Here is a 109308-nt window from a genome sequence, read left to right as displayed (position 1 = left end):
ATTGCCAAACATTTTGAAAACACAGCTAACAGGGAAGATTACTCCCTGAAAATAAAACTGTTATGCAAAGCAGTTTCTGGGATTCTGGCGCAGCCAGAAACGCTCTACCAACAGTCCTTCAGCAAAAGCAGATGGGTTTTGAAAACACGATGTACAACGTGAGCTGTTCTATCACCTGGCTCCAGCCTTCCCACGCGGACCCGGGTTCCCGCAAGTTTCTTTAAGGGCAGTAACAACTTTTTTTTTTTTTAAAAAAAAAAACACCAACCAACCAAAACCAGACGGAGAATAACCGCAAGTAAAGAGCCATTTTTAGCACAGGTGGACTTTGTCTCGCAGCTTACCGGGCGGGACCTTCTCTACGCGTGTGCGTACCTTGTACCCCGCGTTAAGGAGGACGGTCCGCGCCGGTTCCGCGGGCGCGCAGCGCGTCTCCCCGCGGCGGGCAGCGCTCCGCTGGTGCCCCTCGGGCTTGGCAGTCGCTGCGTGCGTGTAGAGGCAGTGACACGATTGCCTGGAAAGGGGAGGGGGCGAAAAAAGAGAAAAAAAAAATCCCCCCAAAAAGAAACCAACGGCAAAACCCGAGGCTGGCGGTCTCCAGCCAAGCGGCGCGGCAGTGCCCCCTCACGCCGCCACACGCGGCCCCTCCAGCCGCTGCGTGACGGGAGAGCTGCGGGCCGGAGCCCGCGGCTGCCCTCCGCCAGCCCGCCGCCCTCCACCGTGCCGCAGACGGGGCCGCGGGTCTCGGTGCCGGTGCCCGTCCCGTCCGCAGCGCCCCTCCGCCTTCCCCCGCTGGCCGCCGGGCCGGGAGGAGGGCGGGGGAGGGCTTTCCCACAATGCTTTGTGGGGACGTTGACAAGTGGATCCAAGATGGCGTAGAAAGTAATGACAGGTAAGTCAGGACTTCCCCATTCGCCCCCCGCGGGGGCCGGGGGCGGCCAGCCCCGGCTGGCGAGGGCTCCGGGGAGGCCTCGGGGGACCCTCGGTGCCTCGCAGCGGGCCGAGCGGCCGAGCGAGGGCTGCCGGCCGGGCCGGAGGCTGAGCGGTGCCGGCTGGAGAGGGCCCTGTGTCTGCGGAGGGGCCTGCAGCGGCAGCCGCTCGGGGGCTGTTTACGGGAAGGCTCGGCCGGAGCCCCGGGGGCTACCGCGCTCTCCCGGGGGCCCACAGCCGCCGGCGGGCGGGTCGGCGCGGCCCTCCGCCCGGCGCGGCGGGGGCAGGCGTAGGGGCCAGCCTGGAGAGCCGGAGATGCCTTGCACAACCCCGGCTTCCCCCGGCTCCGGGGGTGCTCCGTCAGGGAGGAGGGTGGGGGGATGTAGAGAGGGGGGAGTCAGCTTTGTTTTTGTACCGGGTGGGGCGGGAGGGAACGGCTAGCGACAGCCAGGAAATAACAATAATAAAATAGAAGTAAAAAAAACGGTTTAGGTAGGGTTTGTTGAAGGATGGAAAAATAAATTGAAAGAATGTAACAGCCGCTGTAAAATTAACCCTCAGAGCAATTGAAGTTTTGGCAGATAAGCTTATATTTTTGTTTTCTGCAGGAAGGCTTTGTCAGGGCCGAGTGGCTAGAAGTTGGGAGGTCCAACACAGACCCTGAGATCACCTTTTCTACAATGCAGCTGTTGTGAAACTGAAAATAGGAGAGTTTATACTGCAGGTTGCGATACAGTCCTCCCAACAGAGACTATTTATATCTGTATTTTTAGGGAAAATCCCCAAGTAGGGGAACGATATATGTTACCTCTCCTGGGGTGGTTCGGGTCCTTTTATTAATTTCCAAAGGAGTGAAGTTGTTTGGCTTCAATTCATTCTTAGTTAAATTGTTGCTGTTTGATTATAGTAACACCATTAAACATATTGATGGAAATTAAGAAATAACTGCAGGGAAACATTTGTGAGGTTGCTTTCCAATTAATGACAAAATGAGTAAGAGGTAAAAAGGTAATAGAATTTTTGCATTATCAGAGGCACAGTGAGCTTGACATGAACTTTTAAAATAACCTAATATATTTTGCTTTTCATTGAAGAAATAATGTCCTAAGAAAAAATGTCCTAAAAATTAATATCCCCATTGACAGATTGAGTGCATCATGGCTAGTTTTATTGTGATGGTTTGAATTGTTGGGGTCTTCTAATGTTGTTGTTCTTAATAAATATTATGATTGAAGCAAGGTAAAGCGTAAAATATTTCCCCCTCCTTTATTTTTATTGAGAAAAATTCCTTTGTAAAAATAAAAAACCAACAACCAACAAATTAAATGAAGTGATACTTGGCAAGTTTGCATTATTTTCTAAGACTGATTGGTAGAACAGGGAGGTTTTAAAATAACATGTTTCAAATTCAGTTGTTTCAATACTTTTGAGTCATAGCAGGTTGTGAATGAAAACTCTGTGTTTTTTAAATGGCAAAGCTTGTTTGATTGGGACGGTCTGGGGGTGCTGGGCAGCCTGCTGGTCCTCTGCAGTGAGGAGCTGATTTTGAACGTGCAATCGAAACTTAGATGAGGGGAATGTGTACAAGCGACCACCACGTTCCCTCCCCTGAGAGATGTGAGCCGAGGGATTCACTCTTAGATGAATCAGACTTTGGTAGGCTTAGCTTTTACAGTGCGGAAATTGTGAGTGGCGAAAGCTGAGTTAAGCTTTTTTATTGAACTTTAATTAGCAGAACAGTTTTTCCTTACTGGTAAGTGAAGGAACATTTTATGTGTTATTACTGATAAAATTGAGTTCTCTTTGTAATTTGTTATGAAAGCAGAAATTACTTTTTTTTTTTCCCTCTAGCTGAAATCACATTTCTATTATCACTCCTCACCTCTGAATTTTTTGGGCTTATGAAACATACTGAGTGTGTATTTCCCCTCCTTTAATTCATACAGACCCCATGTCTTTTTAAGTGAGCCAGATGAACTTTTCTATGAAAGCAGCCTCTTAAAGTAACGGCTATAGGACTTGAAAGGTTCTAATAGCTGGTTTTGAGGTTTGGGGTAGGTTTTTTCATTTGTTTTTGCTCTCTGTTTTTTTGAGGGTTGTTTTTGTCTCTTCCTAGCAGACTAAAAATTAAAGGGAGATGTGGAAGCAGCACCTTAATCTGTAATTTGTCCCAGTTCTGCTTCTTGATCTGTCATGGAGGATCCTTTCACTTTGTGAAATCTCATTGATTTGAGAGAATTTGCTCCTGGGCTTTGGGATCTGTATTAGTAGATCTGGTCTGGAGAAGGGCTCTAGTTTGGAGAGAACTTATGCTCGAAGGTTTGATTCATGGAGAAATTCCCATCTCAAAAAATCTAAGTAACTGTGTCTAGAAGGTTTGAAGACGTAATAATTCCAAGTGGATAGGGTACAGGCCTAGTGCTTGAGAGATCTGGACAGCCTGATGCTTATCACTTCACCTGTTTATGCTTCCTTTTGAAGGAATTTAATATAGGAATAGTGAATCTTAGCAACTTGTAAAGAGTCTTGATGCCTGTGGATGAAAGAAGCTATGTAAGTGCTAGGCAATATTATTACTAATGTTTTCTAACTCTGTTAATTTAGTAGTCTGATGAAATGTTTTCTCTAACTTTGGCAATTATTTTTGTTAGTAAAATCCCCTTTGCGATTTTAGCTGGATATTCTTTCTGACTTTCAGTGTGGTGTTTTTTTTCTTGTTATTCGTTGTTTACTACCATCTCACATTTGCTACTGCACTTTATTCTAGGTGTCTTCAGTTTAGTAATGGCAGAAGCAATTGCTGGAGCAATTCAGATTATTAGTTGAAGGCCCTTGAATCTTTCACCTCCCTGGCATTCCCTCCTGAGGTCAGTGGTACCTAGATAGGTCTGGTAGCAGAAGTGAAATCTAAATTAGAAAAATCTTTTGTAATATTTTAAATCCTGTCCCGTGTACAACCTGAATAGCTAGGGAAAGCCATGGGAGCTGGCTTGGAGAATGAGAAGGAAGGTTGGTGTCATCCTGCTCTACCTTAGGGATAGAGTAGTTGGACAGCTGGCTTTCCCCCTGCCTTGGGGATCAGTAGGCCAAGAATCGTAGTAAACGTCAGTCCTGTCCTTTTTCTTTCCTAGTGTTGTTTAGGGCTTTTTCCTGGAAGCAGATCCTCAGCGTTCCTCTTTGTGCGAGGCTGCTAGTGGCTCATTACGGGGGGAGAAAATGGCAAGTTTTCTATTCCAGATCTTCTCTCCTGCTCACGTATTGTAGCTGTTTAATAATTTCTCACTTCTTTTGTTGAGGTTCTAAGGCAAGATCCCATTGTCACTACATGGTATATGTATTTTTCCCCTGTAAATGGAGGTATTATGGGTTAGATGATCAGAACAAACAAAACCTTCCTTTCTTTGTTCTTGTTTGTCTTGCTGTTTCTTCTGTGGCCTTTGGCAGTAGTCAGCACTTGTGTTTATGTATATCGATGACATACGTTTAAAGACATCGTACTTTATATGTTTGATTTCTTACTGCCTTTGGTAGACTTCTGTGATTGTCATTCTTTTTCAGCAAGGAAGAAAAGAGAGAGAATATTAAAAAAGAGACTGCTTTTGAAAAAGTTTGCACACAGCATTGGTATGGAATAAAAAAAATGAAGGAATGTTTGGTCTTCTGGAGATTTTGACTGGGAAAGTAAACACTTGTTTTCTCCTAGTATTTATTTTGGGAGGGAGGAGGAAAATAACTAAACTTTATACATAGTGAAATTAGGAATCTGCAAGGTCAGACTGCTCTACAGAAACAGGCCAGCTTCTGGTGATTTTATTATGGTGGTATTGATATGTAACTCAGGTTCCTTATTCAAAAACAGTCTTGCTTACTGAGCTTTCATCTTCTCTTCACACAAATGTTTACAACATGAGGCTTCAACCAGAAGCAATCACTCATGTCTGAGAAACACAGAAAAGTGAATATTACTATAGGAAAAGAAGTGCTTAGGAATTTAAGCAGGGAGATTGTAATTACCCATGGGTGAGATTTTGTTTTTCTGTTGCATTTCTATTGCACTGCTAGTTGAAGTTAAAGGATACTTAATGTGGCTATAACATAATATCCAAATGTTTCTCTGCAATTTTATATGCAAATTCATTGACATAAATTTAATGGACACGCACTGGTTATTTACCCAGTCTTTTCACAGAGCCCTCCAAAATACCAAATTGCAGACTTCTGACAGGAAAGCAAGATAAGAAATCATGGATTTCAGTCTTTTTCCTTCTTAAATGTAGTTTTAGTACACGGAGAGGTTCCATTTCATGGCTAAAAAGTTTGAGTGGTTACTATGGCCCCATCCTAGTTCTGAATAAGTACAACCTATCAAATTTTCGAAGTGTCATGGAATCTTTGTCAGATGTTAGAAGACTCGTATTTTCACAAGAAGGTAATGTAGAATTAACAACACTGAACTATATAGCTCTTCCAAGAAGCAGTAGGTACACAGTGCTGCAGAATTGGTAGCAAGAGTTTTTGGAAGTGATTTTATGTAAAGAGATGTTTTGGAGATGTTACTGTAAACTGTTGTGTGATTTGTTTCTGTTAGTCTCAGGAAGTACTGCTTGTATGAAGAATGATGTGACCGAGGTGGATGTTTTTAATCTTTCCTTGTATGTGGTCTGGGGAAGTACATTTCATGATCTCTCCTGTTTGTAAGCAGTAGGAAGGCTAATGATTCTGAGAGCTGTAATGACTAAACATCGGAAGAAAAGAGTAGTAGAATTATGTTAGGTACGAAATTTTGATTCTTAGAGTGGCAAAAAGTAAAGAGTAGAAATGTGAGCAGTGTGTGGATTAGTCTGAGCTGGTTTTATGATAGTTAGGGTAAGCGTTATTTAGAAATGATCTTTCAGCCTGCGAATTTCAGAGGGGTTTTTTCATGGTTATATACAGCAAAAAATACTGTATTCATCAAAACACTAAAAATTACATTACTTAAATATGCTTAGAAGATCTTTCAGAGCCCTTCAGACCCCGTGGCAAAAGGGAAATACGTAATACAACAAGAGCTGTTTTTGAGAATCTTGGTTGTTAGTAATGCGGCACGAGTGTTTAATTTGCTGGAAAATATTTAGTGGTTCAGCAAACCAAGAAAGTAGCAAATCTTTGTGGACATAATAAATGGAGAATGCCACAAATGAAAAGCATGGTGGTTTGGGCAGCATACAAAATAATGCTTTTTCCTTATATACCTTCTCACTTAATGTAAGACAGTATTTTTGTAAGTGAAAATTTCATTTTATCCTGGGATAATTCTAGGGGGGTGGGGACAGGCAGCGTGTGTCTGTTCCCAAGTAATGTTCTTTCACTGCTCTCAACTAAATTCCCCATCAGCTCGCTGGGATTCCTAACTGCTGTTGAGCAGCCACGATAGCTGCCTTGCATCTGCTCCTCTGCCATCTCGGGAGCCAGAATTTGTTGGGCTTTTCTCATTGTCTACGCAGGCAGGTCATTAAGGGGAATGTTTTTTTAGCATACTTCTGAATCTGTGCTAATGCAGTGCTGTAGCTGAGTGCTGTGGGTATTTTATTGAAGTGATGTTTTTGATTATAGCTGTTTATGTTAATGGTTTTGAGGTAACTGTACTCTGGCCATATCTTAAGACACTCACACGTTTGGAATGGTCCAGGACATTTGTTTTGTCGTTTGAACTGACTGATATTACTTGGCTGCAGTTTTGTTTATATTTGTTTGGCTAGGCTACACACTGCTTCTCTTCCGAAGTTCTGTGAGAATTATGCCATTAACCACAGTAGGATTGTTACTCATTCCTGCTGATGTCTGTTCTTTGAGTGGGGTTTAAAATACGTGACTGAATCTCTAATGTTAATTGCAAAAAGAATGAGTAGGGTGAACGCCATTGGGAAACTTGTGTTTGAGATACAAGTTATGGTGTTGCCCATAGGGTTTGCTGTGCGAGGAGAACTTGGGAATCCATATCCTTTTCTCGGGAGAGGTCTAAAAATTGAACCTGTTGGTAGTATCGCCTTCATGCCTTTGAGGAGCGGAAACAGGTGTTAGGAAAGCATTATCCGGATGCGGAAGGGTTAACATCATTAAAATACAGAGTTAGAAGACAATTCCCAGGCTTAGCTATATTATGCCAAACTATTTGAAGCACAGTCATGTAAAAATGAATTTCAGAGGTTATTTACAATAAAGATAGCAAATTTTAGTGGTGGAGGTTACTTACTGCTTTGAACTTTCAAAACAGCACACAAAAATATCATACACAGTTACATAATAAGTATGGTTTTGGGAAAGATGTGTTTGGAGTATCTGTGGGTGGCATGATTGTGTTAGTAAATCTGTTATGGTAGGACACTTTTGTGCTAAGCACTGTATAAATGTGCAACAAAAACCTCAGTCACAGTATTATTCACTACTATAATAAATTTAAGTTCATAATAATGCTGCAGTGAGGACTGAGGTATATTGAAAGAAAATTTTCCTGTTTTGTGTCACAACTTTCTGGCTTATTTCTATGTTCAGTTTGTGAACTGTTCACTATAACTGTGCAATAGAACTGATGTTTTTACATTCTTTTGCCTCTTGAATGGATCGAAAGAGTGATTCATATTTTGCATCTCAAACAGAAAATTAACTTAGGGCTTTTTTTTTTTTTTTAATCCAGCTGTAAAAACTGTGATATATACCTGTAGCATCTGCATTTGCACTGGTGATCAAAGCTGTGTTCTTCAGATAGATCTCCTAGTCATAGGGGTGTGCTGCTTTGGGACATGTCAAGAGTGGAGAAAGTTCTTGTATGAAAATGAACGTTTGACACTTGAGGAAAGGCTGTTTCAGCATCGCTACAATATACCTGTTAAGAAGAGAAAACTTGGTGTGAACCACTGAGCTTTGGAGTTTGCCTCAGGTTTTCCAAAAGGGATATGCTGTGAGAAAGAATTTTCTAATTTTAAAAATACTTTTATTGCTGAAATCCAAATACAGCTGTGTTAGAGGAAGCTTCCAATTGAACACATGACTGAAAGTTAGGAACTCCTAATTTTGATTCTGTCTTCAAGACTAATTAAATTGGTGAACTTTGGCAAATGAACTGTGGTCAAGTGCTCTCCGAAGACAATGCTGCACGAGTGGCAAACTCAATAGGCGTCATGAAAAACATGATGTGTTGCATTTAAACTTCTCAAATACATTTGTAAATATCCTGATACGTGTTTTGTGTTGAAATGATGCTTGGGGATCTTCTCTGACTCCCCTTTGCATTCCTTGGGAGCACAGTTTTGTACTTGCTTGGCATTTGGAAAATTAGGTGACAGATGTTTAGTCACATATACATGGATGTACCTATATATCATACAGCAGACATTTCTCAAAAAGGACTTCTGGCACTACCTTATGACTCAGCGGAGAAGAATATTGGTAATTGCCTGACTGTGTAAGTCCTTAAGATTAATGGTGTTCACTTTTTTGGGGTCAGAATTATTATTAAACATTATATTGTGAAATGTGCAGGGTCACTCAGGAACAAGGCCATGTTCTGTTATTCAAATCTGTAAAAGAGAAGTTCTGCCACAAGTAGTTTAAGGTTTTAAAAGTTATTGATTATGATGTTTAAAACAGCTTTTTGAATATGAATACTGTGCTCTTCTGCAAAGTGTGTTTGACTTGAGACTTCCAGGTTGGTGCTGCTCCACGGAGAGCTGGCTGGTCGTGCAGTGCTGATTTTTCCCTTTGTTTTTCTCTGGCAAATTTCATTAAGAGAAGCAAAGATTAAATTACTTTTCTAATGCATTTTTTTTAAAGTAAGTAATTGGTGATGTTGTTATGGGGATAAAATGGTAACCATGGGACAATATTTCAATTAAAATGCCCTCATCTTGGATAAGTGTGAGAAACTCTACTCTCAAAAAGCAGTAAGAACGTATAGGTATATGGAATACAAACTGCTGCTGGTAACCGGTTATTATGAAAGATTGTTTACGTGAAGATTTTCTATGAAGGAGCCAAAAGAACTTTAGGTGGGGCAGAAGCACCACCTATTATTATGTTACCTGATGCTACTATGACATGCTCCTTGTTTCAGTTGGTTATTACTTGCCAAATTTTAATTATTTGGGTCGAAATTTCCCATGGTGAGTGTCTATCACAGGCTGACTTTTTGGGTGCTTTGGAGGGAGCGAAGGGTTCTGCCAACACGATTCAGTCTTTTCCAAAAATTGGGCAAAAATATATTCTTATGTCCACAATAAAATAAAAAAATCTAATGTCCTATTGTGCTGCTTTTTAAAAAGTTGAGATGTGGTATAATATGATTTTTCTGCCAAGGATATACTGTTATCAACCCTGGGAATAATCTGCTCAGCATTGGTGAAATTAGCATTTAGTACAAATCTAACAGAATGTCTCTGAAGTGAATATGCTTCAGCCTGAGCTAAATGGGATTTCTGTACAGTTTGAAGGCTAGGGCTTCTGCATTCCTCCCTGGCATGATTTTGGACAAAAATGAGAGCATAGAGAATTCCCCTTCTGTACTCCCAATAGCCAGTTCCTCTTCCCTAGCAGCTCTAGCTTCATGCAGCACAGAGGAAGCAGCGACTGGATTTAAACAGAAGGTGCAAAATGCAGACTTTTGCAGAATATGTAGAATAAATGTGGAGATGGTGGATGGCTGAACGAGGAGGTTGAGATTGAAAAAAAATTAGTATTAGAAAGAAATAGAAGGGAGCCTATACTGTGTGGGTACATATAATTTATTTTATAATGCTAATACAGTTGTTTGTTGGAATACAGTTTCACTATTTGTATAAATTAGCAAGTGTTTCAGAAATGGAGTAGGGAATAGCAAAAAAAAAATAAAAAGGCAAATCATACTTAAGCCCTATCTTTGCTACACTTCATTTTCTGTATTTCTAATGAACTCTCCCATGTTGTGATGTAGAGAAATGCTGAATACTCATAAGTCACTCTGCAGACACTGGGTGTTCTGCTTTTATCATATAAAGGGCTATATAGTACAGGGCAGAGCATAATGGGGAAAAATCACTTAGTTATCTTAATATAAGAAGTTTATAGAAGCTTTTGGTTTTAATGTGTTCTAATGTCTTCTTTTTGAAATGGGAATAGTGTCAGAACGATAAAGATATTTTCTTAATACTTGTGAAGTGCTCCGTTACAGTATTTGTAAGCGTTACTGAAAAGTTCATGAAAACATAAAAATGCAGTCTTGAGACCCAGATTTGAGTAGCATGCAGTAAATAAGGCCTTAGACCCTACACTGAAGTATTTAACTAGATGTCTGTTAAGCAGGCAGCCTCTGTTCTGCCTGCTCGTTCTGCCAGGTAGCCCTTGGAAAATGTAGTATTTGACTAATACACTTAAAGGCTGTATCATAATGCAAACACACAGGAGGGCCAGCATAAGCTTGTACAGATACTTTTGTCATTAAACAACCTTTGAATATAGGACTTTATGGATGGCTTTCAGACAAAGCGAGTAAACGCCGGGTAGACATTGTGCTTTGACTTGCCATGTATTTTGCTTAGTTTGATCAAGATAGGTAATGTTTTCAGACAGCTGTGTGAAAAAGGGTCACTTTAAAGGTGGGAGATGAAGATACTAGGGATACTTATATGGTGGATGAGGTGGTTACAAGTGCTGAGGCCATGAGTTATTTTCACATTTTGAGCCAGAGATAGCCAGTTTGTCCATGTGTAAATGTCACTGCAGCTGGCTGTATAGATTGTCCTTTCTGTTTGAAAACAAAAGAGATTAGTAAAAGTAATAAAGTGTTAATCATCACTTAAAGTGTCTGTACTGAAATCATAACTGGCACTGGCACTCATTAAAATCTAACTTGTTACTATCTGTGATGTATGTAAAGTGATTTAAAGAACACAGAGGATCCAGATGCGGAAGGCATTTGCTCTTAATCTCAATTGCTGCTATATTTTTGTTTCTATTGTTATGTGAATGGTAAATCACCCACAGGCACTCATTCCTTTTTTGGTAAATCTGAATGTGTTTATCCTATACGCTAAGTTTACAGGATCAGACTCGAGGCTCCGTTTATATGGCCAGAGATCATTTGTCCTCCTAATTTATGATGCTCTCTTTGGTTTTTAATATGGAAGGATAATCTAAGTATTTAATGGTAGGGGGCATCATGAACCTCTTAATTCCTTTTTTTCCCCCTTCTTGAAATCAAGCATATCATATTCCTTAGAGGCCATGTAGCAGAAGTTCTTGGTGCTCTTATGCTGTATAATAAAACCTTGAAATAAGCTTTCTTCATTTTGTATGCTCCATTTCAGATTTAACATCATTTTTTGGAATTTAAAGTAGGGTCATTTTGCCTGGAGTTGTACAGCATTAACCAGAGTAATTCAGTTATTTCAGAAAACTGATTAGATTGTCCTCTCTCAAGGGTGGAGATTTTTGTATTTGTTCTGTAAGGTGTGCAGTACATTTCTGAGCACTGTCTATGACTAATATTACTGACTTCAGCCGTAACTGCAATAAATGAGTGCGTAAGATCTCTGCTATTCTATTTTTCTTAAAAAAAAAAAAAAAAAAAAAAAGCAAAAGCACCTTTCATATTATTCTTTTCTGCCCCCTGCACATGAAAGATGCACCATCCTTTTTCTCTCTGTTCTGTTAAGTCTTTCACATTGGTATAGTGCACTGTCATTATCTACTCTCATTTTATTAAATGATTTCTGTGTGTGGGATTATTTCTGATGTATATGTCATGACACTAGGAAAGTGTGTTTTTTCTGTGTGTGTCTGTAAATGGCTTCTGTATTTTGTACAGCTGTACTTTATTCCTTCCTGGAGGCTTAAATAAAATGCTTTTTTGTCTTAAGGCAAAGATAAGTTTATTTTGTCACTGTAGGTAAGGAAAATAAATATGTATTTCATTTTATTTTACTAATCTAAAGGTCCTTGAGTGGTATTTTGGAGTGCTACAAAAGCAGTTACATAACATTACCTAGAGGTGCAAGCATGCCTTAAGATGGGAACACTAGAGATGCCAGAGCAACTATAAGATGATTTAACAGTAGATGGATGTATTATTCCCTGTTTTAGTATGTGGTCTGACAAACATGGTTTGTTTGAATTTCAGTGACCCATCTTTTTAACTATAACATTGGCATGTTCACAGTAGCTAACATTTTTATTATGTAGTATACTTGATGTATTGTAACTAATCCAGATTATTAAATGAATAATCTGGATTAATATGGAAATAGATCTTTCCATACCTGTGTAAATTTAAGTATCTTGTCAGTCTTTTCGTGATAAGTTTGAGAGGGAACTAGAAGACTTTTCAGTCACAGGGACTGTGTCCATACCAACTTTCTCACTTCCCAAATGTTACTTTTCTGTATTATGTAAACAACAAATTTTTGAGGCCTTCACATGTGAATTGTTTACATCTCAATTTTACCAGTAACAACTTTCAAAAAGCTGTGGGATGTGTACCGGTAGTGTCTGTCATCTAACAAGTTTGGAAACTCCACTTCAGTGAAACCTGGGAACTGTTGGGTGGATCCTTCAGCAGTTAAGCTAATGAATGCAGTTTATGGATTTTATCATTATGGGAAAAAAAAAAATAGATTTTTCTTTTACTGATGAGTGATATTTTGGTACAGTGGTAGGTGTCCTGCTGAATAAATGGCAGCACATGGCAGTAATTGATGGGGTAACTGACCTCTTGGTATCAGTAAGAGGCAGAATTGTAACTTCTCCTTTCCCTGCATGGGCTTAAAAATCTGGGTCTCTGTTATCTGTCTTGTTACACATTTTTCATAAAACTTGTGGCGTCTTCAACACTTCTGTGAAATTCAGTTCAAATTGACTTGAAGTTCAAAGGTTACTGGGAAAGGACAGAGCAACCGTCCTAAAAAATAAATCTAGTAGATCTCTTCTTCTATATTAAATGAAATTGCTAGGAAGTTAGGATAAACCAGCTGTCTTTTCTTGACATATTACCTGAATTTATTACATGTTTAAAACTTCTATCTACTTTGGTGGCTGGCCTTTCCAATACGTAAGAAGAGCTGAAAAATCACAGAGGTTAGGAAGGGTTAGGAAACATGGCGTGGTCTCTGCACGCATCTCCTTGGAGAGGGGCAGGATGAGTTGAATTCCTGCCCTGCTTTCTCTGAACCTGTGCCAGCTTGACCGCAATAGGCAATGTAAGGGCAAACCCTTCTCTGCTTTCCTGCAGTACAGTGGGCTCTTAACTGGAGGATGCAGCTGAATAGCTTTGGCAAGGAATATTTGGGTGCTTATTTCTCACAGCAGAACTGTTTGAAGGGTTATGGATTGTAATGGGAGGCAGCTGGAGAGGCTCTCCCCCTGCATGTTCCCCATGGCAATGGGTCTCATTCATTTGCATCAGTTTGCGAATCCCAGGATGTGGCTCTTGAAGTATATTTAATTGACAGTAAATTCCTACCAGTCTCACTGTAGGACTGCAAGTTGAACATCATTGCTTTAGCATAAATCTTTACAAGAGATGTTAATGTCTGGTTAAAATATGCAAATATTTACTGACTTGTCTACTGTTTGTCAGCTTGGCATGCGAGACCTTGGATCTGATCCTTCTGTCTTGGCAGACATTGGGAATTTTGCCAATGACATTAATAGGAACAGCATTGTGCCCTCTAATCTGTTTGTTTATGAAGTACAGCGAGAGTTATCTGGCTAGATGCTTTGCAGTGAATTGAAAAAGCATCTGTTTGAAATTTTTTAGGAACTGTCACATGCCTTAATTTATCATTATCTCAATGTACGGACCCTTTGATTTCATAAAATATATTGGTAAGCTGTGAAGCATGAAAGTGCACAGTCATGAGTTGAACTGCTGTGAAACACTAAAATTTTAGTTCACAATGTTCTCTCTTCCTACATTGATTTCTAGTTTGAAGTTGGACTCGTCAGGCTGTGGAGCAATTCTTCAAAAGCCTCCTATGCACCAAGCAGGCGTAGTGTTTACTTGAAAATAAATTACTGTGTAGATCACGTTGTTTATCGCTCTTCTTCCTCAAGCTGTCCCTTCTGCCTTTCCTGGCCCCCTCTGCAGTTCTGAAGGGGAAATGTACAGTTTTATTTGGAGATTAGATTTTAGTTACTCTTTTAATGTTGTTTATAAAATCCCTTTGGAAGGAGGATGAAATACTCATTAGGAATATTGAGCCTGAAAATTATTAGTTGTAGAGGGGAAAAAAAATAATCCCTCACAGTTCACTGAAAAAACCCACCAAGGTTTAAGTTACACCAGTTGGAACTAACTGGATCTTTTAAAAGATATTTTGTAGAAGCTAAGCTGAGCACAACTTGGCCTTCAATGAAATGTAAGATTAGTAAGCTTTCTTCAATGTAAAAACAGGATTTTTTTTTTTTTTAATTACAAAGTATAGATCCAGGGTTAGATTTCTGGATTAGATGGTGAGGAAGAGTTGTGTAAACTTCTGTCCGTGCTCTAGTCAATGTGATGCTTACTGTCCTATCAGGTGGAATTCACAGGCACTGTATTGAAATATTTTACTTGAGTGCATAAATCGGGAGCCTTTCTGTAGGCAGTGGTGCTCCTGTGAGACGATTCAAACCTAAGAAATGCTTTGAATTGACCACTGATAATAAGGGCTCTGTTGATAAGACATTGTGCCTGTATTTCTAACTTAGGTCCACCTATTTTAGATGTGAAAATATGCCTGTTGACTGTTTCTTCAAAATTTTGAAGTTGTAATAAACTTTGCTATTAGAACAAATTGTTACTCAAATTTGAATGTAGAACTCTTCTGGCATGCGGTTCTCCAGGCCATTTTGAGCAAATGAATAATCCTGACATTTGTTCTGTTACATGCTTAGTATTTTAATCTCAGTTTTACAGACAGAACAAGTGGAGTGCATAAGTAATTTGCTTAGTTTTGCAAAGAGAGTTGGGAATATAGCGCAGACCTTGTGACACTTTGGTGTTCAATTCTAATCTGTAATAATTCATAGAATCATAGAATGGTTTGGGTTGGAAGGGACCTTAAAGATCATCTAGTTCCAACCCCCCTGCTGCGGGCAGGGACACCCTCCACTAGACCACGTTGCCCAAAGCCTCATCCCACGTGGTCTTAAACACTTCCAGGGATGGGGCCTCCACAACCTCTCTGGGCAACCTGTTCCAGTACCTCACCACTCTAACAGTAAAGAACTTCTCTCTAACATCTAATCTACATCGACCCTCCTTCAGCTTAAACCCGTTACCCCTTGTCCTGTCACTACACTCCCTGATTCCTACTACTGGAGTGAATGTAGAAATTCCAGTTTTACAGTTGAAATTTTTGAAAATAAACATTTATAGAACTCAAAATATATTTATTTTGGCAAGTGTTTCCATTCCTTGGCTATTAAAATATTAACTGTTCTGAAATAATTTTAAACCTGGATAGGTCAGGTACTACAGTAGATTAGATTTTAAGAAAGCATGGCTGTAATTCACATTCGCATAATGTAGTCTCAGTTGCTAATTTAGGCACAGCTCAGGGGACCAAAACGAGGAGCATGGGTTTTTAGCGTCAGCAGGAAGAGGTGAATGCCTCCAAGAAACCACCTGGGTTGGAGTCTGAAGTAGGTGGTGCAAATACCCAATAAATGTGCATGTTTGTGTCTACCTGTATGGATATAAATGGCATTCAAATGAAATCTGAGAGCCTGAATGTATCACTTTCCGTATGTTGTCCACATACTGGTTTTCTTTGTTATGATTAGATTGTTTTAAAAAACAAACTACACTGCAGCAGCTCCTTAGCTATCACTGTGCCCCATGTACTGTGACTTCAGGGTTTTTTTTAATTACACCCTGAAATCATGCTTGTGTGACTCAGTTTAGCCCAGTTTATCCCAACAGCCTGGTCCTGACTTCTCTTAGCTCCACTGAACTTAACCCACAGGTTATTGCTTAGGGTCAGGTATGTCCTCGGAACTGTTCCCTTCAGTCTTCAGGTTGACCAGAGAAAATTGTGTGGCCTTTGCAGTACATTAGGGCACTGCTGGGCATGTAAAACCTGACTTCTCCTTAGACTAGTTCAATATTTATCGAAACAGCCAGCATAAGACATCTGATAAATAAAAATGTTTTTCTTTTACGTGGTGCCATGTTGGAGAAGAAGGGCTGGGTAACCTGTCAGTTATGCTGGCCAGGTCAGTTAGGATAGGATCTGTGTATAAATGTGGTTCTTTGGGAATAAACACACAGAAGCTCTGCTGAGAATTTTGGTCAAAGGAATTTTGGTTATATGTCAGCCAGGAAGTAAGGAAATCAAAAGTACAGCAGAGTTCATGAAATCCTCTCTTTTCAGTCCCTTAGGAGGAAAACAGAATGTACATGAGAAAAACATCAATTAACTATTGTATTACTATTGAAGCAAATCCTAGATTTGTAAAATTCACTGTGGCCTAAAAGGTTAGTGAAAAGGAAATCAATGTCATTTTTAGTTGTGTCTAGAAAGGATCCTTGCATAAACAGCTGAAGAATACCTAACATTTATATAATTGAAAATATGTGCTTAAGTGATCCCGCTGAGTGTCTTTAAAGTTAATAGAATTACTCCATGAATGAATTTACTCATATCTATGGAAGTGCAAAACCTACTTGCCTGTTCCTATTCTCATTGAAAATGGGGACTTATTTTTAGCAGAAAAAGACATATCTGGATGAATGAGGTAATGTTTTGCAAGGTCATTATTTAGAAAGCAGCATATGTCACAGGTTTGTATCAGGATGACTGTAAAATATTCGTGCTTGTGTTCCTTCTTTTTTGGGAAGATACATCGTTGTACAAGAAATTTTTATGTAGATGTAAAAAGGGGAGGTAGTTTAAGTCAAAATTGACTTGAAAAATCAATATTCCTTTATGTTTCTGTATTGATACTGAAAATCAAATTTTAAGAATGGAAAGGAACATAGAACACTGTCGTATAATATATGTGAATTTTTAAAGTGGGCTAAAGGCAGTTATTTGAGACAATCATAATAGTTGAGATATAATCACAAATCTTGATAGTATGCTGCTTGCTGAAAATGAAAATGAGAACTCTTACATTTTTTTTTCCTCTTTCAGTTATCAGAATGCATTTTTGTGAAGTCAGCTTTAAAGTACAGTGTCTCTAGGGATATGTATCATATATTTAAATTTTATGTCAACAAAGGGAGAACGTAGGCAGGGATTATAGAAGTGCTTTGCTTTTCTGCTGGTATTTTAGGTTGTGGAGAACCATTTGTATCAGTTTATGGACAGATAACTTTGTCTGTCTTGTATACAGATTTTTATCACAACTGTTTCAATTTTTTTCCCCTAAAAATATTTCCGTTAAAATGATTTAAGAAGTTCTGCATGAAGGTGTTGGTGTGGCAGGGGTATCTAGGCTTTCTCAGACATAACTGGAAATAAACCAACTGAAGGAAGAGAGAAGCATTTTCCTGCTGACCTCCAGTTCTTTCTTATTCTTCCTTGTCCATCCCCATTGTGCTTCACCCAGCTGGAGAGAGTAGGTGAGAGTAGGTGAGAAGTGCTTGAAGAGGAAGGTGTCTTGGAGTAAACAGCTGCAGGCTGGGAGAAAGAGCAGTCGGTGGATGAGTTGTATTACTTCCAAAGCAAAGATCACGCTGCCAGTGAAGACCCAAAAGCCTCTATGTGGCAAAGTGCTTAAATCCATGCTGACTTTAAAATTTGAAACCACTACTTATATTCTTACAATAAGTCACGGGCTTAAATACCTTCTTGAATTACAGTCACAACTGAGGGCTGGGAGTGATGGAGGAAAGACTGGGAAAAGGTTAGTTAGTGAGAAAGCTTGGGATAGGACATGCAAATGGCATGGAGGAAAGGGGATGTGATACAGCACCTTGAGATGGGAATGGACGTTGGTTGGCAAGTTGTCACTGCCATTATACAGCTAACCAACATTTTATCATCCCCTCTGCCCCCACTCTAGGATTTCTGTCCCTGAGTCATGGCAGACAGAAGACCAGAGAAGTCATGTGAACAAGCATGTGAATCTCTTAAGCAGCAGGATTATGAAGTGGCAGTGAAGCATTGCACAGAGGCTCTCCTTTCCCTCAGCCAGTACCCCCCAGCTCACCTCCCGGAGGCATGCCAGGCAGAAATCGACCGCATCAAAATCGAGACTCTTCTGTATAGAATTGCTTCCTTTTTACAACTTGTGAGTGTGACTCTTCAATAGTATCTAGTGAACTGGAAAGAGCAATCAAATATCTTGTACTGTCAAGATTTAAATAAAATTCAAGTTTTCCTGGGATTGGCATGTTGGTTTGCCACAGAATCCCACTTGCTAAAGCATATATGAGGCTTCTGTCTTGTAGTTTTCCTTGATCTGTTTATTTTTCAGGATTGGGACCTCTAAGTAGTCTGGGTCTGAATCACAGTTCTCTAAAAGAATGAAGAAAAATATTTCAATTTTTTTTTTTAAAATATATTCCAGGAAGGCAAAATACTTGGTTTTAGGGTATTACGTTTGTACAGTTATGCTGAATTACATACCAAATTACTTTATCTTTAAAGAGCATGAAATTAAGGTTACAAATCTAAACACTCAAAAAACAAAGTTAAGAAATGCCAGAATTCAGGTAGCTGGTTCATACCTAATTTAGCTCCATTTGCATAGGCCTAACATTAGTCTTTTCATACTTGATCATATACTGGTTTTCCATTGCCAGGCTAGAGCAATGGTGAAAGATGTAATTGTTAGGCCTTGGCAGATTTTTAATAGAAATGTGGAAACCAGGGTCTTTGTATAGGTTTATAAATGCAAGGCAAGAGGCATAACCCTGAATTATAGGTTATCCCATTGCCAAATTTGTATCATTCCTTTAAAGCATCAGACAACACCACTTTCTTAAAGGAAAGGACATTGCAGTGCTTAAGAATAAACCTACAACCTGCGTAATGAACCTACATTTTTCCTTACCTTTCTGTTTTGGAAATATTATTACAGATTTATAGGGTCTTTCTCCACCCCAAATTTTCATGTATTGGGTATGAACAGTTTCAGCCCAAATGGAAAAAGTTGGCCAAGTTGTAAGACCTTGCTGGGCAAATTTAAGACAAATCTTGCCCATCTGATTAAGGAGCATTTTGAAGCATTCTTTAAATAGATAGCTGAATCGGACTATTCAGTGTGCAAAACAAGATTTGGGAAACTTCTTAAATTTTAAGATGCGACCTATCTTACAGGTCCACAGGGGAAGAGATTCAGAAATAACTAAGTTTTTTTTTTTTAAAAAAATGGAAGTTGTGTTAGTACAGACTTGGCTTCTTAAAATTATTTACATAGGCCAATATGCAGATAGATGCTTAGCAGTACTTAACACATTTCTGACCTGGATGCCTTTGAAAATCCTGTAAGGCACCTATCTGGATGTTCATCATAGTGAAAATTATTGCAGTAAGTCTTCAGGGGCTTTGGAAAAATACTTGTAATCAAAACGTTCCTATTAAAGGCTTGAATTATATAGATACTTGAAGGCTTATAAGTTTAAAAAAAAAAAATCCATATTTTCCTTCTTGTTTTACTAAATGAAGTAATTTTTAAAATTACCACTGGTAAGACAGAGTGAAATAAACCATATACGTTACAAATTTAAAGTGCACCATATTAGTGCAAGTTTTTAAAAAAATTACAGTGGCTAGAGAAGAAAGTTAAGTTTTCATATTTTTTCCTAGGTGTTGTGAGCCACCTACAAAGACATACAGAAACATATACCTTTGCCCATTCATGTTCCTCTCTTAAAATGTCCATTTGCTCAGAATTTGAGAAAAAGCATTCTAAGAATGAATTATATTATATTTGACACATGACTGATGTTCTTTACATGTTCCACCCAGAAAAAGATGAGGTAATGGATTCTTAAAAGCTTTAAGAAACTTGTAATTCAAGCATGTAGTTGTTTATGCTAACTGGAATAATGCTCTTTTTAAACATTTCATGTTTTACCTTTCAGAAGAAGTATGGGCAAGCAGACGAAGACTGTAGGCATGGTATGCTTATTTCTTTTTTTATTACATAGTGTTATAAATTGCAGTCAGTTGTCTTAATTTTTAAAACTGATGCCCAGATTTGTTAGTTTGCTAACAGTGATTTTTTTTTTTCCTAGTTGAAATTATGTATTGGCTTTATAATACTTTTTCTACCTTTTTTTTTTTTTTTTGAGATGTCACTATTTTGTAACTCGTGTTCAAATACCAGAATTGAAATGCATGTCTTTGGCACTACAGTGCTATTTGACTAATAGATATTTTATTATACAAATGTAGGATGAATTGATAGTGTTAGGATTCCTGTGAAGATAAAGACAGCTGATTATTCATCTTTCTTCCTAGGGACATGGTGGATATTTTGGTTTGCATTTTGGGACTTGATTCAGAGAAAATCAGGATGATGTACTTACATTTATTCCTATTTGTTAAAGCTTCCAAATGTGCATATGTCACATTGAAGTTCAGCCTTTCATGTTTCACCGCCTTCTTCAGTTGGGGTATTTTTAAAGGAATTAACCAACCTTGCTAATGTTCTGTTATTCATGTATAATGCAAGAGATTCAAAACTCACTGAGAACTCTTTGCTGAGTTTGGTAAGCATTGGATCAGAGTTTATCAGTTAGATTTAGAAAGAAAAGGTGGGTAGATCTCACCTTTCAGTTTTTAGTTCCTTAACTATTCTTGAGTTTTAAAGAAAATTTTCTCAAACCACAGTTTTGTTACACAGACTGTGTGCTATACTATTCTGGCATTGCTGTGCTAGCAATGCTAGCCTTTAAATCAGTTCTTTCTGGTTTTGTGTGTTGGTTTTTTTTGGGAGGGGTTTGGTGGGGGTTTTATGTTTTGTTTTGGGTTGGGTTTTTTTTTTTTTTTTTCAAATGCATTTGGCTTCACTGAATTTGTGGGGCTCTGCAGCCTGCTTGTGAAGGTCCACAAAGCATAATTAAGAAAAGTAAATATGCTTTCTGTAGGTATAAGTTTAAAATTTAACAAATTTTAAAAGGCTGAACATAGCTTAATCAGTACCATTCTTAAAATAGTCTGGATTATTTTTTTAAAGCTGCTTCTTTTAACTGTGATATATGCCAAGGGTGTAATATTCTGACTAACCTCACAGTTGTCTTTCATGATGGCAAATAAAAGCAAAAGACACACATATGGAAAGATGAATGATGGTTAAAGGAGGTAGGAGGGAGAATGCTGTTTAATGAATAGTATTCTCGTTGATGGGATCTGATGGGTTTGTCATAGGGGTAGATGGGTGACGTTCATCTGTGAAACCTTTTCTTGGCATATGTGTCAGATATCAGTATCTCAAAGGAACTGTCATGTCAACTATTTTTCTTCTCTCACTGGATGGGCATAGAAATGGGTGGAATAGGAGCGCAGATCTCTTTTGAAAATTTTTTTATATTTTTTTTTTTATTAAGCAGAGAAAACAGCTTTCAAATGTATATTGGTAACAAAGAAATAGCATCCAGTTTAATGTTAATTTCCTTAATTTGTGCCAGTGTGTTCTGCAAATATTCTTTCGAAATGTAAAACTGAGGACATTTTTCAACTTAGTAATGCCATGTTTATATATGTATATAAAAGTGTGTGTGTGTGTGTATATATATATATAGGTATACACACACCCTGTATTTTTATGAATATATGAATGAACTATTTGGTTGTGGTTCCTTGTGATGTGCTGTTATCAATTATAGTCCAGCATCTAACAGTTTAGAGTATCTGCATTTGTGATCCTGAAAGGTTTTAGTTTTATCTTTAAAATACCCTGGAGAAGAAACAACCTTAGGATGGCCTACCTGATACTCATGTTTCCTTGATACTCACAATTTTTTTTAATAGACAGAATTTTATTCAAGCTGCTGTTCTGTCTTTTTACAAGACTTGACATGTTGCATACCTGTGATGGTGTTTTATTTTAACCTGAATGTTAAGTACATTTTAGACTAGCTAGAGAAATATATGTTCTTCCTAGTATGCTGCTTGCACTGTTACAAGGACTGATGAGAACTTACAATCTGTTAAATTATTCCACAAATCTTTAACAAAAGATGCTGGTTAATGTGTTGTAACATTTTATGTGCAACTGTATGTTTCAGCTTGGTAATACTATGCAGTTAATGATATTAAATATTGTAATTGGACATCTAATCTTTGAGGTTAAAATAGTAAGCTGTCAGACATGTTAAAGCTATTTCTGGCACTGCTGCTTCTGATTTGGGAAGTAAGCTCTATTTTTGGAAATGTGGTCAGTATCATCAGTGGTGAATTCAGACTAATCGTTGAGGCACTTTATAAACAGGATTTAGTTACCATTTCATTTTGAAGAGATGTCTAGTTGTTTTTCTGTACATGTGTTTTGTGGCACTTTTTTTTTTTTAGTCTTTCATGCAATTTCTGTTAACGATGTGAACGTCTGTTGAGTGAGGAATTTTGGTTTGTTATTCTAAAATGTGATCCTGAAGTTGTGGTGAATGTAAAATTCCTGTTAGCACTAACAGGAGCTGTTTGCATCTGCATGAGTAGCAGCATAAACACAGATGTTGATGTTGCCTGCAATAACAGTAATATATATTACAATTCTGTAATTTTAAACAACTGTCCAGCCTTCTTCAACTCACATGCTTAGCTTACTAACTTTTTAGTCACTGGCATTTTGTTTTCTGGACAGGTAATACATACCATTAAGTGTTATTCCTGCTTGTCTGAAGCACATCTATATCGTGAAATAAATCCTTTCACTATTGGAAGTGTCAGTGAAAGTGTCTCTTTGGCTAGTTAGCTGATCCAGTGCTAGAAAGCATTAGGAAAGTTTTCTGTTACGTGGAGCCTGTACATTTCTGGATTTAAACAATCCTTCCTATATCCTGCACTTCACAGTGTAAGTGAATAAAAGCCCTTTTAAAGTAGCAGGAATTGACCACGAGGAGGTTAGCTATATTTGGAATCGACAGGGCATGCTTTTTGTGAGTATGAATGGATCTTCCTGAGCATGTTTGTGTTACTGAGAGATTGTTGATTGCTATTTTTTTTTTTTTTTTTACCCTTTCTGTGAAGAGGAGGTCCTTTGTGTCTGTGTCAGATATTTGAATTTACCCTTCCCATGTTTAATTTTTGTCTATTTTAGCATGTAAACATTACAGCCTTTTTTGAGCTCGTGTACAGCATTTCTTAGATGGTGGGAAACAAGTTTCAAGTTAATATTAGACAACAGCAAGTAAGACTTTCTTTACATCTGAGACTTGTCTTTCCAAGAAGCCACGGATTCAATGCAAGTTTCAGACCTTATTTTCATGTTAAAGGTGAAGGAAAACTGTATATAGTTTATTTAAATGTATACTGTGATGAAGCTAATAGCTGCTGATTTGTGTTGCAGTGCTGGGAGAGGGGCTGGCCAAGGGAGATGGATCTTTCCGTGCAGTGCTCTGCTGCATGCATCTTAAAGGGAAGCTGCAAATTGTCTCTAATGTTCTTTCCAAATCACTGATGGGTGAATCACTGGTAAGTGGGTTTGCTCCAATCTATATAATTTCAAAGGCAGTTTTGCATTTCCTTTTTTTTAAAATGTGTTTTACAACAAACTTCTGAACATATGTTTGACTGGCAGGTTGCAACAAAAATGATTTATATGAAAAAGACATAAGTACATGGGCACGTGTATATAATCAGGATATTTAAGTTGTTGCATTACCAGTGTTTCAGAGTTGTTACAGTTTTGAAAAGTTTTTTCATTGTTGGCTGAATCTTCAGGAAATGCAAAATAATTTGCGTATTTGTGCGATCGAATAGTATAATGTAAATCTCAAACTTTTGCTTACTTTTTTTTAAATTGCACCTGACACCATTTTGTATGCACTTCAGGAAGTTTAGCCATTAAAGCAGAAAAATTATTGACAGGACTTTTAAGTAACTGGCCCATGATAAGTTTTAAGACAGCATGAAAAGCTTTGTGGGGCGGGGGGACAGAAAAAAGCACCTTGAATTTCAAGACAAAGATAAAGGTTTGAGTTCAGAGCTTCTATTTTACCCTTGAACTGTCAAAACTTGTAAAGATGCTTTTAACCCCATACATGTAAGTAACTGTTCTGACTCTTACGTGACTACTCATATGGGGAAAATTAGGGATCTATATGTCTCCACGGGATAGTGCCCTTTTTATTTCTGTAATCTAGATTAAATACCATGCAGTTCACCAGCATGAACTGGTGGTGATGCTAAATCCAGAATCACGGTCATAGCACAGACAAGAGCAGCTCTGGGCAGACCATGAGGAATGTGTAAGTGACATCAGAAACTGTTGTAGGAGAGCCTATTACCTTGAAATTGGATCATGTCTCCTATATCTTGGTGCTTATCTTAATCAGTAGATTGCTTTTGAGAGGGAATTCTTTTTGTCTGTCTGGTATACATCCTTAATTTCTCCTCCTGCCCCCTCCCCAGTTGGCTATTTTTACATAAAGAAAAGGTTTTTTCTTTGTTTAGCTGATGTTTTCTAATGAAAAAAAAAAGTTTCATGGAAAAATTCCTGGTGAGGTTGAAGGAAACTTGCCTTCAGAAGAAATTAGTAAAATAGCAAAAAGCTCCTTACTGCAGAAAATGTGCCCTTGTTTGGAGCAATTGTTGTGCAAGTAAAGGTAGCTTCATATATAATTCCAGAGTGTTGTCCCAAAGCAGAATTTGAGAGGTTTTTACAAGCTTTAGGTTGTTAGATACAGTTATTTTTAGTAGGAATATTAAACCCAGCAACTGATTTACTGACTTCTGCCATTGTCTGAGAGGAGAAATGAAAACACGTGTTGGAATTAATTTACTGAAGAGTTGGAATCCATCCAGTTTCCTCCCCGGTGACTAAAGAGAATGATTCTTGGTAACTTTTTTATGCTGTAATACATTTAAGTTCAACAGGTTCAATTAGCGGCTTTTCTGCTGAAGAAGCGAAAAATCATTTTGAAAAAAGTCTAAGTGTGAGAATTGTTGAGTGTGTAAGTTTTCAGCAGATAGAATAATTTCTGCTGCTCAGTAGCATAGTCAAAATGTGGAGGTCTAACAGATGTAGTAGCACTTAATTAAATTTCTGCAAGACATTGCTGAAATAAAAAACACAGGTCTGGGTTTCTTTGATTAAAGTTTTGACTTATAGGAGTGTGAAATTGTTACACTTAGCTATATATTTCAGATAAATTCAATTTTGAAAGATTTTTACTTCAGATGTACTTGAATATGCTGTTACTTTAGTTACATGGCTAATCTTTGCTTTTTAGTGAAAGCTTCAAAAATTACATAGTCTGTCTACATCAGAGCAGGAGTTATGAAACAGTAGAAATTGTAATCTGTAGAGTAGATCCTTAAAACGAATCCATCATTGCAACAGCAGTTGAAGTTTATTATATTAATTCCTTTAGAGCTGAAGTGTTTCAGTAACCATCGCAGATGGCCCATGTATAGTGCTTTTCATCAGTAGCTCTCAGAGCACTCTGTGAAGACAGCCAGTGTCTCTGTCCCCATCTTGTAGATGGGAAACTGAGGCATGGAGAGGTGGAGTGACCTGCCTAAGGTCACCCAGCAGACTGGTAGCCAAGCTGGTAGTAGAGCCTGGATCTCCTGAGTCTTCGTCCATTGGGCTGTACTGCCTTCAGGGCAGTGTGCATGTAAAGAACTGTTCTGGAGGATAGCAATCGACAAGTATTGTAGCTATTAATATTTGTCATAAGTGGCAGCTAAACTTCTTAAGAAGTATTTTTTCTTCCCCCAAGTTGTTCTGCATATGCTGCTCTCCTGCATTGTCCTGTCTTGGTACTTGCTGGAAGTCTAGTGCTGGTTTTGGCCAGTGTAAAATTCCCTTTTTCACCATAATGTTTGCTCAGTGTTGTGTAGTATGTCATTCAAAATTGTGCATTGTAAGTCAAACTCATTTTTCCTTCTTGCCCTTCTTGGTGGTGGTGCGGAGAGAAATGAACTTTGTTGCTGTGGTTTAATGCATGTTACGGTTTATGTTTTTGATGTGTTAATATTTTTTTTTTCCTCCCCCCAGAACGGGATGGTAACTAAAGATCTGACACGACTGAAAACACTTCTTGCTGAAACAGAGGTAATGATGAGCATATTATTGGGAAAATAATGAGCAATTCCCGAACCAGCTGAAAGGCTTGTTTTCATGTGTCCCAGGAGATCCAGTCTTGCTATGAACATAGCTGTTCAAACAGTATGTTTCCATCAGTCTGTCGGTCTTTACCACCTGCCTATTCAGGAGCCTTTCATCGCAATCTTGCATGATGTATGAGAAAATAGAGAAAGATGCTAATAAGTTGTTGGCTCTCTTGAAGTAGTGAGTAGAAAAAGTTCAAAGCATTTAGATCTGTATTATTTATATATTGTATTTTTCTCTGTTGGAAATTATTCTGAAGTAATAAACATGACTTTAAGAAATTGGTTAACAAATATAAATGCCCTTTCAGTCACCTTTTTTTATATTAGAAGTTAATCTGTTGTGTCTTTTGATTGAATTGCCATTTCTTTTATTTTTGTGGTTTTGAGGGTTTTTGTTTGGTTTTTGGTTTTTATGCTTCGTCATTGATTTGGACTTTATTTTTAATGTAGATTCAAAGCTGAAAGACATCAGAATACAGTTTAGGCTTTTGGCTTTTTAACAACTTTACTGCAGTCCAGTAAACAATTAAAATAATCACAGGGCGGAATCTGGTCTTGTAAAAATCTCTAGTGAGTGGACTCAGTGTTCCAGTCAGAATTCCTTTTATCAATGGCTACAATCCAGTTGTTAGGTTAATATGAAATTCACGTTTGTGCCTAGAAGTGATTTCAGACTTCTGATTGATATTTTTGTATTGGTTCTTCTAAAACACATTTTGACAGCAAAGAAGCCAAAGCAGTTCTTGTTGATGAAATGGTTTTGTGTTCCTTTGTGACTGTGGGTTTTTTTTATATAATTGTAGGCAGCTGGTAAAGTACCATCAGGATATCATGTAGAAGATTTAGAAGAAGGTATGTAACTGTTCTAAAGCTACTTCATTTTGTAGTGAGAAGACTTGTATTCTGCTGAATGCTCAGCACTGTGTAGCAGTCAAAAAGCAAAAAAGAGGCTTGACTATTGTGATGAGCTCTGGGGACTGAGGTAGAATTGTCTCATCATTCACTGAATTTGGAGGCAGAAGTTTCTATTTATTGGTCAAAGTGCTGTATCAGAGCCTGCTCCGTTCTGCAAATTGTTTGAAACTTGCCTTCACAGCCTTTGGACCTTTATTCTAAATGAATTTGTTAGAGATTGAAAATTAATTTTTGATGGATAATTTTGCTTTTGTACAAATACACTTTGGGTTGATATTTAGAGATACGGTTCCCTGGACAGTTATTATCCAACTCAGAAATACTTGGCAATTAGAAAAGTAACCTAAGTTTTGACTACTCTGCAGGGTCCCGGGATGGCTGGCAGTTCCGCCCTCCACCTAGGGGAGTTACAAGCAGTGAAGAATATACGCTATGTAAAAGGTAAAGTCATTGCTTTATATCAACATTCATGAAGGGATCATAACGTTTCCTCTTTTATTTAGCTGCTGACAGAACGATTAAGAGGTCAGGAAAATGAAGGTACCTGTTAGAACAGGAGTTGATTCGTTCACAGATTTTTGGAAGGGTCAGTTTATCCAGAAAGACCTCAGTTTATAAAATGGAATCACTAGTTCCATTTTAATAAGAGAATGATTTGAGGACCATTTTTCTAGTGACAGGTCAGCATCTGTCTTTTTCCCCTACCTTTTTGAATTTGTATAATTTCAGAGATGTGAAAAGTTCCCACAGACAACAGTGTTAGCAAACTGAAGCACAGTGAAGTGTGCTTTGACAGCAGATAGGGTGTATGCCTTCAGATAAATGGCTTTGTTTATAGGTGGGCTTTGTCTATGGATGAAAAAAAAAAACCAGCAAACCAAAAAACATTTGTAGAATTTCTCTCTGGATCTCATGATTTCCATTTCACATAAGCTCAAATACACAGAGGTGAATTGCCTAGCTGGAGATCCAATGGCTCGTATTGGAGTTTCCCCTCCTTGTCTTTTTCAGTCAACTAGTCAATATTGCCTGTAGTTTGTGGTGTTAATCATCATGACTTACATAAAACTGTATTAAGATATATGGGGAGGAACCATCATTATGCACTTGATTCTGCCATATATGTAACTGATGCAAATAAATTATTTTTAAAACATGAGCAGGATTCTGACCTGCTTTTTAAATGATATGACTGAATTGCTGAATTTGGGCTAATTTTGGCAACTCTCGTTGACTTTTATCATATCTGGTGCATATTCAGCAATTTTTAAAAAGCAGATATTTACAGTTTTTAGCTCATGATGATTTTCTGTTGAGTAACATCTACACCATGTTTCCAACTATGGCTCTGAAACACTGTTCCACTAAGGCTGTAATTAGCTTTATGCACAGTTAACCCTTACAGTGAGAAGGATGTGCCTTACTCAGCAAATCCATATGAACAGTCTCATTCTGACCATGGACTAAAGATTTTAGTTCCTTTTAAGAAGGCAGTTACAGGTACTGAATATGAATTTTTGAAGCTGTGGTTTATTTTTCCCTTGTGTGCCATAAAGCAGTAGGAGTACAGCATATTTATTCTAGATAATGAAGCTATGGAATTGCAGGAGGTATTAAATAAGGAACTAAAAATGAGGAGAAAAAAAAAAGTCTGTTAAAAATATGAACAATGAGAACTTGAAAACTTGCATAATGATGGCAAATTTTAAAGTAATATGCTTTTCTATTAAATAGTGGGATTTTAAATCCGCTGTGTAGCTAATAAGAACAAGCCAACAATGTTTATGCTTGTACTCTGTTTACTTTGGGCCATGGAAATCATAATTGTACTTTAGCATTCTAGTGCAATAGTGAATTGGAAAATTTACAATAAAAATACTGAAATTGACTGCCAAGAAAAATATTTTAATTTAAAATATATTAAAGAAGGTAGCTTGAGAATGTCTTTAAGTAACATCGTGATATATATCATGCTTATTTTATTTACAATTTGGGCACACAAACCTTGAAGTATTTAAACTTTTCTTAAAGGAAAAGTGTATGTTAAATCAAATTATAACCACGGAGACCAGCATGGCCTAGATATCCAGGTACTTTTGCTGCAAGGTTTTCATGTCATAGTCAGGTGTTATTTGTTTTTATCACATAGCTCATAGTTCACATTCTAATTCATGTTACATTACATAATACATTTACTATGGAAAGGTTATTCAGTCACTGATCCCCTTCTGCTGTCTTTGTCAGTGATGTGGGGTCCTGACTTGCTGTATTAATTTAGTCTTGGTCCGTCCTTTCTTTTTTACAGTAACTCATCACTGTAGGAAGAGAATTTTAATATAAGTATATACATAGATATCCACATGATATTCAAATATAGTTATGTCTTATATTAACTCTTTAATAGTCTCCTTATGCAAAAGAAACAAACCAAACAGCCTCCTGGCCTGATGTTTATTATGTATACTTTTTTAGTATCTTCAGAACTTACCCCTCTTCCCATTTTATTTTTCATTTTGTTATCTATTTAAGTGCTTCAGTTTTCGAGAATGATGAAGGTGCAGCTACTGCCTTGTGTTCTATAATTTTAATACAAAGTATAATTATAAAGATAGTTCCCAAGTTATATAGGCATTTGCCCAGACTTGCAATAAATTCTGAGAAATAGAATGCTTAAATTGTATACAGGCGTTTGGAATATCGTTAATTTTGATGCATCAGCACATGCCATTCAATGAAAAATGTACTTCTTTAACAAATCCTTAACCTCTGCAAAAATAGATCCCTTGAGACTGATACACTCTTTACAAAGAAAAGGGTTAAACTTTTTCCTTGAGAGGCGATTTCTGTGTAGGTGTATTTAGTAGCAAGGACCACGTGATGTCACTGTTGCTTCAGGAAAAACTGCTGAATGAGTATTTATCAGCTAATAATGTAACTGTTGGAGGAAATCTGCTATATCTTCCCTTTGCCCCTGATTAACAGTATTTTATTCATATTAATACAGTGCCTAGTCATTTCAGGGATGGTCCATGATCTCATTGTGTTAATTGCTATACAGGCACTTGATTCTTTCTTCTTTGAAGCTGGAAATTTCTTAAGAAGACTTGTATCCCCCTATGTTTCACAGAAATTTGATATACTTTTCTGGACTTTGCAGTAAGAGGGGCTGCTGCCTCTCTCATGAAATGCTGCGTAGATGTATGTATTTCCAAATTAGTTTACATGGACTAAACTGCCTTTAGTTCTGTGAGAGAGACTTAAAGAATGTCCTTCTGGCTTAAAAAGTAAAATTTTGATAAATTTCTTTTTTTAATTGGAGACCGAAAAGTTCAAGGCATAATCGTTTTTCCTATTTTATGTAGATTTTTAGAGCAAGGGATCTGCAGGTACGGTGCACAGTGTACTTCAGCACATTCCCAGGAAGAGCTAACAGAATGGCAAAAACGATATGCTTCCCGCTTGATCAGATTAAAACAGCAGAAGGAAAACAAACAATGTTCGGGCAGTTATATGGAAACCTTGATTGAGAAATGGATGAATTCGTTATCTCCTGAGAAAGTGGTAAGGAAAATATACTACTTCCCTATGTGCTCATATTTAAAACTAACAGATGAGCCTGTTTTTGGCCCTTACTATCAGAGCTGGTTGAATTACTCCTTACCAAGAAATTGTCCAATCAATTTGCTCCCCTTTCCATCCTGCCCTGTGTCTTCTTGCAAAGATACCAGAGACTTAGGCTGATTTCTGCAAATGTACTCATTGAGTTTGTGAATTACAGCTTAGGGGTTAATCACAGCTTGTTCATATTGTATATTTACTATTCCCAGTGCAGGATGGGTCAGCCAAGTCTCATGGTATTGTTCCTGTTCCTTGACTAGATGGCAGAACTTTTTAAACTGGAGAACAATAAATGGCAAAGCTTTCACAACTTAGTGGAGAATACTCTTGTTTGTGCATGGCTCCTTTTCTTTGCCTGCAGCTGCAGGCACTTGTGTGAAGAACAGCCAATCTACTAAATGTTCAAAAAAAGTTTGAATTCCGAAGAGTGCAGGGTATGGATATGATCAAACTTAGCAGCTGTTTGGAATTCCAAAGAATGTTTTTGTGGCATTCGACCAGCTCTACTTACCACTGACCCTAAGGAGTTTTCGGTCCATCTATTGTTGATTAAAATCTGGGAAGACTGGACTTTATGCAGAATGCATTAATGAGTAGAAAGCTTGATTCTAGTTTCCTGGTGTCTCTAGTAGTCTCATTGACGTCAGTGAGATCTGGGGTCTTCTGGAAATGCAGTCTTTGGGCCTCATTGTATCAGATTCTTCTTTCCAAATGAAATCATGTTCTACTTTAAATATTTACAATTAAGTTGGGTTTTGAAAATCAAGCCCTGTGGTTAATTGTCCTTAAATGGTTATATTCTTTACACAGTATGATCTAGTAGACTTGGCTTGCTTGTCTCTCTGAATTAGCACGTATTTTCATTAATTCCTATGCAGGACTTGCATCAATCCTGCACAACCTAGAAAACCATTCTTTCCACTTTCTGTTAAAAATTGCTACCTTTTCCTGAGTGTTTTTATTTTGATACTGTCTGTAGAAGTTTAATGTTATCTTCTTTTTCTTTTAATCTAGCTTAGTGAATGTGTAGAAGGAGTGAGAGTAGAACATAATCCTGAGCTATCGGTAACTGTCACCACCAAAAAGTCTCATCAGACATGGACATTTGCTCTCACTTGTAAGGTAGGACTGCTTATCTTTTGAAAGGGAGTCAATAATAACTAGAATGCAGCCCATAACCTTTTGTGATTAAGATTTCAATTGCATAATTCTTCTTAAAATTGAGAAACTTCCTAGCACCATCCCTTCTCTCTCTTTTCCCAGCAGCTCTGGTGATTATGTATCGACTGCCCAGATTTCTGGAAAGCAGGCAGGACTTGTACCTGCTCTGCGAAGTTGAGAGTTCTTATAAGCTCTCATTATTGATTGCAAATGAAGACATTCCTGAAATAATTTCAGTTTTCCAACATACTGTCATTTCAACCTTTGCATTTTTTTTATAGCCTGCAAGAATGCTGTATCGAGTGGCATTGCTTTATGATGCCCATCGTCCACATTTTAGTATTGTTGCAATATCTGCTGGAGACAGCACTACCCAGGTATCACAAGAAGTTCCAGAAAACTGTCAGGAATGGATAGGAGGAAAGATGGTCCAGAACGGAATAGATCATTATATATACAAAGTCAGTATAGCCTTTAACACAGAGATCTTTGGAACTTTTCGCCAAACTGTTGTGTTTGATTTTGGATTAGAACCAGTCCTCATGCAACGAGTAATGATCGATGCTGCTTCAACTGAAGGTAATGTATTAAATTTTTTTTTTGGAATAGTGGAAATCTTTCATGCCAAATCTTTCCTTTTCACACTTCTGGGCAGAATAGCATCTGTATTAACAGCTAGTGAATGCCTCTTACTGTATGTTATATTCATCATATATACAAATACAAATAGTGGACAAAAGCTTCAGGGGATCTAAATAAGGCAGGTAACTGGAGTATGACTATTATTCTATGTTGGGATATGGCTCCTAAATCTTGTCAAAGTGCTGGGAATGTCTAGTTTGGTCTGTGTCTGAAGGCAGCACTGGAAGGTGAAGTATGTTTATGTTTGTATTATCGTTCTTGTATTGATGAAAATGTTAAACATGTAGAAAAAGGTCAGTAGAGAGATGAAGTGTTTCTGTATAAGAATGCACCTGGTAATTCATTCATTAATTAAAGCAGACTATCTGAGAAGTTGTGGGGGTGTTTTTTCCCCTTGCAGTATCTGATAAGGGTTGTCAAAGGCTAGAGGCAAAGTATAGGCTTGTAACTCAACGACTTGCTCTTGACATGAATTTTGAAAATGTAAAGAAACTGTAACTATATGTTTGTCTGTGTGTTCCAGTCAAAAACAACACTATGTCTTTCTTGTAAGGGTTGTATTCTGTTTATGAAATTGTTCTGGGCCTCTCAGTTCAAACCTGAAATAACTCCATTATCAGAAAGATGCCAACAAATTGAAAGATGTTCAAAGAGGTGCAAAAAAGAAGGAAGCACTTTGATTTATGGTAAAAGAGAGCTAAATATAGGTCACTATGTCACTTGGCAGCAAGTAAGGGGGTGGGATAGAGTACGGTAATTTTTTATGAAAGCTTGAGAGATACACGCACACCAAAGAAACAGAATTGTAGCACTGGGATGTAAGCAGGAAGTAGAAAATAAAAGAAAAAGAAGGAAAAAAGATGAAGCTAAGAAAACGCAGTTTTCTGTCCCTGGCCTTTATTTTCATGTAACAGGTTAACATTTGCAACATTACAAAAAGAAACTGTAAATAGCAAATACCAAAGATCATGACCTGATCTTTCCAGATGACCCAAGTACTTGTAGCCAAGAGCAGGAACACTGTACAGGTCGTAATGTCTCTTGAAGCAGAGAACATTGCATTGTGAATGAGAAACTATGCTGGCAAGCAAGGCTGTGGTCTTTTCAGGAACTGGTATCTCCGTGTAACGGTGTGAGTAATCACAGCCGACAGGCTTCCTAAGACATTGAGTTTGTGGAGAACAGGTGTCCTTTTGTTGTAAACCTGATTTTCAAGAACAAGAAAACCAAGCCATAACTTATTTACAAAGTCAGAGTTACTGTCAAACCAATCCGTGGTCTTGGTCCTTGTTGGCTTAAACTAGCTACTAACCAGAGTGGCACAAGGAACAGCCAGTTCAAGTCCACGTGAAAGGGATGGATGAAGTTGAGAGAGCGCTCTCTAGCATTAGTTACTGATACTTCCTTTCCACATGTTGCTTGACTGTGCGCTGAGGGATACTGAAGTCTTCAAGCAGGTTGTTACTAAAACTTATTTCAAATGAAAGGAGTGCTAGGTGCTTTACAGATAAGTACAAAATCCTGGGCTGTTTGCTAAGGTAATCCAAGAAGTGTGTAAGCAGGCAAGTGGAAGGGATAACTATGTTGGATGTGGGTCTGATGCCATTGTTTCTTTGACTACATATGGATTGGGATCTTGGGGAAGTGCTTTTCAAGTAGAAAGCTGCCCGAGGTCTCTATATTTGCATGTAACTCAGGGCCCTGTTGAGATACCTAAGCAGCAAAGAGGTCAGCATTAAAATGTTTTAGTGGAGGAGGCTCCATTATGCATTTTGAAACCTTTATTTGCTATGGAAAAAAAGAACTGAGAGAAGTGTTCTGTGCACTGAGAATGTACAAAATGCCCTTGAAGAAAGGGTCACCGTATGTGCAATCTGTGCCACGAACTGTTTATGTCAGGCTTCCAGTGGAAGCCTCTCTAGTGTTCGGAATTAAATGGCTGTCTTTCTAGCAAACAAGGGGCTCAGTCCCAGCAAAATTACTGAGCTTTTGTGATCTGAGGTACAGTTAGTACCAGAGAAGGCTTTATTTATGGTGAAATGATTTTAAACACAGAAACCACAGAAACGTGGACTTTTTCTTGCTACTAATATGGTTCAGGCTTGAGGTAGATAGTTAAATGTAGCTTCTTAGTGAACACATACTTATGAGATCAGTGAGTAAGATGAGCTACATTCCTGTAGTCATAGTCAAGCTGCACTGAGATTTCTTTTGCTAAAAAGGTGTTTTCCTTCTATTTAGAATAAAGACAGTCAAGATGATGTTAAGTATTTAATTGGAATTTGAAATGTGGTTTTTGCACATTTTTCAGCGTTGGTGTGATATCCTGGATACCTACCTTAAATCTTACTCGGAGATAATACATTAAGATATCACAGCTTCACTATGAATGCCAAATATTTTCAGCTCTGCACTTTAACTGCAATTCTGCTAACTGATGCATTGTTGTCATAGTGTTTTTCTGGTGTTAAACGGATGTATTTTGGGTGGCTGTAGACAGTGCTTGGTCTGTTTCTCATTTAAGCTATGCAGTCCCTGAAATTAGGGACTAATTAAATTAATTACATCTTAATTTTCAAATTTGATATCATGTTAGGTAACATTTTCAAAGTTTTGCCTAACAAACTAGCTCTAACTATATAATGCAACTGTCTGTATAATACATGTATTACAATTTTGTAGAATTTTTTAAAGGCTTTCACACTGTCGCAAATTTAATGATTTCTTACCAGCTAGTTTATCAACTTGTTTTTATTACCTTTTAAATGTTATAGAATATATTGTAAGGTTTTTCACTGCTTTTATATTTTTGATGATGTTGCATTTAGGTGTTGAAAGCATATTGCAATGCCAAGTCCTTCAATGTTGCTTGCAGTTATTAAAATAAAAGTGCTTTCCTTGTTTGTCGGTATTCATTCTATTTGCTATCTATAGAAAATTTTATTTTCTGATATTGTTTGAGAGGCTGCTTGCTCTCTCTGTACACCTGAAAGGTAGCGATGGTAATTACTAGCAGTGAACTTAGTAAAGCTGTTGTAGGCAGAGGAGGCCCTTACCTACATTTAGTTCATTATCTCTGACAGGATTGTTTTTAGTAGTGAGTGTTTTTGTTGTTGTTTTTTTGAATAAAAACCAAACACGTATGGAATTTCAACTAATTTCCTTTCCCTATTATGTATTTACATCCAGATCTTGAATACTTGATGCATGCACGGCAACAGCTACTAACCACAGCTAAGCGTTGGGATTCTACTTCTAAGACTATTGTAGAATTTGAGCCTAATGAAACTACTGAATTGGAGAAGAGCCTTCTTACCAGATACCAAATCCCTCTATCTGCTGACCAGCTATTTACACAATCTGTCCTGGACAAATCATTGACCAAGACCAACTATCAGTCACGGCTACATGACCTCCTTTACATAGAGGAAATAGCACAGTATAAGGAAGTTAGCAAGTAAGTGATACCTTTATAAAAATACTTCTTAGAAATTTCTTGCTGTCCTATTAAAATGAGGATGTCAAGTTTTTTTCATTAAACCTACATGATTAAGACACTAAGTCTTCCTGTTTCCTGGAGAAGTTGAATATGAGTCTGGAAATAGTAACTTTTGATAAAGGTCACTAGCACTTAACAAGTGTAATTTAGTGATAACTCATTTAAAACAAATTGTATGTATCCGTATGCTTACGACTGGAGGCACTAAACAGCTATTGTACGTGGTTTTGTTAATGTCTGGATAATAATTATTTTTATTTATAGTTTTTGGCTCTCTGTAAAAAAAATATATATTAATAATAGGAATAATTTTTGTTCCTTGGTGAAAGTAGGTTATAGCAAAGTAATATATAAAATCTTTGTATAAAAGACCTTGAGGGAGTGTAAATGTATTTATTTTAAGAAAAGGTTGAATTGTGGGTGGATCAAACTCTGATCTTATGATGATGCGGCAGCTGACTTTATTACATATTTTTTTCTCTAAATAGGCTGAAAACCAGCTTGTCAATAAAAGGCACATAGTATACATTTTTTGTTTGTTTTGTTCTGTAATATCTTTAGGTATGATGTATGTATTACCCGACTGGATTAGCTGGATGAACAAATACAGAGTTAGGGAAAAGATGTGAGCTTCCCATGTGTAGACTTTCACGGGGCCTTTTTTTCTGCCGTTTGATATTTGTGGTTAAAAATTTTGCCTGCACTCTTATGGTAGGAAGGAGTTTTAAAGTGTTGTGCTACTCAGAATGGAAAGCCAAAAAGGTATAATTTCCCTTTAACCTAATTTAGTAGCAAATTTAGTTCTATCAATTACTTAAGTTCCAAATAAAAAATGTCATTTTAAGACGGACCACTCCTGGAGCTACAGAGGTTCATCTGTATCTCCCCTCTACAGCTGAGGAAGAAAGTACTATGAGTAGTTGTATTGCTAATGCTTTTAAAGCAGAAAAATGGTTCCATTTCTTTTTTTGTATCTGAGATGAAGGGCAGCATATTTGAACTATTTTTCTTCATACCTTTCATCGCTGCTGTGCTCTGTTCTTGAGCTGGAATCTAACACACAGAGAATCATGCTTGAACACTGTTTTCAGCATACAGAAATATTATCCAGACATATTTATAATCAGGTTGACATTTCTAAGGCTTTTTAAAACAAAAGTGGGTTTAAAGTAAACATGAAGTATGATATAAAAGTAAACAATATTTTTACTGAGTGAGTTTTTACATTGAGAATTACTCTCATGCCTCATAGGAAACCAAAGAGCAGCATGCCTGTAGAAATTAAAGAATAATAAATGTATCCTGTGTGTAATGCTTCCCCTTTGGATAATTTGGTGCAGCACTAAGTTATTGCTCTTCTCTTTCTATCTAGTCGATTAATAAAAGTAAGTTTTAATAATGTTCTTGAAATCCTCTGTTTTGATAGTGTTGATGACAGAAATATTCTTTTGATCTTGTAGCTGACCCATTTTATTGCAACAAGGCTCAAACTAGCACACTTTCCTGATCCTCTGCGGCTAAGATCACACACTTGGTATTCTCTAGTGAAGTGTCAGGGTTGCAAGCCTAGAAATGGGCCCAGAAATACAAATGCAAGTGGGTTGTAATACCTCTGAAGTGGTGCCGTGAGTGAAAATGTTGATAAGCTGCTACTCTCTCATGGGTTTGTGTGCGTGTATTGTAAAAGTAGTAGGGTTGTCAACGTGTTCTCTTATGACAAGACTGGAGTAACACGAGTGTCTGCAATGGGTTTTAAGAATGTTGATGATTTCTCACTTTCTAGGAAAACCCTGTTTCAGACTTTATGTGGGATCACCTGAGTGGAACCGCTGAAAAGTCTTGGATGAAGGTTGCAGTGGCTGTAAAAAGTCTTGAACTGAGTTATAAGGGAGTTCATTCTGGACAGTCTCAGGGAGCTTTACTTTTAAATCGTGTTTATTCTAAAATTTCAAGAGGCATTTATAAAAAATGCTCCACATGACTATATCACAAAATAAAGTAATAAAGTTAGAATAAAGGAGCCATTGCAGTCTAATTTCCAAATGGAAGCAAACATACTCTGTAAGAAAAAGCAAAACAATATTCTGAGCTAGATAACTAGTTTGGTTTTGGAAGGTTTTGCCCTGCATACAGTCTGTTGCTGGTTTTAAAACTCCTCCTTTCTCTCTTGCACATTCAAAAGAAATACAGCATACAATTGTTAGAGAGGCTAGTGTATTTTCTTGTACGAACATTAAAGAATGTGTGAGGTGACATATAGCTCCTTACATGCAGTACACTGCTGCCAGAATTACAGAGCAGATTTATCTTCAAGGCTGTGAAAACTTAAAACACTGGCTTTGATGGAAAATAAATTTGCTTTTGTCATTACCGTGTCTCACATTTATCAATACATAGGTAGGTGTCATACTACACACTCTGCCTGAACTCCACATGTATACATGTAAGAGGAACTGTGCTGAACATACTTTTAAGAAATGGTTATATGGGGCTTTGTTCAGAATGGGTTTATTTGCCTTTTGGGAATTTATTGTTTGTGTTGGTACTGGATGAATTAATGATTTATGAAGTCTTTCTTTAGTTTCTGTGATTTTTAAATATGAACAACAGGCTTTTCTGTAGCTAGTTTCTTTAACACTGCAATTAGGCTGGGAGGATTTTGCAGTGCTTGGGAGGAAACGTAAGTTTTTGTTTGATTTGTATAAGCCTGATTGAAAAACTTTTTTTTGTCTTGTTTTTGTTTTGTTTAGTTACCTGCAAAGCAAGGGTGAGGAATGGATGAAAGAAGCGACTTTTGATTTTTTTTCAATCTAATCCTTAGAGGATTTTGTAGTTTAACAGTTTGCCAGAAGGTGTCAGCTTACTCAACAGAAATTGCTTGATAATCTCTAAACTTTAGATTGCCTTTAGCACAGCAGATTGAATTTAGTCATTTATAAAGACACTGACTCGTGCCTTGTCTGAGTGGCAGTAATAGTGTCTTCCAGCGTGTTTTCACAAATCCGAATTTGAGAACAAGCTGATGCATATTCAGTAGCATAGGGATTTAACTTTAGGAAAGTTTTAATTCACAATCGCATGTGATTGTATCTCAGTAATAATGCTGAGCTCTTGGTTACCGTGTTAAATGTTCTATATAGTATTTTAACAATCATCTGAATGAGATATGAGCTGGTTTAGGTGTTGCTAACTTGCTGATAGCTGCTTTGGAATAGTGCCGCACTTGTACCGAAGAAAGCTTGGGTTTTGTTCTGGGTTTTTTTAGCATGTGTGAAAATTGGAAGGATTACCCTTAATTCTAGCGTGCTCCCTGAAGCACGTGCTTTTGAGTGATTGCTTTAACTGTAGCTTTTGCAGTAACCTTTGTGGTTGCTGATGACCCAAATAAATCCGTGTTTAGAAAGAAGACATCTCTTGCTTTTTGAAAGTGGAGGAGTGTGAAATTTGGATCTGACTTAATGCTCTTATTATGTAAAGGAGCAACTTCTACCACAAGGGGGCAAACTTGCAATTTTTGTGCAAGATTCATGATTTGCCAGATATGGGGAAAAAAAAAAATTATTGGTTTGATAGATCTTTAATTACCAAGTCAGCTAAAATGTTGGATTTTATTGTTATGGTCTTATGATTACTGACATACAGGGCTTAAATGATAAATTACCAGTTTATTAGGTTAAAATAGAAATTATAAGGAGAACACCACACCAAATAAAAGTAGTATAAGTACGAAAAGTATTGTAAGAAAATTAATTTTTTTCCAAGAGATTTATTTCATTTGTTGAAAACCTTTGGGTTTTGCTTTTTTTCCTGTAATTTGTTGCAAATTCAGGAAAAAGTTGCTAATAAGAACTGAATATTGTTTGTGTGACAGACTTTGCTCACCTTTTGTTCTTTTTAAAGCCAGGTTGAAGCAATCTGTTTAAAAAAAAAAAAAACCCACAAACCAAACACTCTAGGAGGAGATTAGTATATATTGGTGAGAGGTCAATAAAGTGTGCTAATAAATCCCTTTAATGTGTTATGCATGTGACTTCTAGAAAATGGTTAACTACAAAGAATGAATTTGTTACATCGCTGATTATAGGAGGAACTTGCTGCTAATAGGAACTCTGTGGGTAGATGGTTTACATGGCTGACCCTGTGATACCATTCCCTCATTTCAGATAAAATTATCTCATTTTAACGCCTACATTCTGATTTTTTTGGAGGCATTTTAATCAATCCCTCTGAATTATAGGTATAATACTATTTACCTTTTAAGATGTAGATTACCGTCTTTGGTGTTCAGCCTGGGAGAGATACATGAAATAAATAGGAATCTTACTCTGTTCCTTGCCTGCATGCCTCTCCTTGAATGCCTAATATAAGCTTACAAACTATTTAAACGGAAATTTTTACTGCTTTGGGACATGCACAACAACTCTAACCCTGAACTTATTTTGGTCTCAGAAAATCTAGTATCTGGTTCTATTGTGTGGGTTCTTTTTTTAAGCTTCATAGACGTTGATTCCTTTGAATATATGTTTTATAGGCTATTATAAAAAGGAAAATGTGTAAACATTTGACAGCTACATACTTACGAAGGGCGAGTTTGGGTATACTTGTTTATGTTTAAAAGTTAGACATTCAGAATGTAAGGCAGTGGATCTTCAGTCTGAATGCATGAAATTTCTGAATCCGAGAGCATTTTTCTGCACTGACTTGATACTTTCTTACTTAGGTTCAACATAAAAGTGCAGTTGCAGATTGTAGCAAGCTTCATGCTCACTGGTGTTTCTGGAGGTGCAAAGTATGCCCAAAACGGACAACTTTTTGGCCGCTTTAAGCTCACTGAAACGCTTTCGGAAGACACTTTGGCTGGACGGCTGGTGATGACCAAAGTCAATGCTGTTTATTTATTGCCTGTCACTAAAGAGAAGTCAGCACAGACCCAAGGAACCAAAGAGAAGGTTTATGAAGCAGCTATTGAGGAGAAAACAAAGGATTATATCTTCTTGAGGGTATCCAGGGAATGCTGCGAAGAACTTAATCTTCGGGCAGATTGTGAAATGCAGGTAAGTCTGAATAGAAGTGGTTTTGGAATGGGAACTGTTTGCATTGAGTCTGTTTTGGCTCCGCCCAAAATAATTGCTTGAAGATAGGAAAAGGAATTTTGTTATTCATCATCATACATAGAGAGCAGAGCACGGATGAGTATTTCAAATAGGTGAAGACTTCTTATACGTAAATATACACATATATATGTGTGCATGTGTGACATGTACATATGAATCTTATTATTTGGAAAAGAAATGAATATTTTAGAACTGTCAAAGAGTAAAAATACATAATAAACTTCATTTCTGGCAAAATTCTTCTGAGATGATTAGGCATTGCTTGCAGATTTTTGCTTGTATATCTCATGGTTTTGACAGTGTGATTTGTAAGCTGTTTTGGACATTGTTTTTACGTCTCTGGTTCAAATACAAAGCGCGCTCTCTGTGGACCAGTAAAGGAAAGCTTTGTCTTATTTTCCTGCAGGTAGGTATTTGTGGGTAGTTCATGGGCTTTCTTCCACCAGACCTCCCCAACCTCTCCCCTTTCCTTCTAAAACCACTGAATATATTGCTTACTCCTGCTGTCTGAGGTTTTTTTTCCAGCTTAGTCTCTGATGTGGCTTTCATTGTTCTGTCCATCATAGCCATTCTCACCAGAGACCTCAGGAACCTTTTCTTAATGAAGTCAAAGGAAGCAGTTTTCTATTCCTGTGTCTTTTTTTTTTTTTTTTTTTTTTAAAGAAAAAAAAATCTCTGCTGTTCTTGACATCACCAGCTAGAACTTGGTCTTTGGTAACTGGCATCTTGGACTCTTTCTTTTGTATCTTCTCATTCTTTTTATTTGTGTCATTGTGAATTCCACTAGTTGTTCCTAGGCCTGAGGTGAGATTAATTTTTAATAAGGTCTGTTGAGGTTGTGAATAGGCCTTGTGCTGCTTTCTGCACCTATTTCAGACCAAAAGGAATGTTGTCCTTCGGTGGAAAAGTCTTCAACTTACGGTGTTTCGTTGATGATGAGAGTTGGTAGATGGAGGCATAAGGAAGGTGAATAAATACTTTTATTACATATATCCTGTGTTTCAGAATGATACTACTTGCCTCCATGGCTCTCACTCCCCTGACACTTGTATCCAAGACAGATATTTATTTGTCTTGGAGGCATTCAGTCACAAAATGAGGAGTTTTGTTTCTCTTTTGCTAGAGAAAATTGTGTTGGCAGAAAGATCAGGCTTTGTTTACTTTGCAGTTGACATGAAAAGGGTGAGGATACATTTTTTATTTTAAATATTGTGTAGTTTGCAAACAAGATACATGCATTTACATCTAATGCACTAAGAGAAGACAAAGCTCTAGTTAGGTGAGGAGTTTAAGTAACTTATCCCCAGTGTGTGTCTGCTTTGGATCTTTTGATTGATCTTGTTGCCAAACAGAAATAACCTCACATTAAGGGCACTGGAATTGCTTGAAATAAATGCATTTTCACCAAAGGATTATCTCCTCCCGTTCCTTTTGGTTTTGGGGAAACATATGCAAGAATCCTAATGTCTTAATTTAACATGGATAATTGGTCTGGGAAGACTTATGTTGTTCTGGGCTCTTGGCTTTGCGTTTGTTTTCATAAAACAATAATTAAACTTACTAATTGATTCTATCAGAAACTCCACTGGAATGCAAAATGAGTTGAGGCTTCGGTAACTGGCTTATTTTCCTTTGAGTGTCTTATAAAACTGCACCTGAGGCAGCAAATCTATTCTGCATTAAAAATTGGGTCCTAAAGTTATTTGTAAAATCATTTAGTACTTCATACCTATATCAGTGAACTGGTGGTCAAATCCTTAAAAGTGTTACCTATATTTTAATGAATTGTAGTTGTGAGGAAATTTTTTCTGATTAAATATTGACTGAAAATTTGAAAAGGGATCCTCAGGTTAGAACTGAGGATATTCTAATTTGGATGTACGGTGTTTTTATTAAAGATGCTGGAAATTTTACTGTTGTCTTTAGTGGAGTTAGTATTCCCTATGTGATACTTAAATATTGCTTTTATTTCTGTAGGTTTTGGATAAATTAGATGGTTTGCTTCCTTTCTTCTTCTAATAATTCATCTTGGAAACCCTGATTGCTTGTTTGCCTGTTGTCTTGGCTTAACTATAATAAATACAGAATTCTGCTTTTATCAGGTGCACCCTTCACGAAGGCGGGATGGAGTGAGCTGGTGCTTTAAACCCCCTTGGCTGCTGCTCTTTTTGGTGACCAAACGAACATGCGACTGTTTTATTTTTGGAGTGGTTACTCCGTTCTGTGTCCTCTTCTGCGAAACTGGCAATGGCTTAACTTCCTTTCCCACTGTTTTCTTATTGTGGAATATATATTAAAGCAGGTTACATACCTCTCCTTCACAGATGGCCTCATTCAGTACTCTGCAACAGCAAATATAATATTTGATTCAATCCAAACTGGATTAAAAACAAAACAAATGACAAGCTGTTAAAGTAGTGAATGCAGGTAGATATTAAGAGGTATTTAATACTAAGCACCTTGCTTGGACTCCCAGAAGGGGCTGTTAAAGTGGTACTCAGATGAGCATCACAGGTTTTCTGCATTTAAATTATCATTGTTATGTTGAATGGTATTTTGTTAGCCTCAGATCTGTCTGAGGAAAGATATTTTTCCTGTATAAATCAAACTGTGAGGTTGGGACCATTGCCATTTGTGTGGAAGTCTTTTCCAAGCATCTGCGGGACTTTGGGCAGACAGATTGGCGCTGGGTCGAGATGGGTAGGACAGAGCTTTGGAAGGAAGCTTGAGGTGCCCCTCGGGCAGGATGAGCTGGCGCTGTCATTCTTGACAAGTGCTAAACCATACTGCTTTTGAAGACTAGGGTATTTACTAAGACAGTGGAACAGTGGGGGGGAAAAACCCCACCTTAAATGTTCATGTGTCCTATTTAAATTAGTTTTCCTACCAGTTGCAATCACTTTAGTGAACTCCTTGCTTAATGTTGTACAGATTTGTTACTGCCCTTTTCTTCAGAGTTGTGGTTCTGCATCTTGCTGTAAAATGTGGTAGTCAAGATGAATATTTAATGTCTTTGTATCTGCCAGAGACTGAAAGTTAATGGCTACATTCTGCATTGATACAAGCAACCGCTGTTTATTTACAGCAAAGCTAGTGTTGATTTTACATGCTACATAATAATATGAACACTGTAATATTTAAATATACTAGAAAAAAGAAAATGCTAAGAGTTGTGGTTTGCAAATCCTTTTGAAGTAGTAAACATTTCTGGTGCATAAGAGGGGTTTTACAGGTCTGATCCCTGTGGCAGGAAGTGACTTTATAGGCAGATAAAGGAGCGTCAGGTCCAACAAGTGGTTAAATCTGGGAGGTTAAATTATTCCTCCATAGGAGAAGGGTCATGAGAGAAGTTTATATGGCTTATGAATGAGGTATGTCGTGTTTAGAGAAGTGATTGTCTGCTTTTCTAACTCTTTTTTTTTTTCTAATTTTTTTCCTAAGTTTGCTTATTTTGATAACCACAGGGATCTTTACTAGAACAAATGTTTTTTTGTTTGTTGTACAGAAGGAAAACTTATTTTAGTTGACAAGGACTTTTTAAAGTCTTTAAGTTATCAGAAAAGATAATTACAAGAATATATTCTAGTATTGCTTTGTGTTTGAACTTTCTGGTCGGTAGCATAATTATTACGAGATTAAAGTGTGATTAATAACAAACTCATAGAGAATCAGTGAGTGCTGGTGGAGAAAATTAGTACATCTGAGACCTAATTTTTGCTTTGGGCATGGGGGTACGTTTAGAATGGCCATATCACCTCCGTGGCATTTCTGTAGGATGACATGGGGTGCTCGACTGCAGTTTTGCCCTGTCTCTCCGTTGGTGTGATGGTGCTGATGTACTAGCTTCAGCTTATCTTTACTCTGTTACTTTTTTTTCTCATCTGTTGATTGGTAATACAGAACCAGCCAGTAAAGTGGTTGTGAAAGCTATCGGTAAAGGTGACCATAGAAATTTTAAATATTATTGATATGCTTCCCAGGTAAATTAGGGGTGCTTTTCCAGACAGGTTGCACTAATTTGGCTGGCTGTTTGTCAGCATGCTCACAGTTCATTGTAAATCTCAGCTACTTATTTACTGTTATTTAATCACAAATGCTCATTAGAGTTGTAGCGTAGTAATTACATAAATATTTAGTGACAGATAGCAATGCTTTGAAAAAGACCTGAAAATGCATCAGTCACTTGAAGCTCTTCAGCAGATTTTTAGGCTGTTTTATATTAGTGCAAATCTGTGTCAAATATTGTATAAAGGCTTCTGTGTTAATAATTAACATGTTCTTTGGCACAATGCTCTGATCAGATTCATTTGTTTTTGGAGAGATTAATAATTGCAAACTTAAATACGTGTAAATGATAATCGGAGTGAACTGGTTTTATGAATTGTTTCCCCAGGAGCAGCTTTTATCCAATGTTCAAATTTAGAATGTATTTTCCTCTGTTCTTTTAGTATATGTATGTATAAACTAATTTCACTATCCATTGTTCAGTTCTGAATCTAATCAGGGATGTTAACGTGCTCTGCATGTTGTTTCTGGCTTTGTACCAGAATTTTGTTGGCATTATCTTATATTTACTAGCATTAAAACACAAGTAATTGAAAGAATAAAAAAAGAATATATTGATAAGCAACTAATTGTTAGAAATTAACTTTTTTAGAGACTTCTAATAATTGAACATTAATGATAAGTTAAATTATTCCAGAATGTTTGACTAGAAATAAATAATGTTGGAGTTTTATCTCTGCTGGTCAAACATCTGATTTATATCATCTATTGATCTGTAAAAATTTCTCATCTGTCACTTTTTCAAGGTGGTTCTTACAGTAAGGGATGGAAGCTTATACTTTTAAAAAAAAAGTTTTAGGACAATAATATTTTCCATGAGTATTTTTTATGTTCCAAAAATAATTCTAAGAATGTTTTTCCCTTAATTTTTTTTTTCTGAAAGTACAGTGGGATCGAATCTTACAAGTCAGACAACAAAATTACATTAGAGCAAGTGCTGTATTTATCTTTGCTTCAAAAAAAAAAAAGGGGGCAGATTAATTTATTGCAAATCTCTTGACTGAATGATGTTTGATGTTTTGTTCTGAGAGTCAGTAGTTTGCAGGAAGATAAAAATGTATCATATGCAGCAAATTCTAATGAGTGTTTCCTAAATTAATAATTTTTCGTTCACCTTTTCATTTATTCATTTTGTACTGCAGGTTGAACTTCAGTTTCAGTTAAATCGCTTACCCCTCTGTGAAATGCATTATGCCTTGGACAGGATTAAGGACAACAGTATTTTGTTTCCAGATGTCAGCATGACTCCCACCATACCCTGGAGTCCCAACAGGTACAAGAATACAAACACTTTAATATCAAAGATTGTATGGTAATGCAGTACTGAATTTCTCATAACAGATGGCTGAAATCTGCCCTAGAATAAGAAACATGCCTTGCTCCTCATTAATGGTGAGGATGGTTCAGAGAAGGGAGTGAAAGTGTTCTAAATAAAACAAGAAAACTGATCCTCTGAGGACTAGAATCTGTTGATTCATTTTCCCTGTGGTTGAGCAGTGGTTTTATAGGCATTACAGTTGTATTGTAGCTGTAGAAAACAAATCTGCTATTGTTATTTACTCTTCTGCTGTTCTTCACTGAAAATATGCATACTTGATAGGAATGTAAATACCAGTTACAAGGAGTTTGCTGTGCACGATCTTAAGTGTGCAGACTCCTATTTGCAAGGAGCGATCCATTAGTACTTTTTGAGTTGGATGCAATGAGGCCAAATTTGGACGTACCACTGAGGGGAACGACTAGGAAAAGTATGGGAGTGAGTCTTGGAAGGACCAGCATTGCACTTGCGAGCAGTCCTGAGATTCTTTGTATACATGTCTTACAGTTTCCTTTGTGAAATTAAAAATCCCTGTGTTATACAAATACTTTCAAGGGAACTTAAGGGTGATGCAGTGAAAATAGTTTGTCTCAAAGAGGAAACTTAGGGAAGAGAAATGTGAGGCTGTGTTGCTCAGGGAATATGGTCAGTATTCTTGCTGGAAGGGTAAAAGAGGTGTGAGGTTTCTGTACTTAGAAACCAGGGAAATGAGAGGTATGCGGAACTGATAGCCTGTACAGCATGCGAGGAGTCGTGTGGTGTTTTGAAGGTGAGAATTAAGATTGTGATTGTGATGCAGTACAAATCAGAAGATAGCTAAAGGATCTGGCCAGAAACCTTAGACAGTGAGATAATGTAAGACAAAAATTACTGGAAAAATTTTAGTGTGTCTTTGGAAGTGTAGGAAGAGCAGAGACGATAAAAGGGTGGGAGCAGTGTTCTGGGTGAGGATGATTGCTGCAGGCATCAAAGCTTTGACAGTACAGGCAGAAAGGAGGGGATAGGTTTTGCGTAGAGTTATACTGCAGAGCTAATGGAGGTCAGTGACAATCTGTTCACTGACTTAACTAAGTTTTGAGTGAATCTTATGAGGCAATAGTTTGGAATTAAGCAGTGATTTCAATAAAAAGGTGAGTACGCTAGAACTTTATCTTATCTGTTTTATGTCAGGAAATTTATGTTTACAGAAATTTACATATCAATTGCAGTTAATATAATTAATTTCTATAATGTTTTATATTTTTATATAAAAATTATATATCTATAAAAATGGTTGTAGTTCAGTTCAAGTCAGTGTAATAAGCGTGGGTTTTTTTCCCATCTGGTGGCTTGGTTTGCCCTACCTTGAGAATCAGTACTTCTGACTGACTCAAAACTGTCTTTCCCTGTTTTCCTTCTATTTTTGTTTTATGTCCTTAATACTTTCCAGTATTTCTTAGTCTCCTGCCAGCTTGTTGTTCGTAGCTGTCTTAAAAGTTAGGAGTTCAGTCAATTCCCTCTTGATTTTACTCCCTGTTGCTAACTACTACTGAATAGAAACTTTCCCAGTCTGTAAGAAGCGTAGTGCTTGTACCAAAGCAGATCACATTACTGAAGTATGGCCATATGTGCAGCAGTGACAGGTGTTTTTTACTATGCATGTCTACTTTTAAATCCGTCAGTGGGATTATTAAAAACTGTGTCTACAAATCTTTAACCTCTTATGCTCACTGGAATTTTCTGAAAGCATCGTCCTCTTAATGCTGGTACAACTAGCTGGTTACAGCAAAAATCCCTTTTTTAGACTGCTTTACCATTAGAGGTACGTGCCTTAATGATCTCAAAGCAAAGAGAAGTTTGTAGTTAATTGGTAGCCATTAGTTTTTTAATCATTTTTTAATTTCATCATAGATAACTTTTACCAAGCCCTGGGGCTGTATAACTGTTGACTTTCAAAGTTGACAATTTAGATAGTGCAGGGAAGAAACATAACTAATGTTACATTTTGCATAGTAACAGCAGAAAATCATTGTATGTCTACTTGCTTTTGTTATCAGGTGATGGTGCAGCATATACTTTTCTAAAATGTGTACTATGCAGATTAATTATTGTTAGATGAGATAATGTAAATTAAGAACTAGTTAGATTCCTTTTGGTGGAGAAAAAACCTGAACAAACAAAACCAACCTGATTTATTGCAAATATTATCAAATTTTTGTGATTAAAGCATATGATAGTTTGGCTAGATTTGTTGATTTGTTTCAATACAGTAGCATGTAGGCTCTTTAATTTCTTTAATGCTTTTGAAATCTTACCTCATTTAATTTCTGACTGACAGTGGGTTGTCACAGCTTCTAGTTTTAAACTCTGTTCCCTCCTTTTGTACAGACAATGGGATGAGCAGTTGGACCCTCGACTAAATGCTAAGCAGAAAGAGGCTGTTCTGGCTATCACTACTCCACTTTCAATACAACTGCCTCCTGTTCTTATCATCGGTCCCTATGGGACAGGAAAAACGTTCACTCTGGCTCAGGCAGTCAAGCACATACTTCAACAACAGGATACTAGGTGAGATGGGGCACTAAATATAGAGCAATACTTGATTAGCAGAGAAGATGTAATTGTTTACTTAAATTCAAGTGAAAGGTAGAAATATAGAGTTTCCATCCAGCTTAAAAACAAACAAACCCCAAACCATCCGTCATTGTTTTGAATGATAAAGTAATTTTATAGTGTTAGCCTGTATTTTCCATTCAGATCAAAGCTAATTAAAATTGATGATATGTAGAAGGACTGTGATTTGCTCGACATGGAAAGTTTTGCAGTATGCTAGATAATAAAAGCTGTTCCTTACTTAAAATCAAGTCTAGATTAATAGTCACAAAATAACTACTGAAAAACTGTTTGAACTTTAAATCTTTTAATAACTGAAATTTGAGTTAAAGGGCTGAATCATACAAACTATGGTAGGTTAGTGACTAGTTTCATTAAGACAAATGTGCAGGAAGATGGCCACTGTTTCCTTTTTTTTGTATTCTACTGCTTTGAATTGTTTTCTGTTTCTTCATTGCTTTTTTATTTGCACCATTTATTCCAGCAGGATTCTCATTTGCACCCATTCTAATAGTGCTGCTGATCTCTACATAAAGGATTATTTACATCCATATGTAGAAGCAGGCAATCCCCAGGCAAGACCTCTCAGGTATTTTTTTAAGGCTTATTATGTATCTATAAAATACTATTCTTAAGAAAAGGTGTCTATAAAAAAGGTTAAAGAACTTTTAAAACATAAAAGCATATTGGCGTTACGAGCAGTGCTTTTAAAAACATAGACTAAAAGGAATGTGAAACGTTGTCAACATAATTTTTGGTCATTTGTTAAATAAAAATAAAGACATCCTTTTTTAAGCTTTTATTATTCTATTGATAAATGTGTCTTTCCTAATGAGCAAACTTTTGATATGCTCCTCTAAAAGCTACTATGATAAAATAAAATGAACTTTAATTGTATTTTAATTCCAGAAAATTTTGACTCACACTTATAATGATAATTTGGAAACTGGGGTTACCCACCTGGCTTTTTGAAGAAAAATTTTGATGTCATAGAAGCTACATATTTAGAGAATCATGTGAAAATAGTTTGGCCTCTTCTGATAAGTCAGTTTGAAGTCATTGTATATGTGATAAATGTACTTACCATGGGTATTTTTGGGAAATTAGTTAAGGGAAAAAATGAAGAAGAGGTGGAAACTTTAAGAGCAAGGAGGGTAAACTTGCACAGAAATTGTTAAGGAGGATTTATTTATGGGCAGAAACCCGCTCCTGGGAATATTTTGTGCGGTAATCACAATATATACTGTATGCTGCTAGTTTGGTATATATTTTTTAAATTATGGGCATCATTTTCTGAATGCCAGTCTGTGAGTTTATTATACTACTAAGAAAATGACTGTATGTTTGCTTGCTAGCTATTAAAAACCATCCTGGATTTGTATTTTATGCAATGTCAGTAAAGCCAATGAAGTTATGTGAAAGGGCTAGACTTACAACAGGTGTAAATTCTCTTAGGTTTGCTGGCTTTAGTTGCCATGTGACACTTTACAGACACTGAGGATCTGGCCAAGGAAAAGGCGGTAGCTTATTTTTGAAAAGTTACCTTTGATCTGGTTGTATTTTAACACAGATTGTCTTAAGGTGATTTGTAAAGCACTTTGTGATGAAAAGCATTATGGTGTCTTAATTTTGTGGTGGGAAAAAATGTGTGTAACTGACGCTTTCAGGAATATTGAAGTATGAATTAACAGAGCAAGGAGTCAAAGTTAAATACAGTTTTATTGTGGTTGCCAGGCTTTTCCTATCTTGTTTTATGTGCTGTATTCCACTACATAGTCCGGTCTCAGAAATACTTTGGAAAAACATACATAAACAAAAGTGGTGTTTTTCTTATGGTTAAAATATTTGCAAGAAAACTACAACATATAAGTTAAAAGTCACTGAATGTTTGAATTTTAGTATAATTGTCATAGTATTTGTTATGAAGCCTTCAGAAAGTGCTACTATAGATTGTCTGATATTGTTCAAATAGTCGTGATAGCTCTATAAAAAGTTAAAGCTTTAGAAAATGGAGGCACCCCTGGAATTGTGTGTATATATATTTATGGATCCACAAGTATGTATGTTTTCAAATAAAAAATAGTACACATAATTGAGAAGCATATGTTGTTTGAAAGCTAATTGCATGGTGACCTGATCTGGCGGGAGTTAAAGGGTCAATTTATCTGAATTGAAAGCTAGACCTGAGACTCCTAGCATAAAATTAATTACAGATCTCTTACCTTTCTTACTGACTGCTGTCAGGATATGTTTTCAAATTAAAATCATTACTGTTAAACAGGGTGCTCTGAGCCTCTTGCAGTATTTTAAAGGAAACACCAAGTAGAGTAGAAGCAGTTAATTATCAAAGCTGGACGTGCTACTTGCAGAGTTTGATGTGTTTCTAGATGGCTGAACAGTTTGCTTTGGATTTTTTTTTCCTTATTTACTCTGCAAGTGATGAGTTGGCTGAATAGTATCCTTGCTAAAAATGTTACCATAGCTTAGTGGGGAGCACCGTAATATTTATGTTGTTTTAAAAAAAGGAAAGCTCAATTATTAAACATTGACTGAGAACTGCGTAAATATTTCTGTAAGTTTCTGTGGGTAAGACGTACACTAAATAAATTATCCTGTCAATGATGTGACATAAAAGTCTGAAGCGTAGATTTTGGGTTTTTTTTTTGTTTAAATATCATGTTATAAATAATATCTTTCCTAACAAAATAACTATCTATGCCCTTTGGAAAATGCGGAGTCAGAATGAACACTGAGAATTTATGTTGAGTCTAAGTTTTGTACCTAAATAAAATACCAATGAAGCCTGAAGGCCAAATTTTCATAGTCCTAATGCCCATAAACAAATTCGTACCCAGAAAAAAAAAAGCCCCTGGGTTTGATTAGATGATTCAACTGTGTTAGGGGTGTGCTCCAAAACCTGACTCGTACTGAAGAAACTTGGCATTGAAACAATTTTGTTGTACTTATGTAAATTAATGCAGAAGTGTTTCTGAAAGACAAAAACCCAACGCTAACCTATAGTTGGGAGGAAAGAGCCTTTGATTAAGTGTTTCTGTTAGGTGCTAAGACACTTGATTTTAAGTGTGGAGAAGCATGTACCTTTAGACTGTGAGTCAGAGCTGTAAGAGGTAGTAATTGGCTCCCAATTTGTGTACCCTTTTACTCTGTGGATGTGCTTATCTCTCTCCATCAACTGGTAGAGTCTTCAGGAGGTAGGCTGCTCAGGTAGGCTCTGTAGCTAGATACTTCATTATCACCATCTCCTAAAAACTCCAGTCAAGAACTAGGAAGCAGATAGCAGCGGTTTCTCTGTATGCTTCTGGACATACAGTGATTGATGTATCTACTGTTATTATTAACATTACTATTATTTTATTTGCATATTTCAAATTTAGTTGTATCCATATGCTGGCTTTGTATGTAACACTAGGGGAAGAGGAAAGAGATTGATACTGCTTTTATCTGCATTTTTAATACTTTTATTTATTCCTAAACATGTTATTGCTGACTGTCAGTTCAGCAGTGTCAAAATAAGTTGTGTTTAAAATATCTCAGCTGAAACCTCTCCAGTTCATTTTTTAAATATTTTGATCATAACATACATATATAAGTACTGCATGTAGCCTGTAAGCAGGTAGCTTTAGTATGTGGCTGCTAGCTTCTGGACATACCCAGACTATAAAAATTAATCAATTGGAGCAAACCAGAGTTTCAATTAAAAAAAACAAAGCCCCAAACAAAAACCCAACAGGTTTCAAAGGACCATTGCCCTCTTTTTCCAAATTGCCTGGAGTAAAGTTCTCGTACTGGAAATGGTATTAATTTCTCTTATCAAATGTTAGTTTGTAAAATAAATGCCTCTTTAGCCAATTACTTTTTTTTTCTTGAAACTCTAGCTTCTATCTTATGCCATCCTCAAAGGAAGATTGATTAAAAAAGTTAACTTTCAGGTTGTAAGACAGGTTCTTCACATGATTTCTGCATCCCAAGGAACATACTTGTTCGTGAGAGTGAGCCTCTTGTTGGAGGTGGATCAAAAGAAATGGAAGAGGGAAATCAGGTGCTTTTAAAGTTTTCTTTAGGCTTCTTGGGATTACTTAGGTTGGCTTTTTGCGGGGGCTTTTTGGCTGGGTTTTTTTTTTGTTTGTTTGTTCGTTTGGGGTTTTTTTTACAGTCTTTTAACACAGGCATGAAATCAGACTGCTAGATTCTTTTTTTCCTCTAAGCGTCTGTGTTCTTTTTGCTTGAGGGATTTCAGGTGAGAAATAACTGCACAAAGTCTGAGGAGCTGGGATTGGACTATATCCAAGAAGAGTTCTTTGGAGCACAGCCTGAAGGGAGGGAGAATCCTGGCCTTTTTATCACGAACTGGGAGGAGTTAGTGTTTTCCAGTTCAGAACAGGGAAAAGAAGTTTTGGAGAACTTAAATTTAGTCCCCCTTCACTCTTTGTGGTAAGGAGTGATGAGAAGAAGTCACTTTTGTAGGACAGGAGTGCAAATGAAACTGTATTTAGCCTCCCTCAGAGGTTCTAACTCTAGATTCCCCCTTTAATAACTTCTAGAAGTGTATTTTAAGTGATCTAGGAGCAATCCCAGCCTGAAACATGAACGAGAAAATGATTGTGAATCTTAATGACTGATATAAATTCACTACTTTTTGCAAATAGTCTGTTGTACAAATTGATACTTGGATGGAAATTTATCAATGGAAGTGAAACGTGGAAAATTAAGAAATACTCAATTTGACTAACATTTAATAGAAATATTTGGGCAAAATTCTTTTTTGACGTAATGGATGGAGAGTTGATGGAAACACAGATAGATTAGCTGGCAGCTTGTTCTGTTCTTTGGCTCATTGTCTGGAGGTCCACAGAAATGAAGGCTTTTGTTGTAGATACCCAGATGCCACATTTAGAAATAAAGGTGATAGGAATTTCCACGTGAAATGCAGTTTCTGTGCATGTTAACTGAGTGTTAGTAAGTACAGTGGATATATTTAGTGCTTCTGTTTGCAGAAGAGTGAGTCCCTAATCTATAATCTTCTGGGATTTCCATTTCAATGTGGTTGTCTATGTATTTGCTATTAATTTACACTGCTCATAATTTGGGTAAACGTTAGCCTTCAAGATTTTAATTTCTCCAGAATTAAAGTCTTGATGTGAGGCACATATTGTGAGAAAATACACTCTCACGTGAGCTATGGCTGGATTTTGGGTTTGTAGCTGCAGTTTTTGCTCATCTTTGTACCTATAGCTGCACACTAATAGAATGTGTTGCAGGTACCAATGAATGTTTTGATTAGTAACTGCCCAACTCTGCTGGCGTTCAGGTACTTTGCTTATGCAAGTACTATGATTAGAAGGTTAGTCGCCTGTTTAATCAGAAGTTAAGGGTATGTTGCAGGGTGAAATGTTATGATTTGTGTGAAGCTGGCAAAACCCATTTTTGTAATGGATTCCTCTAACTTCAAGAAAAAAACTTAGTAATGAAATTACAGGAGATTTTATTAGCCTAAATTGCACCTGAGAGAGAAATCCCTTGTTCAGTGTGGCTTGCTTATATCACGACATTTTCAAGGAATCACATCTGTCAGGTGTTTTTATGCCAGTGGTGAATAATAGCTCTGGGATACCTTTTTGATCTCACATCAAAATAAAAGAAATTAATGGGTAAGCAGCAATGCAGTTTGAAATGCTGTCAGCCAATCTGTGAGTCACACATAGTTGAATTTTTGTAATAAAAGACAGTGCATGGTATAATAATGTCTAATAACCATAATATTTTGCATTTCAATAGCACCTTTCATCCAAGAATCTCAAAGTGCTTTACAAACATAAACTCACAATAAACTCATTAGTCCTCACAGTATTCCTGGGAGATGGTAGGTAAGTATTACCCTCAGCTGAGATTGAGAAACTGAATCATATAAAATCTGAGTGGCTGGGATACATAGAGCAGGGGTTATCTTGCTCCTACCTTAGTCTAGCTCTTAGACTGTGAGTTGGTGTTGTTACATTGATGTAATAACAGTTTGTCAAATAAAGGTTATTATTTTGATGGGTGATAAGAAATAAATATATTGAGGTAACATTAGAAGGTTCTTGTTCCAAGAATGACTCAGGAGTCTGTTGTTTGCTCCTGTGCTGAACCCAGTTCTTACCTGGAGTTACTTTGGTCATGAAGTGTCAGTTTTGGTTGTTGGTGGTGTCAGATTAAAAGACATTCAGAATATTGCAGTTCATTTGCACCTCTTTGCATTTCATTGTGTGCTTATTGCCCAAAATGGACACTGTATTTTTCACAAACCACATTTATTATAATCCTAATAATTGTTTCTCTCACATTATATGGAACTGAGCTGTAATTTTCAAACGTGGGTGGACATGTGATATCCAAAGTCCAGCCAGTGCAATCACGTTTTGCACTTAGGTGCATAATTAGACTTTTCCAAATATTTTATTAATGATTTGAGATTTGTAATATGGGCACAGGAGAAATTAATCAGAAGAAAATAAATAATGAATAGATAAACCAAACAGCATTAAATCCCACATTTAGAACTGAAATTAGTTTAAATCATTTCATCTTAATTTGCTTTGGAAATAAAATAACTTTAATTCTAAATACTAATATCTGTACAATAGTTTCCTGTAGTTTAAAGGCTCCACTTTAGATTCAGAGTTCTTACTTGGTACAGATTATGTTTTGGAGGAACACCCCATAGAGAAGCTCTGTGACATCTTTACCCAGATCCTCAGCTGGTGTGGTTTGGTACCTTTCTGTAAACCTCCCTGGAGTTATTCGTACTCTTTTTCTGGGGTGTAATCTTTGTCTCTTCCCTGTTCCTCTTCTCTGGCCGTAACATTTCATCACTTTTTAAGAAAAATTCATCATTGATCTCATGATGTGGTGATTTTAAAGCTATCTTGTGTGTCATGGAAAGATATCTGAAGTGCAGTGCTATGCTGACAACGTCCTGATATTTTAAACTCTAGCCATCCTTTCTGGCACTGTTTTCTCATTCTTTTATACAGTGTATCATTATGGCCTTGCATGAGAAAAAGATAAATATACTTCCTGTTTGGCTCTGAGAACTCAGAGGACATACAGTATGTGTAAAAGGAAGTACAGGATTTTATTAATGTTTTTTGAATTTTTTTTAAAAGATCCTATGGCTGCAGTTGATGAAGTGTGCAGACCTCTGCAGGTCTGTCAGTTCCAAGACCATGGACTATATTTATATTTTAGCTGAGGAAATATTTCTTTAAAATGAATTTACTGATAGTTTAAAATGAAATAGACATTGATGTGAGGGTCACAGAACTTAAACATATGAACAATTTACAGATATCCATATGTGAATTAATCCTTGATAATGTTCATGTGTGTAGTATTGCAATGCAGCAACTAATGGAATGTAAATCCAAGCCATTTTAGTATATTTTAGCATGTAATTCTGCATTGTGATGTTTTGCTTCCTGAAGATTACATTTATTTACCAGAAAACAGAAATTAGCATTTGAAATATTAGGCTGTCATTCATTTCAAACTATATAGAAAATAAGCCCCCTTTTTCTTTTCTAGGGTATACTTCAGAAATCGCTGGGTAAAGACTGTCCACCCAGTTGTGCATCAGTACTGTTTGATTTCAAGCACACATTCCACCTTTCAGATGCCACAGAAAGAAGACATTCTTAAGCAACGAGTAGTAGTTGTTACTTTAAATACATCACAGTATCTATGTCAACTGGATCTTGAACCAGGTAAGATAATTTCTAAACAAGGACTGTCCAGGCTTGAGAATTCCTCTTACCAGTGTCAGTTCCTTACCCAATTCTTTGAACTGTTGAAAGACAAAGAAAGTAATCAATGATCATCCCAAAATGGTTGTCTTTTTTTTTTTTTTTTTTTTTTTTAACGAATAAATGTTTATTACAAACCTATAAGCTAGTGGCATTCAGATTAACCTTCGTTTATTCTGGGTTTTTTTCTTATTTAAAAAAAAAAAGCAGTGCTATCTATGATCTGGTGTTTCTGACATCCAAGAGGGAAAATTCTGTTAGGGATTCTGACTTTGTATGTTATGCTCATTAAGGTCATTACTCAGTGGAGCACATAAACTAAATACACATGGAGAGCTTTTTTCTTGTTTTGTGAATTGTTTAGCTTTGCAAACAACTCCCACAGGTACAAACCCATGCTATGTTAGCGTGATACTTCTAGGGTTGTTTTCTAAACTGAAATATGAGAGACTGATTTTTTGGGGGGGCAGAGGCTGCTTAGGGTTTATTGTTTTCTTGATCTCCAAATGAAACCTATCTGCTTTTTGGAGAATGTGGAATTTCTTTGCAGAAGTTGTTACCACTAATTTTTTATGGCTACATTTAGGCATTTGTTGCAATAGAGAAAACTAATATGGAATTTATGGTAAATATTTTCAGGTCTTTCGGTGGAACTAACTGCTTTGTTTGGCAATGAGCTGTGTACAGTCATGCCATAGTAACGTGTGTGCAGCTGAATGAAATTCCTGGTTTTGGAATAATATTGCTACATTTTTATTAATATATATCAATGTATGAAAACTTTTCTTCTGTACCTATCTTGAATTTACATTTCATAAAATATAAATGTACTGTGGCCCAGTTTTTTTTCAAGTGCATGTTATCCAGTGCATAGATTCACCCCCAAACAAACCTTTTGGTCCAATATTATCATAAGATTGAATTTAAATTTTCCTTCAACTTCTGTTCCTTTTTTCCCCCGACATTCCTTAAAGCCCATAACCAGCAAAGTGCTCAGGTATGTGTGCAATTTTAATGGGAACTTTAGTATATAAAATAGTTAACAGGACTCGAGTACATGAGGAAATCCTTTTCATTGTCATTGTCCAAGGCTCTTCAAGCCTTACAGTGATGAAAAGATTTTCAGATTTGAGAAACCTGCTGAGGGAGGTCTGCCAAGAGACATTTCCTCTTGGTGTAAGGAGAGCTCAGATAAAGCACTTGTTTAACTTCCCATGTGTCAGAAGAAAGAGGCAGATCTGTCGGCTACTGCTAATGTCACTGGTGATCAGTTAGCCACTGTTGGTCATTTGCTGGGTTTGAAAATCATTTGTGTGGTTTCTGGTAGTTGCTAGAAATTAATTTGTATAAGCTGTGCTGATTTTTTTTTTCTAGTTTTGGTTACTATCAGAATACAGAACTTTCAGTACAATTTCTTGTATTGTTATCACTGTTTATTTTGTCATATTTCAGGTTTCATTTAGTTGCTGATATCTCTGTTTTACAGGTTTTTTTACACACATTCTGTTAGATGAAGCCGCACAAGCTATGGAGTGCGAAACTATCATGCCTCTAGCATTAGCTAATAAAAACACAAGAATTGTCTTGGCTGGAGACCATATGCAGGTAAGAGCTATAGAATTTTCGAATGTAAAGTGTGTATATATCATATTTGTATTTATATATTTAAGGTATTTATCTATTCCAAATTTATGGTACACAAAAGCCTCATAATCTAACAGAGACTCACGGTATTTCTGCTAAATGAGAATGTACTGTTGTCTGCGTTTTACAGTAAGGGAGTTCAGGCACAAAGCATGCAACTTGTCCAAGGTTACGTAGGAAATCTGTGATAGCACAGACTTGTGCCCGCTCAACCACTGGACTATATGCAAGTAAAATTTCATTTTTAAAGAGGGAGATGCATAAATTATACCATTCATCTAATAGATGGAGAAGGCCAGGAAAATTCAAGGGATGTTATTTGCCTAAGATATGGGGATAGTTATTATTACAGTCAGGGTATGAGTTTCTCCTACTTTTTATGACTGGTATTCCCTCTCGATTTCTGGAAGACTTAAAAGAATTTGGAGAATGTGTATTATGACTTAGACAACTTTTTATTTTATTTGAGGCATCATAATCTGGTACAGATTCGAACAAGTAAGAAGTAGGAAATGGAAACTAACCAGTGCCTTGATGTTACTGCTATGTGCCTAGGAATTGCTTGGTTTAAAGAGTTTAGAAGAGTTTAAAACACTGATTATGCCTGTCATTTTGCAGCCTGTAGGCATGAGAAAGCATGCTTGGAAAAGTCAACTTTACTTGCTTTGTTGATGTAGGCCAGATTTGTTTTTATAGGTTTGCCTTTAATTCTCTTGACATTTCACAATAGCAATAGAGTGGATCTTTGCTTTGGTATAGTAATAAACTTAGAGGAGTAATGTTTCTACCTATGATTTAATACTACTAGATCATTTCAAGTCATTGTCATAGTAATCCCAAGGACTGGGATAGTGCTTTTTAAATACAGATCTCAAAAATGCTGTTCAAGAAATTGGACTTCCTCCCACTTCAGGCTAGATCACATCAGCCCAGCTGAATGGCCAGATTCATGGGTTAGCCTGTGTGTCTCAGGCTACGTGCATAAAGAGCTGTTCTATAGTTCAGGTTCTCACAGAAGCTACTCTATGAGGTTCCAGTATTTAAATTTCTAAAACTAGTATTTCTCTGAAGTGAAACTCAGACTCAGAATCTGAATCATATGTATTCAGAATGACATTGGCTTAATTTCTAAATTTTAAAATTCTATTTTGAAAATCTTTTTTCATCATCTTTCATTCTATTTTTCCTGCTGTTGATGTTCTTATGCTTAAACAAGCCCAGTAGTAGTTTAGTGTGATAGAAACTAGGCCACTTGGGTTTTAGTTTTTCCAACAACTTACAATTTTAACTTTTTAAAACTGTGTTACAAATGTCTGTATTTTCTGAGCTGTACTATTTGTGGTAGTAACTGAACTGTAAAGTGGTTATCAGAGTAATTGTGTAATGTCATTCAAAACACTTTTTTTTTTTTTTTTGGTCAAACAGCTTTCTACTCTGAGTTGTTCATCTGTGCAAGCCACAAAGAAAAAACTTAGATATAAGGGCTCTTCTTTCCTCTTTACCTCATTACTGAATGCTTTATTGTTCCTTTAAGAGCATGTTGGTCTTTTGTCACTTTTACAGTAGGAATGGGCATTTCTATGGAATAGCCATGGTATGTGTCTTCCAACTATGAATGTACAGTAAAAATAAGGTTTCACTTTTGTTTTGATGCAAAATACATATATTGGGAGCATGAAATTCCAAGTCCACATATTCAGTTACATTTTCTTTGTGTGTGTGTGTGTCTATTACAGCTCAGTCCTTTTGTCTACAGTGAATTTGCCAGGGAAAGAAACCTTCATGTTTCATTGCTTGATCGGCTCTATGAGCACTACCCTGCAGAATTTCCATGCAGGATCTTGCTGTGTGAGAACTATCGCTCCCATGAAGCTATCATCAAGTAGGTGTGAACTTTTTCACTGTATCATGCTTTTCTTTGACTGATGTGAGCAAACAACACAACTCCGTGCCAAGCACAGTGGAATGGAGAGAGAAGCACTATGTGTTTCTGTAATGAAATCTTAATTGTTTCAGAGTTAATTAGTAGAGTAATTCTTTGTTACAAGGTTGAAATTCGGTCTCCAGATGCCAGGGATACAGTTAGGCAGTTGCATTACAGACCCCTCATTCAGGTGGGGATGCTTTGGCTGTGAAAGATGCGCTAACTTTCCCTTTTTAACTGCTGTGCAGTATATTACATAGGTCTGTGTTTCTTTGAACTGTTTCAGAATTTTAGAATTACTGGGGTGGATTATCTTGGAATGGTAAGCTATGTACAATGTAAGGAATGTATGGATATGCAAGTATGAACAGAAAAAAGTAGGTCACATTTTGGGCATGTTTCTTTCCTGTTGTTGTCTTTTATTACTTCTTTCAAGACACATTAATCAGTGGGTTTGCATTTTTATGCTATGATAAACTAATGGCTGCTAGTATAATGAGCTCATCCATGAGCTGTGCTAGAAAGAATAAGTGCAATCATGGGGAAAAATGCTAAAGTTTAAATCCTGGCTCAAATATGTACTGAGGAATATTATGTTGGTATCCAGTCATACTAATTAGGTTATCACTGTGTTCAAAGCAAAAGCAGAAATGTTTAAGTGCTGTGGGAAATCAAAAGTGAGAATGTAACATATTTTATTACACAGCTAGATCTGTCTTCATTTTATGGACTTTGTAATTATAGACTGAGTGGTGCTAAATTTCTTACATATTTCTTGAAATTGTAAGTTCAAAATGAGAGAGAATCTGAAAAGGAAGGGATCGTTTCAGCTTTTGGTAGAGATCACTTCCATGAAATTTGACTCAGAAATATTGTGAAAATTCACTTCAGCAGTTGGAGTTCAGACAGTGAGTTCCACTGTGATCAACACCAAGATAAGGATTACAGAAATACCAGCGGGCCTAGTCGGCTGTCTGGTGAAAGTCCAGTGTGCCTAATTCCACTAGAAAGGATTGCAATGTGAAGTGAAACCTGCTAAATACTCTGATGGTGGTCCATTCAGGAGACTGTCTCAAGTCTACTTTTTTTTTTTTATAATGTGGAATTTCCCCTGACAAATGGGACCATGGCACTTAAGACAGAAGTAAGTGTAGGAAGATGGTTCATGGTGGGCTCATTAATCATACCTACCTAACTGAAGTAAAGAGACCAAAAGACGTTAAGGAAAGAACAAGCCATTAGTTCAGCCTGGATTGGAGCTGTAATTGGAAAAAACCAGTCCTTATAGAAAGGGTGTTTTATTGTTTAATGAGAACTCATTATCAAGAATTAATTTGCAGAAGAAATTGTTAGTTTTGTTCATTGGCAGCAGTGGCTTGCTGCAACTCAATCCACAGAAGAGTTGCATATCTTTCAGGATTGTCCAGCGTGAGCCAGTTCTGGTCAGTAGTGGGCTGCAGTTGTTTGATGATGATTTGGTTGCAGGCTAGTTTCTTTAGCTTTTCTGTGACCAGTTATTTACATCTTAAGCTACAATAGTTGGAAGCCTGGAAGAACTTGGTGGGCCTACTGACTGCACAGTCTCCTGCTTTTGTTGCCTTCATGTCAGGCTGCATTCATGTTACTGCATCCGCAGAGCTATATCCGAAGAACATTAAGGTTGGAGGTTGAGCATTCAAAATTATACCAGAATTCACTAATTAATGAAAGCCAGTACATTAGTTTAGCTCTACTGTGCATGCAATAGTATACAGAACTTACAGTACTACTGATAGTAACCTGCAGTCTCTTCTTGCTGGCTTTTTGTCTTCCATTCAGTTTGCCTTCTTCCCTCCTGCTTTTCACCATGAAAGTAGTTCTTGCCTCATTTCTTTTTCAGTCAGCCAGCTTCTGTAATGCCTGTTTGTTCTGGTTGTGTTTCTGATGACTAGCAACATAGATTGGTCTGGAGTAGAAGTCACGGAGGAAAAGCTTGCTTGGAAGCTGAATGCTTGGCCTGCATTGTGCTCAGTACATGTGACATCTCTAGTGACTTTATCTTCCAAGTTCAACAACTTTGAACTGATGTAAGCAGGCTCATTGTCCAGCAAACCTGGGGAATAACCAGTCCCAAACAGCAAGCGTTCCTTTTGCCCAGTTTCAAGCTACCAGATCTTCTGAGTAAAACATGAGTGAGAATGTTAGTAACTCTGTCAAGCTTTAGATTAGAAGAAAATATTGCCTTTGTAGAAACAGCGTTGAAAAAGCATATTTTTAGTGCCTTCTGCTCCATCTGTAGTACGGAAATATCAGTTCAGAGCAATCATTTGAAGATACTGAATAGTAATCAGTGGTTCTGTTTTCCTTATGAAGTATTTTGTGATTGCATATTTTATCAGTGAGATTTGCATATTTTATCAGTAAGCTCATATGTAGACTCCACATTTTATTCTGTTTTGCCTTGTTACAGTTATACATCTGAACTTTTCTATGAAGGCAAATTGATGGCAAGTGGAAAGCAACCAGCACACAAAGATTTCTACCCTTTGACTTTCTTCACAGCACGTGGAGAAGATGTGCAGGAAAAAAATAGTACAGCTTTTTACAATAACGCAGAGGTAACTCTTATTTGGCTTTGTTCTTTGTTGTTTTCTTATAGCTCCCATCCCCCCAAATTTTTTGGTTTACACTCAGTGTAGGTAGAAGACGTAAATTGTCCTTTACTAGGAGAGAGGAACATGGAGTTTGCTAAACATGAAATAGTGAACATTGCAATTGTAGTAAACATTTTCACTAATTTATCTTCTTTTTTTCTTTGCAAATTGCAAGCAGCATATAGTGCTCTTGGGCTCATTCTTCAGGATGTCTTTCCTGATAATTTTTGTGACAGTCTGATGGATGTATCTTAGCAACTGAGAGTAACTGCAATTTGAAGTAAAACTTCGATTTCTTTGACTGTTGTAGAAATGTTCCCACTCAGATAAGAGTCCTCTGGAGTAACATTCCGTATTTGCTTTAGTACATATAGGATCAGTGTCTAACTGATCATGTGCAGATGAGATTCTTTTTTCGATGAGAACTTATTCCCAATATGTTTATTTCACATAGATTTATTTGTATTCTTCAAAAATTACTTTCATTCCTTCCCTTGGGTTAAAAAACCCCAAACCCCACAAAACCAACCAAAACCCAAACACCCACCTCACCACCCTCCCGCCTGACTTGGTAATACTTTTCGTAGTGGAAGACACCTTTTTCCAGTCACCTCAAGTTAGGGAGGGGTTGACCCAACTCCTTTTCCTCCCACCAAAAAGAAGTCTTAAGAAATGTCCTTGACATTTAAAGAAAACCAAAGAAATATCACTCATTTTCTTAAATTTACGAGGAATTTTAACTGAAGTTAGGTTGCAGTTTGGCAGCAGTGTTTGTGATGAAGCACTGCAGAGCTATGTTTTCCCTTGTTGATCATGGTGCAGTGCATCTGATGCACAATTTTTAACCTCCTTCTTGTTGTTACACTGCGCTTGTTATGCATTCTTTGAAGTATTAAAATATCTACTAAAATAAGAAACTTCAATGACTTCTGGACACATCACTGAAAAAACTGAAGGCACCTGACTACTTTCATTAATCTACTTGGATTGCTTTGCCATTTAAAACAAGTTGTAAAAAACCTAAAAATATCTTCAGTGGCCAAGTAACTGTCTGAAAATTGTGAGTCATTAATAGCTAAGGGCAGAAATGAAGGACAACAGCTGCTTAAACACCAACAAGGAAAACTGAAATTTGGATGATGAGGGAGATTTTTGCTGTTTGACCCTTAATGGATGTTTGCATTGGGGCATCTTTTGGTTCATTGGTGCCTATATTGAGCATTAATCTGGAAAATACACTTGCCCTTTTTAGTCTTAATTCTAAAATTTCGCTATATGGTGTTAATGCTGTATGTTTTCAGAGAAGCTTGTCACAATACCTGCAAAAATTATTATATTTGTGCTATGGCTTTTATAGATATCAAAGTTTATTCTAGTATCCTTTTTGTCAGTAGAACTAGTTTTTAAATACAAGAATTTATGTTGCAAGAAGTTATATTCAGGACTTGCTCAAAACCAGCCACATATTTTAACTGCCCTCTGAAAATCTGAAATTATAAAAAATAAACTATTTGTGACTTTTTAAGAATTTAACAGATCTTTCCTTTGCTTTATTAGTTTCCTCCTGATTTTTTTGAAATACCTGAATTGTTCAGTAAACTGTCCCAGTTTAGATTCATTAAAAAAACCCCAAAAAACCCAAACACAGAATATCAATGTCATATAATCAGATCATAAATGGTAAGAAGTCAAGATGAAACAACAGACTTTTAGCAGTTAGGAACTACTGTGCTTTGTACTACTGTACATAGCCATTGTAATTTATATAACTTTTCATGTTCCTGAAATGTCCATAAAATTTTCTAGAATTCCCACTTACCAATTTGAAGAAGAGATAATATAAAAGCTAAGAGCATTGAATTTATTTTTAACACTCCCTTCCCACAGCCAGAGAAAATGAGATGAATAGGGAAGGGAAGAAAGTTAAGAATCGTTGAGGTTCTTGTAGAAAGACTATGTGCCTAGCTTCCATTGAGAGACTGGGCTTGCATTTGTGATGCTATAGGAAAAATGCGTTCACCAATTATCGTGCTTTAAATAGCCGGATAAATATTTACTGAATGACATACTGACAAATATTAAATGAAGTATTGAATGCAAATATTAAAAAACCCAAGCAAACCCACAAACCTCCCATGAAGTTACTCAGAAAAGCCTTCTACGGTGCAGTATCTCTGTTCAGCGTGTTAAAACAGAAGCTATGCCTGCCGCTTTTTGGCAGCGGGTTACTTGAGCCTGTCTCCTCGTACGAGGAGGTTTTCAGTTTTTATTACTCGTTAGTCTTCTCAGAGAGCACACTTAATAGTATTTAATAGAGATGAACTAGCAGTTGATGAATAATCTGAAACTCCTGGTGGTATCCTCTGGAATGGGAAGTGATTGTGCTCTGGTATACATAGAGTTATCAAACTCTAATATGACATACATAAAATCCAGAATAAAAATAAAATGATCACTATTTAGGCAATATATTTACTTATGGAAATTAAAGTATGATAAGAAAGGTCCTACTGCACTTGACATTTTCATGAGAACAGAAGCATGAAAATTAAGGTTATTAATATAATTTCCCAGCTTGTACTTTAAAGGTGACATTTTTTATAGGCAACTTTTATTTCAAGATTAAAAAAAGGTGCTGGATAGCAAATACATTGTTTTAATACGTGATATTTTAGAGGATCACTACAGAATACAACAGTATTATTGCTTGTTCAGTAAGGCTTTGTAATACTGTGACATGTAAATGTTTTAGAGCTTTAAAATTCAAATTCTCCTTCCATTTCAAAGAATGATCTTCAGTGGAACATACTTTTAAGAATTCTGACTTTCTTTTAAGGTGTTTGAAGTAGTAGAGCGTGTTGAAGAATTAAGAAGAAAATGGCCTGTTGCGTGGGGCAAATTGGACGATGGCAGTATAGGTGTCGTAACACCTTATGCTGATCAAGTGTTCAGGATTCGGGCTGAACTTCGGAAAAAAAGACTGTCTGATGTCAGTGTGGAGAGAGTGCTAAATGTTCAGGGTAAGTAATAGTTATATCTCTCAAAGATATGCTAAGGAAGTAAAAAATGTGACTGATGTAGTTAAGTAAGACTTACTAAAATAATAAAATGGTCAGAAGAAAAGTAGAGCTGTGATGTAGCCCATAAAAACTGATGTATCAAAATCAAACTGGCAAGTATGCTGATTAGATGTTATTCCAACATTGAATACCAAAGCAATAAACTCATGGATGTGAGATTTATCTTTTTTCAAAATTAAATTCAAACTTACTTAAAAAATAAATCGATGGAGTGAAAAATGTGGAAACTGATAGATTTTTTTATTGTAAGGGGAAAAACAGAGTTCCAAATAAAAAGCTAACAAGGCTTTAGCCTTACAATGTTTTACTGATTTTTGCATTTGTATCATAGACTGTAAAAAGGGGACCACAAATTTAGATATTTGTTCTTGGGATCACATTGATAACAAGAATTTTGTGTAGGCATAGCTTGTTGCTAGGTTGCACTTTTAGTCAGTAATAAACAAAGGAAGATAATAAAGTAACTGAGTGACAGCGAGTGGTGTGTTCTGTTTTTTCATGGTAGATATTTGTATATTTCAGAAATTTTAAAATATGAAAGAAGAATGTCCAGAATTTTGGAGTTTTTTAAGGTAGAATAAATCTAAGGTTTGTTATTGGCTGATTGGCAACATTGTAAAGATAATTCGCATTTTAGAAAGTTCTGGAACGATTAAGATCAAGATGAAAAATAAGTTTTTTAAAGAGGAAATATTCTTGTAATAGAATATACTATTTATAGTGCATCTTTTAAAATTTTAAAATCTTATTATTCTTGCATAAAGCTCTTCATGTGAAGGGTAGCTGTCAGTTCTTCAGAATATCTAGGTGTGAAATCTGACTGGCAAGTGCAGTGGTATGATGTGTTACTAGCAGAAATAGCTACAATTATCTCAGACATTTGTTTTTTGTTTCATTTTAGGAAAACAGTTTAGAGTTTTGTTTCTCAGCACAGTACGAACACGGCATACATGCAAACATAAGCAAACACCAATTAAAAGGAAAGAGCAGTTACTGGAGGATTCAACAGAAGACTTGGATTATGGTTTTCTGTCTAACTACAAACTTCTCAACACTGCCATTACAAGAGCACAATCCCTAGTAGCTGTGGTGGGAGATCCTATTGCTTTATGTTCCATTGGAAGATGCAGGTACTTGATATATGTTCCTTAGTTAATCAGGACTAAGGATACTAGAAAACATGTTTATCTATGACTGATGGATTGAGTAAAATGATGGATGTTCTTTTAGGTGCCAAATAAGACACAATGTATTTAAACCCTTAAAATAACTGTATAATGAAATTGAAATTCTTCACTTTTATATCCATAGAAATACCATAAAGATGGTAAAGCATTAGTTGTGTTCCCAACTCTTGCAGAGGCTTGAATCTGCAGGTGTCACTGCAGCTTGTCCAAAGCACGCCGCAGAAGCGTACCCCGCAGGCAGTTGTAGCCCTGCGGAGACAGAGCAGTGCCGGTCTGCGCTGCCCAATTCCTGCGATGCCATCTACCAAGTCTCTGGAGCTGGAAGCATGCACTTGTGCAAGGGCCGCTCTGTCCCCTGGTTAGTGAGTCTTGCTGACAGGGAAGCGAGGGGACTTTTCTCAACAATAGTGAAGAAAACCACTAGAGATGAGAGGCAAAGAGTTTTAATATCCTCTACAAATGGACAACTCTGGCTTTTTTTTTTTTTTTTTTTGGTTGGGTTTTTGTTTTGTTCTGGTTTTACCTTCTTATCCAGAGTCACAGTGTCACCATAACAACCTACAGAGAAAAAGGCATGAGAGATCTACCACCTGGTCATTGATAAACTGTCTTTTTATGTATTTATAGTTGTGCTAATTTTAACTTGACAGTAACAATTGCAAATTCTGAATTTTATTTTTAGTGGGGTTTTTGGTATAAATTAAAAATTAATTAAAATTTAAAATGTTAAAAATTTTTAGATAAATAAAAGTAATATATCATTTGGAGTTAAAAATTGTGATGTAGTATTTTAAAGTTGAATATTACAGTAGTCATATGACAGTAGAAGACTTGAAAACCATTATTTATATTTTTATATATCTTCATGACATTAGGAAAAAACTCATTAAGATTTGAGTGAATTTACTTTTTATAGACTTAAATGAAGAAATGTGAAAAAATGCTGAGAGATGTAAACACTAATGTTAAGGATACCAAGCTCTTGTTCTTCAAAGGTTTCTTTTTCGATGGAAGAGCTGATCAGAGATAAACCCTGAGGCTTATTTCTCGAAGAGAGGAAACACTGCACTGACTACATTATTATAATACAGCTAAAAATATGTATTAGTCAGTTGTTATATCCACGTTGTATTCTTCTTTCCTGAGCGTGTTCTTCTACTGTATTGAAAATGGATGTGGTTTTCAGAGATGAGAATTGAAAACCTAAATGGAAACCAAACCTTTGTTTACTGCATCTATGAAATACAAGCTGAGTTTAACCACTTCTCTGCTGGTGACACATCAAGAGGATCCGTACATTAGTACAGCGATCTGCTCTAAACTGCTAATAATGTCTTATTAAAAAAGAAACAATGGCCATGGTTTTATTTCACTTTTCCCATTACCTGCATGGGTTTTTAGACATGATCTGGTTTATGTAACTAACTGATATGAGAGCGCTCTGTGCCTCCCGAGCACTCGATCCACAAATGCTCAGTGTCTGTTACAGTCTGCTCGTGCAGTCTCTGGTTCATCAGCTTAGGCGGCAGAGATACATGACTTAGCTGTGGACGTTGCCATGCTGTGCTGACTGAGATTTCTCTTACTGCTTGTTCAGAAATCACTCTTAATTGATGAATTTTGCTTCTCTTCCCTACACTGGGGATGTGCAGTGTTACCCAAGTCAGATAGGTAATCCCTAGTTAGTCTAGCTAGCATCTAGGACCGTTATTGGTTCTCTAACCATCTGTCTAAATGCAGCTTTTGTTGGAGAATGACCATGTCCCTTATTCTCTCTAAATCCCAGTGAAGAAGATAATGTCTTGAATTTTCATGTAAGCCTGAGTGTTGAGGCTTTAAATTAGATACCCAAAGGGGACCCAGTTTTCAAATGCGGAGGCTCAGCAGTTTCTTCAAGTATGGCTCTTCAAAATATCTGAAATAGGGCATGCAAAAACTTACTAAAATAAAAGTATAGGCTATCAGCACGGCACATAATATACAGGCTTGGCAGTAGAGGGATTGAATTTGCCTTTGGAAGACCAGCAGCTGTTTATATATGTATGGCTGTTCAAAATTATTAAACAAAAAAATAATCAAGAAACAAGGAGCACTGAAGCTTTATTAAGATGTATCGCAAGCTTTCCCTTTAATACACCATTGTCTTGTTTCACTGAATAATTGAACATTCACTCTTTGAAAATAGTGCTGGAGGGGCTTAGGCATGCTGCTGGAAAGATGGTTCTTTTTTAGTACAACAGGAGTACAGAAGTCTGAGAGAAGTGACATTTCGTTAGGAAAAACAGACCTCAAAAAAGTTTAGAGAGTACTTGAATTTTATAAATATTCTAATACCTGTCAAAATGAGTCAAGACTCTGTAATGATAGTTGTAGAGAGCTTTGTGAAGTATGCCCAGGGTAATCATTACATTTCTGTGTGTTACAATCAGACTAGACAGGGCTGTTTTGGCAGACACTCCCTTTAAACTGCAGAGCACACTGTAAGACAGAGACAGCAGTATTTTATTTTCTGTTCTTACACCCCAGTACAAGTGTTACATGTGTAGAAGGACAGCTTGGGGCATTTTAAGCAAAAGTGGATGGGTCTCAGTGGATTTGTGGTACTTGGCAGTAGGTTTGGTGACTGAATTGATTAATCAGAGGGAGTTCCATCATTAAAGCATCCCAGTGAAGTATTTCAGTTTGGTTTTTAATCCTTACTTAAAACCTTGCAAGATATATTTGCCTTACAGCAAAATGCAGAAAAAGGGCCATCTTGCATCCTGAATTTTAAAAGAGCATTTCTTGCCTCTATAAAATCACACCAGAAGATGGGCTTTTAGGGAAAACTATTTTGAATTCTTAAATACATCAGTAACATTACAGTATTCTTGCAAGAAAGACATTTATTCTTTTCCACAAAGGGCAGCTACTCAGCAAAATGTGACACTGCTGTAAAAATTGGTGTGCAGCAATCTCTCATTTTACAGGTTTTGGGTGACAACACTGAAGTAACAGTGCTTGCTTATACGCCAGACCTCATTACTGAAGGGTAAACTAGATTTAGTTGTAGTCGAGCACACCTTTAAGATCATTGTCTCTTTAATCCTCTTTTTCAATAGCTTTCATTATTCTTGATTTTTTTTTTGAGAACAGCTCAATCAGTTTCTTTTAAAGTGACATCTTCAGATCTTATTCAAATATCTTTTAAGCTTAAGTAACTTCACCCAAAAAGTTCCTTTGAGGTCCCCCCCCCCAAAAATAAAATTCATCTAAGTATGAAATTTTTGTATTAATGCTGCTGTGGATGTTAAAATGTAAAGACTTTTTTAATAAGCAATAGAAAGATGTCATGAGAAAGCAGAAGACTGGTAGGAATGTTCTTTTATTACATGGTTTAAATAACCCCTCCACCCTCCAAAAAGTTGGATGCAGAATTTTCATAGAGAAAGCCATGTGCCATCTGATGGTTGTCTTTCGGGCTTGAAATTTCTTCTGTAGGTTGTAGACATATATCTGACATGCAATAAAATTTATGGGTTTATTTGTTTTCCACCAGAGGATCTCAGAGGCCCTCTAGAAACTCCTGACATATTAATCTTCACATGACTGAAGTGTTTCATAAGAGTAGTTTTGAGGGTGTGTCTCAACTTTGGTATTTGTGACGCTGGAGTTGAACAATCTGCCTAAATTCATAGAATCTTTTTGGTATCTTCTGGGACTGAAAATCTATGTAATCCCTGTGACTCTTTGAGCTTTAATAAATTCCATAAATCATATACTTTCCAGAATTTTAAGCTGTGTTTGGTCTTCTAGGAAAAAAATCCAAGTTAGACCTGTCCATGACATTACTATGAAACATGATATACACCCAGGGCTGTGATCTGATATGCATGGACAGATCCATATGCCCATTTTAAATGACTGAGGAACTTTACATTATGCTGTGGGGTACAGATGTGTGGATCAGGTTGCAGGATGGATGGCTTGGTGTATAAAATGAGTGTTCAGGAAAATAAAAATGCCACCCAGTTATGTTAAATCTGTTTTAACAACAGCCATCGAGTCTTACTCCTTTTTGTTGTTTCTAAAAATTGTTTCTGTAGGAAATTTTGGGAAAGGTTTATTGCCCTATGTCATGAGAATGAAAGTCTCCACGGTATCACATTTGAACAGATCAAAGCTCAGTTGGAAGCTTTGGAATTAAAGAAAACTTACGTGTTGAACCCACTGGCTCCTGAGTTTATCCCCCGAGCTCTTCGGCATCAACATTCAGCGAATACCACCAAACAGCAGCAGTCACCACCAAAGGTAAAGCTTTACTGATGATGAATTTTGTCAGAAAGTGAAAGTGAATGTAGAATGCCTTTTGAGAAATTATATAAAAGGTTTATGGAACAAGCTGTTGTTTTAAAATGGCATCAATGCAATCAGATAGGAATGCAAATTCCATAGGGATCCTCAGCATTTTCAGGTGAAAGCTCCAGACTTATATTATAATATAGTATTTAGCAATATAGCTTGGGGCTGTCCAAGCCTTGTTTCCTTACCAAAACATATACCTTGGGTCACTCTGGCATGTTCATTGACTGTGTTGCAATGACCCTGACAGACTTCAACCATGGATCTTGGCCTCAGTATTTAGATAAGCCAAATTAAACCCCCTGAAGAAGAGGTGATCCCAATCCCAAGCATCTTGTGCTCTGACTGTACCCCGAGAAACAACAGGTCAATACAGACAGTGGCAGGGAGTATAAGGAAACCACAAAATAATAGCCAAAAGCGATTTGGTTTGATCTAAAAATCACATTTAAAATTCAGGGACTTATGTAAGATAATTGTTTGATTTAATTAAAAATCTGTTGTAAAGCAGTATATCACCTAGATTAGCTCACTGATAATGTCCTTCAGAAGGTCAGATTTCATTAGCATCAAGAGGGTAGAGAGATGAAAATACCACTCAGTGGTAAATTTATCAGCTGTTTTTATGAAAGCAGGTAAAGAAGTGATGAAAATACATAGCTTCTGTAGGATGATAAAGAATAACAGTAGATTTTGGAGCTTTTTTGGGGGGTGATATATTAGTAATAAATTGTATTTTAATAGGTCTTTGTAGTTTATTTCAAAATCATTTGAGTTATTTAATTAAATTGTGTTTAGAAATGCAACTAAAATGCAGGTTGTCAGCTTTGTGATGAATTCTGTTGTACAAGAAGGAAGAAATGTACATATTTTCCACAGCTTTGCATTTTTGTTGCAGGCTGTATCATTTAAATGAAATTTTTATGACAGGTTTTTAACTTTAACAGTACAAAAAGGAAAGCCTTCCCTTTGGCAGTACTTCCCAAAAGAGAGTTTGTAAGTGAGAACATTTGGTTTCTTCATCAAGATGCATTACTTTCTGAAACAAGCACCAGATTCCTAAAGCATCTAGTCATGTGTCAAAACACTAGGCTTACAGAAAACTGTAAATTAAAAAATGATTGTCTTTAAAAAGTCATCGCTGCACTCTCATTTTTCATGAGTGCTTCAGCCTTGAATGCATTTTCTTTCCTAATAGAACATTACTATTATTATTTTTTTGTTTCCTAAAATGAAAGAAAAGTGTTTGAAAATGCAGGTATAGTACATTAAAAACAAAAAAAAAGGGGGAGTTTGGGGGAAGTGAGAGTCTTGTGAATAGACTTCTGTTTATTTTTCTTCCAGTTTGTTAGTAAACTAAGCGCTTGTGCTGTAGAAATCAGAAGAGACACTTTCGAACTGCCAGCACTGTACTATCAGCTTAAGTTCTGAAGTGTTTTAACCACCTATATCATAATTATAATTAAATCTCTTCCCTCTGAATACAATTGACAGCTAGCACGTGCAGTAACAGAAGTAAAGCAAGCAGGTAATACACACACAGAGAAAATGGCTGTGATAAGTGATACTCTTCCCTTTGCTCAAGTTTTAAAAGCAGATGGTTAGCTTTGCTTATTTTAGACCTCCTAAGTACAATATTTAACATTAAAAGATGAAAGATTACAAACCTAGTGCTGGTGTATTTTGTAGTGAAAAAATGAGAACAACCTCTGCCGATACAGTGTTTTGTGGTGAGTTTATGGGCATCTGTGCAGTTCAGGGCTTGTTTTTCATAAGCAGTGAAAAGTGATTTTGGAAAGACGGCACCTTCTTATTCAGCAGAATTGCTCTTGGATTTATGTAAGGACATTAAAACCCTCTTTGCTGTTTATTTTTTAAAGAAGAAAAAAAGTTTCAGTCCTGTCTCTGGGAGAAGCAAACAGCTCATATGGAACTGGCTGCTGTGCTTCAGGGCAGCCCTGTCTGTAAGGGCATCTGCCTTCCCCTGCGTTTGTGTGGCTTGGCTGGGGATGGTGGAAGTGTGGAAGGAACAGCAGAATTGCATAGGCACAGCCTTTATTAAAGGCGGTGATGTGGAAATGGAAAGTTTTCAGAACTCGGAGCTTCCCCCAGGGTAGTTAGCGTACAGTAAATGAGGCTCTGAATTTTACAACTCTGCCCACCTCCTGCTTACTGCCTGTGCTCCAGCTTTTCCGCCAGGATTCAGGCACTTCGTTGGGATGCATTGTCATCCTAGATATTTTATATGGTCAGTGAGGACCACAGGTCTGATTTAAGTCTCTGGAGAATGCTCTCTTCTCCTGTGTGTTGACTAAAGGGGGATCCTAGGAGTGAGAATGCTGTTAACTGCCTGAAGTCACCTAAATCTTAGTCAGAGTTTCCTATCAGTGCCTTTATGTAATGTGGATTTTTATACGCTGAAGGTAGAGCTGGTTTTTAGAGGAAACTGAGTGTATCTGTGCTCCAATGCTCTCAGTTGCCGTCAGTTAAAGTGTAGGTTTAGGTGTTCTGTAGATGGGTAGGGAAATGAATCGTGATCTGGAAATCTTTGAGAAACTGTAACAGTTAAGTCATTAATAGACTATTATAAAATCATTGAGCCATCAAAACTATTACAAAAAAAGACAAAAGAAAGCCAGCACCTCCCTTCCCCAACTTACAAATGGCCCCAGTTGACTTATATCTACCAATCTGATACATGCTGAAGCTCCTGTCCAACAGGACAGCTATTCTTAGGAATTCATGTAATTATTTGCTATTTCAGTTTTAAAAATATGGCCACTATAAAATACAAGTATGGTAGGTAGAACAGAGATTTGTTAGGCTTCTGCACATGCAGCTTGATGCTAACTTGCAGCATAACAGGTATGGAAATGCTTTGTACTAACCATGAGTGGTTAAGGCATGTAGCTCCTCTACATTTTCACATTGAATCTTGCTCTCTTTAGTGAATAAACAGGTTTCTTTTAAGTACTGCAATGAAAAGCAATTATTATTTTATTTTTAAGTAATTCATTTTTAAAACAAGAGGAAGAGATCAGTTCTTTAATCTAGTTTATGCATGAGTCACCATTGTCAAACAATCTGCCTTTGTACCCTGACTAATTTACTCAGACCGATGGAAGACTGCCTAGACTTATCTCCTGGGCAAGAAAAGTTTTGCAGCATCAAAGGGTTTTTAGATTTATTTTAAATTTGTGCACGTTCTTAGGTTCAGATTAAGTAAGGTATTCCTATCCTACAAAAGACTTAAGAGCATACCAGCCTTTGAATGTGTGCTCACAGTTTATGAATATTAACTAATTAATTGTCACTGTAAACTCATGAGCATGTAGGAGGGATAACTCAGTTCTTTTAAACTCCTTTTGTAATGTACAATTCACCAAGGAAAAACACTTTCCCCAGAGTACTCTGGTTCTTGACTCTACTATATTGTGCTTTTGGGGGGAGCAGGCTCTAAGGGGTCACAGTCTAGAAGCAGATACTTCTGCTTGATGAGATGGGGTAGGGAGGCAATGTCTAACAAGGCTGGGTGAGCTATTGAGTGAAACTGGTGGCAGCTACTTGGTCTCCAAGGTTCTTGAGTTGAAACCTGGAGAAGAAAATGGATCATACTTCCACTAAGAGCTGCTATGGAGGAGTACTGAGGGTTACATTAGTACTGGGTGCTGCTTCTAAAAGAAGTGAGACAGTGGGAAATAAAATGGTGAGAAAGGAAACTCAAATAGTTTGCTGTAACTGGGCAGTTGAATGTGTAAGAATAAAATGTTGGGCTAACTTCTTTCAAACTCTATTTTCGTATTTAATTATAATGTTCACTTGAAATAAAAAGCTTTTGGTTTACATAAGAATGCAAACCATCACTATTATTGCTTTTCTCCTTTAAAGGGCAAGGTCCATCATCATAACCAGAATGACCATTTCCCACCTGATGGAATTGGTAAGTATCTCTGCTGTTGCTGAAGGAATTCCTCTGAGCTCACGCTGATTTGGCTTCAGTGAAGTCGATACTCAATTTATGTCAAATTACTATCTGGTCTGTTCCCTATTTGAAAGCCATTTACTTCTCGTGTGCATTTGGGAAACAGGTTATAGACTGTTAAGTGGACATTAGGTATTTCCGAGGCTATCCCTTTATAGGTTGTGTGTGCACTGGCTTTAGAGCCTTAACACAGTATTGTTGTTGGCCTCTTAAAAATGGCTGTGTTTGAAATCCATCATGTAAAATACTGTACCAGTGTATTTGCACTGTAAGAGTTAGAACATTATATTGCATGCACTGTTTTATGATGTACTTTGCACTTACGTTGTGCTGTCATATATCCGGATAGTACTGATTGTACTTTTGCAAGGTAGCATGCAACAGCTTAGTAATTTTGTTATTAATTTTAAAAAGCATTAATTTAAAGCTTGTCTTCCCTGCTAAAGAAAGGAGCATGATTCTAGTTTTTGATGCAGTGTTTAAGAGCTACTCTGTCAGCATATTTAATTGGTTCGGGACATTCTTTTATTAACGCAGTTACCAGCTACCTGTGTCTCTGTATCTCAACTCATATTTTCTGCCTCTTCAAATTTTTGAAATGGGATACAGGATTTGATTAATGCTTTCTCTTGGTGTGTCAGACCTATGCTGTTAGAGTTGCACACATGGTTTATAAAGATAGATGCTATTAAGACAAAAAAAGAAAGAAAGAGGTAGTCTTCATGTTCTTTTTGTGTATATATGTTCTTTTTTTGTATGTATATATCTTTTGTTTTTCTTTTTCTTTCTTTTCAGTTCAGCCCAATCCTTCTGTTCTAATCGGAAATCCTATCCGAGCATATACTCCTCCCCCCCCTCCTCTGGGACCTCACCCCAATCTGGGGAAATCTCCAAGTCCTGTTCAAAGGATAGATCCACACACTGGGACAAGTATTCTATATGTACCTGCTGTCTATGGAGGAAATATGGTCATGTCTGTGCCTTTGCCTGTAAGAATTCACTTTCTGGGTTTCCCCCCTTTCCCCCTCAATTATTGTATGTATAAAAATTAATGGCAAAATCAGTTAGTGAATATTTTGCAAACTTTTTCAGGACTTCAGAGCCCTATGTGGGCTTAGCTGGCTCTAGGATTGGCTGTGCAGAGGACCACCAGAAAGTGAGGACTTAAAAATGTTGCTCCCACAAATAACTCCAGGCAGCCTAAAAGCAATTTCATGTTCATGTAATTTGGTGTATTTTCCTCAGCTCTAGACTTAGGCACACCAGTGGGATCTGTCTCATCTGACTTGAGATACCTGCATCTGAATTAATTGCTTACTCCAGTTCTTAATCATTGGAGAGACATAGGCGATTCAGACAGAGCTTGTTTCTCTTTATTGGTTTCATACAGTTTAAATTACCAGCTTTGGATGTCTGAAGTGCAAGGTGTCTGAAGTGAAGTGATAAGAAAAATAAGCATAATGGGATGTTTTCCCCTTCCAGAACCTCATAGCAAACCATTTTCCTCTCCAATCCTTTTCCTTAATGACATGTGAGAACACAGTGAAGATCCCTAATCAGGTCTTTTAGGCAACATTTATGTATGGAATTTTGCATTACAAATAAAACTATCTCACCAAAACTTACACAAATTAAAGGAGCAGTCTCTACTTTATTTTTAACTTCCACAGTCACATATTCCAGGAGGAGAATGGGGAGGAAAGGACAAAGGCTGCAGAAGTAATGTTGTAGAGTAACATACATGTGTTGTACACAACTCCTGAAGACATGAAGGACATGGAACCCACACATGCAGATGTGTTTAACTCCATTCGTAATGCTAAACATCGGCATACAATTCATTTGGGTTTTAATAATTATACAAGTCCTCTGTTGTAATTTAGGTTTGGATGCTCTATAGAGGACATGCTGTAGAAACTCTAGTTTCATTTGTATGACTTAGATCAGCTGGCAGCTATAGATTGGTTTTCTTTGCTAGGTCAAGGAATTTTCCTTTTTCCTAGCTTACTAGAAATCTGCATTTGATGGATAAATTTAAATGCAATGAGAAGGCCAGCAGCTGTATCTTTGTCATGCTTGCTCACATTATGTTAATATTAGACAAGATCATTTAAAAAGTTCTGTCTTATTGTTCCAAGGTTAATATATTTTTATGTATTTCCAATCAAAAAAAATATTAAAAATAAGTATTTTGAGCTCACCTTCCCTGAGGATGGATTTTTTTAAATAATTAAGTGGGAAGACTGTGGTACTAATGAGACAGCTGCTTTTGAAAAGAAGCTTGTTGGAGATGATTTGAGGCTGTACAGATGCAATAGTAGCCTAAAGCTAAAGTTCAAAGTGCACGTTTCAAGGGCAAATACGAATTTAAAAAAAGAATTGCATGAAAGCTGTTACACTTAAAACAAGTAGGGACTGAAGTAAAATGTGTTTCTGTTTGTGTAAGATAAAATGATCTCTTTGCTTTGTTTAGGGCAGTTTTCATATCCAAGGTAAAAACATGAGGAGGTAGTCTGCTGTCACCAGTAAAGGATGCTTTGTCAGCCCGAGTGTTGATGATTGCTTTCCCTGCACTCTCCTCTTTTTCATACATTTTCCTCCTTTTAATAAATTCCCTTTACAGGGAAGAAATTGAACTAAATTAAAAAAGAAGACAGAGCTGAACTAATTTAAAAGAAGACAGAGCTGTCTTCTTTTGCATTCCTTTTAGGAATAAAATTTAAAATGTTGTAAAAATTCCCGACCTTTTTGCATGGTTTCAGGAGGTGGATTTTACTTCAAATATTTAGGAAGATGATCTGCAATACTTGTGTCAGTAGCACAGACACTTTGGAGTGGCCCTGTCATACCTAACGTGTGGATAGTCTCTTGATTCTGCCACCAGTCCTGTTCACTTCACTGAGTGTCTTGTGGGTGCAGAGGCATGGTATGTCCACTCACTCTGTGTTACAAGATTACAACACTGGGTGGTAAAAGGACCATAAAGAATTCCTCAGGTTAGAGACTCCCCCCAGAGCCATAGCCTAATGTCTCTTCTAACTACCAGGAGAAAGGGCTTTTTATTTTCTTGAACTTTACCCACTTCTGTTTAGAGGAGATTAATGTAAAGTTTATTAATATGCAATTTGCCCATCAGTGTTTTCTCTCTGAATTTTGAAACCACTGAAACAAGAATGGGTTTCGATACAAAATTTTTTTACCCAGAGTAGTCCTCTGAAATCTTTGCTCTTCACCCCTTGCTGCTAGGCTGCCCTTATAGCTCTCCCTTTCCAGCACCACCTGTAGTTGTGTGCTAGTGTGCCAGGTCAGCTGATGCATGGAAAACCGCTTGTTACTCACATAATATCAGTGTGCTTGTTACTTTACTTCCTTTAATGTACCCTGACAGATTGCATCTTTTTTTTTTTTTTTTTTTTCTTTTAAAATTATGTAGGTACCATGGACGGGGTATCAGGGTAGGTTTGCAGTTGACCCTCGAATCATTACGCATCAAGCAGCTATGGCATATAATATGAACCTGTTACAGGCACATGGGCGTGGGTCTCCTATACCTTATGGCCTGGGACATCATTCACCAGTTAGCATAGGACAACAGCAGCAGCTTCAGCATCCAGACAAGGAGCAACACGAACAAAGTCGAAATGGTTAGTTGTTGAAATTGCATTGCAAATTAGTTCTGAGAGAGTTTGTACTTTAGGGTATTGTGAAAAGAATTTTTTTTTTTCTTTCTTTCTCTCGTTTAAGTGAAATCGAGGGTTCCACAGAGTTGGGGAAATAACCTGTGATTTGCCGTTACAAATAGAATAACTAAGATCTTGTGAGATTTAGAGGAGGAAGTAATCAAAGCTGGGGTGTGAGTGTGTTGAGGGTATATTTCATCTGTCTCTGTTCTGCAGTCCAGTGGTAACTACTGCTGATGTTATTTGCAATTAGGCTGGAAGAACTACTTAGTGATGATTAAAGAACAAAGTGCAGAGATTAAAGGAAAAGTGTTATTTGGGTAAATTATATTAAATGTCTGTGATGCTGTAAATGCTATACTAATAAGTCTAAATTTTCCTGTGTCTGGAAAAAACTTCAAAATAATCATTTTTCTACTGAAACTAATTTCTTAAATGTTTATAGGTAAGAATGAAAACACTGCTGGACCTGAAATCAGTAAAATTCGAACACCTGAGAAGAAACCTGTGGAATCCAAGCAGGTGGGTTTGTTTGGTGTGGTTTGGGTTTTTTGTGTGTTTTGTTTTAATATTCCCTCTGAAATTATTCACCACTGACGTGGTTTTTGTTTGGTGTTTTTAATGTGAATTTTCAAAGTTTTTTTCATTCTCTTTTGCCAGGTTGACTTAGAAGCAAATTCTCAGAATAGAAGCCCAGAGTCACGTTCCAGTGTTGCTTATCCGAATGCTAAATTTCATCGCAAAGATAATCTTAACCCCAGGCAGCTGAATCTACACCTCACCCCACCCCACTCACAGTATGCAGTCCCCAATCGCCACTTCCCGCACCTGTCGCAGATACCAAGGCAGCCATATCCTCTGCAACAGCAGCAAAACCTTTTAAGTCAACAACAAAATCATTTGCCTGAACAACAAAACCAAATGCCACCCCAGCAAAGCCAGGTAGTTCAGCAGCATAATCATTTGAATCAGCAGCCTCCACAAACTTCGCAGCTTTCCCCCGCTTACCAAGCAGGCCCCAGCCAATCTTTTTTTAATAATCCAATTCCCCACCGACCACATTCTCCTGCTGTAGATGCTGTGATTTCAGAACAACACCCCCCACCTATGTTACAAGAAGTTAATAATCCTTTGAGGCCCATTGCACAGCACAACCCTGTTCTGCCAACCCACTTGAACAATTTCATTGAAGAGAATCCATCAGGAATGCCCTTAGGGGACACTTTAGGTAGGTGACTTTTCTTTATTTAAATTCAGAGTGTGCAATTATAACTACATTGAAGTGAAAATGAAGGAGGTATTTACCTTTTCAGGCATATTGCTCTGAATTGGGTCATTGTTGGGTTAGTTTCCATAAGTAATGTCATTGAGCATAATTTGCTGCTTGAGGCATGTTTGAATATTCAGCACTTTATTAGAAGATTCATGTTTATATGGTTTTCCATATAATTTAAATAACCAGGTTATACACTGCAATGCAGTTAGTATATAATAGGCCCTGGAATAAACTGTATAAAAAGTATTTTTTTTTTCTGACATAAAGATCTTTAAAAAGGGGCATTAGATAAATTTTTTTTTTTTTAAAACTATTTTTATAGATCGTATGCATGGAAATGTAGCTTTGGAAACAATAAGGCAGCAACAACAAGCCAGGTTACAGCAATGGAATGAACATAATGCCTATCTCAGTCAAGGCACTATTCCATATCAACACCATCACCATCCTCATCTACCACATCTTCCTCAGCAACCAATTGGATTGCATCAACAGCAGCAAGTTAGGGCAAACTGGAAACTTGCCAGTAATACAGAAGATGAAACAGAGGCAACATATTCAAGGTATTTGTTTACTGAGTCATCAGAGCTTGTATAAAATTGAGCAGTGGGCACCTATCTGTAACACTGTGATCAAGTGCAAGACACTTAAAGGTATTGCTTTTTGCTGCTGTTACTATGAAGGTTAAAATAGTTGGCAGGCTGACTTACAACTATGCTTTTATTATGTGTTATGCTTTATTCTGTTAGTATATTGGGTAGTAAAGCTGTAGTGAAAAAAAATACTTTTATGGAGCTTTTCAGTGCTGTATTTATGGAATAAGGAATGGATAGAGAGTAACAACCTTGTGTTTATAAAAGAGCTGTCTGAGTGTAGTTGAGGCCTATTTAAGTTGTAAATTCTTCGAATTGAATTAGCAGTCTCAAATTTATGTGCTTGAAACTAAGCCAGTCCACCCCTCCCCAAACACTGCTCCCCAATAAAACTCAAACTTTTCTTCCTTTTCAAAAAGCCTTTGCTTTTAAAAGCAGATTTAAAAAAATGCTTGTATTTGAGATGGAGCATTAGGGGTCAAGAAAGGAAGCTGTTGAACATAAACAGAAAAATGGTTCCAGTGGTCATCAGCTTTAATCATGTATATTGTAAAGGCTGGATTTTTAAATTGCCTCTGTTTACTGTCATCTCCCACTATGCTTTATTTTCCATCTGGTATGTTATAGCCATGGTAAAGCCTCTAAATGCTCTCTTACCTGACTCTGAAGTGCTGAATTGAATATTCTTGACCTTTTGAAGAAGTTTGGAAGAATATCGTGCAAGTGAGGAGAATCCCTGATTGTTCTGGCTTTTGCCTTTTAAGGGGTTAATTTTTTCTTTAACTATGTGAAGTTTTTTGCTTTGTATAATAAAGCAGGAAATCCTTACCTTAGTTGTCTCTTAAGAGATAACAAAAAATTGATTCTTCTGACTGAAAAGGAAATCTCAAGAGTTATTAAAACTTTGAGACGATTCAGGTAGGTATTTCATCCAATTAATCCTCTTGTGCCTAATTTCTGATTGCTCACAGTCATATCCTTTGAAGTTAGGGTCAGTAAGCTCAAAGATGAGTATATTTAAATTCAGTGTTTTGTGCTTTTGAGTTTTTTCAACCTCAAAAAGAGTGGGATTTCAGCCAAACATTTTTTTTTCTTTTTCTTGATACATTTATTCTGTCAATACAGATTCCAGGATTTGCTCAGAGAACTGTCACACCGTGATCAAAGTGAAAGTCGGGACTTAGCTGAAATGCCACCCCCTCAGTCAAGACTGTTGCAGTACAGACAAGTTCAGCCCAGAAGCCCACCAGCACTCCCTTCTCCTTCCTGCAACTCTAACCACAGCAGTCACTTTCCTAACTTCACTGAAAACAACAGAGACATTGAAATACCCAGTAACCCAGCATTTCAGCAGCATTTACCCCAAATATACAATCCCCCTTTCTCAATGCCATCCGAACATATAACCCCATCTCCCTTGAAATACCTGCAACCTGATGGATCGTGGACTTATGCTAACCTACAGCAGAATCACCTTATGGGGCAGGGCTTTCATTATGGTATACCTCCATTGCCCCATCGGTCGCAACAAAACCCTTTTATACAAATACAGAATCATCAGCATGCAGTTGGTCAGGAGCCATTTCATCCACTCACATCTCGAGCAGTATCTGCTTCTTCGCTCCACAGCTTAGAAGAGGTAGGCATTTTTGTCTGCGTGTGCAATTGTCGTGGCATTTTAATATCAAATTATATTCTGAAGTGGTCATGAATGCAAAATGCCTCGTGTATTAAAAGCTCATACTGGGAATTTCTGAGAGGCAAAAATTTTCTCTACGGCTTCTCTGTTCACCCTGTGCGTATTCATGATTCTCGTCACTGCAGGTAAAACGTTTTCTCTACGAAACAGGAGGTCTGGGCTTTTTGAATGTTACTCAGAGTTTTCTTGGAATCATTGGTCAATTTTCTGCATGTCGTTTATCTGGAGTGCGAATTAATCACACCCCAGGTGCAAACTCCTGAAATGACTCTCTGGAAAGTCAGCTTGAATCAGCCAGCCAGTTGGCTCAGTATTAAACTGTGAATACGGTTGAGTTACTTTTCATGCTAACTTCGAGACCAGAGCAGTACAGTGGTTTTAGCATGGCACAAAACCTGATTTAATAAATCCCACTTGGCCTGAGCTAATTCTCCGTAAAGCCATCCTGTGTATTTTGGGTGCTCAGAGTGTTGAAAATCAGCACAGAGATATCCAGCTGTGCTATGTGAATCTGGGTCCAGCACAAACCCTGCCACACCACAGCTGGCTCTGTCCCTCCCCATCTTCTTTTGTTCTGGACTCTAAGGGTATTTGTTACAGGATGCGGGCTATGCAAGCACATACAGCTAGGACAGGTCATGTTTTGAACAGGAGTTTTTAATCCCTGTTGGAATCCAGAGTGCTAAGGAGTATATGATATGTAGACGCGGGGTATGCTGGAGCCAGGTTGTATTCCAGGAATGTCAGAATTAATGTTCTCAGATAGTCTTGCACTGACTGCATGTAATCTAATATTTGTACATAAAATTAAGTGGCTTGTTCTGTGATGCGTTTCTGTCAAGGTTTTTTCAGAAGTTGTGGGGCATCCCTGCTCATCACTATCCCACGTAATACATATTTAATTGTCTTTTGACTTCTGAAAATAGAAAATATGTGCCTGAGCAAAATAACTAAAATTGGATTGCAGTGCATTTTACAAATTTCTGTCTTATACAGATCCAGAGAGGTTAATGGAGTCCTCAGGCCCAGTTAGATCTGTAGTAAGGTTTGGTTTTATAGCATTTAGAAATTTTATGTCTCAGTCCATTAAGCCATACCACCTTGTATAAAATCTAATACTTTGTGACAACAGTTAATGCTGTCAGTACAGCGGGACATAGGAACAATGGCTTTTCAGCAGTAATAAACTAATAAATATTCCTACAGAGTTTGTGACAGCTCCTGCTATCTGAAGACAAATAGAGTGAGCCTTTATGTAATTAGTGCAAATTCGTTTTAGTTCTTATTTCTTCTTCCTTTCAAAATATGTGACAGAAATGCCAAATGCTGTAAAAGTGTTACAAGACGGAGACTTGCATGTAAAGTTTCCAAGACTGCTAGTTCAGCTGGTAGGTAGGACTGAATACACAAAGACATCCCAAGTGCAGTTCTTAGGTGTATTTTTAACAGAGGTCCATCATATAAGGCAGGTGTCAGGGGAGATGTCATGACTTTTGGTATCCTTACCAAACTGTTTTCTCAATCACTCTTTATGAAACTGTTCATTGACTTGATACTTGAAAGCTTTTGCATGTTTTTAGTCAAGCCAGGCTTGAACTGTATATCAAAGGGAATACCTAAGTTATTCTGTCTGGTCCTGTACATGCAAGTGTCCAGAACTTTGATAACTTCCTGATCACTTACCGAAATTGCCCATTAAACTTAATAAGAAGTGTACTTTTTGGGTGTGATTCAGGCAGTAACTTCTGAATTTTGAGGTTTTTTTGTTGTTGAAGAATATCCTCAATGGAGTAGTGACAGGATATCGTAAGTGCTGTTCCTTTGATACGTTATAATAGTGTGGCAGCTATAATAAGATATTAGAGTTTTCTTTCATGCACTCTTTTCCCATCTGTTTTTTGTGGATGATGTAACAACAATATTGGGGCATTACAAGCTAGTTATTTGATGTTTATTTAGGTAATTTTTAATGACATTTCATTAGGATGTTTACTTTTTGCCTTTGCCAAGTATAGATTTACTTCTATGACTTGTTATTTGTGCTCTTGTTAGTACAGTGCAGAAAGAAGCAAATACTGTGGTTTTCATTGTTTTTTTGTTTTTTTTTTTTTTTTTTTAAATAAACCGTAATATAGCAGGCTTGCTTTGAATCTTGAGAAAGTTTGGAGGATCCTTAAATCTGAATTCTTGAAGCCACCAGGTTAATTAATGGAGCTCCTGCCCTTTTCATCTATGTGATCCACAGGGCTTATAGAAGCAAGTAATTTCTGTGGTTTCAGATAAAATTCTCTGCACGATTTCTCCTGAGGGCACACACTTGTCAAGAGCATTTGTTTTGTGTGTACACACACAAAATCCAGTATACAAATCTATCGTAGTTCTCTAAATCCTGGCATACAAGTCACTCATTTGTCCTTTGGAAACTAAACCCCCATTTTTTTCCTCTCTCCATTGAACTAGAACATTTTCTCTTGCTCTTGTATCTTTCTGTGCTTCCTTTGCTTCCTCTTGCAGTGCTGCATATCTTCTCCTCACTGTATGGTACATCTCCCACATAGGAATGTAAGATGTAAGGGTTGAGAAGAATTAAGGAATCTCAGTTGAAGCTCGTTGCACTTCCTTTAAAATTCTGCATCTGTTTTGTGCGATTTAAATACACTGCAATATACAACATATAACTCGAAATGTATTAGATTTTTTTCTAAATGCGAGGGATTTTTTTTTTTCCCCTTGAGACATGGCATGGAAAAATACTGGATGGAAAATCGCATTTGATACATGCAGTTGAATAAAAGGAGCAAAAGGCCTTTTTTTTTTTGTTTTGTTTTGTTTTTTTGTTCACAGTATGAACCAAGAGGACCAGGCAGGCCGTTGTACCAAAGAAGAATTTCCTCTAGTTCAGTCCAGGCTTGTTCTGAAGAATTAAGCACTCCTCAAGACAGTCTTGGTCAGTGTAAAGAGCTTCAGGACCACAATAACCAGTCATCTTTCAACTATTCATCACCTGAGTTGTGGGTTAACTCCTCCTCATCTGCCCCATACCCAAACATTCCATGCAACGGAGCCAACAGAGCAGTTCCACCCCGGGAGTTGTTAGGTAGGTACAGACTTGGTCTTTGATTCTCTCCTCTCCTCTCCCTGCTCCTTTAAGTAGACTATTTAGGCTGGAGTGAGCAAGTCTAAATGAAAAGGTTGAGGTTTTGTGGGGGTTTTTTTGTTTGTTTGTTTGTTTGGTTTTTTTTTTTTTTTTCATAAAATGTTTTCTGCCATCTCTTCATATCTCATAACTAATTTAATTTTTGAAGTATTCATTGTTTTAATAGTTAAAGGTTTGCTCAGAGTAATCCTATTTTCATTTGCTCTCTTGTTAACATTCTGGTATATTGCTGATGTCTAAAGAATGCTGTTGGGTATTCTTCATCTACAAAAAGCAATACTGCTTCTCAGTCTTCTCAAAAAAGTTCTAGTAAACCCACCTGTTCTCTTACAGTGGTTTCAGCACAACTGAGTTTTTGCTAAAAGGACCTAAGGTAACTGGTGGGATTTATTGGAAAGATAGGTTATTTGTTTGCAGAATCAGTGATACTACTTCTTGATACTACAGTTTAGGAGAGCAACAGCATAAAATGAGTTAGTAATCTCGGAGTATTTTCTAGTAAATTCTGGTACTTCATCAAAGTAATGATGAAGTTTAAACTCTCACCGTGGAAGAATCACACTGGAACCTGGCTTCCCTGGTGGTAGTAGCAGTGCTGATTGATTTAGCAGAGAGAAACTACGTTAACTTTTCAGTGATTAAAAAAAGCTGCAAGTAGAGAGTTGGAGCAGTGCAGCTATTCTTCTGTTCTCCGTATTTTTAATGTTTGTGAAAAACAAAATTACCAGGATAGTGCAGTTTCTTCTCTGTGATTTTGCTTTAACTATCTGCAACGGTAATTAAAAAAATAATTAATAAAAAATATGAACAGTCTTCCAGTGTGAATATTAAAAACACTTAATAATGTGAAAAAAATATTTATAAGATGGGTTTTTTGTCCTTAAAAGATCTAATTGCTTCTGGTCAAATTTTATAAACCTAAACCATCTAATTTCATAGTATAGTAATTGTGAAATAAAAACATGCAGTGTAGACTGAATGAAAAAAGCTCTTTATATAAGTGACAACACTCAAGAGTTTAGTTCCTAGTGTGCATTTTCATTACCAAAGTGTGAAAATGTTATTTTTACAAAACCATATTTACAGCAGCATCTTCAGTGCTAAGTTCAAAGCTTCAAGCTCAAAGCATCTCCTTCAATCTATTTTTGTTTTTACTGAAAATCAAGCAACTGAATGCACGATAGTGTGTGTCATCACAAGTGGCATCCATCTCTGAAGTTGCTCTCTAGACTCTAATAGGAACTCAGGAACCCTAGCAAGATTACGTTGGAATCAGCTGATACCAGGTTTCTTTGCTTTAATGTAAAGATTGAGTACACATTTGTGAGTACAGTCCTCAGAGGAAATACACGTATGTAAAAAGTACTGTATATATACATTTGCTATCAAATAATAAATCCTAGCCAAGAGGGGCAAGTTTTGACTAGTATTTGCATTTGCTATGAAAATATTTTTTATTATAGTTAAGCATGGTTTCTGTTTTGTAACTGAATGTATATGCAACATTGCCCTGTATCTAATAGTTCATGCAAACAAATCTCCATTTTATGGCTGCTGTGCTTTTCTGCCTTTACAGCTCACTGGCTACGATGATCATATTTAAAGCCCAAATGTGTTTTATAGTGCTAAGGGTTAATGACCAGTAACTTCAGCGTTTCTGGTTACTATTGATTTTTATCCATGAAATAAAAATCCACGAGAATGAGATGCTATGAACTAGTTCTGTGCCTGTATGTGTTGTCTGAGAGTGAGCAATCATCACACCAGATCGTTCAAGGGCTTATATTTCCTGTACATCAGACGTGGCTGCGGCACAAGCATTCGGTTATATCAACGTGGATTTATAGAGTGCAAGGAGAGCTGCTGTGAATTGCTCAGTGTTGTTATATGCAGGCACTTTCCAAAATTGCAATTTGAGAGCTTGGTTTGCATTCCTTTTTCTGTTGATAGAAAATTATTTAAGTTCTTATTCAATATGTTTATTTCCTATTTTTTCTTCTGTTAGACACCTTGGCCACACACAGCTTTCACCTCTGGCCCTGCTTGTCATTACTTATCTTCTTTTGAGTGCTATGGTTATTTGTGGGAGGGTTTTTTGCTTGTGTTGTGGGGCTTATTTTGAATTGTAGCAACCCTAGCAAAACTATTTTGCTTATGTTCTTTCTGTATTCATTCTTCTATGCATTTGGTTTGTGGGGGGTTTTTTTTGGTTGGTTTGTTTTTTTTTTTTTTTTTTGACCACCTTATGAAAAACAACAGCCTGTGTGTGATCGTTCCAGTGAGAAACTTAACTATCTAATTATGTTTTTCTATTTTTGTACTCATTTGATGGTACATTTGTGGACTTTAAAAATAACATATATATTTAAAGATTGAAATAATTACAGAATATATCTGTTGCCCAACTCCTAGGCTATTTTAGATATATCATATACCTGCATTTCAGTGTAGTTTCTTTAGCTATGTAAGACAGCAGAATTCTCCAGATAAAAGTAAGATACCGTATTAGGATTCAGGAAATTCACTTCAAAGCGGTTTTATACCTATGGTTTAAAGCCCCATTTTTTCTGATAGTTACAGGAGTTGTTAAATGGGGAGCAAGAACATATCAATTAGCTGGAATGCATTCAGGCTAAAATATCAATAATTAGTTGGTTGGCATTCAGGACTCTGAATTGCTGTTTGAGAATGAATTATATATGGTGCTGTAAATTTTAATTTTAGCCTATTAAGCTGTAAAGCAAGAAGAATGAAATAGTCTTTGTGCTGTCTCAGTGGATAAAGTGTTTAAATTAGAGTATATCCCATTCTGAAGCAGCTTACCTTCGGTGCACCTGCTAAATCCGCCTGTGCAGAATTGCAGGTTCAGCGTTACGAACTCCGTAGGTACACGCGGGTGGAGAACATGTTCAATAATGTCAGTCTTCTCGGCATTGCTGACAAGGATAATACAAGATCCAATAGTTGGAAATTAAGCTAGGTAACTTAATTATTAAATTTCCTAGCACCAAGAGTGACTGAACACAGAAAATTGGTGGGGCTTGGGAGGGGGGAGAAGGTTACCAGAAGGTCATTTCAGTACCCCTCAGTACTTTGGGGTTACGACAAACAGACTTCTTGAGTCAGAGCTGCTCATTCAGACAAACTCTGGTTACTCCTTTCGCAGCTCCACCGAAGACGGTCAAGCCCCCAGAGGAACACCTGAAGGCTGAAAACATACAGCTATCCAATTCCTTCAACTACAGCGTGCTACAACATCTCGGCCAGTTCCCACCTCTCATGCCCAACAAGCAGATCGTCGAGTCGAACAGCAACAGCCAGCAGAACGCTGGTGGGAGCAAACCTGTCATGTCCTACGCAAGTGCTCTGCGGGCTCCGCCAAAGCCCAAACCTCCTCCTGAGCAGACAAAAAAGAATAGCGACCCTTTGTCTTTGTTTCAGGAACTTAGCCTAGGTAGTTCATCAGGTAGCAATGGCTTTTACTCCTATTTTAAATAATCAGATTATTTTTTTTAGAGAGAATTTAATTTTTATTTGTGTCAGTAGATCTAAGATAGTTGAGGCTTCACCTGTAGTTGCAAATATTCCCTTTGTTTATATTAGTAAATATATCCTCACTTAATTGCTTTGCTGCTAGACTTGCAACTAATTTTTTTAATTATATTCCATTATTTTGCATTTTTTGATGTGGGTCGGTTTTTTGAAAGCTTTTCTGTAGGAAAACACACACACATTATTTTTTAATTTGTGTAACGTTAATGATATGTTGCATTAAACTAGCAGCCGAGAGGTTACCTGTACAACTTTAAAAAAGGAAAAAAAAAAAAAGAAAAAAAGAAAAAAGTAAAAAAAAAAAAGTTTGTCTAAATTGTATTTAAGAAGATTGTAAGTAGCATTTACATTTATTCAATAACATTAGCATACTATGCTGGGTTTCTGTACCAGAAATGGCCAGTTAATGTAAAAATGTATGTTATTTCTGCTTAAATTCATTTAATTTTTTTTTTTTTTAAATAAAGGTGCAGCATCTTCTAAATACTTTCAGTTTTATCAGCTTTTTTGTGAAGGGATGCTGCATTCTCAGACTTTTATAGTTTTAGATTCTGTATGATGTGGTATTGTATTTTCCATCCACTGTAGGGTAAAGTAAAGGCATTCTTTGCAGACACCTATGCCATTGTTTGGAAACATTCAGATAAAAAGTATTGGTATACTTTAAAAAAAACAATAAAAAACAAAAAACAACAAAAAATCCAACAAAAAACCCAAAAAAAGTCTACATTTTATTTTTGGACAAGCTAGTAATATAAGCTTGTTTGAAAAGTTAATTTGATAGGTTTTTTAAATGAATCATGAAGCTGAAAATAAATTTTTAGGTATGTTGGTGCTTAGTAGATTTAATAACTATTTTAAAAAAAATGCGTGAATTTAGTAAAATACTTTTTTGTTTGTTTGTTTAATTTTTTTTCCACTATGCATGTGTAAATGTTTGTAATCTGGCTTTTTCCTCCCCCCTTCTCCAGTGGTATAAAGAATTGTGCCGCTTTAATTTTTTTCCCCCCCCCGGTAAAACTTTTGGTACATTATTTGATGTTTACATTAAAATGTGACATTATACAAGGAAATTCAGATATTTTGCTAACTGTTTTGTTTGAGGAACATCATTAAAGAAGAGATTTAATGTTTGTCAAAGCTGTATCCAAATTAATCTAAATCTTTTGGGGATGAGAATGGTTACCAGGTTATTTATCTATATGAGTTCCGCTAAGTTCTCCACAAACCTGGCCCTTTAGGAATACAAACTGAAAAAACCCTAAATTGTGGGATATTTAAAAATTAAAGACACAAGTGTGACTGAAAACTGAAAAAGAAGATAAACTTTGTCCATAGAGATTTCTGGTCTTGCACACTGTTCATACTTTTGCAACTGGGGAGATAGAGAGGGGTTTTTGTAGAGTTTCTGCGGAGTAGTTGTCCTCCTTTTACACTTGAAATAACTTTAAATCTGGGAAATATTTTACAGAGACTGAGCTGGGTGTCGTTGCAGTATTCCTCCACTTCTTACATAAAAGAATTAAAATTTTAGAGCTGTGTGGGGGTGATTTCAGATTTTTACAGCTGTCCATGGGACACCTTACTAATGAGCAGTGGCTGCTGCTGTATTCAATCAGATTTTTGCTCTGGTTACAATCAGGTTTTTTTGCATTTGGCTTCATGTTTTAAGGCAAGGGTCTTTATATAATGGGGTTGATTTAAACTCAGTACACTGCAGATGTTTGCGTATAAATTTTTTATTCTAAATCTTTGCTGGTTCATGATTCAGAAACTTACCTGAAAAACTTTTTCCTTCTTTTTGCTGTAAAGAAAAGCACGCATAACTTGTTAATTTATTTCCTAATGTCTATACCAAACAAAAGATGCTGGGGGAGGGCAGAGCCCCTGCCAAGTTATGCTTAGCGCTTCAGCATATGGCATCAAATCAAGAGGACCCAAAAACGAGCAGAGGCCAAATTCTACAACCTTGAATCAAGCAAAACTACTGTTAAATGGGTTTTTGCCGAGCTGACGGCTGCAGAAATAGGTCCGTGGGAAATTCAATTGCAAGGGCAGGACATGTGCTCAGCGTAAGTTAGCCTCGGTCTTTTTGTTTCAGTGGAGCTGTGCCAGTTCTCCTCAACAGAGTGCCTGGCACTGCTCTGAGAGAAGAAAAATCTGTGCCTGACCAGTATAGTCTGGGAAGAGTTCTCGATGAGATGTGCAAGGCTGTGGCAGAGCAGAGGTAGGGTTCAAATGCACTTCACTTCGCCAAGTCGGCATTGTAATTTCAGGGGTTTCAAAAATCACTCATTTATATGGAGCAGTCTTTTGATTCTGTTCACCATATTTGAATATTAAACTAATAAACATCACTTGTTAATTTACTGCTATCTGTCAATTAGTTAAGGGGGAGATGGTCACATCTCCCCACATCTTACTCTGTTTTACACTGGCATTTTATCTACACTGAAGATACGATGGATAAAGGAACATTTTCTCTCTGACTGACAATTTCAATTCTGTTACTTTATACAAATCCCTGCTGATTTTGGTTCTAAATTCTTGTAAGTGCTCTCACCAAGAGCTTGAGGATGGTATGGTAGAGGTCTTCTGACTATCAGCTTTGGAAATGTTTAGCATGAATCAGTTGCATTTTTTAGAGTTAGTTGTTTGGGGTTTTTTTTCCAAAAGATTATTTATTTTGAAATGTCTTGTCTAGCCATTATATGTCAGGTATATAGCCCTGAGTGGGATGTTTAGTTTTTAGAGCAAATTATCCAATGTTCGGTCAAGTCATAGCTGTTTACAATTCAGTTTTGGGGTTTTTCAAACTCTTCTAGGGCTTTAATCAAACTCTTAGTAAAATCAAATTAAGCCTTACAGATGGCTCCAGTGGGCGCTGGTTCAGGCTGCACTATAAATATGGAACTGTTGCAATTACAGTGAAAATTTGAAATTAGGAGTTTAGATTCTTAGTTTGTATAAATTGTCTCAGCTCAGAGGAAATGAATGGAGGCTTGGGCATATACACCAACGGAGTATTTGGCTCCTTGACTTTTTTAGAGCTAAAATGTCACACTTCAAAATACAATTGGTGCCAAATCCCATGCTCCTTGTCCAGGAATAAACCACCATTGCTGCGTGTGGACAATTTAAATGACAAGGTCATCCCCATCTAAATTTACAAAGATTGTATTTAATATCAAGAATGAGTCCTGGCTTTATTTTCTCTAATTCCAGTTTTTCATGAGAAAAATCTGCATGTCTCATGGGAGGTTGGCAGTGTGCTAAGAACTAATAAAGAATTGAGAGAAAGATTTAAAAAAATGATTTGAACTCTAAAAAATTAAACCTTTTTTTTGTTTTTGCGCTTCAAATAGAGCTCCTACCCTTTAAAAAGCTACTTACTGCCTGCAGCTGGTAGGTTTCCCTGTGCGTATTTGAAACCTGAATTCTTAGGAAACTGCGAGCTTTAAACTTGGCCTTACTAAGTCAGAAAAAGGAACTGGAAGAGATGCTGCCTGCTTCTGTGAGCACAGAGGTAACTTGGAGATGGATTATGAAATAATGCGTATACCTTTTGATGGTATAGTACATTGCTTTGGTGTCCTGGCTGAGCTCCGTTACGGTGCGGGACACGAATGTGGTTTCTCCCGCCTTTCCTGCCTGCGGTCATCGACCTGTTTCTGAAGAGAGCTCCGCTGCTGCCGGGGTCTCGGGCAGAGCTTTCATGGTAGGTCCCTGTCTCGCTTCGTTAGTTCTCTGGCTGCTGTAGGCTCGTCTGTTGTGTGCCCGTCTCCTTCTCTGTAGGACACTTCAGTGCAGTGGATCCACCTGGAGACACGTTCTTGGCTCTGTCCACAGTGCGAAGCTCTCGTAACCAAGAGCACGTCATAGGGATGATTCCCTACCCCACTCTGCCTAGCAGAAATCTTCACCCTTCACAATGCTTAGCTGCTATTCAAACAGCAGCCTGCAGTGTTTCCACAATACACGTAACAAAGAGCTGTTACGCGTAAAAGCTGGGTAGTTAGGACCAAAGCCCTTGCGTCCATATTTCCTCCTGGAAGTTGTCACCTAGGATAGTTTGTACTGTTTTACTTAATTGTGTGGGCTGTGGCATTACCGTGTATGTAGCAATGTGTGAATGCTTCCGCTGACTTTACAGACCCTGTGAGTACTCTTGCTTGCTTTGATTAATTAATGTTTTGTTCCCAGATTTGTCCAGTTCAGCTAGGTTTTTTTTGCAGAGGTCATGCTCTATAAGCAATTCTTTTGCTATGTATATAATATCTCTACTATAAGTAGCACTGACAGCAGTGTGTTTGACGACTCTAAATTTTCTTTTTAGAGTGAACTCAAGCATATCAGAATCCGCACATTGCCAGAGCAGTAAGCCCATGATGCTCATGCTCTGCCTGTATCATTGTTCGACTCATTTCATTTGTTTTGTTAGTTTTTTTAAGTTTCTAGTTTTCCTAGAAAAACTGCAGACAATTAACTTGTCGAGACGGATGGTGATGATCTATGGTGCCTATAAAAAAATTTGCACATCGTATTCCTTGACATGAAATATGGGCTATTTCTGTTGGTATAGCAATACTTGTGCCAGTATCTTTTTGTTGGTGTGTCAGGGAGCAAGGGCTGAATCATTCTCAGTTCTTCTCTTTCGTTTAAGTAAAGTAAAAGGATTTACAGCAAATGTGGTGGGAGTTTTTTCTGGCAACTTTAGTTGAGAAGTGTTGAAAAGTTTTTACCTCATTAAGGATTAATATGCTTCTAATAAATTACAAAAAAAATGCTCTGTGATCTGAATTACCCAAGACTAGTTAGAGGATGATGTCAGTCCATTTTCCTTAAGACTTGCTCCCTCCCGAAGGACGAATACTTTGAGAAGACCTGCTGTAAAGCCCGCGGGGCGTTCTCGCTGAGACCGGTGGCAGTGGGCACAAAACGGAACCAGAGCCCTGGGGTGCAGCTCTGCCCTGACTTGTGCTGCTGGTTCTGTTAAGGAGAAATTAGCCCAGAAATGAGAGTTCATTCCCTTCTTTGTAGAAAGCAGAGCGGCTCGCTGTGTGTGTAGAGGCGGAGTGTGCATATGTGATACCGGTATGGCTTGAGTTTAGGTTCCATAGCCTCACCGGAGCCAGAACATCGATCAAGTATGACAAAGCAAGAGCAGTCTCATCCTCTGCGTCAGTCAAAACCAAGACGTGACGCTTTTCTTGCCCTTTGGTGATAATGGAAAGGGGAAATAAATTGAGCAGATGCCTGTAAAAGAGATCCTGTTGTTATGGGTGTAATTTGTGGTACAGAGCAGCCTGATACTCCAGTATTTTCGTTACAAAAATAATAAAACATTCAAAGGGGCTCTGTCCCACTGTGGAAAGCAGAAACTTACTTTAAGTGATGTTTGAGGTGTATGCTATATGAGGTTTCTGCACATCAGTCAGGTTCCTGGCAGGCAAACATCCGAGGAGCCCAAGGGCTCGGGTTCATCTCCAAGGCCCGGCCTGGGGCTGGCAAACAGCCGTGTCTCTGTGCGATGACCTCTTGTGTCGGGCATGTTCCTCCAGAGCTATCAAACCCAGGAGAGAAAGTGTCCCCCTGCAGCGGGGCCAAGGATCTCATTTTGGGGGGGGGGGGGGGCAGAATTCTCAGATCTTTGGGACTTTCTGGAAATCATTTCCACACCTGCCAAAAGACGGAGGAAAAAAAAAGAGGCGATGGCCACAAGGAAGCCACGGGGTGGAAAGGGATCAGTGGAACAAGAAGTAAATAAGTAAGTATACCTGGGCTTTGGTAAACGACATGCCAGGGTGGTCAAACACCCGAGCAAAGCGCATCTTTTGGCCTTTTTCAGGCACGGACTCAGGGAGAAGCAGGGGTTTGTAGCAAGGTTTCTGAACGAAGCCCTCCCTGCGTGCACCCATCTGTGCTCCCTTGCGTGCTACGAACCCGGCTGACCTGCGAGCTTGGGGCGAGCTCTGCGTGCGCTGCCTGGCCGGGGTCACCAGGCTGTGACTGCCTCGGTACCGCGGCAGATGAACGCTGTTCTGAGGGCTCGGCTAGCTGCTTGCTAAACAGGCAATTTTGTTCTTCAGGGTTGTTAGTCTGGCACCTTTTCCGCACATTAAATTCACACAACACAGCATTTAAAAATAAGGGAAGCAGATTCTCTCCACGCCTCGTGCCTAACAGCAAATCTTGCTCTTACATAAACAAAAAACCTCACGTCTTCTGTTGCGTTGACTCAGTGATTTAACGCTTGGGCTTCGCAGTGCGGTGGGCAGACTTTAGCAACCGAAATCTCACAATACCGTGTCACGCGCAACGCCCCGGGGCACCTCGATGTGGGTGCCCTGAGGAGGGGACGGGCAGTGTTGTTGGTTTACGGAGCGGTGAACGGCACGTGCCAGAGGGACCCATGACCAAAGGTGTCCATCGGTCAGCAGTGGCAGGACCATCGCTCAGGATTTCATGGTGGCTGGTGGTAGTTAACTTGTTCTGCGAATTAATTTGCCTCTTCTCTCTGGTGCACATTTCCCACTCGGTTCTTTGGTGTCCCAAACCCACGTGTGCTCCTGTTGGTTGTGCAGCGGCCAGGTTCCCATCCCCGTTTTGCTCTGGTGACTCCCTGCCAGCGAGGATGTTTCTTTCACATTTTCACGCTGCATTCCTGATGTTTTGGTGGCCGTTCCCTGCTATTTGCTCAGCTGAGAGAATGAAAACTGAAACTGGTTACAGCTCCCCGCTGCCCAGCATTATATTCTTCTTTTTCCTTTATGAAGGCCAATCCTTTTATTAACACTCTCACAACACGTTACCAGCTCCCTGGCAGAAAGATTTAGATATAGCAGAACAAACCTGCGGTAGGAGCAGTGCCTTTCCCACGGTGAATACCAATGACCAATTTAATGGACAGGTCCCTCATCAGTATTTCTTAATATCTGGAAAAAGAAAATGAAGTCATCCGCATGCTTCTCAGTCTTGCAGGTGCCATACGAAGTAGTGAATGATGAAAAAGCCTCAGCATAAAGCAGACGGAGGATAAAGCTCAGTGAGTTTAAGAGCTTTAGGAAGCGTCTAGCTCAGCTGCCTGAGTTCCTGTCTGTGGGCGTAGGGTCTCGCCGCGTGAGCTGTGTGTTTTCTCTGTCTCAGGAGTCAAGTGACTCCAGAGAGGATGTAAAACCTCTGGATCCAGGCCAAACCCCATCACTTGCTGGGAATCTTTCCGTTGTCCTCACTGGGGCTTGGACGAAGCAGTTCAGCCCTGACACAAGTGGGAGCATGCATGAGAAGGGTGAGACCTTCAGGATGTGTTTATATGAAATACGTATGTCTTGCTCTTTAATGTCACGAAGGGGAGGAAGCAGCTTCTTGGCTGGGCAACAAGTTGGCCCATCAGGGTAAGAAGCCACCTGGAAATTACATTGTCACAGAAGGAACATTGCAAGAGAGGGACGGTGCTTCAGAAAAAGTGTGGGCGAAGGGCTTCCTGGAGTGACAGGACATGCCACAGGTCCGCACTGGGTGATGAGCTTAGACCCACGTCCCCAAACCTCACTTATCTCAACCCATTGCATGTCCAAGGTGAGGTCGTTTTGATGATGATGATGGCTGAGCTGGGAGTGCCTTTGTGCCTGCCAGCTGCTTTGCTTTGTTGTGACCCCAATTTGGGGTCTGCCACCGCAGGGGTCACACCAGCTACTTTCCTTTCTGTTTTCACGTGTAAAGGATCTCCCTAGAAACTAGCTTCTGTTTTCCTGAACGATGGAAATGCAAATTAAGAATGTCAGCTCTGTACCCAAAATGAAGATTTCAAAACCATTTAGCATTTCACAGTGGTTCAGTGACAACTTGAAGACTTGCAGTTGTCTCTCATGATGAGAGACAGGCAGAGTTCCCCAGCTCATACTCAGATCTGAGCACCAAAGAATGCTTCATCCCGAAACTTTATAATATACGTGTTATTTGTAGTGCTTTTCAGCTTCAAAGAGCTTGAAAAATATTAATGCAACTTCACAAAAGGCTTCTGTTCTCGCTGCTGCTCTACTGATGGGAAAATGGAGACATGCCTGAGCGCGGCTGGGGGCTGCCGGGGCTCAGCGCGCCCGGACGGGGTCTGGCCAACAGCTGGGCCATGGGCAGCCCCTCGCACCAGCACGAAATTGCTGGAGGATTTCTTGAAATGTTCGAACATGCCACGATTTTAGAGCTCTTCAAATTGATCAGAGATTTTTTGGTCTGAATTCTGTTTTTCTTTAGAATTGTGGACAGGTAAGTGCGGAGGGAAGGACGCTTTGCTTTCCTTTTCTTTGCTTTTTAAATTATCAGATGGAAAAAACTGCAATGTAAACCACATACTTTTTCCTGCTTGGGGGGGGGGGAAGATGGTGCAAAGAACTGAGCTGGGGGGGCTGGGTGAGCGTGTGGGGCTGGGGGACCCCGGTCCCCCCCGGTGCTGCAGGCGGCCGCGGCAGAGCACTGCTGGGGCTCTGCAAGGCGACCGGCCTCCGCAGCGTCCCCCGTCAGCAATGCCTCGGGGGTCCGTTTCTTCAGGCACGCGTAAACAGCGATGCACTTCTGTAGTATTTTCGGGGCTGACTCTCCTGGGTGTTTCAGTTTAAGGCTTTTCCTTCTTGGCAGCTACGTTGGAGGATTTTTCCTAAAATGTAGTTTTATATGCGTACGCAGCGAGCAAAGCACGGTATTTTTAAAAAGCCCATTCACAAGGAACAAATGAGAGCTCCGTACAGCACATACCATCCAGAATTACACTGTCGTTCTGGACCTAGCAGAATTTGATGGGCCAGGTGAATCATCCATCAAAACCATTTTCCAGAAAATCATGCTACTGGAAGATTATGCTTTTTATTAAAGGAAAATATCACTTAATGTTCAGTACTTCTTCCCTTTGCCACCGAAATCTGAGCAGAACAGAAACCATATTGTGTGGGGTTTTGTGCTTAATTAAAAAAAAAAAAAAGGAACTGCAGGGTGTAAATTTGTAGGAGAAATTTTTATCCCAATGCTAGGCAAAGTATTTTTTAAATTTATTTTTAATTTTAACAGTTTAATAGAACAGCGTAAGGATCTCCAATTTATTCCAGAGTGGTGAGCTAATCCTTCTTGGGCAGGTAGAGGAGTATGGCATGAATGGGAAAATGACTCCCCACGGAGCTAGAGTTTTGCATCGTCTCTCTTGGACCAAGTGAGGCGTAAAAGCCCAATATCCGTCGTGGATCTGCTCTTTAACCTGAACTACACCAAACATCTTCTCCCTAAGAAGGTTGTCTTCTCTGTGGCATGAGCTGTCTTACACGTGGATTTTCCCTCAACTGCATCAGCCTAAGGCATCCCCAAACTGGCACAGAGCAGTGCCATTCACGCTGTGCTGAATGCTCTTTCTGCTTTCTTTAAAAAAAAAAAAAAAAAAAAAAAAGAGAGAGAGAGAGAGAAAAGAAAAAGGAACAAAGCAATAATTACAATTGAACATGCCTTGGTTCAGTAATGACTTAGTTAATGGGGTGCACGTTGTATAGTAAGACCCAGACATTTTAAAAAATACAAATCTTTTCAAAACACTTTCTGGCTTTTTTTTCATGGGTGCTGGGAACATCAGTGCTCTGGTTCTGCATCCATGCAGGTCTCCCAGGGGTTCTGGGGGAAGCGAGGCAGTGCGATCAGGAGGAGGGTGATGCCGCAGATGAAGAGCAGGACGAAGGAGGCGCAGGCGCAGGCGAAGGACCAGGAGTAACTGTACTCAATCCAGACTGTCTCCTCGCTGTCGATCATCCTCTTCACGGATTGCCTCATGACTTCAACAGAGATGATGATGCAGAGACCTGAAGGAAGATAGGAGCAGTGGGTTGAATAACCAGCTGTCAATTTTTCATCCTTAATTAAGCACCTCATATGTCTTTTTGCGTACAGGAATTGCGGTGAAGATTCACAGGTGAGTCACTGCCTTCAACGTTTGAAGGCACCAACGCTCGCAACTGCTTAGAGCTCTGCTATTACCCAGGCCATCCAAGTCAGCTGCTGGCTTGTTGAGCGTGATCTTTTAGACAGGCTTTTGGATGGGAAACTCAAAGCGGTGGAGGAATAGTTGCATTCTCTAGGGAGCTTTTCCACAAGTTGAGTAACATTTTTATTGAGGTGACAATTTGCACCTCCGTCTTTCAGTCGTTGTGGCATGTCAGGGTATTCCTAGCTCATGTGAAAATGCAGCTTTCATGGTTTGGGGAGACAGCTGTGTATTTTGGGTCTGGATCAGCCATTTCTTTGGTTTGAGTCTTAATAAACGAGGTAGAATGGTGTATATCCCTGGTTTAGACTGGGGCTGGCACTGAATATGCTAGAAATGTCCCTTTTAATGTACTTGGAGGAAACACAGACAAGCTGCCGGGTGATGCTTGCTGAGCAGGACATTTTCAGAGCTCTTCAGCTAGAGCACCACACAGGGACGTGTAGTCTGACTGTGGCTAGGAAGAAAATGCCACTTTCAGGGCATTTTTAGAAGCGTCTCCATCCTCCCGGGATCTAAGTTTCTCTACGTTGTCCTATGAACAGAGTGCAAGTATGTGAGCACCGAGCCTCCTACCTGCAAAGGTGTAGAACATGGATGCTGGCTTCAGCAGATAGTCCCTCTTCTTCCTGAAGGATAAGAGGACGCAGATTGTTCCGATGATTGCAAAGCCAACGCTGAAGATGGCAATGGCTGCAGCTGAAATGCTGTATTCTGCCAAAGCAAAACAAACACCAAAAAAATGCAAATGTATGCAAATTTTGAGCACGCTCCCGTCAGCTGTTGTGACTTTGCAGTAGGTCACCCTGAGAAATACGTATCCTCCTGCTGCTGTGGAGAGGTGGCTCTGGTGAACTGGATCTTTTCCTCAAATAAAAGCAGGGGCAAGTATTGGCCATGCATCTTTTGAATGCAAAGGATATAAAAACAGGGCGGGAGGGGGAAATGCTTTCTGAACACTTACTGAAAGAACAAATGGCACCTGTGTTGGTCTGATGAAGCTCTGGGCTGGAGACATAGTAGCTCTGCTGCAGAGGTGCTATTGTTGAAGCCTCTATGGGCTCCACGCTCTCATTTCTCCCATCACTCCAAACTCTGCTCTCAGAGAAATAGGCAGCTCTATGCTATTTTTATTCCCGATCTGTATTGCAGAGCCCCGACACGGCCCCCGTGCACGGTGCCGATGCCGTACCGACGCAGAAGGACAGCTGTATGCTGCGCAGGGCTCAGAACCTGGCCAGGCAGGAGGCCAGAGGTGAAGCGTCTGCGGAGCATCGTGGGGGTTTTGTGGTTTTTTTGGTTTTGTGTTTTTTGTTTAAGACAATGATTTCCAGCTCTGTGAAAACCCAGCTTCGTCGGGGCATAGGATTAAACCCTCCATAAAATGTCCTGGTTTTCGCGAAGCCAGCTAAGATGTGCGCTGGACACTTCCCCCAGTCGAAGCGCGCTTCAGTGCCTGAATGGAGGGGAAGAATTGCTAATCGAATAATTCAGGCCTTCATTTACATATTGCATTCGTTTTCAGATTAGTTTAATATTTAACACATGTAGCCATGCGTGAACATCACAGTGCCTGATGATATTTGCCTTTCAAGCCATTAAAAAAAAAATTCTCCCAGGCAAAAAGCATGAAGAATTTTTTTCCCTGTTACTAATTAGCTCCCATCAAATTGTAGCCATTTCTGTGAAAGGGAACAGCAGATCACTCTTTGTTCTCTTTGCTTTTCATACCACTGTTTTATTATAATTTCCTTAATGTTTCTCTTTACTATGTGCTAGAACTGCCTGGAAGAGTTCATTTCGATGTGAAATGTTTTGCTGCAGCTTAAGCTTTTCCTTTCACTTCAAAGAAAAGAAGTTCTTCCTGATGTTCTTCTGAAATTACTAAGAAGGCATCAGGTATGTTTTTAACGTCAGAGGGCTGGAACTGATAGTATATAAATGAGCAAAAGCAGGTAGCTCAGATACGTGCTCTTCTGTCCACTTAAAATTCCCAGTCTTTCTTGTCTTAGGAAACTGCTTTTATAGAAAAGTTTCCCACCATTATCATTTCCACTGGAAGCAAAGCAGATTGTTTAATATGTGTAATGTAATCATCAGCTCATTTACTCCACAGCAAAATATGTCGTGTGGCAAACTAGAAAGGAATTTGTCCTTAATGAGAGGGCGAGAGAGAGAGAGGAGCACATTAGATGAGTGCTAAAAATATTTGGCTTTGTCAGGGACTTATTAGAAATGTGAAGTTGGTCTGTGAAAGACTGTTTTCAAAATCCGTGCTCTGTAAACACTGGCTGCGCGTGTCTTTGCAGGATCTCTGTTCCTTCCTTCCATTGATTGCTCTGGGTTGTACATGACTTTCATGTAAAATCAGTGTGAAGCGTAAAATTCCTCATGGTCTTCACAGAGTCTCTGTACTTCTTTTCAGGGACAAGACTCTGCTTGGGGTATGATTTATTCATTTACATTTTATTAACGTCGTCTTCCTTCGACGGCAAAGGCTCAGAGTGTTGCGGATAGTGCCAATGTTGTAAAGTCATTTTTATGCTGAAAAGACTTTTTTGCAGTTTTCACCTGTATTGACATTATTATATAATTGTGGGGCAACTTTGAGTAAAATCACACTTATGAGTGTGATCATATATAAAAATGATTCTTCCCAGGAAGTTGATATTTCACCTTGTTCAGAGCATTTTTTTTTTTTACGTTTTTCCCAGCTGGTGGTGTCTGATAGAAATTCCTCTACTGCCTTCAGTGGAACCAGGATTTGAACCCTCATTTTGGGGACCCCTTTACCTTAGATCTTGTGTGCGCCTCAGTTAGGAAAATATTTTTTTGGATCATTCTTACCTTTCTGGGTGGTTACTTCAAATATCTCTGAGCTCTGTCCCGGTGTGAAGTGCTTGAAGTAGGAACAGTTGTGTTCTGAAAGAGAAAAGGAAATTTAATTTTGTGTGCTTGGAAATCTCTGATAAAATGTAGTAAAACTGAATTTGCTTTTTATTGATGTATCAAACTTGCAATGATTATAAGGTTCCCTACCCCTGGTAACACAGAGAAATGGAGTTGGATCTGTTTCATTTGGGAGCAGATGAACGGCACGCACATGCCAGGCCACCGGCTCCAGCCTGGACAAGGCTGAAACCCCGTCTGATACCTTTTGTGGGCTGCTCCCTCTGAGAGCTTTCCAGACTGATTGCTCATCTATTTAAAACATGAATTACAGATAATTTTTCTCATTCTGTCTTTGGCCATCACGCGTTTCTGCCCCTCTGTGTAGCTGTGTTTCCTGGTGATGAGACCTGCCATGCCCGCAGCTGAGCTGGTATCTCAGCTCACCTCCCCTCGCCACTGCCGACCCACTCCGTAGCGGCATCACCCCATCGGCCATAGCAGGGTCACTGCTCCTGTGGTGAGCTTGGACTCCAGAAGAGGAGGATAGAGTGTCCTCATCCACCTTCTCCCTCCCAGCTCACCCCTCCTCCAGCCCATAGACGCCTGCATGGCAGCGGCTGGCAGGGAGGAGCAGCCCAGGGGACTTTGCTGCATGAGTGGGGCGTCACCACGCTATGGGGGTCCCAGAGATGAGGCTGCTGCGATGCAGCAAAGCACATGGTGTTTTACTACAATAGGACACTGAGGGCGCTTTTTTTTTTTCTGGCTGTTAGACCAAGAAGACAAAAGCTATCTGAAGCCACGACCAGTTGTCCAGGGAAGGGAAGGCTGATCAAAGCCATACGAGTTAAGGGTGAAGAGGCTCTCACTCAACCTGGCTTTATCAAAATTCACTCCCATCAGAGCAGTCTGCTAAGTTAATTTGATAAGACAGCAGAGTTAGATAGTGGGAACTTTGTGAAGTTCCTCTATCTGGACTTTACGTGAGCACAGTGCCATGTACATGAGATATTTATAGAGGGGTTATAAAGTGAACAGGGATCAAGATTGTGGGGCGGGGAGATACTGGGAGGAGGGAAGTTGGTAGCCGAGTCTCTCAATGGCCACGGTACTGTTTCATACTCAGCCTAGTGAGAGTCAGCCAGCAAAGAGGTGTCATTGCTGTCGGTAGACACACGGGACGCTTTCAGCCTCAGCGTCTCAGTGGGATGGGGAAGGGTCTGTTGAGGACCTGCTGACTCGAAGCTTTGGCAGCAGCAGGGTTAGGGTGGAGGGTTGTTCTCGCTATTTATAACTGATTTAATTGAAGGTTTGAAGGGGCGCGGAGCTGGGAGAACAGTTGCTTGCCAGGAATTTAGCTGGAAGGGTGCAATTGCGGAGTCGCATTGAGCGGTGCCAGCTCTGATTGCGCTATTCTGCTGAGCTGGGCTGCAGAGGACACGCTCAGCGCCTGCCCCGGCACCCCTCCTGCACCCCAGGTTGGACTCCCATCAGACCAGGAAATCACGCCAAGATTGCACGAAATACAAGCGCTGCCTGTGGCGAGGGGCCGCTTGGTTAACACCAGCATCTCTTGTCCGTTAAATAACAGAGTTAGCACCAATTTGCAGGAGTTGCTGGAATAAAGTCTGGGAGGACTTTGTGGTCCTCTCCAGTGTCCAGGCTGGGACATGCTGCTACAGCGCAGGTTGCCTGAGGCAGGTCCTGGGTGCAGGACCACACAGGGTGTCTGCCTGGGGACACGTACTGCATTTCAGTGTTTATTTACAGCAGTAATTTCTACTGGCAAGAAGATTCCAGAGTACTGTATGTTACCTGTTGGTTCTTGTGGGGGTTTTTCTGTCGCGTACATGGCAGGCATTGGAGTTACCGATTCAAGGAAGATTTATTTTCTTTCTCCCAGGAGACAGGCAATTGTAAAGCAGCGTTTTTGAGCCCGTTAGTGGAAGATTCCTTTGAGACACTCTTATCTACTTAATTTTATAAGCTGACTTTTATTTCATCTGCAGCTTCTCCTTGCTGGAGACTAGGTTAATGTTCAGCTCTGGCATTTCCTGACCTGTTCTTTATTATCCTTGCAAACGACTGGAGGAAACATATTTGAACTCAGACCTCTATGACTGAAATTGCAAATTTTGAGCCCCAGAGTGGAGGTTGCATGCCTCTGCCAGCGACTGAGAGGTGGCTGAGGCTGAGCATCCAGTCTGGTGATCCCAGTTTGGGGATCCTTTGGCTCGTGGCTGGGAGGGGAGGGAGATGGGATGAAACTGGGAGACTTCATCTTGGATTGTTTGGTTTGGCTTGTAATTAATTTTCAAAAAAAGGCTGAACTCAAAGGAGTCCCCAGGTGTGCCGAATGTACAAAGCCCAAGGTGAAGCAATCCAGATATGGTGTGATGGGGGACACAGCACAGCTTTGTGTCCATTGCAGGTGATCCAAACCAGACCAGTCCACTCTGCAGTCCGTGAAGGCTCAGCAGAGGGGGAGGACCCAAAACCTTCTTTTGGAGATGGACTGGTCTGTAGGAAAAGGAGCTGCCTCTATGTTTGTGGCTTATAGCAAATCTCTGCCAAGGTACAATAAATGGGGTTATCACAGAAGTCGGTTAGCTCAAGGGGAGGTGCTTTTGGAAAATGCATTTATTCTGGGAAAATATAACTAGATTGGTTTAGGTAAAGTAATATACGGTTTTCAGTTTAAAGATGCTTTGGTGCTCTGCTGAGCTAGGAATATCTATTTCAACAAGGCTCCCTGTTATTTGAGAGAACTGAGGTACTTCAACGCCTCTCTGGTGCCATCATGAATAAGAGAAGAGCCCATTTGTGTCACACCACATTTACATAATGGATAGGATTTAAAATGGGTTTTATAATGGATGAAAACTGTGTGGAAATCTTTGTTTCTCTCCACCCCTAATTGCGTTATCTCTGCCATGAGGTCACCTCAGTGTGCTGATGGGAACAGTCCGGGGGCTCTGTGGTCATTAAGGCTCGCGTGAACTTCAGGGTTGTAACACGCGGTTTATCACAGCGTCCTCCCCCTTCCAGGTCACCCACCCTTACAGCCCTCCTGGTCCCTTCCCTTCAGATCCACCATTCCTGGATGACCGCTGTGCGGGGGCGAACGGGCCAATTCATCTTTCCTCTACCCGTGCTGAGCCAACCTCTCCTGCCACTCACCGCCATGGGGCTGGACAGCAGCTACCACAGCCATGGGACGCAGTCAAAACACAATCACCTTGAGCTGTGGTTGAAACTTGGGGGTCTGCAATCTGGAGGCCTCGGGGGGACGAAGGTGTTTGGGCCATGCAGAGGTTCAGGTGGCAGCTGTCACCATGAGCATAGGAGTGACAGGCTGGGGAGGGGCTGGAGCCCACCTTGCTCTTGAACCTCAGATGGACACTAGCATGTGGGGTTTTGTGGCAGGCTGGATGGTTAGGAAAACCTGGATTTTAATGTGAGGTTTCCACTCGTGTAACTTTGGGAGACAGGACCTGCTGCAGCGGTTAGAGGAGGTGTTAAGGTGAGGGCCGAGCGGTGGAGGGGGCCAGGCCTTGGGCTCTGACCTGCCCAACAAGCCAGGGGAAGGCCTTGGACACACACTGGCTTTTGGAGATGGTAAGTCCAAATAGTTTAATTTCATACCAGGCTTGCAGAGTGAGTCTCTTGTATGGACACAGGGAACGAGACAGCCCTGCTGAGAACCCATTTACTCGAGCACTTTTCCTCTCCAGTTGCCTGAACTGAGGTTCCCATATTGACGAGGACCTGTTTAACCCGCTGGTGGCACACGCGGAGCATCCCCACTGCTGCCCGGCGTGCAGGCGTGCAAGAGCACACTTCGTAGGACAACACCTACGCTGGAGTTAGTAGCAGTGAAGGCAAACTCAGGGTACAGCCGGTAGTAAACTGCCCTGGTGCCCGCTGACCACAGTTAAAAATGTCTCAGTATTAATTTAATCTGAATTTGCCCGGTTTTAACAGCCATCTCCCTGATCTCTTTATTTCTTACAGCAGGGGGCTGAACCCTTTCCAATTTGTCAACATCCTTGGAAAAGTGCTGTAAAAATTTTAAAGCTCTGCCTAAATCACAGCCCTGCTTTGTGGACTGCGAGCCAAGTCATCCTCCCCATTTTGCACTGTGCCCAGCAAAAAACCTAATAAATAATGTTAATCATGCCATCTATTTCCTCCTCAGGGAGCGACTGGTAAATGGTTATTAATGCAGTGATAAATTCTTATGTTTCTTTTCCAGTCCTGGCAGTAATGTCTGCTTATGTCTCATGATTTTCAGGAAAATCAGTGCCCACATCTGCTCTTTTACTGCATGTTTGTTCATTCACATTTTCTCAACTGCTGCAGGTTTCACCACCCCGGTGTTTCCCTGCTGACATCTCTTCCCAGAAGTGTGAAATCAATCTAACGTGAGCCGTGCGGACGCAGCATCGTTTAGCAGCCCAGAGCCGCGGAGGCTGCACTCTCCCCCTCCGCCCCTCGCTGCGTTCCCTGCGTGAGTAAAATGGGGATTAAAATATTTATATTATAATTGAGGTGCAAATTTTGCCCTTTGAAACCTCGGATGCTGATTACGACACAGGATGCCATCCAAATCCCCAGATATCTTTAAAAACTGGAAAACCACCTCCGGTGTGGGGTGGGCGGCTCAGCCCCTCCATCATCACCCGGTTATTCGCTGTGCCCAGCAGAACGGCAGCGCTGGGACGTGAGTCAATGCCTGCGAAAGCACATGCTGATGTCTATCAAAGATAGTAGCTGCTTTCGTGCCGCCCTGCCTGTGAATCTGCTTTTTGTAGACAGCTGGATATTTATGAGTTTTATATTTACCCTGCAGTTGTGCAATTTTGGTATTTATCCACCAATTTCTGTTGTTTTTCCTTTTGTGGGAGTTTTCCTCCGCGTGCGAGGAAAGGCGTACAGTGAGGAATATGTTTCTAGGCACGTACGTACCTTCGCGAGAGACATTAAGCATACGGATGACACACTCCCAAATTTGGTTAGAGGAAGATCTGAATGCTGTGGCTGAGCTCCCCTCTTCAGAACATGTCATTTGGCCAAAGAGATGAAGAATTGCAGTAATACAGGGAATATACAGTAAGCCCAGGCAGTAAGATTTTTCACAGAAAATTTTCAAATATGTGTTAACATACAGATTTCTTTCAAGCAGCGAGTCTAACATGACGGCAATCCTGTTATTTCTGTTCTGGAAAGCATCCAGTACCCTACGAGCCTTCTGAAAAAGCAGCGTAGCTCAGTAACGGAGGGAGTGTATTAGTGCATGCAGCGTGAATGTTGCTGACTTTGCGATCAGCAAAAACATAATGAGCTCCTTTTACCATGGGAATGTAACGGTCTTCCCAGAAAGCAGCCGTGCCCGCTCCCCCGCCGCCCTCCCTAGTGACTGCGCTGGAGGAACCCGTGATGGAGATGTGTGTGCAACCAGGCTGCCTCTGCCGAGAGGTGAGAAGGCTCAGTAAGTCATTGAGAAATTGCTCCAAACTCCGTTTAGGACTTTCTTTTTTTTTTTTTTTTGGAAGTCGGCAAAACATACTGCAGGTCCTGTTCCTCCCTGCCCTGAGGAAAGGTTGTTATTGAAATAGCTCGGAGGGAACTTAATGCCAGCCATGAACGGGCTGTTCCTTTGTAGCTATATGGATCTGGAAATCCTAAAGATCCAGCTACGTATGGTGGACCCATAAATCCTCTTTCTTGGCCACTGCTGCCAGTGTGCCTGGGTGCTGTGGGACCTTTGGCTGATGTCAGCAAAATTTCCTCTATTCCAGTTTCACTCTGCGATTTCCACCGTGTCCAATCCTCCTCCCTTTCTCCCCGCCACTGTTGTTGTTGCACAGGAGACTCAAATATGGTCACAAATAGACGTGCAAGGCAACACAGCGCAAACTTACAGCGAGAGGGATGACAGCGAGGTGTGTTCTGCAGACCAACGTGAAAGCAGCCCCATGCAGCCCCATGCCAAATGAAGTGCCACGGGAACACGGACCCTATTCTCCTTCTGCCACGTCCTGCAACCTCCTAAGCAAAGCCTGGCATGACCGCTTGGTGCTTTCACCCGTGCACTGGTGGGTGGTCACCTACCTCCTGGCAGGCTTATCGGCCCACAGCCCTTCTCTTTGGGACCTTGCTCCTGCATAAAAATCCGCTTTGTACAGAGTCGCCATAGCCCGAAATGAGCCGCTTCACAGGTGGCGTTATATTCCTCCACTTTGGGGCTCAGCACGGCCCAGTGGTCAGTCACTACGGCCGCAAACAGGAGCGAGACGCCAACCAGGATCACGGAGAACGTCAGCCGGACCTTCAGGGGTTTGCTCTCGTCCATCCCGCTCCAGACCCGTGCTCCCGGTGGAGCGCGGCGGGTGATTCACGAGGTCTCCTGAAATCCTGGCGCATCTGAGCATTTGCAAATGTCAGCCCCGCACCTCCCCGGGAGAGCGGGGCGGCCGCAGACAGCTGCTGGGCTGTGTCAGCCGCCGCAGCGAGGAGGCTATTAATGCACATAACGAGAAGAGCGCCCAGCAGAGCTCAGCTTTCTGCCCCGTCCCACCGGGTTTGTTTTGGATTCCCACGAGCCGACCGGGCGGGTTCTCGCTCAGAGTCGCTACAGCCGCCTTTCAAAGGCTGTAATCTCTTGACTTGCAGCATGACCAGAAATAGGCATTAATAGGATGATTAACTTTTCAGCGAGGTTATAAAAACATCTCTGTTTATAATAGTGCCGGGCCTGAGTTCAGTCTGATC

The 109308-nt window shown here is 38.6% G+C and overlaps 2 protein-coding genes across 8 annotated transcripts; one reads left to right on the top strand and one right to left on the bottom strand.

Moving 5' to 3' along the window:
• The first annotated feature begins 436 nt into the window (after window positions 1-436).
• Window positions 437-90695, top strand: HELZ (helicase with zinc finger). Of its 7 annotated transcripts, none has more exons than XM_054846451.1 (31): window positions 437-892; window positions 17932-18159; window positions 19961-19994; window positions 23383-23507; window positions 26038-26094; window positions 26957-27005; window positions 27434-27509; window positions 30431-30629; window positions 31701-31808; window positions 32129-32426; window positions 35679-35946; window positions 40709-41042; window positions 46310-46440; window positions 48853-49032; window positions 49562-49666; window positions 56662-56840; window positions 58366-58484; window positions 60260-60405; window positions 62897-63044; window positions 65917-66100; window positions 67062-67290; window positions 71433-71637; window positions 75577-75628; window positions 76466-76659; window positions 79104-79314; window positions 79796-79872; window positions 80011-80578; window positions 80949-81189; window positions 82345-82858; window positions 85763-86015; window positions 89242-90695. In XM_054846451.1, the coding sequence occupies exons 2-31, from the start codon at window positions 17950-17952 to the stop codon at window positions 89571-89573; spliced, it is 5826 nt and encodes a 1941-aa protein (XP_054702426.1). In that variant the 5' UTR covers window positions 437-892; window positions 17932-17949; the 3' UTR covers window positions 89574-90695. The 7 variants fall into 7 exon arrangements, with proteins under 7 accessions (XP_054702426.1, XP_054702425.1, XP_054702422.1 ...); XM_054846450.1 differs by having other exon boundaries at window positions 19958-19994; window positions 49565-49666; XM_054846447.1 differs by having other exon boundaries at window positions 19958-19994.
• A 7915-nt stretch (window positions 90696-98610) lies between these two features.
• Window positions 98611-109031, bottom strand: CACNG1 (calcium voltage-gated channel auxiliary subunit gamma 1). The gene is made up of 4 exons (XM_054846658.1): window positions 108649-109031; window positions 102490-102564; window positions 100219-100356; window positions 98611-99460 (listed from the first exon to the last, which is right to left on the bottom strand). Exons 1-4 carry the CDS (start codon window positions 108887-108889, stop codon window positions 99234-99236), a joined length of 681 nt encoding a protein of 226 aa, XP_054702633.1. The 5' UTR covers window positions 108890-109031; the 3' UTR covers window positions 98611-99233.
• Between the last annotated feature and the right edge of the window lie 277 nt (window positions 109032-109308).

The sequence above is a fragment of the Grus americana genome, chromosome 18 (assembly GCF_028858705.1).
Source record: "Grus americana isolate bGruAme1 chromosome 18, bGruAme1.mat, whole genome shotgun sequence".
NCBI classification, from domain to species: domain Eukaryota; kingdom Metazoa; phylum Chordata; class Aves; order Gruiformes; family Gruidae; genus Grus; species Grus americana.
The sequence above is the reverse complement of the archived record's forward strand: the minus strand, read 5'-3'. Positions and strand labels throughout refer to the sequence as shown.

Coding starts and splice junctions, on each gene's coding strand:
- CACNG1 (XM_054846658.1), bottom strand. CDS start 108,889: ATGGACGAGAGCAAACCCCTGAAGGTCCGGCTGACGTTCTCCGTGATC. Junction 102,565..108,648: donor GCCGATAAGCCTGCCAGGAG/GTAGGTGACCAC, acceptor TTTCTCTTTCAG/AACACAACTGTTCCTACTTC. Junction 99,461..100,218: donor CATGTTCTACACCTTTGCAG/GTAGGAGGCTCG, acceptor ATCTTCCTTCAG/GTCTCTGCATCATCATCTCT.
- HELZ (XM_054846447.1), top strand. CDS start 17,950: ATGGCAGACAGAAGACCAGAGAAGTCATGTGAACAAGCATGTGAATCT. Junction 79,873..80,010: donor AACCTGTGGAATCCAAGCAG/GTGGGTTTGTTT, acceptor CTCTTTTGCCAG/GTTGACTTAGAAGCAAATTC. Junction 81,190..82,344: donor ACAGAGGCAACATATTCAAG/GTATTTGTTTAC, acceptor CTGTCAATACAG/ATTCCAGGATTTGCTCAGAG.